Genomic DNA, 144179 nt, shown 5'->3' with positions numbered 1-144179 from the left:
AACGTGGCCCCAAAGTTACCCCTTGGACAGCCCCAGCCAGAGGGTCATTCTTACAGAATGATGAGAAGGACCACAAGGCTCATTCTGTGCAGAATGATACCATTGCTCAGACTGTTCCATCTGTAGTTTCTTATTTTCTTAGAAAAGCAAATCTCTCCTGTTATAGGACATGCCACAGCTCAGAGAGACAGAAGCATCCTTTCCTGGAGTGCAGCTCCAGCCCCAGCTTTACATAAAGCGAGCATTCAAGGGAGGGACTTCCTTAGAAATGAAATTGATGAAGATACTGCCCTTAAGCAGCAGCCCAGAACAACTGCATATAAAAACTGAGACTTTCTAACATTCAATCTAAAAGCCCCAATGATAAGGATGAGATATTTTCAATTAGAGACTTGTAGGACACAAAAGATCAGTGGATGACAAAGAACGATGACAACAACAGACCTGAGGGGGTCAGGATACCCACAGCTGGTTTCAAAATCAAAGCGACCACGGATTGGCAGCAGGCCTGGAACACTGCTGGTGATAGGAGTCAGAGAGCAGTGCGGTTTCCATGACCAGTTGTCAGTGTCTTTCCTGGCACAGACCCCGGGAACTGAGGCGCATTCACCTTAAGATTACGGTTTCACCAGTTCCTCAGCGAAGAGGAGTCAAATTTAATATCAAGCCTATATTGTGTCTTATATCTAGTTTGTTACATACATAAATACATGCTGTAAATTGTTAATAGTTTAGTAAACCACGAAGATCTTATTCCATATTCTCAATCATCTTTACCATCTTTGAAAGGTCTTGGGAAAAAGAATTATCTGAAGATACTTTTAAACGAATAACAACCTAGCCATAGTGAATTCCAATTGGTCTTCGTGGTGAGGATCCTAGTGGTCGGAGTTTGTAAGCAACACCCCTCATAGAATATGCCTTTGGAAGTCTGTTCCTGATTGTGTATGGCCTAGGCTACAAGACCTCAAGATCTGGGGGCTGAACATGTCCCCCCAAATCTCAGACACTCACTGATGAAGTTCTGTCTCCTTGTGACTGTCCCTGGCCACTCACATGTTTGGACCAATTACTTCTGGATGCAGTATCTTCCAGCAGTGACTGTCTAGTCATTCTAATACTATGCCTTTGAAACGTGCACAAAGAATTGCACCTGAAAAGCAGTTAGAGTCATCATTATTTGTCAAAACCCATAGAATGTACAACACTAAGAGTGAACCCCAGTGTAAACTATGGCTTCGGGTGACAATGATGTGTCAGTGTAGATTCTATTGTAACAAATGTACTTTCTGGAGCGGGATGTTGATAATGAGGAAAGTTGCGTGGGGCAGGGTACAAGGGATATATGGGAACTCCCTGTACTTTCTGTTCAACTTTGCTGTGAACCTAAAATTGCTTTAAAAATTAATGTTTCTTGGCCAGGCACGGTGGTTCACGCCTGTAATCCCAGCGCTTTGGGAGGCCGAGGCAAGTGGATCACATGAGTTCAGGAATTCCAGACCAGCCTGGCCAACACGGTGAAACCCCATCTCCACTAAAAATGCAAAAAATTAGCCAGGCATGGTGACATGCTGTAATCTCAGCTACTCGGGAGGCTGGGGCAGGAGAATTGCTGGAACCCAGCAGGCATAGGTTGCAGTGAGCTGAAATCATGCCATTGCACTCCAGCCTAGGCCAACAACAGCAAGACTCAGTCTCCAAAAAAAACTTTTTAAAATTATGTTTATTAATTTAAAAAAGAAAGATATCATGGTCTTCTCTGTCTGTACAGGCAGACTTCAATATCTATATGTAGCAGTAAAGGAAATACAGTCTGGTGTGAGCTCTGGGTCACTGGAGTTGGGTACTCTGGCTCCTTCTTTCCCATCAAAATAAAATTTAAAAATAACAAAATCAATGACTGCTGGATATTATGGTGAGAGTTTTGTGTTTTGAGCTGGGATTTGGGGCGTGATTATTTGATTAATTATCTGCTCATCTGGGGAGCACTTGGTTTCCTTGTCCTGTGAGCCCCTTCTCGCACCCCATGTCAGTTCTCTTGTTGAGAACTACCTTCCATCATGGGTAAGTTTTGAGATTATCATTTCCCTTTGTTGTTGGTCTCATTCAATCCATAAATGGAAAAAAAATAACCCAGGATGACTTATTGTGGAAAGAAAGGGAGATAAGTCACGAGAAGGGAAAGATTTTTTTTTCTTCGAAGTTCAGGAAATGCAACTCTTTAGATAAGTTTTTTGTTGCTGTTGTTTTTGCTTTTTTAATGAACACCTTAATTTTCTTCCAATGCAAAAATAAAATTTCCCTTGAAAGCCAAATGTATCATCTATGTGGCCCAAACCACAGTCACTTTTTTTTAAGATAAAAAGGGCATATTTGTGATGAGGGAAAGATGATTAGTTTCAGTGCACCCTCCCATCAGTGTGAGCATTAATTAAGCAAGGATAAAAAGCAAAATAATCTCTCCAGTGTCCTTCCTCTGACTCTTCCCGCTGCCTGCAATGGTTTCATACAAAGTTATTTCAGTTATTGTAGTTTCTGGCCCTAATCCAGCTTTTTTTTTTTTTTTTTTTTGGCCAAAGTATTGGGAACACTGTAGTGTCTACAGGGCTTCAGCATCCACAAGCATGTGTGTGTGTGTGCGTGAGAGAGACAGAGAGAGAGAGAGAGAGAAGCTATGTGCCTTTGTGTGTGTGCTTGCTTATGTGTTAACTGTTTTTGTTCCATTTCTTTAGCAGTGCAACAGTTTTAAAGAGCATCTGAGAACGACTTTGCAAATCACACCTTACCACAACCTTCCTATCCTGTTTCTAGTAAGCAATTCCAGCTTTGGAAAGAACACATTGAAAAGTGCCTCTATAGGAGCAATTCAAAGATTCTGGACAATGTTTGCATATTACTAAGCAGTCCTCTCTCAAGGCCACCAAGCCCATTACCAGTGCCTCTGCAGCATATCACCTGGGCAGGTTATTGAACCATTCGTTGAACTACATCTGTAAAATACAGGCAGTGAAACCCACTGTCACAGGGTTCACATGAGAATAAAGTGAAACAATGTGTGTAATGGACCTAGCATAGACGAGCTGCTCAATACATTACGATTGCCTTCCTCCCTTTCACCCCTTTGCAGTGCTTGGGCGAAGGCATGGCACTATCCCCTTTCCTCCTGATGCTGCCTGCCAACAACCTCCAGCAGAAGGTAGGCAGGACACGAGCCCACTCTGATTGGTAGCACATTCCCCTCTTTTCAGCCCTGTCACAAGTCCACAGTGACCTCTCCCTTTCCTGAACTTGATAGTACCCACCAATGCAACACCAAATAACATGCAACTGAGCGCTTATTAAGGATTCAAGTGTCTTTCTTTCGTCTGCCAACAAGGCTGTAAGCTAACAGAGGGCAACCTTATGTTTCCTATTCCTGTCGTTTCCTCCCAACTGCCTAGACTAATCATAGGCGATCTGCTGGTGTTTGGCACTGGATGTGTCAGCACAGGCCCAGCAAGTGGAGTCCTAATGGCAGTAACCTAAGAAGCCTCCAGCCTTGCCCGGCTGTGCTGGTCACACGCCAGAGCTGGTGAGTCTGAGATTTGGCCTTGCAACCACAGGAGAGTTCTCCAACCTTCCCAACACGTCAAGTTCCCAAGTTTCTGTCCCCTCTGCTTGCTGAAGCTGAGTCATGCAAATGGCAACAAAGACAACCCTTGAAAGGCAAGAGTGTGCCTGATGTCAACAGATCATATGGGGCTCCCCTATGCTTAATGGACACCCAGAGACCTCACAAAACCTCAACTTCTGTTACCATCACTTACTCCAGAGCATGGTGAAATGTACCTCCTTGAATACTGAAACCTTCTATTTTGCTTTCCTGAACTCTTGGTATTACTGGGACAACATTACACCATCAATTTGAGAGGTTTCTTTCAACACGTTCCAGCTACCCGGGAGGGTGAGGTGAGAGGATTGTTTGAGCCCAGAAATCTGAGGTTACAGTGTGCCGTGGTCATGCCACTGCACTCCAGCCTGGGCAACAGCGTGAGGCCCTCCGAGTTAACAATGAGTTAACATAAATATTTGTTGGATGGATGAATAAATGAACGAATGAATATGGGATTGCTCAGATCAGGCAGACCCGTGGAGAACCTTAACATCAGTCAGTGCTAACAATGTGGTTATAAAACCAGGCCAAGCAGTCACAAGATCAAGAGCCCATGGTGGTGGAAATTTGAAGTGACTCAGTCAGTGGGCACGAAGAGAGGCAAAGTGTCGGGGCACCAGGTACGAAGCACCAGTCATAGAGGGGGCTTGACAATGGAGAAAACACCATCGACAGTGAGAAACCTCTTGTGTCGGGAGGTACAATCATCCAGAAGAAAATGCTTATTTTATAAAGTCAGTAGGCCTAATTTGGAAGCCCAAATCTACCATGTAGTAGCCTTGGTTTATTAAATATCAGGTATTTTTTAGCCTATAAAACAAAGGTATTATCATCAGAATTTGCATGAGTATTAAAGTTACTAATGATTGCTATCAGTGTTAAGTACTTAATATATACCAGGTGAAGTCCTTCACATGCACTTCATTTGGACACCAGAACAACCCTCTACAGTCAGCACTATTATTATAACTCCCATTTTACAGAAAAGAAACTTAAAGGGTAAAGCTGAGATGAGGTGCAAGAGACGAAGTTACTTGCCCAAGGTTGCCATCCAGTAAATGGCAGATCTAGGATTAGCAATAAGAAGTCTTTTCGAGAGTCGTTGCTCTTGTGTATATCTTGTTCTTTCATCTCTAATGAAGACTTTTTAAGGATAGCGATGTACGTTTTACTGACTTTATATTCAACTCTAAAGCCTATAAAACATGCCTCAAAAAAATGCTAAAGAAGGGAAGGAAGAAATCGGGTTTTTTTTTTTTTTTTTTTTTTTGAGATGGAGTTTCACTCTTGTTGCCCAGGCTGGAGTGCAGTGGCCCAATCTTGGCTCACTGCAACCTCTGCCTCCTGGGTTCAAGTGATTCTCCTGCCTTGGCCTCCCAAGTAGCTAGAATTACAGGCATACACCACCAGGCCTAGCTAATTTTCTTTTTTTCTTTTTTTTTTTTTTTTTTGAGACGGAGTCTCACTCTGTCGCCCAGGCTGGAGTGCAGTGGCCGGATCTCAGCTCGCTGCAAGCTCCGCCTCCTGGGTTTACGCCATTCTCCTGCCTCAGCCTCCCAAGTAGCTGGGACTACAGGCGCCCACCACCTCGCCCAGCTAGTTTTTTCTATTTTTTTTAGTAGAGACGGGGTTTCACCGTGTTAGCCAGGATGGTCTCCATCTCCTGACCTCGTGATCCGCCCATCTCGGCCTCCCAAAGTGCTGGGATTACAGGCTTGAGCCACCGCGCCCGGCCTAATTTTCTATTTTTAGTAGAGATGGGGCTTCTCTATATTGGTCAGGCTGGTCTCAAACTCCTGACCTCAGGTGATCCACCCGAGAAATTTGTTTTAAAAAAAGGAGCCAAGGGCACAAAATCTTTAGGGAAATAATAAAAATTTGGAATATATAAAATATGAGATTTTTTACATGCAACTCCACCAGAGACCAGAAGAATAAATAAATTATTCTTCATAGTCCTTTCTAGACATGTGACACTGAACACTAAAAACAGCTTAAATATTCAAGCTGTTGACCTTGTTTGTGTCTGAAATTATGTGTGATCTATCTGTTCATTAGTTGCTTGTCATCATGGGCTCACTATCATGCCACACTGTGCCCCTTAATTGCAATGGAAAGATGAATGAATCTGTGATGAGTGAAAAGATTTTCATCAGCTAGAAGATTTTTTTTCCCCACATTAACGATGTTGCCAGGACTTTACTAGTTGGTTCTTATCTGTTCCCATCAAGGTCATAACTGCTCTGTGATGACCTATGTGATTAGGAACTTGTTGATCACCTGCTGGGGGATAAAGGTCGCACAAAATCAGGTGAGGAGAAGACCCTTCTCAACCCAGCGTAAGGCCAAGAAGACTTCTCCCAAGTCAAAAATTGGATATTTCCAAAAGTTGAATAGTGAATTCTTGTGTAAGGTGTAGCCAGATTTACCACTGTGCCCTTCAGTGGAAATACTCCTTTCCCAGGTTAGATCATGTGTCTTCCTGAAAATTTACTTCCGATTCCAGCTATACCTTAAAAGTTGTGCACTCAAACCAAGGGTGGCCAACTCTTTTAAAAACCTGTTAACGTAAAACCTCTTTAGTTGGAGCACATGCTATCTGGTTCACTCCATCTCTATTCCAGCTGCCTAACAGGATACATTGCCACCTGACTCTTATAGGCTTTTGCTACGGGAAAAAATCAGTGAAAGCACAGGCCCAAGACCTGGACCTTGAGGGGTATCCCAAATGGACAGAGATAGCATAGGCAGGTTTACTCCCTAGATCTGAGACAGAGAAATAGCAGCTTTAGAGATGGAAGGAGAAAAATGTGGTCCCAGAACCCAGTGGTGCTAAATGCAATGGAACCATTATCAAGATTGAGGGCAAGAGAAGTTTGATAGGAGAAGGTTCAGGAGTCCTCTAAAAGGTGAAGGACATAGTGAGAGCACGGACTATATTTGGAAGAAGTTTAGGAGTCCATAGATGAAAAAGAATGAATAGGAGCGTAAGGGAAGCAGAACTGGTTAACAAAGAGGTGACATGGGAATGTTCACAGGTTAAGAAGGAATGGTGGAGGAAAAGACCTTTAAGGTGACCAGCTGTCCTAGTTTGCTCATATTGGGGGTTTCCTGGGTCATGGGACTTTCAGTGCTTGTGTCAGAGGCGTGTGAACCAGAGCAACTCCATGTTAAATAGGAGCTGGGTAAAATCAGGCTGAAACCTACTGGGCTACATTCCCAGACAGTGAAGGCATTCTAAGTCACAGGATGAGATAGAAGGTCAGCACAAAATACAGGTCATAAAGACCTTGCTGATAAAACAGCTTGCAGTAAAGGAGCCAGCCAAAACCCACCAAAACCAAGATGGCGATCAGAGTGACCTCTGGTCGGCCTCACTGCTACACTCCTGCCAGTGTCACGACAGTTCACAAATGCCATGGCGACGTCAGTAAGTTGTCCTATGTGGTCTAAAAAGGGGAAGCATGAATAATCCACCCATTGTTTAGCATATCATCAAAAAATAACTGTGAAAATGAGCAACCAGCAGCCCTCGGTCCTGCTCTGTCTATGGAGTAGTCATTCTTTTATTCCTTTAATTTCTTAATAAACTCGCTTTCACTTTGCACTGAGGACTTGCCCTGAATTCTTTCTTGCACGAGATCCAAGAACCCTCTCTTGGGGTCTGGATCGGAACCCCTTTCCAGCGACACTTAAACCAGTAAAGTCCCAGGCAAACTGCAATGAGTGAGTCATTCCTACAAAACATAAAGGGGACAGGGAGAGGATGGAGTGAGATAATTACAGGATCCTGGAGAAGGTAGAAAGGGTAACCTGGGAAAGGAAGACAGATATTTTTATACACCAATTTTTATGACACTGAGAAGTAGTATCTTGGCACGCAAAGGACAGATAGGTTTATAAATCACAGAAACACACTCTCAGTAGCTCAATTAGCTTGGTGCAAGATTAAACTCTTGGTCTCTCTCTGCTGTGTAGAGCCTTCTGATCACTGACCTTCAGCTCTCTGTCCTCCAGCTTAGGTCAGGCTATCACTCTGTTGGACCTCAGTCCTGACAAATAGTTTGTAAAGCCAAAGCCACAGGCTGGTCTTCTGCTTTGGCTCAAAACACTTTCCCAGATGCTACAAAATCCCCTAGAGCCTACTCACAGAAATTCCCAGAACTTGCCTCTCCTCCAAGGTCCTCCCAAGCATCTTCTGACTGTGTTTCTTACTCTTCCTAACAGGTAACAGTGTTAGTACATTCATTACCACCAATTCACAGTTGGCTGCCAGCTCCTGACAATGCCCTTTTCTGAAACCTCAAGCCCTCAAGAGGGCTCCCCAGGCCTTGGGAGGAAGCACTCACGTCTGCAGTATGTGCCATTGTGTGCCCCATCTTTCTCCCTGTTAGATATGAGTTCTAAATTTATTTTCAAAGAATCAATATGTCAGTATGTTTAATTCTTTGCCTTCTACTTTTAAACTTAACTTCCTTGTAAAGCAACCTTTTTCGATTACCTGCTGCACCCTGACTCATTCCGATTACCTGCTCCACCCTGACTCATTCCGATTACCTGCTCCACCCTGACTTATTCTGATTACCTGCTCTGTCATAACCGTTTTTCCTGCCAAACCACTCACCCCGTCACTGTCTTTAAATTAGCCAATCAGAATTAGTTTAGCCTGTGTGGTCTAACCCAAGCCAATAGGGGAAAGACACAGCAACAGGGGCCACGTGTGTCAGGGATAAGAACCCCTTCCCCTCCCTTGTCCAAGTGTGCACTCACCATTGCTTCATCTGTAAGGGTGCATCCTTCTATAGGAGTAAGTTGCCTTGCTGAGAATTAAAAAGAGAATTTTGTATTTGAGTGCTATTTCTTTTGTGGCACCAAAACTTTATTTATAACATCCCCTCCCACCCAGCCGCTTCCCAGTAGAGCCCACATTCTCAAATCCCTTTGACGCCTCATCCTACCCAGCCTCTCCCCATCCTGGAGCCACTTTTTGTAACAGTGATTTCTCAGGAGAAGTGTTGAGGCACACAATTTCTTTTTAGTACATCTTTTCTCAGAGTTTAGGAAATTCTCCAAACCTGAAATGCCTCTCCCCTTTCAGTAAGGAGGTAGAAACAAACAGGCATCTTGAAAAGATAAAATCAGAGGATCAGTGGATGGCTCCTGGCACTGCTGCTATTAGCCCCGTGACTCTGAGTAGGTAACTGGAGAACTCTGAATCTCCATTCCCTCATCTATAAAACAGGCATTGTTGCGATCTGATTGTTTGTGTCCCCCCAGAATTTATATGTTGAAACCTAACCACCAATGTGATGGTATTAGGAGGTGGGGCCTTTGGGAGGTGATTAGGCCATGAGGGTGGAGCCCTCACTAATGGGATTGGTGTTCTTATAACAGAGGCCCAGAGAGCTGCCTGGCGCCTTCCACCATGTGAGGACTATGAGCCAGGACATGAGTCTTCACCAGGCACTGAATATGCCAGTGCCTTGGACTGTCTCCGACTACCTAGTCTCCAGAAATGTGAGAAATAAATTTATGTTATTTATAAGCCATCCAGTCTATGGTATTTTGTTATAGCAAGCCAAATGGACTACTGAGAGACAGGACTAGCTGGTTTTCCTAGGCTGACTAAGAATTCCTAAGCCTCGCTGGGGAAGGTGACCACACCCACCTTTAAATACGGGGCTTGTAACTCAGCTCACACCCGGCCAATCAGGTAGCAAAGAGAGCTCACTAAAATACCAGTTAAGCTAAAAGCAGGTGGTAAAGAAATAGTCAATCATCTATCGCCTGAGAGCACAGCGGGAGGGACAATGATCAGGATGTATAAACCCAGGCATTCGAGCCGGTGGTGGCAACCCCCTTTGGGTCCTCTCCCGTTGTATGAGAACTCTGTTTTCACTCTGTTAAATCTTGCAGCTGCACACTATTCTGGTCCGTGTTTGTTCCGGCTCAAGCTGAGCTTTCGATCGCCGTCCACCACTGCAGATGGCCACCCTCGCAGACCCGCCGCTAACTTCCACCCCTCCAGATCCAGCAGGGTGTCCGCTGTGCTTCTGATCCAGCAGGGCACCCATTGCCGCTCCTGATCAGGCTAGAGGCTCGCCATTGTTCCTGTGCGGTAAGTGCCCAGGTTTGTCCTAATCGAGCTGAACACTAGTCTCTGGGTTCCACAGTTCTCTTCCGTGACCCACGGCCTCTAATAGAGCTATAACACTCACTGCATGGCCCAAAGTTCCATTCCTTGGAACCCGTGAGGCCAAGAACCCCAGGTCAGAGAACAAAAGGCTTGCTGCCATCTTGGGAGCTCTAAGAACAAAGACCCACCGGTAACATTATGACAGATATATAATGTGTATCTCCAAGTGTTAGCCTACTTATCAAATTAGAAGGGATAAATAAAAACAGACTGTCAATTCTCAGGCCCATTCTAAGAATTCTTATGTCCATTCTATAAGTAAGTTAGCAGCACCAAAAGTAACAATGAGGTGGGGTAAAGTGGCTCACAACTAGCACTTTGGGAGGCCAAGGTGGGAGGACAGCTTGAGGCCAGGAGTTTGAGACTAGCCTGGACAACATAGCAAGATCCTATCTTTACAAAATTTTAAAAAATAGCTAGGCATGGTGGTGCACACCTGCATTTCCAGCTACACAGGAGGGTGAGGTGAGAGGAGGGTTTGAGCCCAGCAGTCTGAGGTTACAGTGTGCTGTGGTCATGCCACTGCACTCCAGCCTGGGCAACAGCATGAGGCCCTGCAAGTTAATAATGAGTTAACATAAATATTTGTTGGATGGATGAATAAATGAATGAATGAATACGGAATTGCTCAGATCAGTCAGACCCATGGAGAACCTTAACATCAGTCAGTGCTAACAATGTGGTTATAAAAACCAGGCCAAGCAGTCACAAGTTCAAGAGCCCATGGTGGTGGAAATTTGAAGTGACTCAGTCAGTGGACACGAAGAGAGGCAACGTGTCAGGTCACCAGGTAGGAAGCATCAGCCATAGAGGGTGCTTGACAATGGAGAAAACACTGACGCCAGTGACAAACCTCTTGAATAGGAAGCAAAGGCCAGGGTAAAGGGGCATGGTAAGCATCCTAGAATCACATACACAGGGGTTGTTGGCACCAGAAGAGGACACATGAACCATTTTGTCTGAAGATTCAAACTCAAATGGAAACATGTGAAGTAGATGGCTCTAAGCCAATGAGCCACGCTGGACTAGTAGTGAGCAGGAGATCGCTTGCCCTGGTAGATAAAGGCATTCAAAAATCAGCTACAGACAAAATCTTTTGCCAGCCAAACAAAATAAAGATGATGAAACCGGTTCAGAAGTACAAGTGCCTGCCAGTTAATGACAGCCCTGTTACTGGAACCTAGGTCTTCCGACTCCTAAGCAAGACATTGTCAAGACAATGAGGGAGGAAGGAGGGTTTGTGGAGGAGCCAGCTCCAACACAGATCGGCCCTTGAGCCTCAGCTGCAGGTGGGCTTCTGAGCACTTTCAGAACCAGCTTTGTTCTAATGCAGATTCCGAAAGAAGGAATCTTTTTTTTTTTTTTTTTTTGAGATGGAGTTTCACTCTTGTTACCCAGGCTGGAGTGCAATGGTGCTAGCTCGGCTCACTGCGACCTCCGCCTCCAGGGTTCAAGTGATTCTCCTGCCTCAGCCTCCCTAGTAGTTGGGATTACAGCTATTTTTTTTGTATTTTTAGTAGAGACGGGGTTTCACTATGTTGGCCAGGCTGGTCTCGAACTCCTGACCTCAGGTAATCCACCCGCCTCGGCCTCCCAAAGTGCTGAGATTACAGACGTGAGCCACTGAGCCCGGCTAGGAATCTTATAAAAAGGAATAGGAGATGAAAGCCCAAAGTCGTGGAACCAGTAGAAGGATGTAACTCTCAATAGATAATTAGAAAGAGAGAGACAGAGAGAAAGAGAGAGATTAGCTCTCAGGGACACCCAACAATCAGTCTCTCAGCATTTTTGTGAAATTTGTCATCTCCGGTGTGGTGAACACTAGAAATAATCAGAAGACCGAGTGGGAACAGGAACAAGGAGGCCTAGCCACAGGACACTGCAGCCAACAGATCCCACACCTTCATCCTTTCATCCAGAGTCTGTTTCTCAAGTGCCTGCTATATTCCACGCACTCTGCCGGGTGTTGGGGACACAGTGGGGAGCAAAGCTGGCCTGGCCTGGGCCTCAGGGTCACTCAGAGTCTATTGAAAACACATTTCCTAAATACAAACCTGCACGTTGTGCACATGTACCCTAGAACATAAAATATAATTAAAAAAAACAAAAAAACACATTTCCTCTCGGCTCCACCCTTTAGTCCTTAAGTGACTTAGACCCGGTTGCTTAACTTCAGTGAACTTCAGTTTCCACATTTGTGAGATGGAGAAAATAATATCTGTAGTGAGAGAACGTAACACGACCTACATAAAGTGTCTATCACAACAGCTTCTCCTCTACGTTCTGTTACCTAGGATTTCACATAAATTAATGCATTCTAAAGAATGAAGCTTTTCAAACCTGAAATGGAGCATCTTAACTTCGCCTGAATTTGCTACTCCTTATTCCAGGACAAGACAAAAACAGGACCATAACTTATGAGTGGAGACAATGAATATGTTATCAATAGAAATGTACATTTCAAGATAATGCAAATCCTGCTTCCCAGGGTCCAGCATATACCTCCCTTTCTCACCCCGTGGGCCAAGGAAGGGCTGGCGCCATCTTGGACCATAAATCATTGCAAAACAGTTCCTGGAGGGCACAAACCCCCAGGGCAGAACCTTCCACACAGCTAAAGAATTTCCTGCCAAAACAGATAAGAATTTCCTGTTTTGCTTTTCATTATTACTTTAAATAATCCCATTCAGAGTCTTGAAGGAGGATGGTGAGCAACAGGGGCTGGAAGGCATGTCAACATCTTTTCTAGATAAACTCAGGATGATAGTAGTGGCTTTGGAAATAGCTAGTTGAGACCTGGTCAGAATACACAAAATGACTGGTGGAAACTGAGTCTTCTCCAGAAGGAACAGTTGATGTCAGCCTCGTTATTCTATGGACCCTGAACCTCAGGATCGGGGATTTCCATCTCTGTCCAGTGGAGACAGGGGCTTCTTCAGTCACCCACCCACAGCAAGCACTTGGAGTCAGCGCTGATAAGTCCATCACCTCCTTTTGGCTCTTCTCCCCGTCTCTCAGAAGCCATCAGCTCAGCATGGAGAACAGGTGACCCGAAAATGACCCTTTAGAGAGATGAACAGCTGATGAGCCAGGTCTCCTTTGGCACTGGACTTTACCCATGCCTTTCACCATGATCCCAGGCCAGAGTGTCCTCTTGTCATGGCCTTTGAGTTCAGGAGGGAGCACCACAGGCTCTCCGTCTACTAAAGGGGCAGAGATACCGTTTCCTTTCCCAAGAAAGCCCCCTTAGAAAAACGTGTGTCAAGGCAGTTCTAGGCAACTCCCAAAAAAATCACCCCTGCTTCTTTGGGATGCTAAGACCACTGCATGTATCTGTGCGTGCTCAGAAAACATAGGCTGGACAACTCAAAGATCCTCTCATAGTCTTGTTCCTGGACCAAACTGAGAGTCTGGCTGCTTATTCTAATAAGCTGCTTATTCGTTATCATTCTAATAACAATGAGATACAGATGAACTGGGAGAAAAAGTTTTTATTTCTGTAACTGGTTATAGGAAGAAGGCTGGAAATTCTCCTTAGACCAACTCAAAATTAAAAGTTTTCCAGAGCTTATATACCTTCTAAGTTACATGTCTACATGTAAGTGTGCATTCATCTAAACACATAAGTGATTAAATTTTTTAAATATATAACTGAGGTCTGAGTCTTGAAGACCTTTCTCTGGAGCCTCAGTAAATGTACTTAATCTAAATAGGTCCAGGACTTGTCTCCTGCTAAATCATGCATGTTTGGGGAGTTCCTTCTGACTCCCCATAAATGTGTTTGTGGAGGCCTGGGGAGTTTCTTCAGACCCCCAATAAAACTTGTTTAATCCTAAGAGGGTCCCGTTAAGAATTCCTTCATTATCTTGTCATCCTTCAAGGCCCAGGAAAGGCCTAGGCAAAATTCTTGATGGGCTTTTGTTACATTCTAGCCTGTGTAATAGGGCACTGACTCTTTCAGATTTTAATATCTAACTTCACCACTCAGTCAGTGCTGAAACAGTTGTGATGGAGGCCTGCCTTAGTGAGACCTGGCCTGCCACAGTCTCCCTAGTGGTCTGGGGGACACTGGCTTGGATTTCATATCCGGAAGGACTGCTTCAACCCAACTGCACACTCCAGCAACTGGTTCTCCTCTTCTCCACATTCCCATGAAGAGAGGAGGGAATGAAGAGACTCACTGGTCACCTTGAGAACTCGGCACTTCTCACCACACCCCTCATCCCAAACCAGCTCCCCATCCTGACTCCCTGCTTTCTGCAGATGACACTCCTTTTTTCCAGGCATGGGGACTCAAATCTTCCAGCTTGTCTTCATTCTTCCCTCTTCCTCTTTAGATAACATCAACTGGTCACCAAATTGAGGCCACATGTCAATGGTGCCAAGACTTGTGCTAGGTTCTTTCCCATGTAATTACTCTTGCATTTGTTCTATTTCCCCTGCTGCACCTGTCCTAAAATAAAGCATCAGGGCTTAGGGCCTTGTCACCTCTCCCCAAAGGATAGCAGTGGCCTCCTGGTCTGCCTACTCCTTTGTACTCTTCTCACCTCTTCTCTAGAGCTGCTGGTGCCATCCCACACACTGCTTGATAAGCTCACAAACCAACTCAGAAATTTCAGGGCCTGGTCAGGCATGGTGGCTCACGCTTGTAATCCCAGCGTTTTTGGGGGCTGAGGCGGGCGGATCACTTGAGCTCAGAAATTTGAGACAAGCCTGGGCGACATGGTGAAACCCCATCTCTACTAAAAGTACAAAAATTAGCCAAGCATGGTGGTGCACATCTGTAGTTCCAGCTACTTGGGAGGCTGAGGCAGGAGAATTACTTGAACCTGGGAGGCAGAGGTTACAGTGAGCCGAGTTCAGTTATTGCACTCCAGCCTGGGTGACAGAGGCAGACTCCGTCTCAGAAAAAAAAGAAAAAAAAATTCAGGGCCTAGCAAATGCAAATAAGGCACACACCCCTTCAAGGCCCTTGATTGTCTTTAAGGCTCTGCATGACTTGGTATCAGATTTCTCGCTTCTTATTCTCCCTTATACTTCAGTGCATCTAGGCACTAGGCAGTTCCCCATTAAGTTTGAATTCTTACCTTTGCAGCACCTCTGCTTCTGCTCCTGCCACCCCTTCTAGATTCAGTGCTTTCTAATCTCCACCTCTCAGAGTGGAGCCTCTTTATGAAGTCTTTCCATGAAGTCCACTGGAGCAAGTGTCTCCCCGACCCCCACCCCCACCCTCACTGAACCACGTAGCTCTTTATGCCATATGGGAGGCAGGATTGTTGTCAATTATTTCCAGGGTCTTCTTCTGGGTGCATGGTAGATGACCTTGTGACTTCCTTTGGTCAACAAACGATATGTGGAAGTGACACATGTCATTTCTGGCCAAAAGCTTTAAAGACGAGTATACACTTTATTATATTTTCTTCCCCATGAAGCATGTGATGGAAGCTGAGCTTCCATCAGCCTGGGTCCTGCCAACCCACCAGGATCATAGGATGTGAATGAAAAAGAGGCCTTTGCCCTGTTGGCTGGGACCACCTTCTTCCAGTAATTTGCCAAAATGATGAACACAAAGGGAAAGAGGAGAGGTACCTGACACATGTTCTCTAGGTCTTTTAGAAAACAGAGTTGTTGGCTGGGTGTGGTGGCTCACGCCTGTAATTCCAGCACTTTGGGAGGCTGAGGTAGGTGGATCACCTGAGGTGGAGAGTTTGAGACCAGCCTGACCAACATGGAGAAACCCCATCTGTACTAAAAATACACAATTAGCTGAGCATGGTGGTGCATGCCTGTGATCCCAGCTACTCAGGAGGCTAAGGCAGGAAAATCACTTGAACCTGGGAGGTGGAGGTTGCAGTGAGCCGAGATCATGCCACTGCACTCCAGCCTGGGCAACAAGAGGAAAACTCCGTTTCAAAAAGAGTTGTTGTTCTTTTGGCCACGTACATGCAAATCTATAAGAAAGGCCAAACTGCAGACATCAAGGAAATGGGCAGTATTCAGAAAGGAAGGCCCCACAAGTGTTACCACGGCAATACTGGAAGAGCCTACAATGCCACCCAGCATGTTGTTGGCATTGCTGTAAACAAACAAGTTAAGGCCAAGATTCTTGCCAAGAGAACTAATGTGCATATTGAGCACATTAAGCACTCTGAGAGCCAAGAGAGTTTCTTGAAGCACACTTGAAGGAAAATGATCAGAAAAACAAGGAAGCCAAAGAGAAAGTTACTGGGATTCAGCTGAAGCGCCAGCCTGCTCCAACAGAGAAGCACACTTTGTGAGAACCAATGAGAAGGAGCCTGAACTGTTAGAACCTCTTCTTTATGTATTCATGGCATAATAGGGCAAAAAAAAAAAAAAAAAAACCCTCTGGACTGTAAAAATGTTTCTCTTCCTTGAGTAGAAGTATGGTGTCCCCTCCCCCAAAGAAATGTTTAAAGCAAATTTTAATTGTGTCCTAATTCATTGTATAATTTTTTTTTATTTTTTTGAGACAGGGTCTTGCTCTGTCACCCTGGCTGGAGTACAGTGGTGCAATCACGGTTCACTGCAGCCTTGACCTCCCAGGTTCAAGTGATCCTCCTACTCAGCCTCCCTAGTTACTGGGACTACAGGTGTGCACCATCATGCCTGGCTAAATTTTTATTTTTCTGTAGAGATGGGATCACTCCATCTTGCCCAGGCTGGTCTCGAACTCCTGAGCTCAAGTGATCTGCCCACCTTGGCCTCCCAAAGTGTTGGCATTACGGACATGAGCCATCGCATTCAGCCTTATAATGTCTTTACTATTCAAATTTAATGCTTTTCTTGCTGAAAGATGTAAGGCAGCTTATTGTGCAACAAATTCCTCAATTGGTTAGAAAATGGCCAGATATTATTGTGAAATATTTGTACTGATTTGAAGACAGTCCTTCTAATCATCATAAAATACATAATTTACAAAAATAAAAATTTAAAAAAAGGCTTTGCCTCTTAAGCCACTGAGATTTGGGGGTTCTTTGTTATCACAGCAAAATCTAGCTTATCCTTACTATTGAAACATGAGACCAAAGAGACCATCTAGTCCCATCCCCTGTTATACAGATGGGAAAACTGAGTCTTAAAGGAGGTGAAATGAAGTCCCCAAGTAAGTAAGTAGCTGACCCAATTCTAGAATCAGGTTCTCCTAACATTCAGGCCCACACCTCTTTTATGATACCATTGTAACTGCCCAATGGGTTCACCTTGCCTGTTGCCTAGATAGAGCTGGTTTATCAAGACAGGGGAATTACAATGATGAAAGAGTAATGCACGGAGAGCCAGCTGTGCAGGAGACTGGATTTTTATTATTACTCAAATCAGTCTCCCTGAGCATTTGGGGATCAGAGTTTTTAAGGATAATTTGGTTGGTATGATCTTGGAAAGTAGGGAGTGCTGATTGGTCGGGCTTAAGATAAAATCACAAGGGGTCGAAGTGACTTCTTGCTGATTTCTGAGTGGGATCACAGAGCTGGTTGAGCCAGGTTACTGGTCTGGGTGGTATCAGCTGATCCATCAAGTGCAGGGTCTGCAGAATATCTCAAGCACTGATCTTAGGTTTTACAATGGGGGTAAAGTGATGTTACCCCCAGAAGCAACTTAGAGAGGTTCAGACTCTTGGAGCCAGAGGCTGCATGACTCCTAAATTGTAATTTCTAATCTTGTAGCTAATTTGTTAGTCCAGCAAAGGCAGAGTGGACCCCAGACAAGAAGGGGATCTTTTTGGGAAAGGGCTGTTATCAATTCTATTTCAGAGTCAAACCAATAACTGAATTCCTTCCCAAAGTTTGTTCAGCCTACATCCAGGAATGAACAAGGACAGCTTAAGGATTAGAAGCAAGATAGAATCAGTTAGCTCTGATTTCTTTCACTGTCATGATTTCCTTAGTTATAATTTTGCAAAGGCGGTTTCACCATTTTGTAGGATTGTTGAGACAAGAACCTAACCACAAGAGCCCTGGATCCTGGCCCTGCCCACCACTGCTTAGCTATGTGATCCTGAGTAAGTCACTCCTGCTCTCAGATCTCAGTTTCCTCACTTCTATAAAATGAGAATGTGGGACAAAAATCTCTTCTAGGCTGTCTTGCTATGTACCCATTTCTGCACGTGATCTTCCCCCCAGTACTCATTATGGTGCCTTGCGCTGACCAGGCACTTATGGTGTGTTGATGATCAACTATCAGTCTCATAGGCATACTGTAACCACCTGATGGGTTCTTCCTTCCTGCTACACAAAATAGACCATGGCATTGCAGGAGAGAAAGAGCTTAATTGTTGCAAGGCCAGCCATGTTATGCAGGAGATGGAGTTATTATTCAAATCAATCTCATCGAAGGCTCCTAGGTTAGGGGTTTTTCAAAGACAGTTTGGGGGAAGGGCTGGGGGTGGTTAGGGAATGGTGTTTGCTGCTGATCGGTTGGGGTGCAATCATAGGGGTGTGGAAAATGGTCCTTTTGTGTGCTGATTCACTTCTACATGGTGCCTCAGGAGCCATTGATCAGTGGGTCCAGGTGGAGCAATGGATGTGAGACATGCAAAACACCTGAAAACATATCTTGAAAGGCCAATCTTAGGTTCCACAATAGAGGTGTCATCTGTAGGAGTAATTTGTAAAGTGGCATATCTTGTAACCTGTTAAATAATGGCTGGCAATTGTTTATGTCTATACCTTAGCAAAATTCAGGCTCCTCTCTTCCTCTTAGCCTAGTGGTCTCTCATTAGCTTTACTAAGGCAGTTGAGGTTTGTGGAAGGGCTATTATCATTTAAACTACAACCTAAATGTCTCCCAAAGCTAGCTTGGCAGCTGGAAGGCTAAAGGCAAGAAGAGGATTGGCTAGATCAGATCTCCCCTACTGCCGTAATTTTCTGTTATAATTCTTGCAAAGGAGGTTTCAATATCCCATCTTTCTCATGGGAATAACTAATACTGCCTTCTACAGGGGAGGTAAAGGCCAGATTGAGTACACTGACCCACGCTTGAACCAACTTTCATACCTCCAAAGTTCCTCCTTCTGTTGCCCTTAGGCGTCTGAGTTCATACTTGACTCATCTATTCAGGCCCTGTCTTTAGCTGTTATCCATGCAATTCGTATTCAGAGTCCTTAACTGGCTCCACAAGTACCTTGCCTTTGGCAATACAGTACCCCTACAATGAGAAGTGTCAGCTTGTTTGAGAGTATGTTTGCTTTTTGGTTTTTATCTGGCCCCAATTCTTGAATATTCTGAGAGCTGTCAGCCTTTCGACCTGAGTCACTGGGTTTCTGTCTATGACATGTTCCAATTCCTTTTTTGTCTTTTGATCTCCTTTCTTTATACTGTTTCTGCATGAATAGACCAATTCTTCAGAAGTTAAGAAATACATCAAAGTTTTAAAATGTGACAGGCTGTCTCTCACTCCTGGACATGGCGCCAAAAGTTGAAGCTGCCTCTCAGCTATTAGCCAAATACCTGGCTTCCTTAAAGGGATGATCAACCCCACAGCAGGAAGAATCTCAGAAGGTGGGCACCCTCTTCCTTTTATTGGTGGTAGAGAAGTCAGGGATCTGTGACATTTATAACAGGTGCTGTTATGCACTAAATGTGTCTCCAAAAAAATCTTATGTTGAAATTCTAATCCCTAGTATGATAGTATTTGGAGGTAGGGCCTTTGGGAGGTAATTAGGTCATGAGGGCAGAGTCCTCATGAATGAGATTAATGTCCTTATAAAAGGGAACCCAGAGAGATCTCTAGCCCCACTTTTTGCCATATGAGAACTCAGCTTGTTATTAGTACAGATGAGAAAACTGAGGCCCTGAGATGAGAAGTTAATTTCATAAAGTCTCAGCTTCAGAGCCAGGGTTAAAGCCCAGATATCCTGCAATACTCTTTTAGTTGCACCATTAAAACAAAACAAACAATACAAAACACTCAGTAAGTAAATAAGGTGCTGGTGATATGGACAGGAGACAGGGAAATACTGGGTAGAAGAGCGTCAAAGTCCCCAACCTCAAGCCTGGATATCCATGGCCCTAAATGGAAACAGGCATTCCTGTTTTTGCACCCAAAAAGTTGCCTTTTGGCCTGCCAAGCCCCCTATCCTGTACCCATATAAACCCCAGACCCCAGGCTCCAGAAGCAGATGAGCTGACAAGCAGATGAACAGAACAGCAGAAGAGCAGTGGAGAAGGACAGAAGAGAAGGAACGTCAGGAGGAGTTCTGCTAAGGATGGTCGGAGAATCAGCTGCTGGATGGCCAAACTCCAGGGGAAGATCATCTTCCCACTCTGTTGTACCCAGACCGTTTGTTCCCCGAAGAAGACCACCAGAGTCCAGAGTCAAAGCCAAGCAGCAAGGATCTTTTACAAGTTCAAACTTGGTCCCTCCATTCCACAGCATACAAGAGGGCCTCGAACAATGCGAGTGCTTGCTTTTTATAGCCCGACATAAATAGGATATGTTAAGTTACAGAGGAACAAGGGAATTCTTTTGGTTACAGCATTACAATTGGTTTACATTTTAAGTTATATATTTAGCAGTTTTTCTATTGGTTCCCGCGCTTTCAGTAAAACCACAAACGGCTGTGTCCTTATCGGGGACTTTCCAGGTGGGATGTGTTTGTACTGGGCTCAGGAAGTTGAGAGATATATGGTGGGATGTGTTTGTACTGGGCCTGTTTGTGTTGAGCCCGGGGCTGAGGAATGTGCCTGATTTCTTTCAACTCCATCCCCTTTTCAGCTCCCCATCCATCCTGCTGACATCCACCTCCACCACCCAATAAAGCCCCTGCATTCACTATCCCTCAAGTCCATGTGTAACCTGATTATTCTGGGATGCTGGACAAGAGCTTGGGATATGGAAAGCTGTCACACTGGCCCTCTGCCCTTGCGAAAAAACAGAGGGTCCAGTGAGCTGGTCAACACTTAAGCCATCCACAGATGGGAAGGCTGAAAGAGCATACTGTAACACATGCCCACTTGGGCTCTGGGAGTCACAGGCTCCCATCCCTGGACACTGCCATGGGGCCAGAGCCTAGCACCCTGGCTCCTGCACCTGTCTATCTGTGTGCTCCCCTTCCCATAAGGAGTTTGAGCAGAGGTGGTAACAGATGAGCCACACCCCTGTCACACATCCTGCAAGGGAGGTCAGATAACTCTCCTATTTCAGTGGTTTAGGCACATCTCAGAAAAGAAGCTAAGGGTATATTAGCAGGGTTACAAGAAAGAGTCATACAACTTGCAAGTTAAGCAAACCGGGCATTGAGGAATTTCTTATAGCTCTCTAAATAGGGTAGTTATTCGTGCTATGGTTACAGCCCTCTGAAAGCAGCTGCCCTTCTGGATAGATGCGTCTTACAGGAGAAAGGATTCCTGGAGGCTGCCAGTCATTCAGCTGGTAGTGCTTACATTAGTGGCTGCTGAATTCATTAGCTTTGCTCCTGATCTGCCTCAAGATGTTGAAAAAAAAAATTCTGATGGTAAAGAGAAAAGAGCATTAGCTCTGGAATCAAGTTGACCCAGTTCTAATTCTAATCCCAGATACCTTCCTCAGCCTGTGCTTCCTCCTCTGTAAACTGGAAAGATGCAGCAGCTGCTGCTGTTACTTCTATTTGGGGGCTGCTGGAAAGATTGAATGGCCTGGCCCATGCTAGTAAGTACTTCGCACACAGTCGGGCCTCAGTAAACTTTGCTTCACTCCTCTTGCTTGCTTTTGAAATGAAGTCACTCAACTTAAGCACCATTATTAGCCAGGGCCTTTAGTGAGTGTTATAGTGCTGCTAACCTGAGCTGTCTCTGTTTCTTAGTGAATGCCTCTGGAGCCACCATCTAGGCTCAACTATGACTTGCCATGGAGCATTCTACAAGTACCGTAAGTGATCTCCACAGCAACACTGTGACCTGGGGTTAGGAAAAAAAACCAAGTTGGGATGTCAAAGCTCTTTGTCTCTCCTGCCATCTGGGGCCAGTCTCGGAGGGAGAGAACCCTGGGAGCAACCATTTGGAAGGAGAACTCCTCAGTTGGGTGATAAATTTAGTGCAAGGTTTGGATACAAGAGAATCTCTCTCCCTGTGATATTTTTAATTCTAACATCAAGTAAAAATAGAATTTCCTGTTGATCTGATAAGAAATTCCTGTTTTCCAGGGAGCAGGGCAGCCTACACCCAGGGGGAATGGGCAGCAGGAGTTACCAACTATTTCCGAGATGGATAGTTAAAGAAAGGAGGGGTTGGATGGGCCACAGTTCATATTTATTTATTTTTAAAGCATAAAGCCAGCTCATACCAAGAAGAATCACAGGGCATGATTAATAATTTCCTACATACATTGAAGGCCTCAGCTGGCTTTGGAAAAGCTCTCTCTGCTGCCTCCCTGGAGCCTGGATATTTTTAGCAGCCAGATGCAGTTTGGTTCAGATTTCTCAAGCCTGAGCTCTTGGACTGCACACATTGTGCATGCTGTTTAAGGGAAGCACCTTGCACAGACACGCAGGTAGCAGTCTCCAAACTGTATCCCAAATCCCTGGTTATTCCAAGTTGCGCTCAGCTCTAGGGTAGCCCCAGAGCCATTGGCTCGGGAGTCCCAGTCTGTGCTTGCTTCCGCATGAGCAGCTCGAAGAGTATATTTTTGGTGGACAGTTTGGGGGCCCCCCAGAATCTTTTCCCCCTTTCTCCTGTTAATAGCTCCCTGATTTTTAATTGGAGAATCACCTCTTTCCCTATGGTGCAGCCTGGTGGAATTGTCAGTCAAGGACTTTTGCCCTCCCCTAGTCAAGCGGTTCATCAATCAGACCCTTTCCTGGGATTTTGAACATCGATTGCAGCAAAGCAAAGACAGAAAAATGGCCACCCCTCATTCACCCCAACGGTCAGCCCCTGCTCTCCGAAGGCCCAGACCTTGTCTGGTTCCTGCCCTTTGGGGCCTGATTATTCATTTCTCCTGCAATTCTATGGGCGACACAGTAGCCTTCTGATGGGTCTCCATTTTTTAAATACTTGCAAGTAATGCACTGTGACTAATGCAAAGTCTACTGATGGTGAGTCACAAGTGTCACCCTGCATGTCTTCTAACAGGGGAGTAATAGTCATAGCACAAATGTGTGATCCTTGACTGTTTAAGATTCACACCCACATATGACAACTCCTTCAGCCTTTTAACAACTCAATGAGAAAGGCAAGCAGCAATCACAGCACCTCTTGAAAAATGAGGAAGCTGGGGTTCAGAGCTACTTAGCTGCTACACAGCCTGGGAGTGGCAGAGCCATCTCTTAAACATCTGTCTGTCTTCTGACTCCAGCCACGGATGTTTGCCACCAGACCACACTGCCTCTCACAGGTCACTTGAGCTGAATTGGAGCTACTTTCAAGGAGGAAGGTGATCCAATCTTTATCCTCTTGCCTATGGATGTCTATGGGTCACCAGGAAGAAAAATTGAGACTCTAACTTTTTAAGTGTTATGTCAGAAAGTTTGGTTGGCCCTGGCATCCAAGCAAAGGATGCATGAAGACATTTAAAGCCACTTAAAGTCATCTTTAAGAGGTCATCAGGACCTTCAGCTGGATCCTGGCAGCCTCCAGGAATTCTTTCCCCTGGAAGAAACATCTATCTGCTTAGGAGGGTAATTGCTTTTGCAGGGTGTAACCATAGCAAAAATAACCATCCCACTCAGAGAACCATAAGAAATTCCTCCATGATATACAGACTTGTTCCTACTGGCTATGAGCAATAGCCAAAATGTGAAAACAGTTCAAATATCCATCAACAGATAAACAAAACGTGGTACATCCACACAACAGAATATTATTCAGCCATAAAAAGTAATGAAGTACAGATGCCTGCTACAATGTGGATGGACCTCAAAAACATCATGCTAAGTGAAAGAAGCCAGATACAAAAGGTCACATGTCATATGATTCCTTTTGTATGCAATATCCAGAATAGATAAGTCCATACAGACAGAGGACAAATTGGTGGTGTCTCGGGGGCTGGAGGGAGATTGGATGGTGGGGAGGGGACTGCTTAGTGAGTAGAGGTTTTGCTGACTGATGACAATGTTTTGAACTAGATAGAGGTGGTGGTGAAACAACATTATGAATGTATTAAAGGCCACCGAATTGTGAATGTCATCTCAAATTTCGTAAGAAACTGACATTGATAAGTAATAAAAGCAATTTGAACAAAACAAAACAAAGTTGTCATCAGGATGTAGCCCTTCATTTTTTTTCTGGATTAGTCTTCTTGACCCCTTCCCTTCCTCATTTAAACACTCACAATCGCCTATCACTACAGGGCTCCCTTTGTGTCATTTTTAATCACGATGTTTGTTCTCTCAACAATGCCCAATGTCACCCCAATGACTATAGATGAAGGCTCAGTTTGATGTTCAAATTCTTTCAACTTCTACATGGAAACTGCCAGTCTTGGCCTCTGCTGTGGCCAGGCTCCTCTCTCACTGTCGCTGGAGCAGATAGGCTCTTCCTGACCCCAGCCTTCAGAGAAGAGGTGATGTTCATGAACGCTTGTCCTCTGTGATGGGGGATGACGATGATGATAACGATGTTACCAAACCCCTGCTCCTACTACTAGTAACTTCTATTTGTCAAGAACCTTATTTGTCTCAGTTCTATTAGGTGTTTTATATTGAGGTAAGGATGTTTCCCATCAGAATTCAGATGACTTTCCTGAGCACTCTGCTTAGAGAGTGGGCTCTGGTGTTAACTCTGTTCCAGTGACTATTTCTTCCACTTTTCCTTTGCATTAAATAGCATGCAGCCTTCTCTCACTCTGTGTTTCTACCAGTGATAACCTCTGCTCCCTTTTGTTTTACAATTTCCCCTTCACCTCTCCCCTCATTGACATGTAGGATGTATATGGTTTTAGTATCTGTGTGACCTGTTGAGGCTGCACAATGCCATCGGAGCCAAGATATCAGAATCATCATCATCCATCAGGAAGTCATCCATGGGGTGGTTCTGTGTGCTATAGCAGGCCAAGAGGTCCTAAGAAGAAGATAAAATGACATCTCCTAAGAACAAACATCTCTGACTTGGGGGTAAAGGTCCCACGGGCAGGCTTGCTTCCTCTCTCTGCAGCTGGATGGAGGGTCAGCTTAATTAGAATAACGAAAGTGGCTGAATGGAAAGAGTTGTCAAGTGTTGCCGTGGGTGAAGAGGGTTATTTGTTTGGGGTTCTGGCTAGTTGAATAATTAATTGTTTTTCCTCCTGATTTCTATACCTTTGTCAAACATCCACCTTTGAGCTTGGCTGTAAACTGCCCAGTTCAAGGTCAACAGGCATCATGGAATCAACAAAAACTGTTTCTGAGAGTCAAATTGCAGGGTCTACAGCTACCAAAAAAGAATGAATGTTGTGTTAACACTTTACATTTTAAAAAATATTTACAATGATCATAGCTAGAGAGAGCTGTAACTGTCTCCATGTTTGAAATGGGAAAACTGAGGCTCAGAAGGGTTATCCAAATTGCCCATACCTCATAGTATATGTGGAGTTCAGACCACAAAGTCCCTATTTCTCCCTCCACTCCATCTTCAATTTCCTCTCTCTTCTCCTTCCTTATCCATTCCTTGGGTTCTTCTCTCTAAGAATTAGCTGGCCTTAGACTAGCTCCCTGACATTTGGTTTCCCTTTTCTGAACTCCTATGGTGCACACCAGCTCAGTTACTCACTCGAACATTAATTTCGTAATCTTCTAATATATTCTAATCAATCTGATCTAATCTTCTAACATATCACTACTTGTTTCAAGCATGCATATCTTGTATCCTTAATGAAAGTCCATATTCCTTGATGGAGGACAACTGCTCTGCTCCCTTTTCCCTGGCCCAGCCTAGCAACGTGCCAATCAAGCAGGAAGTAAGAGGATCACCGCCTTTCCTGAGATCTTGAAATTGAGATGGTCCTTAAAGATTTTTTTCACCCAGGTCCAGACCCCCTACAGAAATCCCTCAGTGATCACATGAGCAAGTGAACAAGGAGATATATTTTTCCAGCTGACTCCATTACCTCTCATTCTTTCTGCCCTTAAGCAGCAGCCTGCAGTTTCTTATAGGAGAGAAGGGAGTTAATTCTATTCCTTCCAGGGTTTTGGCTCTCGCAATTCCAGAGTTGACAGTCACTGCTACTGTAACTCCATCAGGGGACTTACTGGCTCTACTCTCAAAAGTGATACAGGTTCACAGTCTCTTATTGGGCGTTCACTCTTGGAATCAGGTGTGTTTTGGCATTCAGAGTTCTTCAGATTTCAGAAAGGTCACAGGGTACACATACAGTATGTCATGTAATAACCCTAGGAGGGTCCAGAGTGGCACCTTATTAGTATTTCCTCAGTGAAGCATATGCATATTTATACTAAGTGGGATAAATAAAACCTACATATAGTTGTACAACACTTCAGGACAGGTTTTACTTCCAACTGCACAATTTTCAGAGCTTTTTGTGACTTCAGCATTATAGGTAATGGACTGTGGGCCTGTAATAGACAATAGTTACTGAGTGTTTATTTTGTGTCAGACATTCTCATAAATGCCTACTGTGAGTTACCTCATGTAATTCACTAACAGCTCTCTAACGAAGGCTCTCATTTTACCTGTTTCACAGATAAGGAACTGAGGCTTAAGAAGGTTAATAAGTTGCTCAAGATCACACAGAAGGTAAGCACTAGAGCAAGATTCTATGGGCTTCTATAGCCTCACCTCCTCTTTCATCTCCATGGTCCCCTCTGGGGGCATATAACATGGTGGACCAGAGAGGCTAGTGATTCCCCAATGACTCTGATGGGACCTCTGAGCTATAGCACTAGGTAGATCCCACCCTTGGACGTGGGGAAGCCAAGCCTTTGGCTAAGAGCAGTAGCACTGACCATGAGGGGTCAAATCAGCTAGGGATGCTGGGCAAACTTCCTTCCTTGCCAGGCTTCATTCCCCTCTTCTGTAAAATGTGATTGCCTGATGCTTCTTCACAAGACTATTTGAAGATTAAATAAGACAATTCACATAAACACAGTGCCTGATGGAGTGAGCCTTCAATATTAGCTTTCAATAAAGGCACGTCATGAAGGAAAACAGGATAGTAAACTGAGATAACCAACGAGGAAAGGAATGGAAAGTCTGATCCTTCAACATTCAAGCGCCCGGTCTGAATCCTTTTGCTGTAAAAAGCACCGTCTTTTCAGTCTGGTCTAGCCTAGCCTCAGCCAAACTACACGAACGGCTTTAGGAGCTCCTCTGTGAGGAAAGAGAAGCAGCACCATGGCCGTGAAGGATGTTGGGTGGGACTGCATGCATTGGCTGGGTGGAAGGTGGAGGTGGGAGAGCTGTGTAGCTGGAGCAGGGTGGGCCAGGTGAGCCTCTGCAAAGAACTTGGACTTGGGCTGCAGACTCAACAGCTCACATCCACATAGAAAGGTTGCTACTCTTGTTAGCTCATCCTCACCACCAAACTCTCTGGGAAATGATCCCATGCTTTTCCTCCCATGCCCCTGAGAGGGTCTGAAGTCATGGACAGTCCTTACAGGTGCATGGTCTGCCTTTCCCCTGCTAAACACAGGACATCAGAAAATCCCACCTGGGACAGCCAAGATTGCCTGAGAAGATGCTCGCAGGACCGCACCTCTTCACTGGGGTCTTCCAGGTCCATCTCTGGAGCCACCTTGGGCCTGGGTTCAAATTCTACACAATGCTCAAGGAGACACAGTGGCTATAAAGTCTTCTTCTGCTCCATAAACTCAGGGGCAGGCACAAGCCCCTGCTGAAGGGTAACAGGACGAAAGTTCTGTGAAGTTCTGTGGGCGTTTGACCAATTCTTCCTGTGTCCCCAGGGGAGGAACAATAGGCAAACAATAAGTGCTTACTAAATGTTTGTGGAGTGAATGAATAATAAATGTTTGTTGCATGAATAAATAAAAAGGACACGCACTTTTTGGCCATTGCGATGCACAGCTCAGCTTCCCTTGAAGGGATGCCCAGTTGTGTCCTACTCTGATTATTGCTTCAGGCTCCTCAGGGCCAGCAGTGGAGCTCTTCTGAGTTCTAGCCGCAACTCCTGCGGAAGGAAAGAAAAGGAAGCCAAATCCAGTGGATTCTGCCCCGACTGGTTGGTTCCTGTCAGCCTCAGCCTGTCAGCCTTCTTTGTAAATCTCACAGCGTCTACTCTTGTTCCAGGGACAGGCTTGCCATTAGGAGCTTTCCAGATCCAATCCTGGCTGCTCTGAGAGCAAAAATTAAATCAGCAGACACTGATGTCTGCTTTCTGTTCTTTTCACACCTGTCTGCCAGCAGCAGGATTACTGGCACAGCTCTCGGCTGTGCCCAGACTGGTAAGCACCCTGCAAAAGCACCCCGCAGGCCCGGGGCGGGAGGAGGTCAGTCATGTGCAGCCCAGCTTCTAAGGCCCACACAGCTGCTCCCTGACATTTCTCTAGGGGCCACTGGGCTGTAGCTGGGCCTGGAAGGAAAAGAAAAACACACACACAGAGTCAGCCACAGGCCATCCACATCAGCCAGGAGTTATTGTTTACTTGATGGGTATTTGCTGGGTGATCCCACATGGCAGGGGCTGTGGTGGCACCTCTGTCTCTCAGTTCCCTCCTTCTGTAGCCCCGGGCTTAGCAGTTTCCCAGGCTGAAGAAGGCATAGATGTGCCACAAGAGACATTTTGGGCATACTTGCAGGAGTGGGGTGACCCCTCCAGGTTAGAAGCCAGTGCTTGACAGGCTCTGCCGCCACGTCCTCTCTTCTTTGCACAGCTCAGTGATCCCCCCAGAAGGTGTCCTGGGTACAGGGCAACAGTCTGGGAGGAGCAGAAAGGAAAAGCCTCTGGGCCCCCAGGGAAGGTCAGTGTGTCACTGTCTTCTCCGAATCCACTAGGCTCTTCCATAAATATACACAACCTGGAACCCCTGCCCAACAGATGATGCAGGAAAAGAAAAAAATTCACCACAGAGCTGCGTGCCCTGTTCCAGGTCCCATAAACACACAGTGATTAAAAATACCTGGAGCCTTAAAAGTGCACCTTCCCCACCAGAGCCCAGTGCAGAGGGCCACAGCTCAGAGACAGAAGGAGCAGCCTCTCAGAAGAGAAAGCCGAGGCTGAGGTCATCTCCCTCTGGGGCCTGGGAGGCCTCTGCTCCACGGGGCTTTGGCAAAAAAAAAAAAAAAAAAAAAGCTGGAAGCAGAGAAGCCGAGGCATCGCTGGAGCCTGTAAAGCCCTGGAAGAAAATTACATAGGAGGCCTGTTAATTCTACTCTGAATGAGACTCAGCTAAGGCCTGTTGTGTTTTTCCTTGTAGCTGAGACATCTCATAAAATAGAAAGCTGAAAATCTTGTTGTCACCACGTGGGAGAGCTGTGTTTTCTTCTCCAATGGCTTTCTCAAGACTCTCATGGCCAGCCCCTTCCTTGCTTTCTCAACACCCTAAGGAATGGCCTGGGTTTGCTCAGGGTAGAGCAACCCCTGGAGAGGGGCTGGGGCTCAAACGGAAGTCTCAACCCTAGGTAGCAGGCTGGGGTCAAATTCTACTCCATTGCTAGTGTGTGTGCATGAGCATGTGCACGCGTGTGTGTGTGTGTGTGTGAGAAAGAGAGGGAGTGAGTCTGTATAATAGGAAGCCATAGAAGTATGTAGAAAAAGTGTGAACCATGGAGAAGCTTGCAGCTCAGTGTCACCCGAGCAGGGAGCACACCTGCCCGTTTTCAGAATACAAGATGACTTCAGAGTCCTACTTCGGAGACTCTATTGTGCTCCCAGAGGAACCTGTCCCAAAAGTGTTGTGATACACATGAAATGACATTGGTTAAACTATTGCCGCTCCAGTCTTGAATTATGTGTGCAGAATCTCATCTGTGCATCGCAGGTTCCCCTTTGAAGGGGCTGCATCTCCCGTGGGTAGAATATGTGTGTCTAGAAAGCTCCACTTACCATCACTCTCAGTGACCTTCTTGGGGAGTTCTTGCTTCCATTTCTGAAGCACTGAGCTCTGTGTGTTTAGAAGTCCTCCCAGAGATCACAGAGAGTCCCATTGAATTCTAAGTTGCAGCTGCCACCAGGGCACTTTGGGTTTTTTGTGCCAAGGGGCCAGAAATCAAGAAGTGACTCACTACCCTGGCAGGGGTAAGTGACCCTAATTAGCAGGGAGGAAGTAGGGCCGCTGTCAGTCAGGGGCAGGGAGGAGTATCTTTGGCACCAGGTAATTCACTTGGGTGTCCCTTGGTACCCATTTAATCAATTTTGACAGTAAATGGAAAATGAAGCAGTCATGGGGAGAAGCTGCTTCCAGAACCCATAAGAAGTGGATTTGAGTGGCACAAAAGATGAACCATTGTAGATTCTATGATGAGCTGCCCAGATCCCCCTTCAGGACTGAAGGACTTATCCTCTCAGCTACTGTAAGTGCTGCCCACTGATAGCCCTTCTGTTGTTGTTGTTGTTTTTAATCTTATTTCCATAGGTTTTTGGGGACAGGTGGTATTTGGTTACATGAGTAAGTTCTTTAGTAGTAATTTGTGAGATTTTGATGCACCCCTTAGCCAAGCAGTATATATTGAAACCAATTTGTAGTCTTTTATCCCTCACCCCCTTTCTATCTTTTCCCCCATGAGTCTCCAAAGTCCATTGTGTCATTCTCATGCCTTCACATCCTCATAGCTTAGCTCCCACCATTTACGAGTGAAAACATATGATGTTCCGTTTTCCATTCCTGAGTTACTTCACTTAGAGTAATAGCCTCCAATCCCATCCAGGTTGCTGCACATGCCATTATTGCATTCCTTTTTATGGCTGAGTAGTATTCCATCATATACATACACATACACACACATCATATATACATCATATACATACACACACATATATATGTGTATGTATACATATATGTATGTGTGTGTATATATATACCACAGTTTCTTTATCCACTCATTGATTGATGTGATACATATATATACACATATATCACATACATATATATACACCACAGTTTCTTTAACCACTCATTGATTGATGGGAATTTGGATTAGTTCCATGTTTTTGCAATTGTGAATTGTGCTGCTATAAACATGTGTGTGCAAATATCTTTTTTATATAATGACTATCTCTGAGTATGTAGCCAGTAGTGGGATTGCTGGATCAAATGGTAGTTCTACTTTCAGTTCTTTAAGGAATCTCCACTGTTTTCCATAGTGTTTGTTCTAGTTTACATTCCCACCAACAGTATGGAAGTGTTCCCTTTTCACCACATCCACACCAATATCTATTATTTTTTGATTTTTTTATTATGGCCATTCTTGCAGGGGTGAGGTGGTATCACATTGTGGTTTTGATTTGCATTTCCCTGATCATTAGTGATGTTGAGTATTTTTTCTTAAGCTTATTGACCATTTCCATATCTTTTTTTGAGAATTGTCCTTTAGCCAACTTTTTCATGGGATTTTTTTGTTTTCTTGCTAATTTGTTGAGTTCCTTGTAGATTCTGGATATTAGTCCTTTGTCAGATGTATAGATTGTGAAGATTTCCTCCCACTCTATGGGTTGTCTGTTTACTTTGATGACTGTTCCTTTTGCAATGCAAAAGCTCTTTAGTTTAATTAAATTCTGCCTATTTATCTTTGTTTTTATTGCATTTGCTTTTAGGCTCTTGGTCATAAATCCTTGCCTAAGCAGGTGTCTCGAAGGGTTTTTCCAATGTGATCTTCTAGAATTTATAAAACTATAACGTTTCAGGTCTTAGATTTAAGCCTTGTTCCATCTTGAGTTGATTTTTGTATGAAGTAAGAGATGACGATCTAGTTTCATTCTCCTACATGTGACTAGCCAATTATTCCAGCACCATTTGTTGAATAGGGTGTCCTTTACCCACTTTAAGTTTTTTTGTTTGTTTTGTTGAAGATCAGTTGGCTGTAAGAGTTTGGGTTTATTTCTGTGTTCTCAATTCTGTTCCATTGGTCTATGTGCTTATTTTCATATCAGTACCATGCTGTTTTGGTGACTATGACCTTATAGTATACTTTGAAATCAGTTAATGTGATGCCTCCAGATTTGTTCTTTTTGCTTACTCTTGCTGTGGCTATTCAGGCTCTTTTTTTGTTTCATACAAATTTTAGGATTGTTCTTTCTAGTTCTGTGAAGAATGATGGTGGTACTTTGATGGGAATTGCATTGAATTTGTAGATTGCTTTTGGCAGTATGGTCATTTTCACAATATTGATTCTACCCATTCAAGAGCATGGGATGTGTTTCCATTTGTTTGTGTCATCTATTATTTCCTTCAACAGTGTTTTGTAGTTTTCCTTGTAGAGGTCTTTCACCTCCTTAGTTAGGTATATTCCTAAGTATTTTTTTTTTCAGCTATTGTAAAAGGGGTTCAGTTCTTGATTTGATTCTCAGCATGGTTTCTGTTGGTGTATAGAAGAGTTACTGATTTGGGTACATTAATTTTGTATCCTGAAACTTTGCTGAATTCACTTATCAGTTCTAGGAGCTTTTTGGAGGGGTCTTTAGGATTTTCTAGGTATACAATCATATTATCAGCAAACAGCAACAGTTTGACTTCCTCCTTCCTGATTTGGATGCCTTTTATTTCTTTCTCTTGTCTGATTGCTCTGGCTAGGACTTCCAATACTATGTTCAATAGAAGTGGTGAGGGTGGGCATCCTTGTCATGTTCCAGTTCTCAGAGGGAATGCTTTCAACTTTTCCCCATTTAGTATTATGTTGGCTGTGGGTTTGTCATAGATGGCTTTTATTACATTAAGGTATGTCCCTTGTATGCCAATTTTGCTGAGAGTTTCAATCATAAAGCATTGCTGGATTTTGTCAAATGCTTTTTATGTGGCTATTGAGATAATCATGAGATTTTTGTTTTTAATTCTGTTTATGTGATGTATCACATTTATTGACTTACGTATGTTAAAGCATCCCTGGTATGAAACCCACTTGATCATGGTGGATTATCTTTTTGATATGTTGTTGGATTCATTAGCTAATATTTTGTTAAGGATTTTTGCATCTATGTTCATCAGGAGTATTGGTCTGTAATTTTCTTTTTTTGTTATGTCCTTTCCTGGTTTTGGTATTAGGGTGATACTGGCTTCATAGAATGATTTAGGGAGGATTCCCTCTTTATCTTGTGGAATAGTGTCAATAGGATTGGTACCAATTCTTCTTTGAATCTCTGGTAGAATTCAACTGAGAATCAGTCTGGTCCTGGACTTTTTTGTTGGTAATTTTTTAAATTACATTTCAATCTTGTTGCTTTTTATTGATCTGCTCAGGATATCTAATTCTTACTGATGTAAGTTAGGAAGGTTGCATCTTCCCAGGAATTCATCCATTTCCTCTGGGTTTTCTAGTTTATGCATGTAAAGGTGTTCATAGTAGCCTGGAATGATCTCTTGTATTTCTGTGGTATCAGTTATAGTATCTCCCCTTTTGAGCTTATTTGCATTTTCTCTCTTCTTTTCTTGGTTAATCTTGTTAATGGTCTGTCAATTTTATTTATCTTTTCAAAGAATCAGCTTTTTTTTTCCCATTTGTCTTTTGTATTGTTTTTTGTTTGTTTCAGTTTCATTCAGTTTTGCTCTGACCTTGGTTATTTCCTTTCTTCTTTTGGGTTTGGGTTTGGTTTGTTCTTGTTTCTCTAGTTCCTCGAGGTGTGATCTCAGATTGTCTATTCGTGCTCTTTCAGACTTTTTGAGGTATTTAGGGCTATGAGGTATTAGGCATTTAGGGCTATGAACTTTTCTCTTAGCACTGCCTTTGCTGTATCCCAGAGGTTTTGATAAATTGTGTCACTATTATTGTTCAGTTTGAAGAATTTTAAAATTTCCATCTTGATTTCATTGTTGACCTAATGATCATTCAGGAGCAGGTTATTTAATTTCCATGTATTTGCATGGTTTTGAATGTTCCTTTAGAGTTGATTTCCAGTTTTATTCCACTGTGGTCTAAGAGAGTACTTGATATAATTTCTATTTTCTTAAATTTATTAAGACTTGTTTCGTGGCCTATCATATGGTCTATCTTGGAGAAAGTTCCATGAGCTGATGAATAGAATGTACTATCAGCGGTTGTTCAGTAGAATATTCTGTAAATGTCTGTTAAGTCCATTTGTTCCAGGGTATAGTTTAAATCCATTGTTTCCGTGTTGACTTTCTGTCTTGTTGACCTTTCTAGTGCTGTCAGTGGAGTATTGCAATCCCTCACTATTATTATATTGCTGTCTGTCTCAACTCTTAGATCTAGTAGTAATTTCATAAATCTGAGTGCTCCAGTGTTAGGTGCATATACATCTAGGGTTGGGTTATTTTCCTGTTGGACAAGGCCTTTTATCATTATATAATGTCCTTCTTTGTCTTTTTTAACTATTGTTCCTTTAAAGTTTGTTTTGCCTGATATAAGAATAGCTATTCCTGCTTACTTTTGGTGTCCATTTGCATAGGATGTCTTTTTCCATCCCTTTATCTTAAGTTTATGTGAGTCCATATGTATTAGGTGAGTCTCCTGAATACAGAGAGTTGGTTGGAATTCTTAACCATTCTGCAATTCTGTATCTTTTAAGTGGAGCATTTAGGCCATTTACATTCAGCATTAGAACTGAGATGCCAGGTACTATTCCATTCATCATGCTATTTGTTGCCTGTATACCTTGTTTTTTTAAATGGTTCCTTTCTTTTTTTTTTTTTTTGTATTTTGTTTTATAGGTCCTGTGTGATTTATGCTTTAAAGAGATTCTGTTTTGATGTGTTTCCAGGATTTGTTTCAAGATTTATAACTCCTTTTAACAGTTCTTGTAGTGCTGGCTTGGTAGTGGTGAATTCTCTCCGCATTTGTTTGTCTGAAAAAGATTGTATCTTTCCTTCATCTATGAAGCTTAGTTTTGCTGGATACAAAATTCTTGACTGCTAATTGTTTTGTTTAAGGAGGCTGAAGACAGGGCCCCAATCCATTCTAGCTTGTAGGGTTTCTGGTGATAAATCTGCTGTTGATCTGACAGGTTTTCCTTTATAGGTTACCTGGTGCTTTTGCCTCACAGCTTTTAAGATTCTTTCCTTTGTCTTGACTTTAGATAACGTGATGACAATGTCCCTAGGTGATAATCTTGTTGTAATGAATTTCCCAGGTGTTATATGAGCTTCTTGTATTTGGATGTCTAGGTCTCTAGTAAGGCTAAATAAATTTTTCTCAATTATTTCCCCAAATATGTTTTCCAAACTTTTAGATTTCTCTTCTTTCTAAGGAATCTCAGTTATTCTTAAGTTTGGTTGCTTAACATAATCCCAAACTTCTTGGAGGGTTTGTTCATTTTTTCTTATGCATTTTCTTTGTCTGTGTTTGGGTTAATTTGAAAACGTTGTTCAAGCTCTGAAGTTCTTTCTTCTTGTTTGATTCCATTGCTGAGGCTTTCCAGGACATTTTGCATTTCACTAAGTGCATCCTTTATTTCCTGAAGTTGTGATTGTTTTTTATTTATGCTATTTATTTCACTGAAGATTTCTCCCCTCATTTCTTGTATCTTTTTTTTTTAAATTTCCTTAAATTGGACTTCACCTTTCTCTGGTGCATTTTTGATTAGCTTAAGACTGACCTTCTAAATTCTCTTTCAGGTAAATCGGGGATTTCTTCCTGGTTTGGATCCATTGTTGGTGAGCTAGTGTGATTTTGGCAGGGGCAGGGGGTGGCTGTTAGAGAACCTTGTTTTGTCACATTACCAGAATTGATTTCTGGTTCCTTCTCATTTAGGTATGCTATGTCAGAGGGAAGATTTAGGGCTCAAGGCTGCTGTTCAGATTATTTTGTTCCACAGGGTGTTCCCTTGATGTAGTACTCTCCCCCTTTTCCTAGGGATGTGGCTTTCTGGGAGCTGAGCTGTAGCAATTGTTATCTCTCTTCTGGATCTAGCCACCCAGCAAGTCTACCAGGCTTCAGGCTGGTACTACAGGTTGTCTGCACTGAGTCCTGTGATGTGAACTGTTTTTGGGTCTCTCAGCTGTGGGTACCAGCACCTGCTCAGGTGGAGGTGGCAGGGGGGTGAATTGGACTCTGTGAGGGTCCATGGTTTTGGTTGTTTAATGCACTGTTTTTGTGCTGGTTGGCCTCCTGCCAGGAGGTGTTGCTTTCAAGAGAGCATCAGCTGTGGTAGTATAGGGAGGATCAGGTGGTGGGTGGGGGGCCCTTGAACACCCAAGAGTATATGCCCTTTGTCTTCAGCTACCAGGGTGGATAGGGCCATCAGGTGGGGGCAGGGCTCGACATGTCTGAGCTCAGACTCTCCTTGGGTGGGACTTGCTGCAGCTGCTGTGGGGGTTGGGGTGTGATTCCAAGGTCATTAGAATTGTTTCCAGGAGGATTATGGCTGCTTCTGCTGTGTCATGCAGGTCATCAAGGAAGTGGGAGAAATCCAGAAGTCACACTCCTCAACCAGCTTCCACACCACCCAAAAGGCGGGTCTCACTCCCACCGTGCCCCACCCAGCCCCATCAGCAGCGGGCGAACAGGGCTGAGAACTTGCCCCAGGCTGCAAGCCTCCCAGCTGCAAAAGCAAGTAGGGCTTCCGTGCTTCCCCACCTGTGGATTCTGCACAACAGATTCATGCCCTCCCCTGAGTTCTGGCCAGGAAACTTTGTGTTTGGTTGGAATTTTTACAAAGTTCAGCTGGAGAGTTCCTTCTCCCTGTGGTCTTTTCTTAGTTCCTCCCCTCCCCAAGAACCCCTGTAAGACAAGTCTGAAATAGCTTCCCAGGGGACTCAGAGAGCCCACAGGGCTCTTCTTTTGCCGCTGCTTCTTCTACCACTGTATTTTGCTTGGCTCTCTAAATTGACTTAGCTCCAGGTAAGGTTAGAATCTTCTCCCATAATCTAGATCTTCAGGTTCCCCAGTGAGGGTACGTGTTTGGGGGCAGATGATCCCCCTTTCCCACCTCCACAGCTTGGGCACTCACAGTATTTGGGCTGTCTCCCGGGTTTTGCAGGGGCAATCCACTTCCTTCAGAGGATCTGTGGGTTCTCTTGGCTTTCCTGGTTTATTTCTGCAGTAGTTCTGGAGTGTTGGTTAACACTATGGTTTAAAACCCTACACTTTTGCCAAAACTCAAAGAAAACATGGGCAGCTCCCTCCATCTCCTCCTTTCCTAGGAGAGAATAAGGAAAGGCATGTGGCCCAAAAGCAAAAGGAAGAAAGAGGGCCAGAAGGAGAGAGGAGACCAGCATGTGCCCAGGATTAAAATCAGGCAAGTTCTCCACTTACAAGGGAAAGAAATGACATTGTCAAATTACCTTTAGAGAAAGGGCAGAGACAGAAGGGAGTTTTTTGTTGTTGCTGTGTTTGTTTGTTTGTTTTTTGAGATGGAGTCTTGCTCTTTCTCCAGGCTCGAGTGCAGTGGCACTATCTCAGCTCACTGCAACCTCCGCCTCCCAGGTTCAAGCAATTCTCCTGCCTCAGCCTCCCAAGTAGCTGGGATTACAGGCACGTGCCACCACGTCCAGTTAATTTTTGTGTTTTTAGTAGAAACGGGGTTTCACCATGTTGGCCAGGATGGTCTCAATCTCTTGACCTTGTGATCTGCCTGCCTCGGCCTCCCAAAGTGCTGGGATTACAGGCGTGAGCCACCATGCCCAGTCGAGAGAAGGGAGTTTTAAATGTTCTTCAGTGTTTCCAAAGGGCCTTCTCCATGACCATTGCTGCTATAAGCTTTCATCTATAACCAGGAGGCCCCAAATCCCAAGGCTCAGTGGGTAGAAGAGCTGAGGCTTCTCTGGTAAGAAGTGAGGTGGTGGGCTTGCATCTCAGTTTTTGAGCACCCTAACCCAGTTACCTCCCTCTTTCCTTCTCTCTCCACTTGTCACAAACCCGTTTTCTAGGTGTGAACCACTGACAAAGCATTTTTCATGCACCTTGCTTTGGTGAAGATGTAGCCCACATCTACATAGGCTCCATCTACTGCCAGCTGGTGGAATGACTTAAGGTCAAGAAGAAGTCATATGGATAGATCGTATGGATGGAGTCATATCGCTATCCCTGGTGATTACTGCAGGTGCAGTAATCAGCTCAGACAGCACTGTGTGTGTGTGCTTAGTCAGCTGAGTGTCTGGATGGTGTGTGTTATTTGAGAAGAGCACAGAGATTTGAGTAGTTTAGACTAGATTCAAGCTCTGACTCAGCTACTCACCCACCCAATACATGACTTGAGTGAATTAGTTAACTTCTCTATTTCCTTATCTGGAAAATAGAGTTAATGCTGATATCATAGGATCACTGTGAACTAAAGTGGTTAATTAAAAACAAAAGCATTTGTAAGGTATGAAAGCCTGCAGTGATATGGGATATCATAAAGGTGAAGAACGTAGTATCTGAAGTTGAGCCCGGCACTTGGGTTCCAGCTACACTGGCCACTAGTGTGGGGACCTTGAACAGATGCTGACGCTTTTATTTTTAATATAGACTTTTTATTTTTAATACAGACTTTTTATTTTTCAGACATGGTCTCCTTCTATCACCCAGGCTGGAGTGCAGTGGCATGAACATGGCTCACTGCAGCCTTGACCTCCTGAGCTCAAGCAGTCCTCCTACCTCAGCCTCCTGAGTAGCTGGGAACACAGGCACATGCCACTATGCCCAGCTAATCTTTCAGTTTTGTAGAGACAGGGTCTTACTATGTTGTCCAGGCCAGTCTCAAATTCCTGGGCTCAAGCAATCCTCCCACCTCAGCCTCCCAAAGTGCTGGGGTTACAGGCATGAGCCACTGTGCCCGGCTAGACTTTAATTTTTAGAGCAGTATTAGGTTCACAAAAAATTGAGTTGGAAGTACAGAGATTTCCCATGTATTACCCCCAGCCCCAGCTTCCTCCACTGTCAACATCCCACATTGAAGTGGTGCATTAGTTACAACTGATGAACCTACACGGACCCATCATTATCACCCAAAGTTCATACTTTCCATTAGTGTTCACTCTCGGTGTACATTCTACAGGTTTGGACAAATGTATAATGACAGGCATCCACCATTATAGCATCATGCTGAGTAGTTCCACTGCCCTAAAAATCCTCTGTTCTTCACCTGTTCATCCTTTGCTGCCCCCAGTCTCCTGATAACCACTGATCCTTCTACTGTCTCCATAGTTTTGCCATTTTCATAATTCCGTGTAGTTGGAATTATACAATATGTAGCCTTTTCAGATTGACTGTTTCACTTAGTGACATGCATTTAAGCTTCCTCCATGCCTTTTCATGGCTTGATAGTTCATTTTCTTTTAGTAATGAATAATATTCCATTGTCTGGATGTACCAGTTTATTTATCCATTCACCTACTGAAGGAAATCTTGGTTGCTTCCAAGTTTTGGCAATTACAAATAAAACTGCTGTAAACATCCATGTGCAGGTTTTTGTGTGGATCTAAGTCTTCAACTCAATTGGGCAAATACCCAGGAGCATGACTGCTATATCATATTCACTATTCTGAGCCTCATTTTCTTCATTGGTAAAGTAGAGACAACAATAGTCCCATAGGGTGATTGTGAAGTTTAATTGAGATAATGCACATGAAGCCCTTAGCAATGCAACCAGCACATAGGCAGTACTCAACTAACGGTAGCCATCCTTGTTATCCTATTCAAAAGTAGTGACAATACAAATGTGAGAGATGGAAATTCAAGTATTGACTGAGGGATATGACATACGGAGGTGTCATAGTCATGTGTCATCTGTCCATGCTCCAAGAGGGCACAGGGCAACAAGAAATACTAGAAGGCAGTCAGGGCACCACTGCTGCCATTGAGGTGGGATCTGGTCATCTCCTAGGGCCTGTGACCCTGAATCCTGCAGTCTTGAGCAGCCAGGGTAGGGGAGGTGGAGATGAACCCATTATCCCACAGTGAAGTTTGTCCCAGGTTTAGCAAACTGAGGTATCCTCCCACTGTGCATTCCTCTCCTCTCCAAGCCTGCTCCTCCAGCAGCTCCCCTCCCCCATCCTTTTGACTCATCTAAGCCAAGCCCTTTCCCTAACTAGAAACTCAGAGGTGATGAAAACAAAGCTTTTTCCTCTCTTCACTTACTTCCTGTGAACTCGTTTAATTGTTCCCAGAATTACTAGGTCACCAGGAGGCTTTGATACCTTGGTTTTTTTTTTCTTCTTCTTCTTCTTCCTTATGCTTTCTGGAGACAACAAGGGTCACTTGGGGTCCAGCCTTGTGTGGCAAGGGTATGCTCATGGGATTTCTCTGGAATCCATTTCTGTGGTGTTTCTTGAGTGAGGGGATGGACTGAATGGCCTGGGTGGTGTGTGGCTTTCAGAAAGCAATGCATTCTTTTCTGTAGAAGTAACTAAAGACACGTTCTCTGAGCCTCCAGTGATAGGCCATGTTAGCTGGAAACAATAATGGTGGTTGTATTTCTGTTGTTTCTATCTCAGCCTTTCTTTTTCAGGCTGCCATGGAACTATTAAATGGTTTGAGTCAGAATCAGGCCTGAGCCTTCCAGAAGCCTTTCCTTAGACAAACATCGCTAGTAATGCTTTAGTTTAGCCTTCTGAGAAGTGGGTCTCATTACTCCACCCATGTGCCCTTCCCCTCTGCTCCCATCCCCCTCTCTCAGATAAAAGCGTGGGGAGGAGTGAGAACTGCTTTGCCCTGTGCTCTTGGAGAAGGGCCTTTCTCTTAGGATACAAAGCCCTTGGGGAAGCAGGCGTTTCTGCCTGTGATGCTTCTGATGCGTTGGGTGGAAAAGATTGCCACCCAAGAGCCTGGTGTAGGCACCACTCCAGCAACAATCAGCAATCAGCTGAGTGTTCCCCAGCATGTCACCTCCACAGTGAGGGTGTTGGACCTGATGATCTATTCTAGATACATTTTTAAACATTTCTCCAAGTGACTTTAGCACTATCCAGTAGAGGTTTCTACGATGATTGAAATGTTCACTAAAGGCTACCCTGTCCAATAATGGCAGCCACTGGTCACGTGTCACCTTTGAGCTCTTGAAATGTGAATGGTACAGTGCAGAAATACTTATTTCATTTAATTTTAATTAATTTAAATTTAAGGAGCCACAAGGGACTAACGGCTACCATGTCAGACAACACAGGCCTAGGCTGCTGGATTCTGTATGTTTAAAACTGTGTGTTCCGTCTATTCTATCTAAAAATTATACCACATCCACCCATGTCTCTTCATTTCCACAGTATCCACCTTAAGCTGAGCCACCAACATCTCTTTCTTAGGAAATGACAGTATTTACTCCTTGGTTTCCTTTCTCTAACTTTAGCTCCCTCTGATCTGTTTGCTACAGTGAAAAGTGATCTTAAAACAAAAATTGACGAAGTTACTCTTTTCCTCAAAATCCTTCAACAACTTCCCCACTGCAGTAAAATTGAAAACCCCTCATGAGGCCTGCAAGTGCCTGCACACTCTGAGCCCCGCTCCCTCGAGTGCCTGCACACTCTGAGCCCCGCTCCCTCGAGTGCCTGCACACTCTGAGCCCCGCTCCCTCGAGTGCCTGCACACTCTGAGCCCCGTTCCCTCGAGTGCCTGCACACTCTGAGTCCTGCTCCCTCGAGTGTCTATACAGTCTGAGCCCTGTTCCCTCAAGTGTCTGCACACTCTGAGCCCTGTTCCCTTCAGGCCTCAACCTGTATCAGTCCCCCTGCTGTACCCACCACACATTAGGCTTCTGGAAGCCATCAAACCCTTTTTCAGTTCAGGTCCTTTGCTTAAACTTCCCATTTGTTCTAGAGCTGTGCTGTCCAATACAGTGGCCACTAGCCACATGTAGTTTCTAAGAAATATGTATTTTTTCATTAATTAAAATTAAATAAAATTTAAGATTTATTTCTCAGTCACACTAGACACGTTTTAAGTACTTGCTAGTCACATGTGGCTGATGGTTACCATATTGGACAGCACAACAGTTCCTTTGGACAGCACAGTTCTGGAACATTTTTCCCCATACTTGAGTTTAGCTACTTCCTACCCATCCTTCAAGTCCAACATTCCATAGAGGCCTTTTCTCACCCTCCAGTCTAAATTAAGAGTCCCCACTTTATTTCTCACAGGACCTGCAATTTTCCTTTTCAGTTCTTCCAACTCTTTGCAAAGTTATAGTTATGTGTCTGACTGTTTAATATTCATGTTTCCTATTAAGATCTAAGGCAGGGTCTCTTCTGTCCACCTGTCATTCCTCAACCCCTGTCTCAGTGCCTGGCACTTAGTAGGAGCTCATTCATGTTGAGTGAATGAATGAATACGTATATAGATGGGTACAGTGGCTGAACATCATTTACTTGCCTAAAGAAACACAAAATCAAGAGTGAGAGCTTAGGGACCACATGGTCCTGAAATAAAATTCTGACTTCCATTCTTACTCTAACCTTTGGGAGCCACTGTCACCTCACATGTGAAAAAGGAATGTTATTGCCATCTTAGAGTACAGTGCTGAGGAGTGAATGGGCTGACATAGGCAAAGCCCCAAGATATAATAATAGGTGTCATGTGTATGTGCATTTTTTTCTCTTTATCCCCTCTGCCTTGTCCTTCTATCCTTCTCCATGGTCCCCTCCCTTCCACGCTGCATCTCTGGCCCTGGCCTCTGAGTCTCTCATGCCTCAGTCCTATCCGTCTCTAAGAGGTCTTTAGTTCCTGCCAAGCTGCCACAACTGGAGGAATAAACTAAACATTTCTCCAACATAGAGCACCCCCTATGTTTGGGCATTCTTCACTGTCTACCCTGTATGTGGCTGTATAAACCAGTCTGACCTACCTTTCCACCCAGAACTCATAAAGGCAGATTCCAGTCCTGGAAATGCTCTCAGAATACAGGTGCTCTTAACGTCTGGTAGAGAGTGGCCCCATTCTCTTTGGGCATTTTCCAAGAGTTTGTATCTGCAGACCACATGCATCAGAATCACCTCCAGGGCTTGTTTAAAGTGCAGATTCTTGGGTCTCACTCTAGTTTTATTTCACCAGAATCTCTGCAAGGGGGCCCTGAACCTGCATTTTCAGTAACCAGCTCAGGTGATTCAGAGCTCTTGTCAAGCCTTCTCGGGGTATAACATTTAACCCCGTGGAACACTGGGAGGATGCTTCCGATAAGCCACTCACTGATCCTCCTTTAATGTTTATACAATTTCATCTTTACGTCAAAAGATCATCTACCAAACACCTACCTAGTGAGTTACTGAGTTTATTACTATTATTTGGAACTCATAAGCTCACATGAGGAATTTTGTCAGGCTTAAAGGGGATTCCAACCCACTCTTCTGTCCAGAGGTACCTGCAGTGGCAAACCATCCTGCAGACTTCCACGGGGCGAGCGTCCACAAAAGTCGCGGAAGTCCCCATTGATAGTCATTTAGAAGGACACAGTGTAATCAAAGCACCATCACTGTTGTCTTGAATGGGTCGTGATTTAAAACTGCTGCTCTTTTTGATCTTTAATGATAACTTATATTTGGTTCATCACTATCAATTTGTTTTCTATGGGTGATATGATTCACCCTACAATATGCAGGCAAGCAGGTTGGCATCAATACAAACCGTGGCCTACACATTCCCAATAACTAAAACTTAAGGCATGCAGCTTGCTGTTCAAATATAAATAACCTCAAAGCCAAAGCAGATGTGTGTATATGTAATCCCTTCAAAATCTGCATGAGATTGATATTTCATCATAGTAAGCATGTTCATTTCCCACATGAAATTGTAAAGGCAGTGGGTAGGATAGTGGTGCCAGCAGAGACATTCAAACAGCCCTGAGCCAGGCTCTGAGCAGAGCTATTGTCATTTTTCCCTTTTTTTTTTTTTTTTTGCTTTGGGAAGAAAAAGATATCTTCCCGTGGCACCCTAGGCCCACCTCCTTCAGGCAGAATTGCCAGTTTCCTCTGGCCCCTGCCTCACCCACTTCCAGAGTTCTCTCCACTTAACTCCACCCTCCGGCTCCACCCTGAAAGGGCACAGCCCAGCTGTACTGAGTTGAGGTTTTTCTGACCCTCAGAAATAAGCAGTTAGCAGCATCCCCAGCGCCTAGCTTCTTTCTGCTCTTCCCAGGGGACCCCTGACTCACCACCAACCCACAGGAGAAACCACAGAGCACAGCAGCCCAGCGCCAGCTGCACCTCCCTGGAAAAGTTCCTGGAGGTTCAAGAATGGCTCCTGTATGTTGACTCCCTGTCTCATCTCAGGTGCCATGCTGGACTTTTATATATGGGGTCTTAACCCCCCACCATAGCACAAGCCAGCAAGGTGGGGCTTCATGCAAATGAGGGGTCTGAGGGTCAAAGCAGTGTGGTGGCCACCCCTCACCAAACTGAGCCTGTTCCCAATAACTACTCCCTTTACCGTCCCATGCTGGAGGCCAACGCCCAGCCAGCTCCTCTCTGTGCTTTTTTTTTTTTTTTTGGTTTTTATTCCATCCAATCCCATTTATGTGAATGTGCACAAAAACAGCAAGATCTTCCTGGTTTGGAACTATGACATATTTAATTTTTAAAAATATTGAGGATTATTTACACATAGTGAAATGCATAGCTCTTAAGTGAACCATTCAACGAGCTCTCTGGTGCAGCTGGACCAATTTAATGACAAAGCAGTACACAGGGGTTTAGCTAAGAGGCTGGGATGAAGAAACTAGGAAAGGGGCCACTCACCCTCACAGCTGTACCACCCCAAGTTCCCCTTCGCATTCCCGCTGAGGGCCTGCTGACATCCTGTTTAACATGACCGTCAAAACAACTCTTGTTATGCTATCTCAACCATGTTTATGATAGCAAAACCACTTGGGAGCAAGCCAAATGTCCATTAAATAAACTATGGTGCCATCCATACAATAGAAAATACCATTAAGAAAGAACATGAATAGACATGGAAAGCTGTCTCTTAAAGGCACCTCATAAAACACCAGTGTTAACAGTTGTTCTGAGTGTCCGGATTATGGGCAATTATTATATTCTTCCTCTGATTTGTCAGTACTTTGTGCAACAAATATGTAATAGTAAATAAATTTTATTTGTTGAAGGTGCTTGGCTCTACATTGTTACATCTGGAGGAACAGGGTGTACACAGGAAGTGTAGAAATGCTACCACAGCAATCTCCTTGGCAGAATTGAGATGAGCAGCAGGGAACGCCTACATGCCCTAGGACAGGAATCTGTGGCTGCCTTTCTCTGGTTCAGAAGGTCTTACTCTGTGCAAAGAGCTTACACACATATCTCATCATTTGGAGGAAACTAGCTGGTTAGCACCCCAGGCAAGGCTGGCTGTTCCCACTGCCCCATCCATGTGGTTTACTCCCTCTACAGTTTTGTTCTTCCCACTCCCACTTGCTGAAGAGCCCTCTGGCATGGCTCAGCAGATGTAAAGTCTACCGATCCTTGGTAGGCAGGATAATGGCCCCTCAAAGATGCCCTAATCCCTGCGTCTTGTAAATATGTCATGTTGCATTGCAAAAGGGACTTGGCAGACGTAATTAAGGTTATAGAACTTAAAATAGCCAGAGTACAGACAGGCACGGTGGCTCACTCCTATAATCCTGGTACTTTGGGAGGCCGAGGCAGGTGGATCACTTGAGGTCAGGAGTTTGAGATCAGCCTGGACAACATGGCAAAACCCTGTCTGTCTACTGAAAATACAAAAATTAGCCAAGCATGGTGGTACGCACCTGTAATCCCAGCTACAGGGAGGCTGAGGCACGAGAATTGCTTGAACCCAGGAGGTGGAGGTTGCAGTGAGCTGAGATTGTGTCACTGTACTCCAGCCTCGGTGGCAGAGCGAGACTCTGTCTCAAAAAACAAACAAATAAACAAACAAAAAAATAGCCAAAGTAGCCCAGATCATCCAGGTGCACCCAGTCTAATCACATGAGCCCTTAAAAGCACAGAACTTTCTCCCGCTGGAGTCAGAAGAGAAGTGGTAGAAGTCAACAGAAAGATTGGAAGCATGAGAGGGACCTGACCCCATTGCTGAAGCCTACGTGGAAAACATGAGGAGAAGGTGGGCAGCCCCCAGCTAACAACCAGCAAGGAAGTGAGGACCTGAGTCCTACAACTGTAAAGAACTGACTCCAGCCAATGTCAAAGAGCTTAGAAGAAGATTCATCCCCAGAACCTCCCAAAAGGAACATGGCCCTACCAAAACCTTGATTTTGACCTTGTGGAACTCCAAGCAGAGGACTGAGTAGAGCGACATGTACCCACACTTCTCATGTACAGAACTATGGAATGATAAAAATAGGTGTCATTTTAATCCGTTAAGTTTGTGTTAATTTGTTATGGCAGCAATAGAAAACAACACACTGTCCTTCAGAATCAATGCAAATGCCACTTCGGTGAAACCTCCTCCAATTCCTCCCTCCATATACATGAGCATTCCCTTCTCTGAATTCCCCAAACACTCTTCCCCAGGTCTCTTCAGCCACCACTGTGGTCCACCTGGTCTTAGGGTTATTTGTGCGCATGTTGTATTTCCCCTGCTAGATAGACTGTGAGCTACTTGGGGCAGTATCTAAGGCGGGTTCCTCTTTATTTTCATTTTAGGGCATTGCACAGCACTTCATATGTAGCCAGAGGTACATTTTTGTTGGAAGGATGTCTTCCTACCTGGATGGATGTTTATCATTTAATAAAATGAATCTCTATGGCAATTAGGAATTAAAATATGGACCCCAGAAATATTTGCAAATATAGAAATGAATAGCCAGTGATGGATACTGACAGTATAAGAAAAACTAGAATGTGCAAAAGTAGGATATCTAAATCTTTTTGATGCTTGGAATCTGACTGCTCTAGCAGTTGGTCCTGAGATGTACCTTAATACAAAAAATAAATAGGATTACAAGTAGGATTCTAAAATATAACCTCTTAAAAGATTCAACTTCTGGCAACATGGAAGTTTAAGGAAATGAATGTTCCTCTCCTGCTTCAAATAGATAGAAATGTTGTAGAAACTGTAATATAATTTTTTAATACCCAGTTGAGCTCAAAAGAAAGAAAAGGAAACTCACAGGTTCCAGAAAAGAGAAAACTCCAAGTCAGACTGTCAATAGCAATGGCTGAGCAGTTCAGTGGGCCTTGGAACAGGACATCGGTCCTCATGGCTTGGCTTAGGGATTTAACATCCGCAAGTGAAGATGAGATGTCCTCAGGCTGATGGAGGTAGAAAGCTGAACTTCTATATAAAATAGTACCTATGGCATAATAAGAAACTTCTATTTGGTCTTCATCACTGGTTCCTGATAGAGAGTTCCTAAATTGCTTGGAACTTGCTAGGTGATAGGAGTATCTTTTGTTCTAATGAGGTGACTCTTGGTGAGCTTCTAGACAGCTTCAGAATGGCGGCTGGTTACCAAAAGGACCAAACCTTGATAAGAAGCCTAGAATTTTCAGCATCACACTACCCTCCAACACCACCCCATTCACCCCAGGAGGGAAGAGGGACGGGAGATCGAGTTAATAATAAAGTGTGCCTATGTGATCCAACCTCCATAAAAAAGCCTCTAAATGATGGGGTTCAGGGAGCTTCCGGGTGGAACACATCCATGTGCCAGGAGATGGGGGCACCTCAACTCCATGGAACAGAAGCTCCTGCACTTAGGACCCTTCAGACCTTTCCCTATGTTCCCTATATGCCTTTGTCTGGTTGCTCATTTGCATTCTTTATAATAAGCTGGTAAATGTAAGTAAAGTGCGTTCCTGAGTTCTGTGAGCTGTCCTGGAAAACTATCAAACATAAGGAGAGAGTCATGGGAACCCCTATTCATAGCTGGTTGACCAGAAGTACAGGAGGCCTGGCACTGAAGCAGGGGCAGTCTTATGAGACTGAGCTGTTAGGCTGTGAGGTCTGTGATAACTCCAGGTACTTAGTGTCAGAATTGATCTGAATTGTTGGATACTCTGGTGTCCAGAGAATCAGAGAATCAGTTGTAGTGTTGGAAAACACCCTATGTAGAGTACCCTTCAAGAGAGGAGAGAAAAAACTATTCATTAGCCCATGGAAGCAGCAAGAAACCATTGCATCTACTCAGAGTTCTTGGGAAGAAAAGAAAACAAAAAGTTCATATGAAAAATCAAAACTCCAGGTGTGGGGTCTATATTTACCCAGCACACATGCTGGAAGCTCACCTATGAACGGATAAAAAGGCAATAAAAGCACAGAAGACACATTTGCTCTATAGGGAATAGTTCCTCAACCCAAGGAGCACAAGTTCCCCACAGGGAACAGAACACTCATTGAGAATAAGCTTATAATGAAAAAAAAATGATCTATGTGAATAAATATTCCACACTGAAGGAAAGAATTAGACTATGAGAACTTGTAAAATCTGTTAAAAATAAATTGTGCTCAAAATGTTAGAAAACACTTCTGTGAAGTTCTTACTACATGGCAAGCATTGTTCTAAGCATTTTACTTGTTTATTTTACTTGTTTCAAAGAGAAGAAAGAAGGGAGGGGGCGCCCAAGATGGCCAAATAGGAACAGCACCAGCCTCCAGCTCCCAGCGTGAGTGACTGGAAGATGGGTGATTTCTGCATTTTCAACTGAGGTACCAGGTTCATCTCACTGGGGCGTGTTGGAGAGTCCATGCTGGTCAGTGGGCGCAGCTCAACCAGCGAGAGCTAAAGCAGGGCAGGACGAGGCATCGACTCCTGGGAAGCACAAGGGGGGAGGGAATTCCTTTTCCTAGCCAGGGAAACTGAGACACACAACACCTGGAAAATCGGGTAACTCCCACCCTAATACTGCGCTTTACCATGGGTCTTAGCAAACAGCATACCAGGAGATGATATCCCACGCCTGGCCCAGAGGGTCCCACACCCACAGAGCCTCCCTCATTGCTAGCACAGCAGTCTGAGATCTAACTGCAAGGCAGCAGTGAGGCTGGGGAGGGGCGCCCACCATTGCTGAGGCTTAAGTAGGTAAACAAAGCCACCAGGAAGCTCAAACTGGGTGGAGCTCACTGCAGCTCAACGAGGCCTGCCTGCCTCTGTAGACTCCACCTCTGGGGACAGGGTATAATTAAACAAAAAGCAGCAGAAACCTCTGCAGGTGTAAATGTCCCTGTCTGACAGCTTTGAAGAGAGCAGTGGTTCTCCCAGCACGGAGCTTGAGATCTGAGAACGGACAGACTGCCTGCTCAAGTGGGTCCCTGACCCCTGAGTAGCCTAAATGAGAGACATCCCCCACTAGGTGCAGACTGACACCTCACACCTCACATGGCTGGGTACACCTCTGAGATGAAGCTTCCAGAGGAAGAATCAGACAGCAACACTTGCTGTTCAGCAATATTCTATCTTCTGCAGCCTATGCTGCTGATACCCAGGCAAACAGGGTCTGGAGTGGACCTCAAGCAAACTCCAACAGACCTGCACCTGAGAGTCCTGACTGTTAGAAGGACAACTAACAAACAGAAAGGACACCCACACCAAAACCCCGTCAGTACATCACCATCATCAAAGACCAAAGGCAGATAAAACCACAAAGATGGGGAAAAAGCAGTGCAGAAAAGCTGGAAATTCAAAAAATCAGAGTGCATCTCCCCTTCGAAAGGAACACAGCTCTTCGCCAGCAATGGAACAAAGCTGGATGGAGAATGACTTTGACGAGTTGAGAGAAGAAGGCTTCAGTCAATCAAACTTCTCAGAGCTAAAGGAGAAACTTCAAACACAGTGCAAAGAAACTAAAAACCTTGAAAACAGAATGGAAGAATGGATAACTAGAATAACCAATGCAGAGAAGTCCATAAACGAACTGATAGAGATGAACACCATGACACTAAAACTACGTGACAAATGCACAAGTTTCAGTGACAAATGCACAACCAACTTGATCAACTGGAAGAAAGAGTATCATTGATTGAAGATCAAATGAATGAAATGAAGCGAGAAGAGAAGTTTAGAGAAAAAAGAGTAAAAAGAAATGAACGAAGCCTCCAAGAAATATGGGATTATGTGAAAAGACCAAATCTAGGTCTGATTGGTGTGCCTGAAAGTGACGGGGAGAATGGAAACAAGCTGGAAAACACTCTGCAGGATATTATCCAGGAGAACTTCCCCAACCTAGCAAGGCAGGTCAATATTCAAATTCAGGAAATACAGAGAATGCTACAAAGATACTCCTTGAGAAGAGCAACTCCAAGACACATAATTGTCAGATTCACCAAAGTTGAAATGAAGGAAAAAATGTTAAGGGCAGCCAGAGAGAAAGGTCAGGTTACCCACAAAGGGAAGTCCATCAGACTAACAGCATGTATTTTGGCAGAAAGCCAGAAGAGAGTGGGGGCCAATATTCAACATTCTTAAAGAAAAGAATTTTCAACACAGAATTTCATATCCAGCCAAACTAAATTTTGTAAGTGAAAGAGAAATAAAATCTTTTACAGACAAGCAAATTTGTCTGTAAAATCCTTTTACAGACAAAAAAATAAATAAATAAAATCCTCTACAGACAAGAGATTTTGTCACCACCAGGCCTGCCCTACAAGAGATCCTGAATGAAGCACTAAACATGGAAAGGAACAACCAGTACCAACCATTGCAAACACATGCCAAAATGTAAGGACCATCGATGCTAGGAAGAAACTGCATCAACTAGCGAGCAAAATAACCAGTTAATATCATAATGACAGGATCAAGTTCACACATAACAGGATTAACCTTAAATGTAAATGGACTAAATGGTCCAATTAAAAGACACAGACTGGCAAATTGGATAAAGAGTCAAGACCCATCAGTGTGCTGTATTCAGGAGACCCATCTCACATGCAGAGGCACACATAGGCTCAAAATAAAGGGATGGAGGAAGATCTACCAAGCAAATGGAAAACAAAAAAAGGCAGAGGTTGCAATCCTAGTCTCTGATAAAACAGACTTTTAACCAACAAAGATCAAAAGAGACAAAGAAGGCCACTAAATAATGGTAAAGGGATCAATTCAACAAGAAGAGCTAACTATCCTAAATATATATGCACCCAATCCAAGAGCACCCAGATACATAAAGCAAGTCTTTAGAGACTTACAAAGAGACTTAAACTCCCATACAATAATAATGGGAGACTTTAACACCCCACTGTCAACATTAGATCAACGAGACAGAAAGTTAACAAGGATATCCAGGAATTGAACTCAACTCTGCACCAAGCGGACGTAATAGACATCTACAGAACTCTCCACCCCAAATCAACACAATATACATTCTTCTCAGAACCACATCGCACTTATTCCAAAATTGACCACATAGTTGGAAGTAAAGCACTCCTCAACAAATGTAAAAGACAGAAATTATAACAAACTGTCTCTCAGACCACAGTGCAATCAAACTAGAACTCAGGACTAAAAAACTCAATCAAAACCACTCAACTACATGGAAACTGAACAACCTGCTCCTGAATGACTACTGGGTACATAACGAAATGAAGGCAGAAATAAAGATGTTCTTTGAAACCAATGAGAACAAAGAGACAACATACCAGAATCTCTGGGACACATTTAAAGCAGTGTGTAGAGGGAAATTTATAGCACTAAATGCTCACAAGAGAAAGCAGGAAAGATCTAAAATTGACACCCTAACATCACAATTAAAAGAACTAGAGAAGCAAGAGCAAACACGTTCAAAAGTTAGCAGAAGGCAAGACATAACTAAGATCAGAGTAGAACTGAAGGAGACAGAGACACAAAAATCCCTTCAAAAAAATCAATGAATCCAGGAGCTGGTTTTTTGAAAAGATCAACAAAATTGATAGACCATTGGCAAGACTAATAAAGAAGAAAAGAGAGAAGAATCAAATAGATGCAATAAAAACTGATAAAGGGGATATCACCACTGACCCCACAGAAATACAAACTACCATCAGAGAATACTATAAACACCTCTACGCAAATAAACTAGAAAATCTAGAAGAAACAGATAAATTCCTGGACACATACACTCTCCCAAGACTAAACCAAGAAGAAGTTGAATCCCTGAATAGACTAATAGCAGGCTTTGAAATTGAGGCAATAATTAATAGCCTACCAACCAAAAAAAGCCCAGGACCAGACGGATTCACAGCTGAATTCTACCAGGGGTACAAGGAGGAGCTGGTACCATTCATTCTGAAACTATTCCAATCAATAGAAAAAGAGGGAATCCTCCATAATTCATTTTATGAGGCCAGCATCATCCTGATACCAAAGCCTGGCAGAGACACAACAAAAAAAGAGAATTTTAGACCAATATCCCTGATGAACATCGATGCAAAAATCCTCAATAAAATACTGGCAAACCAAATCCAGCAGCACATCAAAAAGCTTATCCACCATGAACAAGTGGACTTCATCCCTGGGATGCAAGGCTGTTTCAATATACACAAATCAATAAACGTAATCCAGCATATAATAAACAGAATCAAAGACAAAACCACATGATTGTCTCAATAGATGCAGAAAAGGCTTTTGACAAAATTCAACAGCCCTTCATGCTAAAAACTCTCAATAAATTCAGTATTGATGGAATGTATCTCAAAATAATAAGAGCTATTTATGACAAACCCACAGCCAATATCATACTGAATGGGCAAAAACTGGAAGCATTCCCTTTGAAATCTGGCATAAGACAGGGATGCCCTCTCTCACCACTCCTATTCAACATTGTGTTGGAAGTTCTGGCTATGGCAATCAGGCAAGAGAAAGAAATCAAGAGTATTCAATTAGGAAAAGAAGAAGTCAAATTGTCCCTGTTTGCAGATGACATGATTGTATATTTAGAAAACCCTATCCTCTCAGCCCAAAATCTCCTTAGGCTGATAAGCAAATTCAGCAAAGTCTCAGGATACAAAAGCAGTGTGCAAAAATCACAGCATTCTTATACACCAATAACAGACAAACAGAGAGCCAAATCATGAACGACCTCCCATTCACAATTGCTTCAAAGAGAATAAAATACCTAGGAATCCAACTTACAAGGGATGTGAAGGACCTCTTCAAGGAGAACTACAAACCGCTGCTCAGTGAAATAAAAGAGGACATAAACAAATGGAAGAACATACCATGCTCATGGATAGGAAGAATCAATATCGTGAAAATGGCCATACTGCCCAAAGTAATTTATAGATTCAGTGCCATCCCCATTAAGCTACCAATGACTTTCTTCACAGAATTGGAAAAACCTGCTTTAAAGTTCATATGGAACCAAAAAAGAGCCCGCATTGACAAGACAATCCTAATTCAAAAGAACAAAGCTGAAGGCATCACGCTACCTGACTTCAAACTATACTACAAGGCTACAGTAACCAAAACAGCATGGTACTGGTACCAAAACAGAGATATAGACCAATGGAACAGAACAGAGTCCTCAGAAATAATACCACACATCTACAACCATCTGATCTTTGACAAACCTGACAAAAACAAGAAATGGGGAAAGGATTCCCTATTTAATAAACGGTACTGGGAAAATTGGCTAGCCATAAGTAGAAAGATGAAACTGGATCCTTTCCTTACTCCTTATATGAAAATTCATTCAAGATGGATTAGAGACTTAAATGTTAGACCTAAAACCATGAAAACCCTAAAAGAAAACCTAGGTAATACCATTCAGGACATAGGCATGGGCAAGGACTTCATGTCTAAAACACCAAAAGCAATGGCAACAAAAGCCAAAATTGACAAATGGGATCTAATTAAACCTAAGAGCTTCTGCACAGCAAAAGAAACTACCATCAGAGTGAACAGGCAACCTACAGAATGGGAGAAAATTTTTGCAATCTACTCCTCTGACAAAGGACTAATATCCAGAACCTACAAAGAACTCAAACAAATTTACAAGAAAAAAACAACCCCATCAAAAAGTGGGCAAAGGATATGAACAGACACTTCTCAAAAGAAGACATTTATACAGCCAACAGACACATGAAAAAATGCTCATCATCACTCACCTTCAGAGAAATGCAAATCAAAACCACAATGAGATACCATCTCACACCAGTTAGAATGGCAATCATTAAAAAGTCAGGAAACAACAGGTGCTGGAGAGGATGTGGAGAAATTGGAACACTTTTACACTGTTGGTGGGACTGTAAACTAGTTCAACCATTGTGGAAAACAGTGTAGCGATTCCTCAAGGATCTAGAACTAGAAACACCATTTGACCTAGCCATCCCACTACTGGGTATATACCCAAAGGATTATAAATCATGCTGCTATAAAGACACATGCACACATATGTTTACTGTGGCACTTTTCACAATAGCAAAGACTTGGAATCAATCCAAATGTCCATCAGTGACAGACTGGATTAAGAAAATGTGGCACATACACACCATGGAATACTATGCAGCCATAAAAAAGGATGAGTTCATGTCCTTTGTAGGGACATGGATGCAGCTGGAAAGCATCATTCTAAGCAAAGTATTGCAAGAACAGAAAACCAAACACCGCATGTTCTCACTCATAGGTGGGAATTGAACAATGAGATCACTTGGACACAGAAAGGGGAACATCACACACCGGGGCCTATTGTGGGGAGCGGGCAGGGAGGAGGGATAGCATTAGTAGATATACCTAATGTAAATGACGAGTTAATGGGTGCAGCACACCAACATGGCACATGTATACATATGTAACAAACCTGCACATTTTGCACATGTACCCTAGAACTTAAAGTATAATAAAAATAACATAAAATAAAATAAAAATAGAAAAAGTCATACAATAGCCAGAGAGTAGGGAGGAAAGAATGATTTGTTAGTAAGTTATGCAAGTAGAAAATGGTATGTATCCTGTCATAGGGTGGTTCCCAAGAAGCAAAGCCTTAAAAGGTGGTATAAACTCCCAGTTGAGGGGACTTCTGTTTTAGCTGAGGGCAATTCTCAAGATGACAGGCAGATGTGTACTGTCAGCAGCCAACATTTAGAAGAACTAGTAACTCCCAGCCAAGGAAGAGGATTTGCAATAGTATCTTCTACAAGTGTACAGTATAAACATGTTTGGACACTAAATTTACAAAATTGTTGTACATAGGCTTGGAGGATCTTGGAACAGGAAGCAATTGACATTTATTGAGAACCTAACAACAGGTGTCAGATGCTGTGCTGAGTGTCTTTGTTTTCTTTTCTTTCTTCCTTTTGAGACAGTCTCTCTCCATTATCGAGCCTGAAGTGCAGTGGTCCGATTTGAGGTGCACTGCAGCTTCAAATATCTGGGCTCAAGAAATCCTCCCACTTCAGCCTCCGAAGTAGCTAGGACTACAGGTGCATGCCACCAAACATGGCTAATTTAATTTTTTTTTTTTTTTTTTTTTTTTTTTTTTTGAGATGGAGTGTTGGTCTTTCGCCCAGGCTGGAGTGCAGTGGTGCGATCTCGGCTCACTGCAAGCTCCGCCTCCCAGGTTCACGCCATTCTCCTGCCTCAGCCTCCCGAGTAGCTGGGACTACAGGTGCCCATCACTACACCCGGCTAACTTTTTGTATTTTTAGTACAGACGGGGTTTCACCCTGTTAACCAGGGTGGTCTTGATCTCCTGACGTTGTGATCCACCCGCCTTGGCCTCCCAAAGTGCTGGGATTACAGGTGTGAGTCACCGCACCTGGCATTAAAAAAATGTTTTTTAGGGACGAGGTTTCACTGTGTTGCCACAGCTGTGCTGGGTGTCTTTCATTGACCACCTCATTTAACTTCACCACACTGACAACAGGTCTCCTCCACTTACAAATGAGGAAACTGAGGCTCAGAGGGTGAGTAATGTTCCCAAGGGAAGAGAACTTATTAAAATACTGGAGCTGAGTAGAGTGTTTACTGGCAGCCCTTGCTCTTTCCACTTGAGCCCTGAGCTTAGCCCAGCAGCTGGGCTTTTTAAAGGAGCACGTGGCATATATAGTTGAGGAAGGAGAAAACCTGGTTTTGGGACTTAGGAACATGAATATCGAGTGCCTTGCAAGCCAATCTCCTCATCAGCTGAAGGCCACAAATTCCCAACAACTTTACTATAGCCACATCTCCCAGAGGGGCGGCACTCCTGGCCCCCAGGGGTGGGGATGGAGAATGGGGGGTGTTGCCAGATTAAAGTAGTGCATAGGAGAGCCCAGAGCTCCACACTCCTCCGAACCATGGGACCATTGTCACCAATCCACAAGGGCCTATAAAGTACATAAGGTCCTGGCAGGAAGCCCTTGGCCCACTCCAAGAGGACAAAGAATACTTTCACTTGATTTTCCTAAGACTGATCGCTCTCAGGAGGATAGAGAAAGGGTCCAAGACCCCACACGTTCGGCCATACATTCTGTACCCTGGGAAAGGCTCATCATTAAGCAACAATCAGGACTCCCTGGGGTGTGGAGGAAATGACCTTTGGGCCATTCTCAACAATGCCTCCCAACCCCCTCACCTTCTAGAGCTACCCTCCCACTCTGAAGAGGCTGTTCTGGGTAAGGAAAGAGATGCAGGGAGTCTGATTCCTAAGGCGGGTGCTTTCCTACTGATGATGAGCCAGGCCTGTCCTTTCCCCTGGATTCTGAGACCGAGATGGAGGGATGGAAGAGAGTGAACGGGGCGGGGGGTGGGGAGAGAGAGAGAGAAATGCAAAAAATTAAGAGCCCGCACCACCCCATTGAAAGAGCTCAAGCTTTGGCATCCGGAGTCTTAGGTCTAAGTCACTGCTGTCAGAAAGAAAATCCAAATGGAGATGGTTATGTCAGAAGTATCAAAAAAGCCAGGAAGGCATGAAGAGTTGGACCCCAGTCACTTACACACCCAGATGGAATCTAACCTATTAAACTGGGCCAAATTGTAAAACAAGCTGCATTTGATCTAAGCCGTTTATATTGGACCTGATCATTAACTTCCTGGAGAAACAGCTATGCCAAACTGGATTGATCATCAGAAACATCCTAAGCTGCGACCAGCCATCACCAATTAAAGACTCTGCTAAAACCTTCCAGATAGGGAAACTTACAGTAAACCTGTATAAGCCTCTACCCAACCTCATCTGGATGGTACACAATTTAGCTGCTTGCTTATTACAATTCCCAAGACCCCAATTAAAACACTGTCTCTTTTGTTTGCTGCTGTGCAGTGTTGGTTTTCTTATTAGTTGACACTCCTCAGGTACTCGCTGTATGAGAGTAGAAATTTCCTTGCCAGGCACTAGGTTTTGTGCTTTCCCTGCATTTTCGGATGCCATCCTCTCCACAACCCCATGAAAGTACCACCGTTATCTCATTCACAGACAAAGAAGGAGAAGTATAAAGATTTAAGCAACTTGCCTGAGATCACACAGCAGCTGAGTGGGAGACAAAGACGGAAACACATCAGTTGATTTCAAAGCTAGTGCTCGTGTCTGCACCACCATCTTCTCCCCGAGCCTGTTTCCTTGTTTGTAAAGTGGGTATGATTGTAATACACACCTCATAGGTTTATTTCAAGAGTTTACAGAAGGCATTGCAAGGGGGAGTGCCTTTCAAATTGCTATACAAATGCCAGTTGTTGTCATTGTCAGACAAAACTAAATAGCATGAATAACAGAAGAGACTGACGTCTCCTTCTGCACTTCTGATAAAGGCTTGTGAAGATAGCCAGGTGAGGCTGATGAGGTCTTTATTCCATCTCACCTGTGCCACTTAGTCAGCTATAGGGAGCTGAGAGCTGGCCCTCCTACCCAGCCCAGTGTGCTGGGAAAATCACATTCATGTGAGAAGCTGAGACATGCTAATCAATCATTTGTGCCAAAAGGAGCAGGTGAGCTTCTCTTACCTGGCCTAAGATCACAGCTAATCCATGTACCCATCACCCTACACCTCATTATGGTCGAGATGCATTCCTGCATCTTCCCTTCCATCCAAGTTTTGGAAAGCTTACTCATGATTTCCCAGTGCTCTTCCCCTTTTAAGGCATGGCCAAAGGCCTGGAAATGACAACTCTGTACTCCACAAAGTGCTTTTTAACCCCACTAATTCTTTCAATCTTCACAACAGCCCAGTGAGGTGGGTATGATTATCCACACCTATTTTACAGATGAAAAGATTGAGGTCAGAGGAGCTAAGCAACCTGCCCAAGAGAGAAGAGGGAAGCAGAGGAGAAGCAGAGGAGCTTGAGCAGTCCACGCGTGCTTTCATGCTCAGCTCCTAACACCCAAGAGTGGGCAGAGGCATGCTGTGTGTCACCACCCTGGGGCAGGTGCTCAGTCTAGCTTTGGTGGGAAGCAAGGAAAGGTAGTGAGTGCCCCACAAGAATGTCAGCAACCACGAGGACCCCTGGGAATACTCCATCTAGTGAGAGGAAGAACAGAGAGCACATGCATGGACCAGAATGACATTTGTTGTCGGCCCACAGAGAAGGACAATTGGCTGAACAGGGGATGGGATCTGCTAGGATGTGATGGAGACAGAAAGACAGGAAGAGGGGAGCAAATGACATGCCACTCAGACTCTATGCTCCCAGGGCTGATGCACGGGTACATCAGTACAATGTGAGCAGCCTGTGGATCCATTCCTAAGCTCCCTCCCCCTAACACTCAGGGCTCAAAGAAAAGGGACCCTTGGTCTCACTCTTGGGTGCTCACCTTCTTCCCAGCTGAAAGGTATGGGGAGAGGGGGAAACTTAAACTGGAACAAACGAGCCAGGGCAAGGATGTGTGGGCACTCCTCATGGGCCACACTGGAATGAGCCAGCCTAAGGCTATTTTGATCCTGAGGCATCAGATGGTCCGCTGTTTGTTGGGGTTCCATGACACCCTCCAGGAAGTCCTCCTGGGTGGTGGCTTCCTCCAGTGTGGCCACACTGGTATCGTTTCCCTGTGGCTCTCATCCCCTTCCTCTCACTGCCTTAATGCCTCAGTCTAATCCAACCACAGCTTCTCAAGCAGACCTCATTTACCATGAGACCCCCTTTTTCTTGCACACACACACACACACACACACACACTTTCCTGTTTGGCAGGCAGAATGCCAGGCTTGCTATCTCCGAAGAAGACCTCTCCTCCCAATCTCTCAAATTCTGTACTTCAATCTTTTAAACTCTTGAGGTAGATGATGAGTTAATGGTGGCAAAAGTAGTGTCCAGCCATCTCTCCACAAGTCTTGCATAGATGATTTAGATTCAGCATCTCTCTTTGAAATGAGGGGATGTTTTTACACTCATTGTTTTGTTTCCCATCTGTGGGACTGAGGAAAGAATCCCATTTTAGCAGGCTGTCACAGAAGCACAGGCAGATAGGCATATATAGGTATACGGGCATATTACCCTCCTTGCCACAGTGTTTATCTTGGACCTCAAGCTCGCTCTCTCTGTCTTCTTCCCATCCAGTATAACTAGATTTCTATCATATACCCTGGCTCCCTGATCCACAGGTTTCCTCATAGAAGGCTCAGTTGACTAACGGTGTATGGTTAAGCTTTAAAAAGCCTGGACCAGGCCGGGCGCGGTGGCTCAAGCCTGTAATCCCAGCACTCTGGGAGGCCGAGACGGGCAGATCACGAGGTCAGGATATCGAGACCATCCTGGCTAACCCGGTGAAACCCCGTCTCTACTAAAACAACAACAACAACAAAAAACTAGCCAGGCGTGGTGGCGGGCTCCTGTGGTCCCAGCTACTCTGGAGGCTGAGGCAGGAGAATGGCCTGAACCCAGGAGGTGGAGCTTGCAGTGAGCTGAGATCTGGCCACTGCACTCCAGCCTGGGCGACAGAGCGAGACTCCGTCTCAAAAAAAAAAAGCCTGGACCAGAAACCAGGCAGCCTTGCTGTCAGTCTGACTGTGCCACCACAGGGCCATAGGACCCTGAGCAAGTCACTTTCTCTTGTGGGCTGATGTTTCTCCTCTCTAAAATACAGAGATTGAGCTTGATGGTCTTTTCAGCTCTGGGATGCTGAGTTGGCCTGGGGGTTGTGCAAGCCAGAGCAGGGCAGTTCAAGGACAGAGATGACGCCAGAATCCCTTTGGGCAGTGCCTGACATTTCCACTTCCATCAATGGGTTGATTTGTTTCAGGTGACAAGATTGTCACAGGATCTGTCTCCTGCCTTAGGAACACATACTCCCCCACTTCAGGATAGAGACAAAACAAAAGGGCAGGCTCCTGGGCCTGGGGGGCACCAGGGTGACCTCATGCTTCACCAGTTGAAGGAAGCTGCCTGTCAGGAATCGTCTTGTCCCACGATCCAAAATAGGCAGCGAATGGACAGCTTTCCAGGCTCCCCCTCCGCAAAAGACAAAAATATCATGGGCTCGGGGATGTTCTCAGTCATAAATCAATCAGCTAAGACTATTTCTGTCCTTATCCCTTGCCCAGAGTTCCTTCTACAACCTCCGTCCTGCCCTCCCGTCCCGGCCTCCCAGCCACCTAGCTCTGGAGTAGGGGAGTCTCATCAGCTGCCCTGATGACAGCTCAGTGGCTTGGCCATGCCAGCAGGAGAATCCTCACCCTGCCTATAAATGAAACGGTGGGCATTCTGGTGCCTCCGCCCACCTCCATGAGCCTGGCTAGCAACTGTCCACTCTGACAGGCAGGTGACTCCCAGTACATGCCAGGTTTCCTGGCCTATAAGGGAGCTGCCAACTGGTTGTGGTGGGCACTTAGGAGTAAATGTCTCTGAGTAAGCCCTCACCATGACCAGGGGTAGGGCTTCTCCTTCACGTGGTTACAGGGGTTAAAGCACCTACCTCATAAAGCCACTGGGAGGAATTAAATGAGACCCTATAGGTAAAGCATTCACCTTGTCACCTGGCAAGTTGCAGATACTCTGAAAATAAGAATTGCCTTCCCCTTGCTAGCCATTCATCTGGAGCTCAGACTCCCATGGCTGACCCATGTCTTTGGCGAGCTCCTTTGAGACTTTTGTCAATCTAAAACCCTAAGTCAGCTGTGATTCCAGCTCTTGGGGAAGCCTGCAAGGACATCTGGTCTACGCAGAGATCCTAAGTCAGTACCTAGTGGTTAACAGATGCAACGCAGCTGGGCCATCTGGACACTATTGCCCCTTGTTCAATCTTCTACTGCCCTCTGCAGGCTTCAGGCCATACTGCAGGCAGTGTAGACTGCATTCCTTGTGCAACCCCAAAAAGACCTAGGCATCTCACTGCATGGGCTCGAGGCACTTTAAGACAACAGGGCAAGGCAAAGTGTCTGAGGTGGACGATGCCACTGAATAGCACAGTGATTTCTAATTGACAGAGCACTTGCTTGTTGGATTTTCATGACCAGTCTACTCTCACCTTGGTACCTGAGCACAGAAGGGAATTCTGTGTCACTGCTTTGCCCCAAGAGCTTCACTAATAACAAGTGACAGGTCTCAGGCCCTGCCCCAGAACACCCCAGAAAATCATCTGAAATGGACCTGGATCTCAGTGTAAATACTCGTTTAGTTTTTAAAGCTCTTCTACCTTGACCATGCTGTAAAACAGCCAGCATATCTAGGATACTCTGGAGAAGGGAATTTTGTAAGAAAGTGTGTGTGTGTGTGTGTGTGTTTTTTCAAGAAATGAAGGCTGGCCAAGATACTGAAGATACTAGGATTTGGTGTGATGATAATTAATAAGCATTTTTCACACGCCAACAAGCTGACAGTTTCATTTATTAGTGACATCAAGCACCAGTCCAACCATATCATTTCCATTATCCTCCCTCCATGGACAGAACCACAGATTCTGTCTGGCAGAAGGTTGGATTTATAGAGTGAAGGCATGCGACAGTGACACACTGTCCACCCAGCACCATGTAGGGATTAAATCACCTCTTGGAGCAATAAAAGGGATGTTTGTTCTTCCCTTGTTCTCTTTACCAACCGCAGAAACTTGAGGGGATCTAAGCAGAGTTCATCAGGCCCAGGTATCATATGACAGTAAGAAAACGAAGCCTTAGATAGCTGCAGATCCCTTACGTAACTGGAGTTGTCAGGTCATATATTTATAGACTCTTAAAGCAGAAGACAGGAGGCAACCCTTTACTGCAGCCCTTATGTTTGCAGTCAAATGGATCACAGGAAGGGGAAATGACAGTCCAAGATCACAAAGATAGAGACAGAAGAGGCAGAGCTGGGATGAGAACTCAGGCTTCTTGGCTCTTCTACCTCTGGTTGAGCTTGATTTTGACAGCAGCATTTTTATTTCTTTTTTTTTTCTTCAGAGACAAGATCTTGCTCAGTAGCTCAGGCAGGAGTGCAAGGGTGCAGTCACAGCTCACTGCAGTCTCAACCTCCTGAACTCAAATGATCTCTCCACCTCAGCTTTTCTAGTAGTTGAGACTACAGGCATGCACTATCCAGACGACAGGAGCTCTCTATGTTGCCCAGGCTGGTCTCAAACTGCTGGGCTCAAGCAATTCTCCTGCCTCAGCCTCCCAAAGTGCTGGGATTACAGGCGTGAGCCACCATGCCAGGCCTGCTAGCATCATTTCTAGGTGGAAATTACTTTGGCTTCAAATGTAAAGATTAAACATAATCTTTTTTTGTAAATACTCAAAGAGGAAGGGAAAGAAATCTAGAACATTGTAGGTGCTCAATAATTGAGTTGGTTGGATTTTTGTGTTATAGAGTAATCTTGCTTTATGCAGCTTAACAAAATTAGATTCAATTAACCTTGAATTTGTTTCATTCTTTATTCTTTCCAATGATTCAAAGATGGTTAGAGGATTTAATCTTACCCCACTGCCTCACTGCAAAATTTGAGTATAGATTCAAGGTTATGCTTTGCTGTTCATTGGTTTGAAGGCAAGGCTTTCAGAGGAAGGCACACAATTTAAAGTAACTTTGGTTTAAGCTTCTAGAGGTTTGTGGGAGTCCCTTTTGAAGGACAGACACCATCAGAACTTGAGGTTATACAGGCTGTCCAGTAAGTGGGGAATAGCACAAACCCTTCCTGACCCTATTCCAAATACATGATTAGAACAGACAGAAAATGACCCTAATTGCATATTCACCATTTAGGCCTAACAGTTTTGAATTTGCTTATCATTCTGTTTATAAATTACATTTTAATCAAAATCTCCCAATGCATTCACTTGTCTTCCAAATGCCATCCTGATGAATTAGGATGAAAAGTCACAGAATTAGTCACTGTCCTTCTGTGACTTTAATAGATCCATGTTCTGTGGTATGTTCCTCCTGCTCCATGGAAGCCCAAATGCAGCACAGGAAGACTCTGCTGAGGACTCTCTCTTCAGACCCTCACAGACCAGGGTTTGCAGTTTTCTGGTACACCAGTGACACACTAGGAAGGAATGATAGTGTTCTCATTGCCAGGGTCTGCTGATCATGCTCCTCCCACCCTCTTGCATACCTCACCTCCCACCACTGCCAACCACCATTCCAAGGCCAAGCACCACTCGGCAGGCCCAGCTGTTGAGAATGCCCCAGGGCAGGACTCCTTAATTTCCTAAGCCATTCATTTATTTTCATTGAGTACTTTCCATGTGGCAGGCATTCTATTAGGCTTTGGAGATATGGTGATAAACAATACAGATGCAATCACTTTTGAAACTCACGGTCCTTAAAAAGTTCATAGAATCAGCTGCTCATGCAAATCCATGGCAAGAATTTTTAAACGGCTGGTATGTTGTAACATAGAAACGAATCTTTGTTTCAGGTCTGGGGCCATGGAGAGCTTACTAAAATGACTGAGTTCTGCATCAGACTGTTTGCAAAGAGCTCACCTTGCAACCTGTGGGAGCTTATTGGCAGCCCACTCCTCTCAGGGAAATGGATTTGGGTGATTGTCAGCATTGGGAGCCATAGTGGGAAGGTTCTGGGCTGTGGGTAGGTTGCTGCACAGCTGTGGGCATCTTCACTGCCTGGGTGTGCCACACGGTCTGTGTAGTTCTCACTCCATAGCTAAAGCTCTTGGTAGACCCAAGGAAGACCTGAATGGGGACCCACATGCCTCCTTCACCCGCTGTGTTGAGGTCTGGGGATGGCAGATTTGTCTGCCCCTGGGGCTCTCCTGTGCCCTCCCCACTTGGGACCACGTGTACCCACTTGACCTCTAAATCCAAAAGGCTTATTGAATTTTAAAAAGAGAAAGCCCAACCTGAGTATCAGGAACAACCCAGTCCTGCTAACTCCACACAGGTTGCAGTTGCGAAGGCAATTAAAGCCACTCCAGTGCAGAGCCCACTCCAGCACCATTCAGAGGCTGGGCTGGTTCTGAGATCCTTACGGTGGAAGCAGCCATCCTAGCAAAGTCTTCTTTTGTTAGGCATTGCCAATGACAAGTATCACATAGGTGCTTGTTAAAGTGATTCCAATGACTACGGAATTCTTCTACTACTTCCTGCCACATACACCTTCAAGGCAGTAATCAATCACACTATAATGGAATTATCTGGTTTCCCAAGGTTGCAAAGTCTTCAAGGACACCTATGCGTCCCCAGTATCAGAATGGTACATGATAATCACAGGACAAATATGGTTGATCTAATTAATTATTTCCTCTTTTTCCCTCTATCCCCCCAATATTCATACAGAGTCCTTAACATAAATTAAAGCAAAAATGCTGGCGACTGACTGATACTAAAGATTAGGCTCTCTGGAGTTTCATCCATCACCCTTGTCTAGATGGAAAATAATAAAATCTGTGAGTTATGACTGTGCACCACACATTCCTCCCATCTCTAAAGAGGCCCAGCTACAAGCTACAGCTTTAAGGAGGTTTCTCGTTCTTCTCTTGCAAGTTCGAGTGTGTGTGCTGCATACCGCGCACAATGAAGGGTGGCCATTGATGCAAGGCTGCCTGGTTAAGAGAGAGCCCAATACCTCTCCTCTGTGCAGAACGTTCCCTGCAGTTTGCCAGCCTATCCCTGGCCTCCCCTGGACTGAGTGGACGCTTGAAGGGCATCATACCAGGGTGGTGAACCTGTCCACGCAGGCGTTGCGGATCTTCTCCGGGGTGGCAGGGCTGTCTAGCCGGAAGAGTTCCTTCACGTTATTACCTGTGTGCTGAGCTCGAGCTGCACGGATGGCATCTTTGATGGCAAAGAAGATAGAAGCAGCCAGGAAGAGGGGTGGCTCTCCAACAGCCTGAACACAGACAGGGCACAGGGCAGGGGCTCAGGCAGGTGGTCCCGCCTCCACACCATCAAGTGGACCTAGGAGGCCGGGCAGCAAACTCTGCACGAGGAGGGCTGGTGACGCCAGGAAAGCACTGATGGGGGCCACACCAAATACAGCAGGAAGGCACAGTCAAAACTGATCAGGGGCTAAGAACAGTCAAGCTAGTACATGACCAGACCTCATGGACATATTTCTTTGAACACTCATTGTGTAATTTTCTCTGACGACATCATGCAAATATAATGTACCATTTAAAGTTATACTCAGTAATTGTATTTTACAGACCACAAAATCTGACGTGAGTTTTAACCTTTTCCTCAGTCACTAGCCGAGGACCTGCAACTCTGCAGCCAACATTTACAGGCACCATAGTCATATTACAGCATTTGCAGGAATTATGGGCATAAGAACAAACAAGAATTAAAACACTTTCTAGCATAGGTTGGTTTTTCTCCCCCCAAAGTACAGATCAGAGACCACCTATATCAGAATCACTAAAGATACTGGCTGAAAATGCAGGTTCCAGGGCCCTAAGACACACCCATTGGAGCAAAATTTCTGGGCGTGGGCACAGAGCCAGAGCCAGAGCAATGGTACCTTTGATGCATAGATGGCCTTCTTGTTGGGGCAGTCTCGGAGCAGGGACACCCTGAACTCAATGGGGATGCTGCCAAATGCCGGGATCTTGTAAGTGCTAGGGCCGCGGGTGTGCAGGCTCCCCTCGGGGGAGTAGTGTAGCTCCTCTAGGGTGAAAAGGCCAAGGCCCTGGACAAATGCCCCTTCCACCTACAGGATGGATGGAGAGCACAGTTAGCTTGCCTCCCTCTTCCCTGAGGACAGATACCATTTGCCACAATGGACACAAAGCCCCACCTGCAGTGCGGCCTGGAATGTAGCTAAAACAACCCTCTATTGCTTACCTGGCTCCTGCCCCAGCCCTGGGATAACCTATCTGGACTTCTGCCAGGCTTTGGCTCAGACAGAGCAAAGACATTAACACGGAAGGTCAGTGATTCTAGGAAGGTCATGCCGGTGGGCGTGTTTCCCATTAACACCTGCCGCAGTGCAGATGGAGATGTTCCTTCCATGTTGCTGCTGGGGAAATGGTGAGCCAAAGCTGAGAAGCAAGCTCACAGGAGGATTTATTCGAAGTAGATTCTCTGAGACTTACCTCCAGCCTTTGTGAATGCCCACCCTACCATTTTCTCTGGGAGAAAGTGCCCTCACTGCAGTTCAGCTTACAGGTCTCTCCTAGGGTAACTGCCATGCTAGACAGGCCCACACATCTGCTCTCTCAGCCCCCTGCTCAGAAGCGTGACATGGGGCACTACCGTACCTCAATGAGCATTCAGAAAAGAAACCGGCTGGCAATCACCTTTGGGTCTACAGTGCCTGGCTTGGTGCCTGGCCACAGTAGGGGACCATAAATGGTTGTTCAATGAATTAATGAACAGATTGACTAATGGCCAGATTTTCATATACTCAGTAGTTGTCCATTTTTGAGAAGTACAATTTGTATTTTCTACCAGATGCTCAGTCTTGAATTCTTGATTCCTCTTCTGTTTTCTCCTATTTCACCTATTCTTTATTTTATTTTATTTTTTTGAGACTGAGTTCTGCTCTATCGCCCAGGCTGGAGTGCAGTGGTGTGATATTGGCTCACTGCAACCTCCGCCTCCCAGGTTCAAGGGATTCTCCTATCTCAGCCTCCTGAGTAGCTCGGATTATAGGTGCCACCACACCCAGCTAATTTTTGTATTTTTAAGTAGAGATGGAGTTTTGCCATGTTGTCCAAGCTGGTCTCGAACTCCTGACCTCAGGTGACCTGCCTGCCTTGGCCTCCCAAAGTGCTGGGATTACAGGTGTGAGCCACAGGTTCCGGCCCTATATCACCTATTCTTCTCAGTAATCCCATATTCTCCTAAAGCGATTTTCTCTGGGACCTCCCTTTACTACTTCTGCTTAAGCCTTTGTGTTTTGCTCCCAGGGGCCTTCCACCACTCCATGTTTGGCAGCATCTGCTTCCTGGGGTACAAAAGCTGTTCTGGGTGGAGGACGAATGAGAAGACAGAAAACTCCTCTGACCTCAGACCCGCTGTCTGGGCATTGATCCCAAACTCAATCTCCATTCTACACTGTGCTTGCACTCAAATTGGGTGTGTGTGCATGTCCACATGTGCACGCCATGTTCCCCATTCCTCATCTTGTTCTTTGAGTTGTGAGTAAGTTAATCTATATTAATTTGCTTTCTGTCTTGAGAGTTGGTTGGGCTATCACCAATCTAAATTCTACTTTGTGGAGAACTCCCTAGGTTCCATGTTTCAGCCTGTTTGAAGACAACCTTGGACAACATGCTGTGACTGGTGGCCCCAGGAGGGGAGTGGAGCACATCGGTGGCCAAGTCTGTCACCATCCTGGTCTCCCAAGCCTCACCTGTCCAATATCAATGGCAGGGTTTAGACTGGAGCCAACATCCATGACAATATCTGTGCGGAGGTTCTAGAGGAGACAGCAAAATTACAAGCAGTTAGAGAAGAAAAAGATGTTTGGAATATGATAGATGACTCATGGTGACCCTCAGACTACAAATGCCAACCAAAGGGTATGTTCCCAAGCAGAAAGCCCTGGGTGTACTCAGGCAGAAGTGTTAATATTCCCACCAAATCTCTGCTGCCACCATCACTGCTGGAGTCTGAGTTTGTAGGAGTAGGGGATGGAGAGCAGCAATGATCTCTCAGTAACTGGAAATAACACACATTCATACGTGAGTAGTCAGATAGGGTCCCAGCCTGGGGCTTTGAATCTGAGTCTGGGTAGATCATGTACAAAAGAGTCAATATACTACGTTCCATGGGCTGAATCCAACTCGCCCCTGTTTTTGTGGGGTCTGTTGTAATAATAATTACATTATTAAATAGCTGGAAAAAATAAAAAGAAGAATACTTTGTGACAAGTAAAAATTGTATGAGATTCAATTCAAATTCAAATTTCAGTGTCTATAAATCATATTTTATTGGAACAGAGTCACACTTACCGGTTTACAAGCTGTCTGTGACTGCTATCACACTTCAATGGTAGAGTTCAGTAGCTCAGGCAGAGACTGCATGGCCCACAAAGCCTAAAATACTTATTCTGTGGCTCTTCATAGGATGTTTGCCTATCCTTAATGTAAGGCATTATTTTTCCAACCAGAAAGTTTGTCTCTATCAACTTTTGGTATTACCACTCAGTTGTTTCTCTTTCTTTCCCACTAAGTACTAAAGTTTTGCAACTTCTTACCTTATGATCTCCTGTTAAGCAGTCAATTTCTACTTCAGAGCAAGCCACCCCATAGCTGAAGTAGTGGAAAGGGTTCCCCGAGTTAGTCTCAAAGCTGTAGCCCAGATTGGGTGTTCTGGGAAAGGAAAGAGAAGATACTGCGCGTGTATTAACATGAACACACCCCCTTCCCTATGCACGCACAGCTTGACGCACAACATCTTTCAACCCCACACGTTTTTGCATTCAGCTGTTCTCCAAAAAAGTCTATGTGTTTTGAACAGTTTGAACCTGTTAATGAAACCCAGGTATTCCAGAACATTTTGTCTCTGGGCTCTCCTCTAGTTTGCCAGTAACCCTTCTGTACTCTTTCTGTACAGCCTAGCAGTGTTTGGTACCATGCTGGCTTCTACACAGTAGAAACAGAGGTAACAGATCCGTCTGGGCTCACGAAAGATGTGAAAGTCACACTCCAAAGGATGCACTGAATTAAAATCCAAGGTCTTCAGGACAGAAAGTTCTGCCCGTGGTGGCTCTTAGACTGTTCACACAAGTTCACCTGCTTACCTTCTCAAGATGAAAGTTAGTAAGATCAGTATCTCATGCTAACCTGGGTGCATCTTTAAGCAGCCACTCCCCACCTGCTGGTCCCTTTGAAAGTTCAACAAATGATTTGAGGGAAATGACACTAATAGAAACAAATGCTTCCTTATACATTTTTAAAATTTTCAATCTGGAGTACCTTATACAATTCCACTTTTGCCTGAGTCATATAAATGTATGTGTATATCTATGCGTTTGCGCATGTGTATTCACACACCTAGAGTTTACAGTACACTGACTCTGTTATTCTATACACTACACAGGGATAACATGAGCTGATATGACCACATCTGCACAAAAACAAAACCAATATGGGGCTGAGGGAAAAGGCTTCTCCCAGAAAAAAACACCACCAACTCCCAGAAAAAAACACCACCAATTCGTTTGACCTCTGTTTTTCCAACTTTCACCATGCTCATCTGGTTTCACCTTTATAAAACCTTAGTTTCATGAACTCCAGAAAAGTAATAGGAATTTATGAGAAAATGAGTTTATGTATGTGTAGGTCAGATATTAATTACCTAGAAAGTATTGGCAAAACATTTATTCACCACACATATATATACATGTTTATACATATATATGCCTTATACATATATATGTATAATACTTTTATATGCTTTATACATATATATTCAATGTAATATCTATACACATATATATGAACCATATATAGTTCATATATATGGCATAGAAATGTTTTTTGTGTATATATGTTTATACATACATATGTCTCATACATATATGTATAATACATATATATGCCTCATACGTATATGTATAATACATATATATTCAGTGTAATATCTATACACATATATTAGCCATATATATGTTCATATACATGGCATAGAAATGTTTTGTGTGTGAATATATGTTTATACATATATATGCCTTATGCATACATGTATATAGGCATATACATATATGTATAAGGCATATATATTCAGTGTAATATCTATACACATGTATTAGCCATATATATGTTCATATATAGGGCATATAAATGTTTTTTGTGTATATATGTTTATACATATCTGTGCCTTATATGTGTATAAACATATATATGCCTAACATATATATGCTCTCATATATACTCATATACACATGAAAATGTTTCATATAAAGAAATGTTTACACATATATATATTTATGCATCTATATAGTCATACATTCAGACAAGATATTTTAAAGAAACATTGAATTATTTTCCAAATATATTGAAAGAAAATATTCCAAATATCTGTGAAAGAAAAGGTCCTAGTTAAAATTCCCAGAGATGGCTAAAACATGATGACTGACAGTACATATGATCATATCTTTTTACAGCTGCTAAGTCAGTTGGGCAGGGTCTCTAGCTATTCATGCTGCTACTAAATTTAAAGTTGCAGAAGACATACGGTCTCTTGAAAATCTCCCTGTATTAATAAGGTTCCACTGTACTCTGCATTTTGTAACAAGACCATGTGCTAAATCCTCCTCTCATTCTATAAAAAAATCCCACACACAGTACAAAGAAGCACGCGTAGCTAACAGCAATACCTAACTCATAACACTACACACCCTGGTTTCTGCAGAACACTGAGGGAGGAATGGTTAGGTGACTGGCCCTAAAATGTCATCCGTAAGGAAACAGGGGAACAGGTTCAGCAGGACCACTGACTTCCTCAGGCAAAATGGTGCAGCCTGAGATCAGAACTACAAGTCAGGTCTTCTGACACACAGCTGGTACTTTTACCCCTTGGCACACAGCGTGGCTATTCCACATATTTTAGAGCATCTTTAGACTGAAATTAGTGGAAGTCTATTGAAGAGATAAGAGTTTCAGTGGAGCTGCTCTCTCCTGACCACAGCCTGGCAGGATTTGGTGCTGGAGAGGACCAGTGAGGTTAAGATGACATCGCACTATGAGCTGGGCAAGGACAGCACCATACTTACCTATAAAACCCAGTGGCAGACAAGCTCACTGTGTCCGTGTAGGCAGCTGTGACCTGAGGAGAGGAGATGGCCATCAGGCAGGAGAAGTGGGGTTTTCAGAAACCCTGACCTGCCACTAAGCTTTCACCCAACTACCAAAGTCAAGCTACATTCATGTGCTTGGTACACGTGGTATGGAGAGGTCAAAGAAGGCATAGTAAGATGAGTGAGTCTGAGAAAAATGGCATGTTTTCTTTAAATCTATTGAGGAAGATTTGTACTGAGCTGGTTTACGTGGGGTCACATTTGATGTGCTAGTCTTCTGCCCAGTTCTACCACTCCAATACTGGGGAAGGATGCAGAGCTGCCATTGATATTTCCCCCTACTGGAGGAGCCACAGCCTCCCACCTGCGAGAGACTCCCTTGCAGCTTCCCTCTGAGATTTCTGACATTCAGGCCACTGATCTAGAAGTCAGAGAATTGGGCTTATTCTTATCTTAAGTACTTGTTCTGTCATTCCCCAAATCACAGGAATGATAGAAGTCCTTGGGTGATGTTTTCTCCCCACGCTCTCACAGAGGGAATCTCAGTAGATCCAAACTCAAGAGATGGAGATTTGAGGAAAACCAGGCTCATTTGGGACAAAGATGGTGTGGGAGCAGACCCGGTGAGTCAGTACAATCTGATGAGGCACGTTCAGCAGGCAACCATCCTCTCAGGCTCAGGCAGCAAAAACCCTGATTCCCACAAGGCTGTCAAGATCAAAACCTTCCCTCAAATGACCTCCCTCAGTGATGAAAGCTACAGAGAAAGCGACCCAGCCAGGATGAGCATTTATTCGTCCTGTAAAATCACACAAACCACCTCAACTTCTCTCTGCTGTTCTGACTAGAATATTGTCTCCTATTGCTTGTTCGGGGTCGGAACGGAGGCCCTGCTGTCGATTTCTCTCTCCTCTGCAAAAGTGACTTGGATCCACTCAGACTCACCCAGTCTTCCCAGGAGCCACTGGGATTCTTCTTCTTGTAGGGTTCCAGCCTTTTCAAGATGGTCTGACAAGCCGCCTAAAGTAAACACCCCCCGCACCGCAGACACATCACTCCTCTGCATTCAATAGCCCAGGCAAAACCCGAGGGCCCCAGCAAGGCCATCTCCAAGCAATGCTGTGCCCAGGGTGCCACTCAAACAGCCTGGCCACCCACTCCAGAATGACCGAGGCCCAGGGTAGAATCCACAGGACCTGGCCAATAGGGCCACCACTAGTCCCTGCTTGGAGAGCACCTCCTGACCCAATTCTTAGACTGACAGAGGGTGCAATGTTTGAGGGATCCCAAGGGAGGTGCCTTCTTCCCTCAAACTCCTTGTTTGATTACATCCCCCATATGGGAGAGGAGCAAGTGTGGCCAACCTGACTCTATAATCGAACTTCAGCTTCAGCCCATTGTCCTATTGCCAGCTCCAGCACCAGGGAGTATTTCCAGAAGCCTCTGCTTTCCCTCAGCATCCTCACTTCCCCATCCTGCACTCATCCTTCCCAGCTTTGAGGGCAGTGATTATGATTCTTGGGCCTCTCTTTTAGCTTGAGGTTTGGAGAAATAGCATCCTCCTGGATAAGGGAGCCAGAGGCCTGGCCAGAGCCAAAGGCCTGCAAGGAACCCTTCTAGCTCCCACCCAGGGAGACTCTCCAGGCCCACAGCTCTGGGCTGGCCCTCTGCTCTGCGGGATCCCACGGGCTCCTTACATAGACGGCTTGTCCATTGAGGTCAGCGCTGACAGAGGCAGCCGTGGGAGAAGTGTTGGGCACAGTGTTAGTGCTTGTCTCACTGATATAAATCTTAGAGGTGGGGATTTTCAGAGCTCTGCTGGCCACCTGCGAAAAGAGAAGACATTGCCCTCTAGGGAAGGGGTTATCATGGGGCTTGGCTGCCTTCTCTCCAAGACAGGATTCACATTCACTGTTACAGGCAAGAAAACAATTTTGTAAGCTCTAATCTCATTGTCTGGGATGTCCTCACATCTGGCTGAATTTGAAGGAGCACTTGTTGGAGCGGTTTGGTTGGGTAAAAGCATTCATAAACTGACAGTGCCTTTTTACACTAACACTCACTTTTCACAAGATCCAATCTGGCCAGTCTCCATGCGCCAAGCAGATGTGCTGACTCGAATCCAGCTCATTGTCCTCACCCCACTCCGAGGAGTCTTTTGGAATGTGGGAAACCTTTACACACACAGTGTGCCCACCTCACACACTGAGAATGTTGGTAATAGCAATGTCCTCAGAGGTCACCTGGCCAACTCCTTTGCACAGTTGAGGAAACTGAGTTCAAGTGCAGGAAAAGACTTGCCCGAGGCAACACGGACATAAGCAACAGGGCTGGGGACAGACCCTGGGCCTGCTTCTGCTCTGGTAGGTCCTACTGCTCAATTTCTTATACCACTTCCCCTAACAACAGACATCACGGTGCTAGAGAGGGCTGCTCACCTGGACCATTTTGGTATGAAGGCCTTGGCCCATCTCGGTCCCTCCATGGGTCAGCAGCACAGAGCCATCTGTGTACACATGAAGCAGGGCTCCTGCCTAGGGAAAGAGAAGGATGCCAGACACAAACCTCAGTAAATTCCAATTCAATAAAGTTTGGGACCAAAGGTATGGAGCCCAGGAACAAGAGAACCAGCAGCATTTTGGATGTAAATCTCAGACAAAAATTATGGCAGTATGAATCTCATGATTTAATTATATAGCACATCAGTAGTTGCAGCAGGTTTTCATATGTTTCTCTCTGTTTCTCTTGTTCAAATATCTGTCCTCACCCTGTAAGTGAAGAAACAGAACGAGAAAAATAGAGTAGCTCTCACCAGTCCGATAGTAAGGAAAGGTAAGAACTAGAGGTTGATCCCAGATCTCTGAGTCTCACTGCCCATGACCTACTGGACAAATAGGACTGTGCAAGTTCAACTTTCATTTAAATAGCAAAGAGTTCCTTCAGTAAGCCCTGTCACCAGTGACAACGAAATTTCCCTTGCAATGCTGTAAACAAGGGGGAAATGGGGTCCCAGTCCAGCGGAGATAGACACAATTCAATAAAGCAATTACCTGATTCAGAAAAGGAAGTGTGAAGCTTATTCCAAACTTGGTGGGAATTATGTACAATCCTCTCTTTTTCCAACAATTCTCCCTAGAGAAAAGGAACATTCTTATAGAAACTTCTCTACCATGTTGAGGTCATGAACATCTTTGGATCAAACCAAAACAGGACATCCTTGGGGTTGCCCGTATAGTCTTGTAATAATGGAACTATGCCCCAATAATGTAGACAAAGATGAGAACGGTCAGCTGGTGCACAGCCCACTCCAGGCGGTCTTGACTTTAGTGTCAACACTCTTCTTCCCTGAGTGCAACTCGTGCTGGGTCAGAGTGGCTTGGTGGTCTTGGGCTGTTATCTCCAGGAGGCACTGTGCTTTGCCAACAATAATAAAGCCTTCTCTGTGCTTTATATTTAATTGTCTGAATAACTCTGTGAGGAGGACAGAGCCAGTCCAATTATGTCCACTTTTCAGATGATGAAACTGAGGCCCAGGGAGATGGAGTGACTCCAAAATTCATATTTATAGATTGGTGTCAGAGGCAGGTGTATAACTGTTATGTGTTGGTCCTGGGCCAGTGTTCTTTACAATATGGTGTGCCCAGAAGGTTTACAAATGCTTAAAGATGAACCACAACTGATAGACTATGACACTGATTGCAGGCTGTGAGCCCACCTGCCCCAGGCTGAAGATCATTATAAGATCTTAAAGAGACGGCTGTGAATGAGTTGGCAAACTCAGCAGTCTCATAAGTTATCCATTAAATTATTAGCTTCCTATTTTGGGGTCAGGAGAAAGGCTGTAGGATATAAAACCCAGGAAAGCACTGGACCCCTACTCCCAGTGCTTACTTGTTGAACTTGTCAACCTCACTCTTCCGAGCATGATACTGAGAGCTTGCTAGGCATTCTTCCCAGCACCTGGGCAAGGTGAAACCCTCAAGCTTCTGGTTGAAGTGTGTCAGGTCCCCTTCTTTGTACAGGTTTTTCGTCCGCACCTTCCCAAGGAGAGAGACACAGAGGCCTTGTTGGTGGCAAGAAACGGTGGGGGTGGGGGCAGTCCCCATGGGAGATGCCCAAGATACAAAGCCACTCTCCCCCTAAGTAGTCCAAACCACTCTGACTTGTGCTACCAAATGCTCCGCTTACCTCCTCTGCAGGCATCCCACAGGTCACCGCAACTTCACTCATCCAATACTCGGCAATGAGCATCCCCTGGGGACCCCCAAAGCCCCGGAAGGCCGTGTTGGAGGGAAGGTTGGTTTTGCACAGCCGCCCAGTGCCCCGGATGTTGGGAATTTTATAGCAGTTGTCCATGTGGAATAGAGCTCGTTCCATAATCTGAAGCAGAGGAAACAAAAATGGGAGAGAACAGTGTGCTGATTTCATTGGCTCCTCAAAGTAGAAACTTTGAGGGCCTTATCCATGGCCTGCCTTTCCCCTCTGCACCACAGCTGCTCTTCTTCAGCCCAAGTTATTTCTCCCCCAGGATATTGCAGCAGCATATTTTTTTTTTTTTTTTTTTTAGATGGAGTCTCGCTTTGTCACCAGGCTGGAGTACAGTGGCGTGATCTTGGCTCACTGCAAGCTCCTACTCCCTGGTTCAAGCGATTCTCCTGCCTCAGCCTCCTGAGTAGCTGGGATTACAGGCATGCACCACCACACCCAGCTAATTTTTGTAGTTTTAGTTGAGACAGGGTTTCACCATGTTGGTCAGGATGGTCTCGATCTCCTGACCTCGTGATCCACCACCTTGGCCTCCCAAAGTGCTGGGATTGCAGGGATGAGCCCAGCCTGCGGCAGCATCTTTACTGCACCTTATCCACCTACTAGTCCCCTCATTCAGCTCCTCTGTGGAGAAGCCTTTCCTAGAGTCTCTAGTTGGAACTAATCACTTGCCTCTTTTTGAAAACAGTTAACTTTTAAAAATTCATTGTAAATTAGTTAATAAAAACGAATGAAACCACCATGAAAGTTGTACTGCCAATAGTTCGAAGTGTCGCATACTTCTATAAGTCATGGTATGAAAAACAGTAGCCTTTTCCACTTTCCTTCCTTCCAGTCTCCAGAAGCAACTACTTGCAATTCTCATAGCTTATCATTTATCAGCTATTTAGATAAACTTACACATCTCTAGATAATGTGGCTACATTGCTACGTCTTGACTTTTTCAGCTTTAGACTTTTACGTTGTCTTTCTTTTATGGAAAAGGAGAATTTAGTTTTGGCTTAGCCCCCTCCCTCCAGCCCTCACCCCTACCAGCTTCCTATTTCCCAGTATAGTTGTATTTTGATCAGATCAATAGTCAACTTAATATTATAACTCTGTAAACATTACTTACTGCTGAACCATGTAGTTACATTACAATTTCTTCTCCCTTGATAATATTTTTTTCACCCTGGAGTTAAGAATTGTCTTTATTTTTTCATCTGCTTCATTTTGTATGTACTTATTACTAAGCCAACTTAAGTTTTCCCCAAATTCTAAAAATCTGCTCCTAATGCGTTTTCTCTTTTCCCTCCTGAGCCCTGGTTCCAACATGCTCAAGCACATTAGATTTTCTATCCTAGAGCCATCTGGCCTACTCCAATTTAAATTGGCTGCCCACTAGATCTGCTATTCAGCTGTTACCTAAGGATTTAAATCTGAAATCCCCCAGTGAGATCCAAAGGGGTAAAGGGATTCATCCCAGGGATTCCCTTCATCTCTCTCCATATTGAATCTCCTGTTCCTGGATTCCATGCCTTTCCCTTTTTAAATTTTACTCCCTCATTTTGTTGGAGTACATCCTTTAATATCTTCATAAGAAAGGATACACAAAGAGGAACATCTTTGACACCTTGCATATCTGAAATGTCTTTATTCTACTTTCACCTTTAATTAATGATTCCGCTGTATATAGAATCCTAATTTGGAAGTAGGCTTTCCAGTTTTTCTCAGCAATTTGAAGGCATTTTACCAGTACATTCTAGCTTCCTGCTATTGAGAAGTCCAATCAATGGCTTTCTAACTCTTGGAAAGGGTTCTGTTTTTTTTTTTCCTGAAAATTGTGAAATCTTCTCTTTGTCCTCAGGTTTCTAAATTTCATAATGTTATAACTTGGCATAGGTCTATTTTCTTTCATTGTGCTGGTTATTGAATGTGCTGTTTTAATCCCAAAATGTATGCCCATCAGTTTTGGAAAATTTTTTGAATTATTGATAGCTCCCCCCCCCTCTATTTTTTCCATTCTTTCTTTCTGAAATGATTATGATTTGAACCTCTTGAACTAATCCTCAATTTTTTTTGTATTTTCTCTATTTTTTCACATTATTTCCCATTTTTGGGAAATTTATCAAGTTCCTTTCAACACTTCTGCTTTCATAGTGTCAATTCATGAGAGCTCTTTTTCATTCTTTGACTGCTACATTTTAGTAACATTCTGTTCCTTCTTTAAATTGTAATATCTCATCTCTCTGGAAAGATCAATGGCAGTTTTCATGTTTTTGTTGTTTGTTTTATTTTGGTTTTAGTTTATTTCCCTATGTGTACTCTCTCTCTCCCACAAGTTGCTTTACGTGTCTTTGATAATTTCAGTCTTACTCATCCTAGATGATTTTTCTATGCCTCAATTAATTCTACTTTTGCTTTCCCTAGTACTTTATCAACTTGCATTTCTGTTTCTTTTACCATCTATTTCCCCAGCCATATTGTGAATTTCTTGAAGGCAGAAACAATATCATATCCTTCTTCATGTGGCCACCCTAGGCACTTAATAAATATTTGCTGGATTGAATTAAAAATCTTGTAAGATGTCTAGGGACAAAGACTGTTTTTCAATGTGATTTTTTCCCATGCCAAAAAGCATGTCTTCTACGTGGTGAGAACACGAAATAAGAACACTTCTTTTTTTTGAACAATTTTAACCCTAGATCTGAAGTGTGAAGTTTTCTAACTGAGCCCATTAGGCAGCCCCTAGCAGAGAGGAGTGGGATCCAAAGGGGTAAAGGGGAACGTTGGCTTTTCCTGAAAACGTCAACTTTTTTTTTTTTTTTTTAGAGATAGACTTTTGCCATGTTGGCCAGGCTGGTCTTGAGCTCCTGACCTCAAGTGATCTGTCTACCTCGGCTTCCCAAAGTACTGGGATTATAGGCATAAGTCACTGCGCCCAGCCACCTCTTTTTTTTTTTTTAAACAAGAATCTATACATATGTAACTACTATGGTTACAAAATTTAAGATTTAAAAAACTGTAAAAAGTGGTACCACCAAAATAAATTTGTTAATTCTCACAATTGACTTTATTTCATCCAAACCCTCTAGTTATTTTTCTAAACAACTCAATACTCCAAGTTCATCTGCTAAAGCTGTGACCACAATAATGAGGAGTGTGTAGCTCCCACTTCTGGTCTTACCCTGGTCATTTATAATGTGACTGGAGGAGCATCAACTGAGACTAAATATGAAAGCACACGATAATTACTGATGACATCACTCAGGATTCTATCTTGCGAGAAACTCAGCATTGATGTATAATACGGAGACTTCCACTTCCATACTCCCACTAAGTACCACTAAAAACTCTGGAATTCTATACATTTATTTAAAATCAACCACAACAGCAATGTAAGAATACTCTGAAAAGTGGAGGAAAAAAAAGGCAGTCCCAGGAGGGACTTTGCAATCCAAGGAATGACATGATGGTGAGTTCCAGGGGTTTCCTTTTTGCCTCATCTATATATCCCAGACTTGGGGCAGGAGCTGGCAATCCAGAAATGCCAATGATGACAGAGACCAAAAAGCTCACTCTATATCCCAAATCCTTTTATCTCTAGTCAAAAGACCAGGAAAAGGGCAATCTAGCAAAACTAAACACTTTTAGACAATAAGTACTCCAGTCAAACATCACACACACAAAACTGTAGTCTCATTCCTACTCACACCGGCAAAAGCTCAGTGGGAGCCTAAACTTTCACATTCATGAGGCTGTTATGAGATACCCCAACACTCCCACTGGGATGGTGCCAGAGGAGACCAGGAAGGGAGTTGAGACTTTCGTTGCTGATGGCCAGTCATAAAGCTGTACCTATACCTTATGATTGAGTCACTGGAGAACACATCGACTTCCCCACCCACCTAACAAAGACACACCACTCTTCCCTTCCATTCTGGTGGTGTCAGAAAAACTCTAGTGAAGAGTCAAGACTTTTAGCACAAGCCAGTGGTAAAGAGACCACCCACACCACGATGTCCATGGACAGCACTTGGAATGTAGATCTCCCACCTCTGCCCAGAAGTAAGGAGTTGTTCCGACCCTGAGTATCAACAAAGGCCAAGTGGAAGATCAAGATTTCTACCCCCACCTAGCAGTGATGAGGTGGCATCCACCACTGCTAAAGCAAAGTCAGAAAGAGCCAATTAAAATAGAAGGCTTAAATAAGATCCAAGCTCTCAGAACATCATTATCACCATCATCATCACCGCCATCATCTGTACATTAGTGGTGGGTTTCTCCAAGTTTTAGTGAAAAACCACTTGTCATACCAAGTGTCAGGAAGATCTCAAACTTCCTGAATAATAAAAGATAACCAAGAGATGCCATCACTGAGGTGACAAAGATGTTAAAATTATCTGACTATAGTTTTAATGCAGCCATGGGAAAAAAAAAATGCCTCCAAGATCAATTGTGAACACACTTGACACAAATAAAAGGCTTCCAGAAATAAACAGATAGTTTCAGCAAAGATATAGAAGATACAAAGAAGAACCTAATGGGCCTTTTAGAATTGAAAATGCAACGACCAAAACAAATAGCTTATTGGGTGGATTCAACAGCAGAAGAGAGGGGGCATAGAAGAGAATCAGTGAACTGAAGAATAGAATAAGATATATTATCCAGTCTGAACTATATTGGGAATACGGAATGAAAAAAAAAAAAAAAAACAGTTTCAAGGACCTTTGGGACTATAACAAAAGACATAACATTGAAGCCACTGGAGATCTGGAAGAAAAGGAGAAAAAGAGAAGAGCATAAAAGTACTCAAAGCAATAATAACTGAAAAGTTTTCAAGGTTTCAAGATATATAAACCTACAGATTCAAGATGCTTAGTGATCTTGAAACAGGATAAGCCTGAAGAAATCCGTGATAAGTCCTATCATAATTAAACTTCTGAAAACTAAAGACAAAGGAAAAAGTCTTGAAAGCACCCAGAGAAGATGACAACTTACCTACAGGGGGAGCCTAATTAGAATGAGAAAGGATTTCTCATCAGAAGCCACAGAGACCTGAACGAAGTGGCAGTTTCTTAGGTGCTGAAAGAAACGAACTGTTAACTCAAAATTTAATGCCCAGTAAAGTTATCCTTCAGGAACAAGGAAAAAAATCAAGACATTCTCAGATGGAAAACTAAGAAAATGTGTCCCCAGCAGACCCACAATAAAATAATGACTAAAGGAAGTTCTAAACAGAAAGAAAAGGATAAAAGAAGGAAGCCTGGAAAATTAGAAGGAAAAACACTATAAGCAAAATCATGGGTACAAGCAGCAAGCTTTTCTTTTCAGTTTTTAAAATTGTCTGACAGTTGCAACAAAAATTAAAACACTGTCTTGATGTGGTTCTAAATGAAGGTAAAGAAAGTGTTTAAAATAAAAATAATGTAAATGGGAAAGGGCAGAGTCATAAAGGGAGGTAAGTTTTCTACACATCACCAAAACTAGTAAAATGAGACCTTCCGTAGGCTGTGATAAGTTGTATATATATAACATAATACCTTGAGCAATACTAAAAAAGCTATGTAAGAGATACTTTTAATCAAAATGGAATTCTAAAAAAATGTCCAAGTAACCCAACCACAGCAAGGCACACAAAAGAATACAGAGAAATGAAAAGCTGATAGAACAGACAGAAAACAAAAATAAAGTGGCAGACTTATGCCTCAACACATCAGTAATTATATTACCTATAAATAGTGTAAATACAATTAAAAGAGATTAGCAGAATGGATTTAAAAACATGACCCAATTACATACTATCTTCAAGAAAATCACTTCAAATATAATAATGTAGGCAAGTTGAAAGTAAAAGGATGGAAAAAGATATACCATGCAAACATTAATCAAAAGAAAGCAAGAGTGGCTTTATTAATATGAAATAAAGTAGACTTCAGAGCAAATACAATTACCAGAAACAGAGAGAAGGAGATTATATAATGAAAAAAGTGTCAATCCTCCCAAAAGACAGCAATACTAATTGTGTCTGCCCCAAATAACAGAGCTGAAAAATCTATGAAGTAAAGACTGGTAGAACTAAAATGAGAAATAGAAAAAATCCACAATTACAGTTGGAGATTTCAATGCTCCTCTCTCAAAATTGATAGAAAAAAAATAGACAGAAAATCAGGAAGGATATAGAAGAACTCAATACCACCATCAGGATCTAGTGGATATTTACACCTGTGGTAGGAAAAAGAAATGCCTCCCCAAAGATATATTCACTTTCTAATCACAGAACCTGTAAATACTACCTTACATGGCAAAATATGTGATAAAGTTAAGGATCTGGAGAGAAGTAGCTTATCCTGAACTATTGCAGTGGACCCTAAATGCAATCACATGTCTCTGTAAGAGAGAAGTATGTATAGGTAGACAAGAACAGACACACAGGAGAAGGTGACGGGAAGACAAGGACAGAGACTGGAGTGATGCAGCCGCAAGTCAAGGAGTGCCACCAGCCACAAGAAACTAGAAAAGGTCAGGAACGGATCCTTCCCTAGAGCTTCCAGAGGATGTGCGGTCCTGCCAACACCTTGATTTCAGACTTCTGGCCTCCAGAACTGTGAGAAAATAAATGTTCATTATTTTAAGCCACCCAATTTGTGGTGATTTGTTATAACAGCCACAGGAAGCTAATACACAGTCCATCAACAGCAAAATACACATTCTGTTTAGGTGCCCATGGAACTTGTATCAAAACTGACCATGTCCTGGGCCTTGATATGAACCTCAACACACTTGAAAGAATTGAAATCCTGTAGAATGTATTCTTCAACTAAAATGGAATGAAACTAGAAATCAATAGAAAGCCTCAGGATAGAAAGATAACAGGAATATCTATAAACACCTGGAAACCAAACAGCATGCTTCTAAATAATTAGGGATCAAAGAGAAAGTGGCAGGGAAACAAACAAGCAGACCAAAAATACAAGACAAAAATGAAATACACATACCAAAACTTATGGGACCTGTCTAAAGTAGTGCTTAGGGGAAACTTTATAGCACTAAATTGAATACATTAAAAAAGAGGAAAACATTCTCAGATAGTTATTTAAGCTTTCAACTCAATAACCTAGAAAAAGAGAAGCAAAATAAATCCAAAGCAAATACAGTGAAGGAAATAATAAGGATAAGAGCAGAAATCAGTGAAATCAAAAACAGACACAATAGAGAAAATCAATGAAACAAAAACCTGGGTCTTTAAAAAGAGCAATAAAATTGACAAACCTCTGGCAAGACAGAAAAACAAAGTGAAGCCACAAATTACCCATATCAGGATTGAAACAGGGGATGCCACTATAGACCCTGAAGGCATCAAAAGAGAAATAAGAACACACCATGAACTATTTTACAGACATAAATTTTTTAATAACTTAGACAAAATTAAATTGAATTCATGGAGATAAAGAGTAGAACGATGTTTACCAGAGGCTGGGGAAGGTAGGGGGGACGGGGGATAAAGTGGGGATGGTTAATGCATAAAAAAATACAGTTAGACAGAATGAGTAATACCTAGTATACAGTAGCAGAATATGGGGACTATAATATTTAAAAATATACAATAATTTATCGTTTATTTATTTATTTATTTATTTATTTATTTATTTATTTATTTTGAGACGCAGTCTGGCTCTGTGACCCAGGCTGGAGTGCAGTGGCGCCATCTCGGCTCACTGCAAGCTCCGCCTCCTGGGTTCATGCCATTCTCCTGCCTCAGCCTCCCCAGTAGCTGGGACTACAGGTGCCCGCCACCACGACTGGCTAATTTTTTGTATTTTTAGCAGAGACGGGGTTTCACCGTGTTAGCCAGGATGGTCTCGATCTCCTGACCTCGTGATCTGCCCGCCTCGGCCTCCCAAAGTGCTGGGATTACAGGCGTGAGCCACCGCGCCTGACCTATCATATATTTAAAAATAAATAAGAGTAGAATTGAAATGTTCCCTAACACAGAAAAATGATAAATTATTGAGGTAATGGAAACTTACATTACCCTGATTTGTTTATCCTGATACACTGTATGCCTGCATCAAAACATCATATGTACCCTATAAATGTATACAACTACTGTGTACCCATAACAATTAAAAACAAAACATTTTAAAATGAATGTCTCAAAGTACAAAACTACCACTTCAACATGAGATAGATAATTTGAATAGTCCTAGAACTATTAAGGAAATTTAACCAATAGTTTTAAGGCTGTCAGAAAAGAAGTTTCCAGTTCCAAATGATTTCACTGGAAAATTCTACCAAACATTTTAAGAAGAATTAACACCAATTCTGCACAATCTCTTCTAGAATTAGAAGAGGAATTCCAACTCATTTTATGAAGCTAATGCTATCCTGACACCAAACCCTGACCAAGATGGTATAATTTTAAAAGAAAAAACTACAGAGCAATATTTCTCATGGATATGGATCCAAAAATCTTTAACAAATTTTAGCAAATACATTTTGGCAATATATTAATTATACCATGACCAAGCTGGATTTATTCCAAGGACAGTGGCTGGTTCAGTGTTTAAAAAAAGGAATGAATACAATCCACCATATTAATAAGCTAAAGAAGAAAATATCACATGATCATATCAGTCAATGCAGAAAAAGCATTTGACAAAATTCAACACCCATTCATTATAAAGATGCTCAGAAAACACTAATGGAAGGAAACTTCCTTAATCTGATCATAAGTATCTACAACAAACAAACAAACAAACAGAACCCTACCAGTAACATATTTAATGATGAAAGACTGAATGCCTTCCCCTTAAGAGTAAAAACAAGGCAAGGATATATGACCTATAGTTCTGCAAGGTCTGGCTAGCCATCACAGTATGTAAAGAAAAAGAGATTAAAACTTGCAGATTGGAAAGGAAGAAAAAAAACTGTCCCTATTTGCAGATGATAATGATTGCCTACAGAGAAAATCCCAAGGAATCTGCAGAAGAAATTCTAGAACTAATAAATGAGTTCTGCAAGGTCACAGGATATAAGAAACACAAACTGAAATCACAATGAGCTATCACTTCACACCCACTAATTCTAGTGGGTAAAGACAGACATACCAAGTGTTACTGTGGATGTGGAACCCCTAAAGGTTGTTGATTGGAATACAAAATGGTATAGTCACTCTGGAATATAATTTGATCATTTCTTTTTTAAAAAAAAATCAATAAAAATTAGGTAGATCCATTTATTTTTTAAATACGAGAATAATTTTGGAAGGGCTATTTCACAAATTCAGCATTAACCAACTCTCTAGACATGTTTAACAAAACAAAACAAAACAAACACCAAAAAGAAAAAAGGCATTTACTCTTGGCCCTTTTAGTACAGGCGCAGTGTCCTATTGCATCACAAGTGCTAGTGTTGCAGTAACAGATCCAAGGGCATAATATTAAAGATTCTTTTTTCCAACTGCGATTTAGTTGAAAAATAACGTTAATACAAACATGTATGAATGGCTGTCAAGACCACCAGTGAGCTGCAGAATACCTAGAGGCCTACCTACTTAGATGGCTGAAACTAGTAAAGCAGTATTAAAATCAGTGCTTTTACTCTTAGATTAACAATGACAGAGTGAGATTTCTTTGATTCCAATTTTATGAGGTGTGGTGGGGAATTGAGAGGAGATACGGGGGAAGACTGGCAGCGTGTGCTGAGATAGAGGTGGGAATGTGGCTCAAATTAGTCAATATTCAGATTAGGATATTGTTTTAGAAAATTTTAAAAGTGCCCTAAATTGTGGCATATTGAAAAGGATATTAAGGAACAATGATTCATTCGCTCTGAACACAATTTAATGAGTGCCATCAATGGGTTTAAGAAATAAGCAGAGAGGGGGGATGGTGAGGCAAAATGAGGTGGAAGAGAAAATGGTAAGTGAAAAATATGCTTGAACATTGAAGAATGTGAAAAGGCCACCAGAGAAACTCCTTTACTTATCACTCAGAAGTGCTCTTCCCATTGGCTACCTGCTCCTGATCACCCAAACATCAAGTTTAGAGCACAGGAGCAGTAACCCCCTTTATCTGCAATTTCACTTTCCATAGTTTGTTAACCAAGGCAACCTTCGTCCAAACATATTATGTGAAAAATTCCAGAAATAAACAATTCATGTTTTAAATCACAAGTCGGCCAGGCACGGTGGCTCATGCCTATAATCCCAGCACTTTGGGAGGCTGAGGTGGGTGGATCACCCAAGGTCAGGAGTTCCAGACCAGCCTGGCCAACATGGTGAAACCCAGTTTCTATTAAAGATACAAAAATTAGCCGGGCATGTTGGGGCGGGGCGCCTGTAATCCCAGTTACTTGGGAGGCTGAGGCAGGAGAATCGCTTGAACCCAGGAGGCGGAGGTTGCAGTGAGTCGAGATCGCACCACTTCACTCCAGCCTGGGTGACAGAGCAAGACTCCATCTCAAAACAAAAAATAAATAAATAAAATAAATAAAATAAATCACAAGCTGTCCCGAGTGATGAAATCTGATGACCTCCTGCTCTGTCCTGCCTGGGATATGAATCATCCCTTTGTCCTGCTTATCCACACTGTATACTGCCTGCCGCTTTGCACTGAGTAGCTGCCTTGGTTGTTAGATTGAAAAAACATAGTGTATAAAGGGTTCAGTACTATCTGAGGTTTCAGGCATCCACTAGGGTTCTTGGAATGTATCTCCTGCAGATAAAGGGAGACTACTGTATTACATCTCAGCTTCCATAAAACTTTACTAATTTGGATTAAGAACACAAGCCTGATTTAGTAAAAAGCATCCATAAATATTCAGAGGTATAGTTTTGTTTCATCAAGTAAAAAGAGCAACTAATTCCAACTGTTGAAGTAGTAACAAGTAAAGGCTTCACCAGGCTTGCCTCGATGAAGAGTTAAGACATATTTTTAGGTCAATAGCACAAGATTATTGAATAACTTGTATGCTACAAACATGCTGCTTCCACTCATCAAAACAACCCAACCATCTTTACTATTCCAACTTGCTGAGAACCATGTCAGATGTTGCCTTCAAGAATGAAATGTTTCTCAAAACTGTTCTATCAAATGTAGTAGCTATTGGACATAAAACAGGTAATTTATTTCAGACTTTAGCCAGTTTTCATGAAGTATTTATTTCCAGCTTCAGTTTATTCCAACATTAATTTATGATAGGACAGTTACTAAAATTAGCCATTTCTCAGACTATAACTTGGAAATCATAAGAAATGGACAATTTAGGTCACTAGTCAAAATCTTGATTCAAGTGATGATCCAATAGCTTACAAATGTCTTCAATAAACTGAACTTTGAGGCAGAACAAAAAACAGAAAAATCTAAAACCTCTCTATCCCAAGCACCAATAATGGAGGCTAAAGCAATTACACCTACAAATCCTTAATGACAGGTCTCTCCTAATGAAAAAATCCTGCCAGGCGCGGTGGCTCAAGCCTGTAATCCCAGCACTTTGGGAGGCCAAGACGGGCGGATCACGAGGTCAGGAGATCGAGACCATCCTTGCTAACCCGGTGAAACCCCGTCTCTACTAAAAAATACAAAAAAAACTAGCCGGGCGAGGTGGCGGGCGCCTGTAGTCCCAGCTGCTCGGGAGGCTGAGGCAGGAGAATGGCGTGAACCCGGGAGGCGGAGCTTGCAGTGAGCGAGATCCAGCCACTGCACTCCAGCCTGGGCGACAGAGCGAGACCCCGTGTCAAAAAAAAAAAAAAAAAAAAAAAAAAAAAAAAAAAATCCTGAGATTTAAGCACTGTGACTTACAGAAGGCAGGTTGACTTAATGAGGAAATTTACTTTCAATAAAAAGACAATCGGCAATATTTTATTTTGGGAACTTAGCATTTCACAGATCCTCAATATGTTTTGAGGTAGGTCAAATATTAATAGTGTATTTTGCAAACAAAACTCAAGCAGATGTTTTGTTACTTGTCCCAAACCACAGGAGCAGTTCTATCACGGCCAGGAAGAACGTGGTCTCTCAGATCTTTCAGATTAATCTGTCATGTGTGAATTTAATGGTAATCACTTGCAAATATTCATGAAAAAAACAAAAGACTAGATATAGAAATTCTACTTTGGGATATTTTAAACTTCTTAAATTTATCCTATAATGAGTATATACTTGCTCTCATTACAAATACATATATAACTGATCTTTACAATTACAAATGAGCGCAGGACTGACTATGTTGTTTTTCTGCCTTTTGGGGTGAGTAGAGCAGGGAGATAATCAGCAAGCTTTCCTCAGAGCACTAGGCAGCCTTTAACTGAAGGTGCTACGTTCGAGGCACCATTGACTATGATTTGGGATCATAGGAGAGCAGGTATACTAGTGGAACCAGGATTCAGAAAAGATGTCTGGATCCAAAAAGGGGAGGCTCTTTGAAAGTCAAAGATGAAGAGAAAAACAATAACATCTCAAGCTACTGATCCTGAGTTGTACTAGGGCATTACAACTACTTGTGAGAGGAGCTCCTACAAGAGCAGTAAGCTTGTCCCAATAAAGCCTATTAAAGTTATTACTAACTAGACAAGCCACAAGTAAAACTAAATTGGTATTTTATTAAAGTGACATCTATAGAAGCAAATATCTAAACATTTTTAATATGAGCAAGTTTTACTTGTCATGTAAATTCCTCTCATTGTCACAAGCCTAATTCAATTAGCTCATCATAATTCCTAAAATAATTTACTAAAATTCAGCTCATCTTGACATAGGTTCTTAAGCCAGTATTCTGAACTGTTTCATTATAAAGTTCCTTCTATTTAAACAGTTGTAGAATATTAGTAATAATAAAGCCCAGCTCTCCCAGTGCCTGCCAGGGTGCCTCTGCCCATGAAAATGCGATTATTTCTTAAAATGTTAAGCTCACCACAGATTCAGCAATTCTATTCCTAGGAATTTACTCAAGACAAATAAAAATACATGTCTACGTAAAACTAGTATGAGAGTGTTCAGAGCAGTCTTATGCATAAAAGCAGAAAACTGGAAACAACACAAATGTCCATCAAGTGGTGAACGGTAAACAACATATGGTATATCCTTATGATGGAATATTATTCATCAATGAACAGGAGTGAAGTACTGAATCATGCTATAACATAGATGGGCTGGACACGGTGGCTCACGCCTGTAACCCCAGCACTTTGGGAGGCTGAGGTGGGCCGATCACTTGAAGTCAGGAATTCGAGACCAGCCTGGTCAACATGGTGAAACCCTGTCTCTACTAAAAACACAAAAATTAGCCAGGCATAGGGGTGCATGTCTGTAATCCCAGTTACTTGGGAGGTTAAGGCAGGAGAATCGCTTGAACCTGGAGGCAGAGGTTGCAGTGAGCCAAGATTGTGCCATTGCGCTCCAGCCTGGGTGACAGAGCAAGACTGTCTCAAAAGAAAGAATAATAACAAAAACATAGAGGAACCTACAAAACATTATTCCAAGAGAAAGACACCAAACAGAAAAAAACTAAATAGAACATTTAATGGTTCTATTAAATGACTTAACTACAAGACAGAAAGTAGATTAATGATGACCTGGGCCTGTGGAATGGTAATGGGAATGACTACAAATGGATGCAAGAGATCATTCTGGGGTGATGGGAGTTCAAACACTGGATTGTGATAGTGGTCTAACAACTCTTGAAATTTACTAACAACCATTAAGTTACACACTTCAAATGGATTAACTTTATGGTATGTAAATTATACTTCAATGAAACAATTTTTCAAAAAGCAATTAGACATTTAAAATTAAAACATCATGGAAACGTGTAACATAGAAAATGACAGTGTATACCCCTCTCAATACCATTCCAATCATTGTTAATAATTTGATCATCACTGTTAACAGTTTGGTATATGTTCCTTCAGACACTTTTCCATGCATGTTATATATAGTAATATATATTAGTATTAAGTATATATATTACTATTCCATGCATATACACACACACACACAATGCTACCACACTGTACATAAAACATTGTAACTAACTTTGCTAGCTTGGCAAATTATCTTAAACAGGAAGGACGGGTTTTTAACCAGAGAAATAATACGATCATCATTGTGCTATTGAGATTAATCAAGGATGGGAAACCTGAAGGTGAGGACCCATTAGGAGACTACTGCAACAGTAGCAGGCTGGGATTAGGGAGGCTCGTGCCTGTGTGGGAACAGGCTGATCTTGAAGTCAGCTCTGGGTGCAGGGGCGGTTGCAGGTCCTACTCACACTCTGAGAGAGATCCTGGGTGTTCCCCCCGTTGCTGAAGTGATCCACCTCCAGAGCCACAACCTTCCCAGTCTTCATGAAGCCAACCTGATAAAAGGAGAAAGGAGAGTGATTTATCAGAAGTCCCCTTTCCCCCACCTCTCTGTCTCTCTCTGATCCTCCCTCCCACTTATGCCACCTGGAGGAAATAAACAGAACACCACATCATCCCATGAGAAAAGAGTGACCTTCAAAAGTCAGCAGAAGGTAACAAGTGAAGAAGAGAGGAACTGACCTCTCCCCAGCGGCGCACACTTGGCTCCCCACCCCTGGACACCCTTGTCCCCACACCCCTTCTTCCTGCTACTGGCACCTGGCTTCTGGTCTAGGAGGGGAGTAAGGAGGTTGGAAATAGAGAGTTGGTCGTGATAGGGCAGGGAGGGGAGCGCAGGGAAGAGAAACTAGGAAAGATACTGGACTGTCCCCTCACGGATTTTGGTCAGAAGACAAAAAAAGTTGTATTTCACAGGAGCATGCACATCCTTGACCTTATGTACACTGTTAAAATACCCTTTACAGGCTGTCACACACACAGAAACTGGGACCCCGAAGGATCAAGGAACTCTCTTCAGGCCCACAAGAATTTGGGGCTAAGAGAACTATAATCCCTTGCTGGGAGCTAAATTATGAAACAAACTCAGAATAGGTCAAAGGCCATGTTCAAGGCCAGTTCACGGAGAGAGGGCTCCCAGGTTTCTAGAGCTAGGCGGAATCCTGGTAAGGTTCTGCTGATGTGTACAGGGAAAGAGTGCATTGGTCATCCACAGAACTCCAGAAAAGGGACTGTCCCAGAGAGAAGTGTGGACAGTCTCCAACCATGATCTGGGAAAGCAGGTGCTTATCCGAACATCTTGGGGCTATCCAGGCTCCTGGGAAGTTTTATTTCTCACAGTAAATTACTAAGCTGTCATTCCAATATTTACATCAGGCCTGTGATCATGTTAATGTTGGGCTACCAAGCACGATGGGTTGACCCTGAGTCTGCTGGTGAATCATGTTTCTGAGCCTGACCAGACTCAGAACACAGCAAATCCACAGAAGCCACGAGTGCCACCCTTGGGAGATGGGGTGCCAGCCTCCCTCAGCGCCACCTTTCTGTGTTGCTGTTAGCCTACTTGAATTTCTCTTCTTGCTATATCTTATTTGAACTTCTACAGATAGGCAAAAAGTAAGAGTGCAGCTCTAGGAAGCCTGGACATTTGGTCCCAGGTTTCCTCACAAAATGGCACTTCCCATCCCAGCACAGCCCCAACATCTACAACCTTGTATCTGGCCAGGAAGGGATGTCTGCCACCAGTTATCAGCATGTCCTCATCACGGTCCAGCATGCAGCGCACAGGGCGGCCAGTCCTGGCGGGTACCGAAAGGATTAGAAGCCTGTGAGCCTTCAACAGCAGCTCAGCCCTGCGAGTCTCAGAATAAAAACAGCCAGGAAGCCACCTTTTCCACCTGCACGCTGAGCAGACCTGTACTGGGCTGCTTTGCCATCTAGGCACTGTGCTAGACAAGGTGGAGAATATAAGGACGCGAGGTATGTGCTTTCCTTCAGAGAGCTCACAGCCAGATGGGGAGATCAGACGTGGACACCTGTGCCAGACCACAATGGAACAGGTGATGTTACCCTCCCACTATGCCCAAGGGTTCTAAAAACAGAGGGCTGTGAGAATTCAAAGCAGGGGGAAACGAATTCTAACAGGGGGAAGTCCAGAAAGCCTTCCTGGCAGAAGCAGCCTTAGTCTTCTTCCCAGAGCCAGATGAGAGAAACAGGCTTTGGAACTCACTTATATGCGGCCAGGGCCACCGCCGTGGACACCAGAGTGCTCCGGGTCTCCTTCCCTCCAAAGCCTCCTCCGATTCTCTTCACTCGAACCACAATCCGGTTTTCTGGAACTCCCAACATTTTTGCAACAAAGCTCTATGGGTAAAAGACAGAACATTCACACTGAATGCATTATCTGAACTTATTTCAGGCCTGATGCAGAGCCTGTCCAACATGCATGGACCTAATTACTACTGTGAATTCTGAAATTCCTTGATTCAAAATCCCCATGCAGCTTTGTGGTTAGTGATGCTGGGGCCTGCCAGACTGAATTCAGGCATTGGTTTTTAACCAGAGGGCAAGCAGTTGGTCACAGAATACTTTTAGAAACTTATTCCGTCTGACCAGGTGACCAGGGACTGGGAGATCATGAGAGCAGGACCAGCTGCCAAAAACACTGGCAACCGCTGTCACATTACAGGCAGTAGAGAAAGGAGGACTATTTGAGCTGCTGTAGATAATTTAGTGGGCCCTGTGGCTTAATCCAATACCTTCATTTTACATATGAGGAAACTGAGGCAGGATATGACTTGACCAAGGCCATAGGCACTGAAATGATAACAGCCAACATGTACCAAACTCTAGTCTAAATATTAAAACTCATCTAATAATTACGACGACCCACCCAGGCCCCATTTTATAGATGAGAAAACTGAGGCTGAGAAAGGTTATGGAACAAGGTCAGTGATACCAGCTTGTTGGTGACTCCAGGACTATGACACTCGAGTACCCTCTGGACCAGCCCACATCTCCCTCTTTCCATTTCCCACATGGCCCTCCTGGTTTGCTAGGAGCTCCCCGCTGCCCTGTCAGCCCCTTGAGCTGACCCAAAGGCACCTACCTGTGTCTTCATGGTGTTCTGTGTAGACACAAAGAGCTCCATCTCTCCTTCCTCGCCTTTTGGAACAGCAATGGTGCAGTGAGTCTCCAGGTAGAAGTGCTCTTGGCCACCGATGTATAACTCCCCTGGGGAAGCAGTGAGATCCCTCACAGTGAGCTCGATTCTGCAGAAGGGACCCGCTTGCCTAAGGAGGGAGTACACTCTGCCAAGTGGCCTGGGCAGGAAGCAACTGATCACACAGTTACCTGAGGGGTAACCTCAAGGTTTCCCACTTGGGGTGGAAAAGGATCCCAAAGTCTTAGCCATTTGGGAGCTGAGTGCTCTACCCTCACCCCCACCCCCTAAACAAAGAAACCAGAATGACACCGAAATGCATCCAGTCCAAAGTTCTCTTCTCACTGCAGCTTATAGAAATCAAGGATTTTGAAAACTGTCATTGTACAGTTTTGGAAAAGGTAAAGCAGGGATTAATAGATGTGATTAAAATGCTGAAAACCAGAGCATCTTCCAGAACCTAAGCTACCAAGCCTGGTGGAGAGTTGGCTTCATAGTGACTTTGCAAAGCACAACAGCCAATGTAAAAAACAGTTCCAAAAGAGGTAGTCAGCTGCATTGTCCTGGGGTGAGAGCAATGAATTTGATTTCACAGTGTCAGAGACAGAGGTGGAGGGAGAACAGGGCAAAGGGAAGAGGAGGGAGGATGCTAGTTGAATATGGGTAAGGACTGCCTTCAGGTAGGGGGATGATGAGAGTTTATGCTGTTAGAGGCCTGGCAGACCTAAGGCTGTCAGGCATCTGTGGCTGTTATCTTCCCTAGATGATCTTCCAGATCAGAATACTCTAGAATCTCTCTACAATCATTAGGTCCAACCTAGAGACAGGAGAGTAGAGATTAAGATGACTGAGGTTTTTACCCAGCCAACTGTCTACTATTTTGCTACAAATGTAAGAGGGAATTTTCTGTTAGGAAATGTCTGGAAATCACTTCCCTGCTTCAGGGTTCAATGCATATCTCTTGAATTTAATTTGCAAACCAGGGCCACCCCATTCCCACTGTGGCACGGAGCAGCTCTACCTGACACAACATTATCTGCTTCGGAAAACCCCTTCTTGAGGTCCCCTTTCTCGATCTTCAGCTCAGGTCCATAAAAGGAGTTGTTATTTATAGCATCCTGAGGATCACAAAGAAGTTTCAGAAATGTGACTTTTAGCAGGGAGGGAAAGATGGGTTCTGATTAGGGAAAGAGAAGCTCTCTGAATTGTTGACTCTCTCTTCTCATAAATGAATCTCTATACGCTTCACATACAGACTTGAAGTAAGCTCTACTGTAGCCCAGGGAATCATCTTCCTTCATTTCCTCAGCTGTAGGTGGACAACCCTGGACCTTGAGGAAAAGCAAAGAATACCACAAGGACCAGATGGAGGTAAAATTTTGGGAAGGAGGAACTCAGTTTGGCTGTTGTTAGTGGACTGGGCCTAAGATCGTAAAGGGGAAGATTTCATGGGACCCCAAATCCCAGGGTTGAAAGGGATTTTAAAACCCATCTAATCAAATCCCTATCCACTGCTCAAATCCCCTCTAGGGGATCATAATAAATGCACATCCAGGGACAAGGAGCTCACTCCTCTACACCGGCAGCCCATTCTCAGTTACCTCAATTGTGATAATGGCTGGTAGTTCTTCATAGGTGATTTTCACCCCTTGGGCAGCTCTCTGTGTGTGTTCTGGGGTTTCAGCAACCACAGCACCAATGATATGCCCAACACAAGTAACCTAGTAGCAGAGACAGACTGTTAAAGAACGCAACCAGGCTCATAGTGAAACAAATTATTTTTGGATTGTTCAAAAAGCCAAAAGAAGTCCCTGGCCTCACAATCAAAGCACATTTTAGGAATGCCCTGGGGCCTCTTAATTTCCTTATCCTACTGATTGAGGATCATTAGGATCAAGATGCCAAACACATTTCATCTCAAGGGCCAATTCTGAGTATTTAGTACTGGCAGACTATTGAGAAGCTGAACCAGATAGAATGTGGCAATTGACTACTCATTTGCCATGTGCAGAAAGGAGGATATGGCACCAGGAAGTGTGTTTGTCAATTCAGATTCACTCCAACACCATTGGTCTTCCTATGGAGACTCAGAAGGCAAGGCCACATTTGGCAAGTCACTATTAATAGATCATGACTAATCTTAGACCCTGACCCTTAGTTTTATTTTCTTTTCACCACACCACTCTCTTCTATGTTCTATTTCCCAGATTTATATCAAAAGCTTCTCAAAGGCTGTAAAGGCTGTAAGCATCAATATAAGGCATGTAAGACATATGCTTATAAGACGTGACACTTTTTTTAAAGTATCGTGTCCCATCCTTCATCTAATACCCAAAAGCAGTAGCTCTCAAATGCTGGTTCTTAGACTTGATGACCCATAAAAAGATTTTTAAAAATTTATATGATAATGATTGTTGTTTTCTTTTCTTCAATAATTCAGTTTCATAAAAGCTTAATGGATCTCCTTCAGAGATAATTTTCATCCAACATCCCCAAAAAAGTAAACAACAAAAAATTTTTGTCCAACACATCACTTTAGAAGATGAGGTTTCTGACAATAGGAACCAACAATTAGCATGCATGTCTCTGATAATTATCTTTGTGGCCCAAATAAGCTATTGACTTAGTTGGTTAGTGCTATGGTGGTTAAATCTGGCTGTTGGTTAGTGCAATGGTGGTTAAATGGGGCTGACTCTCACTAGCCATAATGCTAGCACTGCCCTGAGAAGCTCTTAAAGTATGTAAAGCAACTTGTTCTTCTATGAAATGCTCTCCCCATGGAGTCCTTGTTCTCACATTTTTAGTTTTTTGTTCTTTCCTTCACTTTTACATCAATAATAAGATGAACTCACTCTTCAGAAATACCCACTCATGTCTAATTTGCAAGATTTGATGTCTACCGGAATTACAAAATGACTGTCGAGAACTATCCTATGAGTAAAATATAAGGACTTTTGTAGCAGCTGTCTTAAACATTTGAAGGATTTTGTTTGTTGCTGCAGAATTCCATATAGTTGAAATCAATAGATCAACTTTCGTGTAAGTGAATTATCAATTCACGTAGTGGTGGTATTGTGATTTCTAGTTAGTTTGTTAAATGTGTTCTTATTTTATTTTAATTAAGGAGTTTACTGTTGTACCTTAAGAACCCAATTGTTAGTTCAAATGTAATCACCAGCCTTGTTTTACTGCCACTTTGGCATAGAGGCATCCTACTATGTACAAACAGCAGGCATCAATTAAATAAACAAGTAACATATTCTATCCCTTTGTGGATTGTGCTGAATATGGGCCAACTGGATGATGGCCACAATTCATGCAAATATATAACCTTTCCAGATCAGGAGTTTGGAGCAATGTACACAAATTAAAACTTCAATACTTATTCAATTTACTTCATATAAAAAAAAATCCAAGACCTACCTTATCCTTTGCAAAGACTGTCTCATCGTTACAAATTCCAGTTATGTTACTCCCAGGAATATCATCAGCGGAAATGAAACAAACAAACCCTGGCACCTTCTTGGCTTCTGATATGTCTATGGACCTGCAAGAATGAGTAGTGTGAGGGGCCCGGCCAGCAAGCTGGAGCAGGGGACCTATCACCTAGTTGGACAACCCTGTTTTTATTTTGATTGGCTTGGCTCCATCCTAATTCCTCATTTCTCCGCTTCTTTTCTATTAGATTCTAATTCAATTATATTGTATTCTGCAAATGTCGATTAAATCCTCACCATGTTCAGGCCACTATGCTGAATGTTGCTGGGGATATACAGTGAATAAGCCAGCCAGGCAGAGTTGCTCACGCCTGTAATCCCAGCACCTTGGCAGGTCAAGGTGGGCGGATCACTTGAGCCCAGGAGTTTAAGACCAGCCTGGGCAGCATAGCAAGATCCTGTCTCCATTTAAAAATAAATAAAGTAAATAAGGCAGGCCAGGCCTCTTTATACCTTACGTGGTGCCCTGTCTGGTCTCCAGGTACAAGCGAGCCATATCAGAACGAACAGCACTTACTCTGGAGAGCTCTGGCTAACTCACGCATCACACCTAACTCCCTTCCAAAAGCAGCACATGGGGCCCTGCTGTGCCACTGATCCAATGGCCCTGAACAGCTTCATAGAGCTGCATTTCTCTCCCTGCATTCATGGTGCTATCCCAGCATGACCGGGCATCCTACCATAATAAGGAAACATGAACCTCAAAGGGAGAATGCCTGAATATATTATCAAGGATAACAGTCTCAACTATGTACTGATCATACTGGCACATGTCCCCATAGGGAAATAGGGCAACACATTTCAGGGAAAGGCATGGAAACTGCCCTGAAGTACTAACCATCTTCCAAATGCTTAATCCTTAACAAGAAACTCTGAAAGTACTTATCCTAATTCCCATTTTATGTTCGGGGAAACTCAAACTCAAGGAAGTTAGGTAGTTTGTCCGAAGTCACTAAGCCAGAAAGCAGCGTGACTGGTATTACTGGAACTGAGGTTAAGTTAGGAGGGTTAAGCTCTGTCCTGCCACACCCACCTCCAAGTGTGTGCAGCCCGGGAAGACCCTAGTTGTTGCAGTTACAACAATGTCAACCCCCTCATCCTCTTCCATCCATTCACACATTGCTTGGATGGAGGTGGTTTGAGTGTAGATAATGTGGGTTATGGTATTGTCAATATGGGCTGAAGATAAGGGAAAAAAGGGAAAGAATGTATCCTATAGCTGGCAACCATAGGAACGTAAACACTTTTTTTTTTTTTTTAGGGACCTGAACAAGTTTATTTATCTGTTAGATTTCAGCCATGCCTGGTTCACCATTCCTGGAGGGTGTCCGTCTCCAAACTAGGAGCAGCAGCAGAGAAAAGACCAATGACAAGGAAACCTGATTCCTAGTCCATGCAGTGGGCCCAAGGAAGGGCTTTTCCTAGCTGCTCTACTCAGCAGGCTATGTGTCTAACGCCCACCAGGAAGTGAAGTTCACGCTGTCTGGCTTGAACATGCAGAGGCAGCACAACACAGTTGCTCAGTTGCTTGGCTTCAAACTCCAACTCTGCCACTTGCCAACTGTGTGGCCTGGGGCAAGTAACATACCCTACTTGTGCCTTAGTTTCCTCATCTGGAACACAGAGATAATAATAGGAGCTGTCTAGAAGGTCTTCCCTTCTCTCTAGCCTGGGAGGTCCTGGAGGCACCTCATTATCTTTGCATCTCCATGGCCTGGCAGGATGAGAGAAGTCTCCTGGGTGCTCCCAGCAGCTCCCTCACAGCATTCCACCAACTCCTCCTGGCGGTGACACTCACTTGATCTTGGCGTGGGCCCGGGTGCTGGTGACCAGCCGGAGAGACAGCTCATTCTCATAGCGAGGGATGTCGTCACAGTACACGGCCTCACCAGAGGCCTGCATGTTCGCTGCCAGGTGGGGCAGGGGCCGGCCCACCATGTCCTCCTCAGACTGGCCCTTGGGCACCTCCTGGAATGACAGGGTCATCAATCAGGCTGAGCTGTCGAGGACACTGCCTCTCTACAGGCCCAGGGGACACTGGAGAGCTTCAGGCTACATGGCAAAGCACACCGAGGGGTAAGAATAAAGAATGCAGGGGGCGTGGGGCAAAGGGAACAGGAAGGTGGATAAGTGATGGCAAGAGTGGTCGTAGCGTTGTTTTATAAAAGAACAACAAGAAAAAGAAGAACCTACATTTCCACTATTTGGGGATTGGGTAAATAAATTATGCAGCCCCATATAACACAATAGTATGCAACCATTGAAACATACTTTTGAAGGACTTTAACTAGAAGGATTGTTCATGCAAGCATGAAAACAGGACATAAAACATTTGTGTTTGTGTTTGACAATAATTCAAATTCTGTAGGAAAAGATAATATATGCTATAAATATAGTATATACATGTCCATATATGCATAGGAAATAATGAAAAGAATTAAACAAAAATATAATAATAATTTGTTCTTGGAGGTGGAATTTTTGGTGATTTTTATTTTCTTCTTTATACTTTTCCAAATTTTCTAAAATGTTTTAAATTATTGATTTTATAATAAAGTTGTTTTTGTTTTACAAAGTAATCATAACAATGGCTAATGTTTATTGAATGTTTCACCGTATCCCAGGGACCATCTAAGAAATTTACTTTTATTAACACCTTTAATCCTCAAAACCATCTTATGAAACAGGTATGTGATTATCCACATTTGCAGGTGGGTATAATTAACCTGCTTAAGAGGCACACAAGAGGATAAATAAGTTGTTCAAGGTTGCACAATTATGAACTGGCAGAGTGTGGATACAAATTCAGGCAGCAGGCCCCAGAGTTCATGCTTGGGCCAACCACACTCCAGTGTGCAGGGGGCAGTAAACTGTGGCCTGGGGGCTGATACAGGCCCACTGCCTGTTTTTGTAAATAAAGCTTTATTGGAAGACAACACACTCATTCATTCATGTTTTGCCTGTGGCTGCTTTTGTGCTACAATGACAGAGTTGTGAAGTTGCAATAGAAACCATCTGGCCCACAAAATCGAAAATGTTTTCCGGAAAAGTTTGCTGAGCCTTTACCTAGCACCTCTCAAAAAGCTGGAGTAGATAGATGGTTTGTCTGTTTGTTTGTTTTAGCATGCTCAAAAAGACTTCTGGCTTTGCACATTATCCCTCATGTTAAAAAAAAATCTGTAAAGAAGAGGTACAGCTAAGAGTCTAATCCCAAAGAGAGAAATTTAGGCAAACAAGGGAGAAATAGTGACTAGTGACATTAACATCTATACGATTCCCATTTTCTTCACTGGATATTTACGCACAAGCGTAAGGAGCTTTATGCACCTACATACAATTCAAAGTTAGTCGTTAGCCGATGGTCAGCCACTAGCCAACTGATGTGGCCTGCAAAGTCCCCTGATATTAGCCATACGCTGACTGTACTCACTTGGAAGAGATGGACATTGGCTGGGGGGTCTTTCTGAAAGAGTAAAGTTGCACTGGCGAAAGTGGGGTCCAGTTTACCACACTTCTGTGGAGACAAGATAACAGAGGTGACCAGGATTATATTTCAATCGTGGATCCCTTCCTTGGTTGTCCCCAAATAACCAAAGTGACAACTGATCCCCTTGTCTCTTCATTTCATGCCCCTTTGAGTGCTGGCTGGATCTCTCAGCATCCAAACATGGGCTCTGAGAGCCCAGCATTTAAGAGCAGCCTCAGCTTCACTGCTAGCCCCCTAGTGTACCCTGTAGACTGAATGGTCTGTACTTCCTCCAACACCCCAAACTCTTTCCCTCCTTCTTGTATTTATGCCTGCTGCTGTCTCTGTTGGGAATATCCTTCTCCTCCAGCCTTCCTGGAACAGTCTTCCTTGCCCTCCTCAATTCCATGGGAAGCATTTAATGATATGGAAAATGTTCACGATATAATCCCAATGGAAGCAAAGGGGAATTTAAAGTTCTATATGCAGTGTGGTCCCAAGTCTATTTAGAAAATAATATATCCACATCAAAAGGTAGGAAGATGATAGGTGTTGATAGATGGATGGAAGGACAGCTAGAAACAGAGAGAGAGAGATGGAGCAGACAAACAGTGTAAGATAGATGGACAGATAAATGCAGGAAAAAAGATCAGAGGAAATAACCAAAATTCTTAGCAGTGGTTTTCTCTGGGATTTGAGAGTAAGGTAATTTTAGGTTTTCTTTATCCAATCCTGTATTGTTAAAGTTTTTTTTTTTTTTTTTTTTTTTTTTTTTTTTTTTTTTTAAAAAGAGGGATTTATCTCTGCTGTCCCTGCATCAGTGACATCCTCTCCACTTTGGGCCCCCTCCACACTCCATCTCCGCAGTTGTCTCCCAAGTGTGGCCTTTATTGTCCACGTTCTCCCCCACACTGAGCTGTCCCCTAGCACCTCGTGCAACCTGGCATAGGATAGATGCAAAAGAAATTCTTGGTGAACAAATCTCAGGAGCTGGGCCCCATCTTAGCCTGCACCCTCTCTTGAGGGCACATCCTATGCATTCCATGGTCTCCTGGCTATTGCAACCCCACCTGACATTCCCATTCCACCCTACGTACTTATCACACTCTGCATTCCCTTTCTTTTTTTCTCTTTCTTTTTTTTTTTCTTTTTTCTTTTCTTTTCTTTTCTTTTCTTTTTTTTTTAGACAGAGTTTCTCTCTCATAGTCCAGGCTGGAGTGCAATGGCACAATCTTGGCTCATTGCAACTTCTGCCTCCCAAGTTCAAGCGATTCTCCTGCCTCAGCTTCCTGAGTAGCTGAGATTACAGGGCAAGAACCTGTGTCCCCAAAGCCCAGCCCAGCACTCTGCCTCTAAGCCAGCTGGTCACTCCCATTTCCATGATTCTTGTGCTGTGACCCTGGTCCCTGCTATTCTGCCCTCAGATGTCTGGAGGACAGGAGTAAGTTTACTACCCAGACCAACTTCTTATATCCCCAAACATGCTACAGAGAGCCAGTGCCTGGCCAGGCCCCACTCACGTCTTCTGGGTTCTCTTGGCCCAGCTTCCGAAGGACTGTCAGGTAGAACTTGAAGAAGAAGCTGAGGGTGAGGGTGCGCCGGAAGTCCACCATGCCACCAGGGGCGTCGGGAGGCAGATGCAGCTCCTCCGCCAGGGCTGCACACACGTCCTGCAGCAGCTCCTCTGTCCAGAGCCTGCCAGAGTGCAGCACATGGGACAGCGCTACTGCCCAGCCCTCCACATCCGTTTGTGTAGAGCTGTGTGCCCAGAGCCTCAGAGCTGTACAAAGCTTGGTTCAAACTTCGGCTTGGATACTTAGAGTTGGGTGACTTTAGGCAACTTAAATTAACCTCATTGAGCCTCTGTTTCCTCATCTTTAAAAACAGATGCAATTTTAAAAGACCATCAAAGCAATAACAGTTAAAATCTATCAAATCCTCACAATGTGCCAGGCAACATCTTAATTGTTTTATGTGAATTCTCACTTTTAATTTAAATTTTAAAATGTAGTAGGGAAAATTCGTATACCCATTTACCAATGAGAAAACTGAGGCACAGGGAGGCTAAGTAACTTGACTTATGTTACCTATTTGGTAAATGACAAAGCCAGGAATTTTGGAACCAAGGAACCAAACTCCAAGTTAAGCTTTATCGATCTTACGTGGGTGCTGTAAGGATTTCCTAGGATAATGCTAGTAAAGTGCTTGGTACAATTTCTGTTATATAATAACCATAGTAATAGTAATAGTAGTAGCAGTAGTACTAATCACAGCCATAGTGGTAGCAATAGTAGTAATTACAGAGCAGTAGTAGTAGCATCAGCATCAATACTACTAGTAATAATACTATCAACAGCAATAATAGTTGCAGTAGTTGTAGCAATATAGATAGTAGTAGTAGAAGTAGTAAAAGTCATAGAAGAAGTTGTAATAGAATCAACAGCAACAGTAGTAATAACAGTAGTAACAGAAGCAATGCCAGAAAGTAGCAGTCATAGTACCAGCAGCATCAATAACAGCAGTAATACTACTGTTAGTAGTAATAGTAGTAGCAGCAATACTAGTAGCCATAGTCATAGTCATAGTAGCAGTAACAGTAGTAGTAGTAGTAATTTCAGTAGCAATAATAGTAGCAGCAGTAATGGTATTAGTAAAATACTAGTATAACACTAATCATAGTAGTAGTACTAACAGAACAAGTAGTAGAAGAGGCAGCAGTAGTAGTAATAGTAATAACAGCAATAATACTAATCATAATAGTGACAGTAGGAATTGCAGCAGTGATTGTAGCTGTAGTGATAGTAGTAGCAACAGTAGTCATAGTGATAGCAATAATGAGTAACAGCAGTAATTCTAGTAGTAGAAGCAGCTGGAGTAGCAGCAATTATAATATTAATTATAGTTGCAGTAACAGTAACAATAGTATTAATAATAGTAGTAGCAGCAATGGTAATAGCATAGCAATGGCAATACTAGCAGTAATACTACTAGTAGTATTAGTAATAGTAGTAGTAGTAGTAGCAACTGTGGTTATAGTAGAAGTAGAAGTGGTAGCAATAGTAGCAGCAGTAGCAGTAGTTATGGTAGTAGTAGCAGCAATAGTAATACTACTGGTAGTCATAGTAGCAGCAGCAGTAATAATGATACTATTAGTAGCAGCAACAGTAGCAGCAGTTTTATTCTGCTGTTAGCTCTTACTTGGAAAGCTGCCTCTGAGTGGTCTTGAGGGCCGAGATGGTTCTGTCAGCCATTCCGCCATAGCAAAGGGCCAGCTCCTCTACCTCTGTGGTTCCTGGCTTGAATAAAACTCTCATGCCACTGGTTACCTTGGCAATGTCATCTTCTCTCCGGGAGGCCTGCTTGAATGCTGAGAAATACTCCCCCTAAAAGAGAATAGGAAGGTGCCTGTTTTCCACCTTGCTTTACAGGGGCTGCAAATGGAAGACCCAAACCACAGGGCTATGAGGTGGGGTGAGGGGATAACACCATCACACATCAGTGTGTGAACTGGCCCCAGGAATCAAAGATCAAGCGTAACTGATTACCACCTGTTTAGGAGAGGTTCCAAACAGCATTCCCAGAAGCTGGAAAAAAACCAGGATTTCTCCCTGCTAGTCAGAAAAGCTGAGGGTCAGGGACAAAGTAGAACTCGGTGGTCTCCATTGAACAACAGCTGCAGGGGAGGAAGTGTGCTTTCACAAAGGCTCCTCAGAGACCCCTCATCCGCCTTACCTTCCCCACCCTGGTGCCCACTATCAGTGCCCCCCCAGCCTCTCTGGGGACTGAGACTGTTTGGCCCTTGGCATCCTCTGCTTGTGGCCTTCACAGTGCCCTCTCCAATCTGCCCCTCCCACCAGTCTGTTGGCATCATTCAGAAATCCTGGTGAAAGAACCCCGGGCACAGTGGCTCACGTCTGTAATCCCAGAGGCCTAGGCAGGAGGAGTGCTTGAAGCCAAGTGTTCAACCAGCCTAGGCAACATAGTGAGGCCCTATTTCTACAAAAAACGAAAAAAATTGCCAGGTGTGGTGGCGCACTCCTGCAGTCTCAGCTACTTGGGAGGGTGAAGTGGGAGTATCACTTGAGCCTGGGAGGTTGAGGCCGCAGTGAGCCATGATCATGCCACTGCACTCCAGCCTGGCCCAGCAGGCAGGGTGAGATTCTGTCTCAAAAAAAAAAAAGAAAAAGAAAAAAGAAAAGAAAAAGAAAGAAAGACAGAAAGACAGAAAGAAGTCTTGCTAAAAGAAAATATCACTATCACACTATGCAACCATCGCTGCCCTTGCACTTTAAACACATTTTCCTTCCTGGGTTTGAGCTAGGATCTGTCTTCAAGGATAGGAGGAGAGCATGAGTTATTTTCCAGGTAAGAGCCACCTGACTTCAAGCTCTTTCTGTGTCAGGTTCCTTTTGAGGTCTGTACTCACTCTGGCACCGCAAATTCTGTTGAACAATAAAATTAGCATGTTTAGGGAGAGGAGATCTATTGGAAAAAGCACAATGAGGCCCACAGTTGAGGCCCCCAAATAGCCACAGGCTTTTCTCTGAAGAAGCCATGGAGCCCCCTCCTGATGACATCAGCCTGGATGTCAAGCACGGCTCTGGGGCACTGAGCCCAGAGTTTGACCTTTGTTCTGGAACAGAGGTCCCAGGTGCTCACTCCCAGGACTGTGCCTGTCCATGGGGACATTCTTTCTGGGGTACAGTGAACTGTCAGTGTCAGGTTGACAATATCCTTTCTTGAGAGTTTCCTAATTCTGGGTATTAAAATCTCCTTTCTTTTACGGAAGGATGTATTTTGTTAATGACCATACCTGGCAAATAAAAACTGAATAGAGCTACACCTGTTTCCTCCCCCTTTCATCGCTCACAATTAAAAAAAAAATTACTGAACTGTGAAATTCAAAATGCTGGGAATCACTGCTCAAAATGGTCTATACAGACAAGCTAGAAAACCATTAAGAAACCACCTCAGGGATATAATTGCTCTAATTTAATTAGCATTCTCATTAAGGAGGTCAAAATTACCAAGGGCAAAACATGCCTTAGAAGACTCACTAAAGCGCCGGCTGTGGGAAACTTCACTCTCCCTGACAGCGGCTCCCCGAGCCTCTCCCAGATGCCTTTTCTGACAGGCCCTTTTGGAATGTGTTCTGAGCTGGTAGCTGCTAGGAGAGGAAAGACCCACACCAGGTCAAGACATCACAGGCCCCAGGAAACAAAGAGTAAGGCAGCCAGTGGTGCCCAGACCTGCCCCGACAGGCCAGAAGAGCCACTCATGAAGCAGGAATCCATCCGCACCAATCCACAGTGAGGTCACCGAAGCAACACCTCATCAAGTCTAAGGTCAGCATATGGTCTGAGCCACAGGCAGCGGCTTCATGCAGCACATGAACCCCACATTCTTCACCACGGAAAAGCAAATTTCCTCTGACGTGGGCAGGAAGCCTTGACAGCTAGATGTGTTCTTGGAATTCTGTTGTTAGCTGCTGGTCATCTCCACTGGCTTCTAGGCATCACCAGAAACCTTACGAATTATTTATTTTCAGTCCTCACAATAACCCGTATAGTAAGTGACATGGTGCCCATTTTACAGATGAGGGAATTGGGGCTCAGAAAGGTGAAATGACTCACTCAGGACTAAGTTTCTAGCTATCTGGTTCCACAGTCCATGCCGTGTGGACTCCTATCCTGCAACTTCTCATTGTCCAGAAAGGAATATGGTTGGTTCAATAGAGGCAAAGTTCAGAGAGAAAAATCATCACCGTAAAGATTGAGAGAGGCTCATGTTGGTCCCTGAGGCAGATTCTGATCTCTTTGTCTAGAGCCTGGCAGTAGGACTCATTTGAGCAGAGCCTGGAACCACCGCCAACATCTCACCTCCCTGCTGTAGGGGATCTCTATGGAGAGCAGTATCTCCTCCGGGCTCAGCAGGGTCTTTCTGTAGCCAGGGAAGAATGTGTGGTCCATTGGAACAGTTCTCCTGGTGCCTGTACAGAAGCAAGATGAAGAGGAGCCAACGTGAGGGACAGGCTGGGAACCCCATGGGGAGCAAAGGGCAACCATCAGTGGGATTCTTCATGCTGGTCTCCAATGCCCACAGTCAGAGGGAATGACTGGCACAACTGGGGCCAAATCCTCCATTTGAAATCCTTAAGCATCCTTAAGCAATAGTGTGCTAGTGAATCTTTAACGACCAGTTCCGTGTGGGGGAAAAAGCCCTGGTTTATAGCATTTGCCAATCTGTGTGGTGTAAATACTTCCAATAGCCAATTTCAGGCCACCAAAGTTGCATCACTGAATGCGAAACTGGGAAGAAGGCGTGAAAGAGCACAGCAACCCGGACTGCTCTCCTCTGTAGGGGTTGCTTACAAGGCTGACCCTTGGGAACTTGTACTTCAGAAGGGTTCCCAGTGCTCCATGATAGAGCAGCTCACTGTGCCTAAATTATCTGTACAAACAATAGTTTATGCTGAACCCCTGCTTTCCTTCTGGGAGTCTAGACTTTGGGCACATGCTAGTAGAGGCTGCCTATATGACAAGCTCCCGAGAAAACCCCAGGCGCTGAGCCTCTAACAAGCTTCCCTGGTAGGCAAGGCATCAATTGTGTTGTCACAACTTATTGCTGGAGGAATTAAGCATGCACTGTGTGACTCCGCTGGGAGAAGTCTCTGGAAAATTGGGCCTAGTTCCTCCAGACTTTGCTCCCATGTATCTTTTCCCTTTGCTGATTTTGCATCCTCCTGCTATAATAAGTCATAGCCCGGAATATGACGGCATGCTGAATCCTCTCAGCGAATATCAGAGCTGGGGTGGTTTCGGGGACCCTCTGACAAGGCAGAGATTCACAGGAGCACATAATTGTACGGCATGTCCACCGTACAGACAGACAGAGGCAAATAACTCCAAGAGCACTGATAACAGCAAAATGAAGTAATTAGGAAGCGATGAATTTTGAGTATTTATTCCTTTTGTTTTGAATATAATTTATTTCATTGTAATTTTACACAACTTTATTTTTATTTTTATTTTTGGAGACAGGGTCTCACTCTGTCACCCAGGCTGGAGTGCCGTGGCGAGATCTTGGCTCACTGCAACCTCCACTTCCCAGGTTCAAGTGATTTTCCTGAGAGCCTCTCAAGTAGCTGGGACTAAAGGCGCACACCACCACACCTGGCTAATTTTAGTGTTTTTAGTAGACATGGGGTTTCACCATGTTGGCCAGGCTGGTCTTGAACTCCTGACCTCAAGTAATCCTCTCACCTCGGCCTCTCAAAGTGCTGGGATTGCAGGCATAAGCCATCGCACCTGGCCTGATTTTTATTAATAACTGTTTCACAGATGGCTCACAGAATTCCTGAAGATCCAACAGCAGGCTGTGGTGAGCCAGTGCATCCCAGCCCCAGTACCCCAGTAGGTAAGGCATCCAGATAGCAGTACCTGCTGTGATTTCTCTACAAAGAAAAGGTCCAGCTTTCCTGTCCCCCAAACCGGGTACATTTTCCTTGCTTCCCTGGATCCAGACCTTAGGGAAAGCTGGGTCACTGAACTTTGAACTCTGTTTCTCCAGAAAATGACCTATCTGGGGAGACTTTTCTCCCCCAAGTCCTTCTTCCTGGACCTCTGCTTCAGGCAGCTCACCTCTGGACACAAGTGTCAGCTTGGCCCCACTGGCCATGAACACAGGGTTGAGGTCGGAGATGGGGCTGGCAGTGATGATGTTCCCTCCAATGGACTAAAACAAGCAGAGAGCATGCAGTGAGAGCCCACCCCAGGAAACCCCTGCTCACGCAGCAGGCTTCCGAACCCAGGGCAACCAGGTGACCCCTGCTGCAGGCAGACCCCTGAGGACCTGTGTCCACTGTAGTCACAATAACAGCACAGTGAGAACTTAGGCATTCTGAAAAATGCGCAAAATTTGAAATCAGAACACTTGAGATTGGATCCCAACTCTAAAATTTTAGCAGGGAAGCCCCTTTAAGTGTGTTTGTTTGTTTGATTGATGATTTCACCCAACCTTTTCCCGAAAGGATTGAGGTGATTTATCACAGAGGCCATATAGAGTTAATAAAGTAGAAGATAAAGATCAAGGAAAGAGAGGAGGAAGACTTAAGGTTGAACAATTTGCCCTATTTGGATCTGAACTTCCTGGTAACTTGGCAAAAAAAATGTAAGAAGAATCAGATACAGGGTTCTCATTATTCGAAAACAGGAAGAAAATCAGTTGCACAATGACAACAAAATTCTTCCTGGAAGTAGATTTTAGCAGAACTAGGGAACTCGGTAGCGTTTCTGCGTTTATATCTCCTAATCTATCCTCAGAAGTGACAGGTACTTGGGGTGGGGGCTGGGAGGAACAGGTGTAGGCTGTTTTGTTTTAATTTAAAAAAAATTTAAAAACGGCAGGGATAGCTTTTCTTCCAACACCATAAGCTGTTGTGAAGAGCTTCCATTGGCATAGGGTGTTTGAATGCCACCATTTGCAAACTGGGAATGTGGGGACTTGTCTGAAGACTGACTGAATAATCAACAGGTGGATTCCTCCCTCTGTCGGAGGGCTCTGTCTCTGGTTCTCCCCATAGCTCGGAAAGGAAATTCCCCTCCCAATTCTGGCTTCTCCCTAGCATATCTCTTATTCACCTACTGTTTGGCTCAGCCAAGCTCAGGAAAGGGGAGGGAGGCAGGAAGCCTCATCTCTGCAACCACAGCATGAAGCCCATGAGTCGTGGAGTGCGTTTCCCAGGGTGCCCCACAGACCACCTTCATCAGAAGCACCTGAAGAGCTGGGCTATCTCCCAGACTCACGTATCAGAATCTCTGAGGGTGGGGCCCAGGAATCTGCACTTTAACAACCACTGCTCCTCCCAGGCAACTCTAAGCACTAAAGTTTGAGGCCCACTGCACTGACGCAAGTGAGAGTCAGGCCGCCCTGCTTTCAGATGAAAGCTCCATCCTACGGGCCTCGCTTGCTCCTGACAGCGACTCACCGCCACAGACTTGACCTGCTTCCCAGCAAACCAGCGCAGCTGCTCCAGGACCCCTCTGAACACCTCCGTCTTTTGGGCAGGAAGCTTAGCAACGGCATCAACCAGGGTCTTTTCCACAATGCTCAGGGGGCAAGCAGCTCCGAAGGAGATACCTGGGAACACACATTCGGAATCCCAGCAATTCTTCCCACAGTTCAGAAGAGGCTTTCATGCACAGCTCCTCTGAAGCTTTCCAGCAACCCGAGCAAGGCTGAATCAGGACTCACAGCTTTACATGGATGAGGAAATTAGGGCCCAGAGCGGTTGAGTGACTTAACCAATGCTACACAGCTAATAAAAGAGCCAGTACTCAAGCTTAGGCCTCTTGATCCTACAACCGATGCTCTTTCCTCTAAACCAGTAGTTCTCAACTCATTAAAATCAGAATCTCTGAAGGTTAAGTCCTAGCATGCTTTTCAAAAGCACTCAAGCACAACCCCCACCTCCCCACCCCCGGATGACTGATTCTAATGTGTAGCCAGAATTGAGAAAATGATGGAAGATCCGGCAGCCTCTTGCCCATTGGCACCCTACCATGGATGTTTGGTGGAGAAAAGGCAGTGAATGGGGTCTCTCCCGCTTTTCCCCGTGCAAGACGAGCCCCAGGAGAAGCAGGGGGCAGCCAGAGCCAATGGGGAGGCCACCCTGACACCTGTCACCCATTGTGTAACCTATCCCCAGCCTCATAGCCCCTCCATGAGCTTGGAGTGAACCTCCCCTTACCCTCGGGTCCATGTTCTACTGAATTCAGCTCAGGGATCCAAGCTGGGCAGACGATCATAGGAAACAGCATATTCTTGAACTTCATCTCAATGCCTAGAGAGAAACGAGAAGCTGAAGTTGTAGGCCCATTGTTGTATCACCAGGGCAGGACTTAGCAGCTTTTCCTACCATTACACACAGGATATATGACATATTCACAATCATAATATGCTCCCTGGTGACTGTAGGTGTCTGGGAATAGGAAACTCAGTAAACCAGGGGTGGGATTAGATGTAGTCTTTGGACTGTCCGCCCAAAACTAGGTCTTTCTTTCCCTCTCAAAAAACCTATCTGAATTCAAATGAAATGAGTTTCAATTCACTCGTGTGTGTGTGTGTGTGTGTGTGTGTGTGTGGACAACATTAGGAAACACAGGAAATTAAGGTATGTCAGGAACCCTTCCAAGCACTTTCCATATTTTAACTTATTTAATCCTTACAACAACCCTACGAGGTACCATGATTTTTCTGTTTATAGACGAAGAAGCTGAGGCACAGAAAGGTTAAGTTTCTTGCCCAAATCACACAGCTAAGAATAACCAAATTTCAGTACTGGAATGGTTATTCATGTTGGGGTATAATCGTAATAAAAACATGAAAGTTTAACATTAAAACAAAAAGGAAAATGAGAAGGAAAACTTCAAATCTGTCCTCCAGGACCCAGCAACTTTTCTGAGGTCACACATCCAGCAAGGGGCTGAGCCAGGCCTGTGGGATTCCACAGCCAGGGGCCTTTGCAGGAACTGGAGTGTACAGGGCTTTCTGGTGGGCTCTAGGTAGTCAGTGGGGCAGAGGGGTAGGGTGCAGAGGCAAGTAAGGTCAGGGGGAGGTGAGGATGGGCAAGAAGACCTAGAAACACCCCCAAGCCCCCTGGCAGCCCCAGGGCAGCATCCCCGGCCCTTACCAATCTCCGTGTTCCCCACCACCAGCTTGGCATCAGGGTACTGAGCCTTGAGGTCCAGCAGCTCCTTGAGGGTTGAGGCCTGTATCCACGTCACACGCTCCCCTTCAAATCGCAGCTGCTTCCGAGGAGTGTCTTTCAACCTCTGGGAAATGCAGTTTTCTTACTACACTGTCTCCCTCTTCCTACCATCATTCCTCTTATAAATTGCTTTAAGTCCACAATGGGATGTTTTACTGACATTCAGAATGAAAATATCTATCAGGAAGAAGCAAGGGGAAGTAATATGTTCAAAGGCAGGAACTCCACTGGGACTATTAAATATATGCTTAGTCTTTACAAGACCTCTATGAAGGAGGCAGTATGAGCCTCATTTTCACCAGTGAAAGAAGATCCTGAGGGTCAAGGAGGTTATGGGACCTGCTGAAGGTCACCTGCCATGAGGGGTCCCCAACAGACCTGGCTGAAAGCCCAGATTCCTTGCAGTTCCCCTTACTGTCTCCAGGGGGCACCATGGACAAGGCATGAAGAAGGAAGGAAGGAAGGAAGGAAGGAAGGAAGGAAGGAAGGAAGGAAGGAAGGAAGGAAGGAAGGAAGGGAGGGAGGGAGGGAGGGAGGAAGGGTTTGTTATAGGGAAGGAAGGAAGGAAGGGTTTGTTATAGGGAAGGAAGGAAAGAAGGAAGGAAGGAAGGAAGGAAGGAAGGAAGGAGGAAGGAAGGGTTTATTATAAGGGGATGCCTAGGAAGGCTGGCTTTAGTGCTTGCAGGATGACACTGGGCTGAGAATGAAGCCCTCAAATAAAACTGCCGGTATTTTCAAAGTTTCACAGTCCAGAGAAAGATCTGCTGGTGGCCTACTGCAAAGCCATTCTCTCTGGCCTGCTGAAGCTACAAGGCAGTTTTCATGAGCTCAACACCCTGAGAAGCACACACTTCAAAAACTCCGAGTGGCTTGATTCTTCTGTTGCCATAAATATTAGAGTGACGGTGATAAAGTGGGTGTGAGGGGGTTTCCTTAAGACAGAACTGTGAGCTGCAGATCATGTCCTTTGAAGAGAGCTCTCTTTTTTGTTGTTTTGTTTTGTTTCTTCTTAAATAAATGGATTGCTTATAGAGGGAATAGGTTTATTGGGGTGCTTATGTATTAGATATAGGCAGGAGATCAACAAATGGTTATAGTGCACCTGCTATGCTACACAGTGTGCCCAGAGAGCCAGTCCCTATCCTCATGGGGCTTGTCATTTAGCAAAGAACACAGACATCGAATTAGTAACTGTAAGTGTGACACACATGAACAGAAGTGCAGGGACTGTGGGCACACATAGCAGAGACTCAACCTAGGGGGTGTCAGAAAGTGGAAGGGAAATTTAAGCTGAAACCTAAAGGACAAGAAAGACACAAAGTTCCCAGTGGGTATGAAAATAAAGCAGGTCTCCAGGGACTAACAGTACAGACTCGGCTGGGCCTGTCCCTGAGGCATCACCTACCAGCAACTCTGGGGGAAAAATGGGCTCCTGGGTGGGATCCAGGGGCGTGAACTCCTCTGGCTTGAATAAAGATGGTGAGAGACTGACCTACGGGGAAAGAGAACAGTAGATGGGGCAGTATCCCCTCCTTTCAAACACCCAAGAGGACCAATTCAGCCTTTCCTTCCAGCCAGCTCATGCCCAGCCCCCTGCAGGGTGCAAGAGGAGCAGGTAATCCCTGGGAGGCAGGAATGAGAGGGTCTCAGTTAGAGGAGGTGGGGCTAATGTGCACCATCACCATCGCCATCTACGAGGGCAGACTACGTAGTAGTCTACGTAGACTTGTCTACGGTGAGTCTGCCATCGCTGACTCACCGTAGGTTCCTTTTCCAGCCCCCACTCCCAGGGACATGGAGCTTGTGCACCGACTCCTCTAAGTCTCAGATTACCCCCAGGCTTCCAGGGGGAGAAGAACTCACTTACCGAGTGGTCTTTCTTCTGGCTCATGCAGCAGTTTGGATTGTTCCCATCTCCTTCACAGCATCCACCACCCTAGAGAGATGATGAACATCTATCTGCACAAGGGTATTTACAAAGAGTATTCACAGAAGCTAAGGAACCTAGATTATTAATATCGAAAACACGCCAGCTCTGATGCCTGTCCCAGCATGAATAGCAGGGGCATCCTACCTGCCTGTCGTGCGGAGTGGAGGCCTCAGCTACATTCCCTCTTGCTTGGCTAACGTAGATTAAACAAATAGGAGCAACAAGGTCACTGAATTTCAGGAAATTTTATCCATAAAAACTAGGTCCTACTTTATCAAAACCTATCCCTTATGCCCATTTCTCTTCTTCAGTGCTGCTTCCTCAGGAAGTGTCTATGAGGGATATTCCCATTGGCTCTCTCAAGACTCAAGAGGCTCAACTTCCAGACCAGTGAGGTTCCATGGGGCGTGGCTGGTGTCTCCCAGGCTGGACTCTCTGCGGGACCCTGCCAAGGATGTCCAAGATGGGTGCTGGGCCCGGCACTGTGTCCAGCCAGTGTGCCCAATGGCCTCCCTACTGCTTATTAGGCACTTCTTCCCAGAAAGGTAAACACTCTTCATTGCTCGCTGTGGGTCTGTTCTGGAGGAAGTATGCAGGTCAGACCACCCAGCATCTCTGGGGAAAGACTTGTTCAGGATCTCTTGGGATACCAGTGGCAGAGCACACACAGAGTCTAGAATCACTACCTCCCAGCACTGAGGCATTGCAGGGTGGTGGAGGGGCGTGCTCAGCTGACCGATCTGCAGCTCAGGGCTTCAGAAGACAGAGTCCTGGAGTTGTGCTGAGATGAAAAAGTAGGGAAAACTCATAGGCTCTGCCCCAGGCACTGGGGTAGTCAATTCCTGAAAAAGCAGGCCGGGAGCAGTCCTTCTGCATGTCAGCCACAGGAGACACCATACCGTGTTGGCGTTTCCCAGAGGCTGTTTCACAACTCAATGGCTTCCCCAAGAAAGCGCTCACGGGACGCTGGAGGTGTGACCTTGGAGGAGTTGTAAGCAGGCAGGCGGTGGCATCAGGAGAGAAACGCCCCACTCACCCCACCACCTGCACATGCTGCTCCGTGTACAGACTCTTCCTGCATTCCCAGCTCCGGCACTGGACGCCAGACCTGCTCTGTCCATTCTGAGCCTCCCCCCAGCCAGCCACCTTGTACTTCCCCTCTTTATTTAGACAGAAAGAAAGGAAGAAAGAGAGGTTTCTTAGTGCCTCTTCTCATGTTTCTTCTTGGAGGAGTGAGGCATGGAAATGCCCCGCCCTGCCTGAAGTGAAAGTCCTGAACCCCACTCACCTGGCCCTCCTGAGGAAGGCCGTATTTCACAGAAGCGCCTTTTCCAGACAAAGTGCCGGCGCATTATTACTTAGGTCTATTTTCTTGATAATTCATTGGTGTGTTAATGACATAAATTACTGTGATGTGCAGTGATGCATCACTGCCCTCCAGGTCTATTGAGGTTGGATAAGACTACATTTTCTCATCCCCACCCTCTTGAGATTCCTAGTTTACTAAATAGGCTAAGACTTCTGCTCTGGTGCCTTTAAAAAAAAAAAAAAAAAAAAAAAAAAAAAAAAAAAAAAAAAAAAAAAGCTTTATTTTTTAAGAGTGGTTTAAGGTTCACAGAAAAAACTGAGTGGAACATATAGAGAATTCCCAAATATCCCCTATCCCAACATATATGCACAACCTGCCTCACTTCAGCATCCTCAAAAATGGTACATTTGTTACAATTGATGGACCCACATTGACCCATCATTATCACCCAAAGCCCATAATTTATATGAAGGTTCACTCTTGGCGTTGTACATTCCATTGGTTTTGACAAATGCGTGATTACATGTGTCCACCCTTATGATATCTTACAGAATAGAGTTGTACTGCCCTAAAAAACCTCTGTGCCCTGACTATTCATCCATCTCTTTCCCCTAATCTCTGGCAACCACTAGTCTTTTTACTGCCTCCATAGTTTTGTCTTTTCTAGAATTTCATAGAATTGATATCATACGATGTGTAGCTTTTTAAGATTGACTTCTTTCACTTAGTAGTAGCAGTTAAGGTTTGTCTATGTCTTTTCGTAGCTCGATAGCTCCTTTCATTTTGGTACTGAATTAACATTCCATTGTTTGGACGTTCTACAGTTTATTCACCTACTGAAGGACATCTTGGTTGCATCTAAGTTTTGGCAATTATGAGTAAGGTTGTTGTAAGCGTTCCTGTGCAGGTTTTCATGTGGCAATAAGTTTTACATTCATTTACATCAATTCCAAGGTGTGTGATCACTGAGGTGCATGGTAAAACATGTTTAGTTTTGTAAGAAACTGCCAAATTGTCTTCCACAGTGGTTGTGCAATTTGCATGCTCACCAGCAATGAATGAGAGTTCATGTTGCCCCACATCCTCACCAGAATCTGATGTTGTCGGTGTTTTGGATTTGACCATTCTAATAGACGTGTGGTGGTATTTCACTGCTCTTTCAATTTGCAATTCCCTAATGACATGTGATGTTGAACTTACATGCTTACTGGCCATCCATATATCTTCTTTGGTGAGTTAGCTGTGCAGGTCTTTTACCCATTTTTTAATTTAGTTGTTCATTTTCTTATTGCTGAGTTTTATCAGTTCTTTGTATATTTGGATAAGTACTTTACAAGATGTGTCTTTTGCAAATATTTTTCTCCCAGTGTATGGCTTGACTCCTCACTCTTCTGTTATTAAATTTTAATGAAGTCCCAGCTTATAATTATTTCTTTTATGGATCATGCCTTTGGTGTTGCATCTAAAAAGTCATCATCATTCCAAGGTCATCTAGGGTTTCTCCTATGTTATCTTCTAGGAGTTTTATTGTTTTACATTTAGTTTTATGATTCATTTTGAGAAGGGTATAATGTCTGTGTCTAGATTCATTTTTTTTTTTTTTTGTATGTGAATGTCCAGTTGTTGCAGCTCCGTTTGTTAAAAAGATCATCTTTGCTCCATTGTATTGCCTTTTCTTATTTGTGAAAGATCAATTGACTCTATTTATGTTGGTCTATTTCTGGGCTCTCTATTCTGTTCCATTGATCTCTTTGTCCGTTCTTTTGTCCATTCTTTTTGTAGTATGGACTGTGTCCATACTACACTGTCTTGATTACTGCAGTTTTCTAATAAATCTTGAAATTGGATAGTGTCAGTCCTCTGACTTTGTTCTCTATTTTCCTTCAATATTGAGTTGGCTACTCTGGATCTTTTTCTTCTCCATATAAACCTTAGGATCAATTTGTTGATAGCCAAAAAATAATTTACTGGGATTTTGTTTGGGATTGCATTGAGTCTAAGTTGGGAACAACAGACATCTTGACTTGTTCAGTCTCCTTATTCATGAAAAAGAAATCTCTCTCCATTTATTTAGTTCTTTGATTTTGTTCATCAGAGTTTTGTAGTTTCTCTCACATAAATCTTGTACATACTTTTTAGATTCATACCTAAGTATTTCATTTGTTGGGGAGTACTAATGTAAAACATAAATGATAATGTGTTTTGAATTTCAAGTTCCACTTATTCATTGCTGTTATAAAGGAAAGTGATTAACTTTTGTATTACCTCTGATTCTATCTTCTGGAAGAGATTGTAGAGAATTGACATAATTTCTTTTTTAAATGTTTGATAGGATTTACCAGTGAATCTATCTGGGCCTGGTGCTTTCTGTGTTAAAGGTTATTAATTAAGATTCAATTTCTTCAATAGTTATAGGCCTATTCAGATTATCTACTTGTATGAGTTTTGGTAGCTTACGTCTTTCAAGGAATTGTTTTATTTCATCTAGGTTATCAAGTGTATGAGCATAGAGTTGTTCTTAATATTCCTTCATTATCCATTTAATGTACATGAGATCTATAGTAATATCTTTTTATTTTGATATTAGTAATTTGTATCTTCTCTTTTTTTTCTTAGTTAACTTAGTCAGAGACTTATTAATTTTATTGGTCTTTTTAAGGAACCAAATTTCAGTTATGTTGATTTTCTCTATTGATTGTCTGTTTTCAATGAAATTGATTTTTGCTCCAAATTTTATTTTTCTTCAGCTTACTTTGAATTTAATTAGTCTTTTTTTTTTCTAGTTTTCTAAAGTGGGAGCCCAGATTACTGATTTTATTTGTATTTTATTTTTATTACTTTATTTATTTATATATTTGAGATGGAATCTCGCTCTGTCACCCAGGCTGGAATGCAATGGCGCAATCTTGGCTCGCTGCAACCTCTGCTTCCCGGGTTCAAGTGATTCTCCTGCCTCAGCCTCCTGAGTGGCTAGGATTACAGGTGCGTGCCAGCATGCCTGGCTAATTTTTGTATTTTTAGTAGAAACGGGGTTTCACCATGTTGGTCAGGCTGGTCTTGAACTCCTGACCTCGTGGTCTGCCCACCTCAGCCTCCCAAAGTGCTGGGATTACAGGAGTGAGCCACTGTGCCTGGTGGATTACTGATTTTTAATCTTCCTTTCTAATATATGCATTCAACGTTATAAATTTCCTACTCAGCATTGTTTTCACTGCATCTTATAAATTTTGATAAGCTATATTTTCAATTTCATTTAATTCAAAATATTTTAAAATTTCTCTTGAGATTATCTTTTTGAACCTCTGTTCTTTTGAATTGTGTTGTTTAATCTTCAAGCATTTGGGGGTTTTCCAGCTATCTTTCTGTTATTGATGTCTAGTTAAATTTCATTTTGGTTTGAAAGCAGACATTGTATGATCTCTATTCATGCAAATTAAATTTATAAATGTGTGTTTCATAGCACAGAATGTGGTCCATCTAGGTGAATATTCCACATGAGCTTGAGAAAAATGTCTTCTCTGCTGCTTTTGGCTAAAGTAGTCTATAAATGTCATTATATCCAATTAATTGATGGTGCCATTGAGTCCAACTATGTCCTTACTGATTTTTCGCCTGGTGCTGTCCATTTCTGATACAAGGGTGTTGAAGTCTTCACATATAATAATGGATTCATCTATTTGTCTGTGCAGTTCCATCACATTTTCCTCATGTATTTTGAAGCTCTGTTGTTAGGTGCATACACATTAAGGACTGTTATGTCTTCTTGAAGTATTGATTCCTTTATTATTTTTAGGGCCCCTCTTTTTCTCTGGTAACTATTCTTGATCTGAAGTTTGCTGTGTACAAAATTAATATGCTACTTCCACTTTCTTTTGATTAGTATATCATGGTCTACCTTTCTTCATCTACTTAGTTTTAATCTATGTGTGTATTTTTATTTAAACTAGGTTTCTTGTAGACAGCATATAGTTGGGTCTTGTTATTTTCATCTACTCTAACAATGTCTGTCTTTTAAATGGTATATTTAGATCACTGACATTAAAGGTAATCATTGATACAGTTGGATTAGTATCTACCATATTTGTTATTGTTTTCTATTTGTCATCCTTGTTCTTTGCTTCTAGTTTTGTCTTTCACACATTTTCTGACTTTTGTGGTTTTAACTGAGCATTGTAAATAATTTCATCTCCTTTCCTTTCATAAAATATCAATTATACTTCCTTTTTTCTTTTTTTTTCTGGTGGTTGCCCTAGAGTTTGCAGTATACATTTTTAACTAATCCAAGTCCACTTTTAAATAACACTATGCCACTTTACAGGTAGTGATAGTATCTTATAATAACAAAGTATTTCTAATTTTTCCCTCTTGTTTGTTTTATCATTGTTGTCATTCATTTTACTTATACACAAGCACATATATATATACATCTGCACACATAAACAAATGCATTGTTGCTATGATTATCTTGAACAAATTGCTATCTGTTAGATCAATTAAGATCAAGAAAAATAAAAATTTTTATTTTACCTTTACTTATTCATTCTCTGATGCTCTTATTTTATGTAGATCTGAGTTTCTGGCCTACATCATTTTCCTTCTTTTTAAAGAACTTTTAATATTTCTTACAAGACAGGTCTACTGGCAACAAATTCTCTCAAGTTTTGTTTGAGAAAATATTTCTCACTCGCTTTTGACGGATACTTTTGGAGGTTACAGAATTTTAGGTGCTTTGGTTTTTTCTTTCAACACTTTAGGTATTTTACTCCATGCTTCTTGCTTGCATGGTTTCTGGGAAAAGTCAGATATAATTTTATCTTGGCTCCTCTGTAGGTGAGGGGTGTTTTCCTCTGGCTTCTTTCAAGTCATTTTTCTTTACCTTTGAGTTTTTGAAGTTTGAATATCACATGCCTTGGTGTAGTTTTTGTTTGGTTTTGGTTTTTTTGGTATTTATCCTGGTTTGTGTTCTCTGAATTTCCTGACTGTGGTTTAAAGTCTGACGTTAATTTTGGGAAATTCTCAGTCATTATTGTTTCAAATATTGCTGCTTTTCCTTTCTCTTTTTCTTCTTCTTCTGATATTCTCATTACCCATATGTTACACCTTTTGTAGTTATCACACAGTTCTTATTTGTTTCTGTTTTGTTTTCATTCACTCCCTTTTCTCTGTTTTTTGGTTTTGAAAGTTTGCATTGTTACATCCTCAAGATCAGAGATTCTTGTCTCAGCCATGTCCAGTCTACTAATGAGCCCACCGAAAGTGGTCTTCAATTTGGTATAAGTATTTTCAATCTCTAGCATTTCTTTTTAATTCTTAGAATGTCCATTCTCTGCCTAGATTATTGATCTGTTCTAGTACGTTATCTATTTTCTTCCATTAAAGCTCTTAGCATACTAAGCATAGCTTTATAAAATTCCTCTTTTGTTAATTCCAACATTCCTGCCCTATTTGACTCTGGTTCTGCTACTTGTTCAGTCTCTTCAAATTGTCTTTGCCTTTGACTATGCCTTATAATTTTTGGTTGAAAGGTGGACATGATGTACTGGCTAAAAGGATCTGATGTAAATAGGCCTTTAGTTAATTTATTGGTAAGATATGAGGGCGAAGTATCGTATAGTCCTAGGATTAGTCTCAGTTTTTTGGTGAGCTTGTGCCCCTCGCCTGTGAACTTCACAAGTGCTTCTCAGGGTTTTTTTTTCTCCATTTGGTGGGAGAGGATGGCTGGAGGGGGCTGGGCTTGTGTATTTCCCTTCCCACGGGAGAAAGACTAGCGGGCGGGGGGTTGCATATTTCCCCTCCCCAAGGTAGGTTAGGCTCTAATATAACCTCCGAAGTTTAGGCTGTGGTAAAATAATTTCTCCTGAGGGCAGGCCTTTTTAAGAAGAACAGAATACTCTGGTATATTCCAAAATGGTTCATTTTTCCCACTCCCTACCAGAAACACAAGGAGATTTTTCTCCAGCATTTACTGTGAGGACCTGGTGGACCGCCTGGAGGTAAAACTCACAAAGATGTAGAGCACCCCCTCCATGACTACATCCCCCTGTAGCTTATATCCAGGTATAAACTCCAGCAGTTCATCAGTTAGTACTTACATCTTCCTAACCTGGCAAAGATTCCTGCAGAGGTTTTTGCTCCTGGGTTTCTGCTCTGATGTGCCATGTCTGCCTGTCTGTCTCTCCAATTTTTTAGACAATGAGTTGTCCTGTGACCTCATTCCTCTGATGGATCTAAAAACAATTGTTGATTCTTCAGTTTGTTCAGCTTTTTTCTTCTTGTTTAGATGAAATAAAGACTCCTAAGCTGCTTACATGCCAGACCGGAAACTGGAAGTCTTGCTTGTACCTGTTTAATGGTTCCTCCATTTCTTTCCTTGTCGCCAAATAGGTGTGGTCACTTCTTGCTGTGAGCAGTGTGCCCACCTCTACCTGACCCTCCACACACTTTCTAGTGCGTGCTGTGGACAGGAAAACTAGATAACCAAGTTTGTTAGAGCTGTGTGTAAAATAAAAGTAAAAAGGCTCTGAAGAAACATCTTGGGGACCTCCGATGAGGAACATGCATTAGCTTCTGAGCACCTTTTGTGTGTCAGGCATTTTGGCTGCTCAGAGTTCTCAGTCTTGCTCTGCTCTATGCTGTAGGTAGCTGAATCGAGGGAGGTAAGTGCTGCATGGTGAATTCAGGAGCCATTTCAACTTCCAGGAGGGAAGGCAATTGATAATACTCAAAAATCCTTCTCTTTTGAAAAATTAAGAGGACTGGTTACATTTTATCACTTTGAGCAGGTTCTAATGAAGTAAATAGAGGCAAGATTAACAATCCCTGATTCTCAGGAAACACTGAGTAACTTGGGAAGATTATATAGCGGCTAATGGAAGAAATGTACCAGCATTATAATTTATAGTTCCCATTTATTGAATAACCGAAATGTGCCAGGCATTGTTCTAAAAGCTTTTCAAGAAGTACCTAGTTTTTATAAACACAGTAAGGTAGATATTCTAATGAAATCACCTAATGAAATCACCATTTTATTAGGTTGATGCAAAAAAATTACAGTTTTTTCCATACTTTTAATGGCAAAACCACAGTTACTTTTGCACCAACCTGATAGAAACAAGGAGACTTGCGCAAGGTCGGACATCAATTAAGTGCATCAAATTGAACCCAGGTCTGCAGAATCTGAATTTGTGCTTTTAGGCATTTTCATTTAATTCCACACTTGCTAATTCTTCATCAGCAGCAGCATTAATCAGAGTGTGGTGTTTTCCATCCTCATAAGGTCCTGTCTCCATGTCTACCCACCCCTTCTTGGATTATATGCACACAGCACTCTTTCATGACGTGCCAACCCTAAAGGTGAGTGGAAAGCATAGGAGTCTGTAACTCCCCTGGACCCAGGATCAAATCGAAATGAGATGGTTTGATTTGGAGTCAGGATTAACTTGGCCCAATTGAGAAGTCAGATACAACCTGGGGGAAGATTAAGCCAAGAAAGGAGATGCCAGCTCTCTTGCCTTCCTTGCCAGATGGCAGGTGTGTGTATGTGTTTATATAATCAATGCCCACACACCCAGCTGTGACTTCTCACTCAGAGTTATATGAACACTGCAGGGGTTCACAAAACTGTCTAGAGATCAAATTACCAGTTTCATAAGCCCAACAGAGTGCCAGCCACAGAAAGCAGCCAGGAGAGCAAAGGAGGAGGGGTGCAAGTGCTGAGCAAGGCCAGGTTGTTATTAAATGCTACATTCAGCACCTGTGCCATGGGCTGAGCCTGCCAGTCTCCAAGGGAAAGCTGCCAGACCCAAAGGCACTAGAGGAAGCTAACTCTTAGGTGGTGAGCCTCTTCCAAAGCCGGTCTCCAGACCATCACTGGCAGAAATTCCCATGCTATTCATAAGAACCCTTCCCTGAATAAAAATAGCAGACTCTACTCCCCATGCCAGATGTCCCCAGAGGGAAGACTCACTAACTGGTCATCTTATCATCCTTGTTTGTAGACCAGAGGCCCTTGGTTTCCCTCCCAACAGTGATTTCTGAGCGTTGCTGTTTTAGGAGCAGAGACACTGATGTTCTGGGGTCCCCACTTACCCTGGCAAAGGTCCGGAAGCCCTGGAGGATGGGTCTGTAGCCTGTGCAGCGGCACAGATTTCCTGTGGGCCAAGGAGAAAACTGCAATGTTAGTGCAAGTCCCTGGGATGGGTGAGGAGTTTGTGACTTTGCTTGCAGCTAAGTTGGGTGCTCTCTTTACCAGGCTGCATATTGTTACCTCTGTCTAGAAGGCCTCTTGGCCTTCTCCTATCCTGACTTCAGAACATCTGTCATGACTTCAATAAGTCTTTCCTAGAATGGGAGCCTTCCTAGAATGCCCAGACTGAGTCAGGTGCCTCTCCTAAGTGCTCCCACAGTGGCTGATCATAGCTTCATCAGTTAGCCTATCAGACTACATTATAAAGTCTCTTCTTCAGAGTATGAACTTTTTGAGAGTAGAGGCTGTATCTTTTATCCCTGTGGCATAGGATGTGATTCAAAATAACTGAATAGATGATGGATAGAAATGGTGAATAGATGGGGAGGCTTCTCTATTTAATTCAGAGAAACAGACACATAGGTGGTCTTTGCCCTGCAGAATCCTGTTCTGGTGAAATCTGAGAGGGAAGGAAATCATATCACTAGCCCCTGTGGAGTTTTCCTGCACCAGCCACACACTGCCAACCCCACTCCAATACTGGTGGAAGGCAGACAGACACCTCAGGAAGGTGAACCCAAAGGCAGGAGACCTCAGGAGGTCTCCACACCAACCAGGAGTTCTTCCAACTAAGAGAGGGTTGGCTTTCTAGCAGATCTTAGTCACTGCATTGTCGGGGGGTGGGGGGCCTGAGCCCTTCCTCCAAAGGGTAGTCCCTCATGTTCCTTGCCCTGGCACTTGCCCTCACCTCTTCAGGGCCTCGTTTGCCATTCCACCTCCTAGGCTGTGCCTGAAGGCCCGTACCTTGGAAGGCATTCTCAATCTCCTCGATGGTGGGCTCGGGCTGATTCCGGAGCAGTGTGTACATACTCATGACGATGCCGGGGGTGCAGAACCCGCACTGGGAGCCATGGCTTTTGGCAATTCTCTCCTAAAAGGAACAGATGACATAGACACCTGGGATAGCAGAACCCTCCCTGGCTCCCCAAAGGACTTGACTGGAGCCAGCCCATGTTGAGAGACCGTGGGGGGTAGCAGTCACTGCAAAAGTCAAGCCCCAGTGCCACCATTTACCAACTGTGACCTTGGCCAGGTTCCAAGCCCTCTGAGTCACAGGTTCTTCATCTGTATCATGAGGACCATCCTTGTAGTTGCCTCTAGAGCTGTGATGAGGATTAACTGAGATAATTCATGTAAAACCCTTAACACTGTACCTGCATATAGCAGGCAGTCAGCCAATGTTAGCTATGACTAGGAAGGTCTTTTCCAAGAACAGTGACTATCATAACCAGAAGGCAGCTTCTGAACGGATTGGGTGTGGCATATGAGAGAAACAGTCAAAGGTGATGTCTAGATTTTTGTCTTAAGCAATTGGGTGGATGGCTTTGCCATTGATTTAGATGGGAGAAAACTGGGGAAGGAAACCATTAGGAGAAAAGTAGGGTTTTCTTAAGTGTGAGATTAGACATCCGTATTGAGATGTCAAGTAGGCAATTGGAAATGTAAGTCTAACTTCTGAGGAGAGGTCAAAGCTGAAGTTGTAAATGTAAGTGCCAATGGCATGTGGACAACATCAAACTCATGTAGGGAGAGTGTAGGGATGAGGAAGGGGAGGAGCCTAGGTCAGGGCTCAGGGCACTGCAGCAATTAGAGACTGAGCAGAAGAGGAGCTAGTGTGGAGAGAGAAGAAAAAGTCAGAACCACAGTGTCACAGAAACCAAGAGAAAACAAATAAATGGACAAGAAGTGGAATCTGGCTCTGTAGCCTATATGTAACCAAAATAAGTGCATTAGGAATAAGAACCTGTACCATTGGACAGGGAGGATTTTAGGTTGATTATACAGATATGACCTGATATGATTTGGCTGTGTCCCCACCCAAATCTCATCTTGAATTATAGCTCCCATAATTCCCACGTGTTGTGAGAGGGACCCTGTGGGAGATAACTGAATCATGGGGTAAGTCCCCCATCCTGTTCTCATGGTAGTGAATAAAATCTCGCGAGATCTGATGGGTTTCTGTTTTCACTTAGGTCTCATTTCTCTCATCTGCCACCACGTAAGATGTGCTTTTCACCTTCTGTCATGATTGTGAGGCTTCCCCAGCCACTTAGGACTGAGTCCATTAAACTTCTTTTTCTTTATAAATTACCCAGTCTTGGTATGTCTTTATCAGCAGTGTGTGAATGGACTAATACTTGACTCCTGTATTTAAACTATTTATTCTTTCTTTCATCTATTTGTTTCAAAGAAAATAACAAGTCTTAATTAACCCTCTCACATCTCCTTCAGGTTGGACAAGTTTAGTAATTTCCCCTCTTCCTGCCTAAGAAACAAATCTACAGATGGAAAGCAATATCACCGCGACCTGTCTGACCTCACATGACTGGCCCAAGATGCCATTCCAAGGAATAGAACCAGCCACTCTGCAGGAGGCTCCTACTCCATCACCTGAACGACATGTCTCCTCAAATAATCAAAGGAGGATTAAGACCTGGGTCAAGCTCTGGTAACATTTATTATAATCTCCCAAAGACCTCAAGTTTCCTCAAACAAAATGCTTTGGGGACAATGGCCGTTCCTTCCAACAGGGCTCTACTCCCCTTTCTTTCCACTTGGCCTAAAAGCATCCTGATTTTCTCCCCAAACCCCTCTCAGATTATCACTGCCCACTCGCCCCAGAAGTGTTTCGGATTTCAATGCATTTTCAGGTGGCCTGACACCATCAAGGAGAAAGCCTTGCTCAGGCACTAAATCTCTGTCATCTTATTTAGCACTTGCTAACCTCCATTCTAATGAAGGTGAAGGCCTAGCAGTTTACATTTGTACTATCTGTGGGTGGGAGGTAAGGGGTGCGGAATTACCATTGCAGGGAGTAGGTGGGCTTATAAACAGGGGGCACAGATAATCAAAATTCAAATCTGGGAAGGCTGGGAGTTTCCTAAACACACTCCAGAACAAAGTGAGGAAGCTTCCCTGCATCTCTTCCTCCAAATTCTGGTGCAGCTGGACTGGCCTAGCCACCAGATTCAGTTGACCTCTTGGGTCCCTTGAGATCATGCAATGTTATAACCAACCAGCTCACAGGAAGGAGATTCAGCCTTGGGCGTTTCTTCTTTTCACCTCGTGGTACCCAGAGGAGATGGGGAGGTGGCCAGGGTGCAATTGCCTCCTTAGATTAAGCAGTGAAACTCTGCCCAACAACCCAAAGCAAGTCTGCACCTTTGGCATGAGCCTCCCTGCAGAGGAAACAGCATGATCTCAAGAGCACAGCTCCCTTTCCTCTGTTTACCTGCACAGGATGCAGCCTCGTCTTGGTGCTTCCTATTCCTTCCACAGTTGTCACTGCAACATGGTGCAAGGAGCAGATGGGGGCCAGGCAGGCATTGGCAGAAAAGTGGCTAGAACCCCAGATTAAGGTCATTCCATTTATTGTCCACTCAGGTCATCAGAATGGGCCTGACTGTGGGCTCTGGAGGACTTTGTGAGGCTGTATGTTATGTCTCTCCGCTCCCATTTATGTTCTTGTATCTTCTACCAGTGTCCTCACCTCTCCACTGAAGACTCTGGGCAAGGAACAAAGGAAGCCCTTCTTGTAGGTAAAGCTGAGCCCTTCCAGAATCCTGTGGGATCAGGCATCAGAGCACCCTCAGCCTCTGAGCAGGAGCAAGGGAACCAGGGTCACTTTCAGTTGCCTGTTACTCAGCCTGACCCTGGAGGCTGAGTCAAGGGGAAGTTTCTCTGGCAGGCTGCAGCCTTGAAGCACGCTTCTGCCTGCAAGGCTCTTCCCTAGCCTCGGTGCCAGAACCTCCAATCACTTCGCTTCCCTGCATTTCCTCACCTCTATTGCTTTCATTCCTCTGTGGGGAAAGGGAGAGGGAACCTTCTGGCAACATGAGACACCAAGCCCTTAGCTAGGACTTCCTTGCATTCTTCTGTTATTCATCACTCATTCAGTTGTTGAGTGCCAAACATGTCAGGCACCCTGCTGAGGGCTGGGGAAATAAAGATGAATAAGATGAAAGCTCTGCCCTTCAACAGCCTGCAGTCAACCCGGAAAACTGAAGCCCATGTGAAGGTGCAATTTAAATCTTGTTGAAGTAAATTTAAAAGGAGAGCAGGCCTGAACACTCAGCAGACAAAACCAGTTAGGCCTTATAAGTGACCTAAACTCTGCTTGATTTGCGGGAGAGTTTTAACTTGAGTTACTTCTTATGAACATCTTTATTTTAAAAAATAAGCCTTAAGATCAACCAGTCAGAAGTAGTCAATGAACTTGTAATTATAGAACTAGGGACTTTCCAATGGGATAGACCAAATAAAGCAATTGTATAATTGTAACCAGTCAAATAACTTCTTTGCTTTTTGCCTGTGTCCATCCTACAAAAACCTCCTGCTTGCATTTCCCTGGTGGAGCACCTAAACTGCTTCTAATTTGGAGCTGCTTGAACTCGTGAACTGTTGTTTTCTCAAACTGTAAAAAAAAATTGTATCATGCCTCAGTTTACCTGGGAAGGCTGTGCACAGGGCACTATGGGACCAGCACAGTCAAGGGGCACCTAACCCGGTCCTGAGAGATCCAGGATGGCTTCCTGGAGGTGGTGATATTTTCATCCAGTTCTAAAGAGCTAGTAAGAGTTAGCCAGGTAGGGAAATCCTAGAAGAATGTCCCAGCTTAAACAAAGACCAAGCAATTAGTGGGCCTGTGTCATTGATATTTCACAATTATCTCTGCTTGAATGGAGTGCTGGGCCCATGGTGAGAAAGAAAACTGGAGAAGAAATGTGGGGCCTACTGTGCAGGGCCTTGCCCACTAAGCAAAGAGATTTTGTCCTGGGGGCAATGAAGAGTTATTGACGGGTTTTATGGAATGTGATATAAACCTGGATTTTAGAAAAGTCATTTTATCAGCGGTTCGGAGCCTGGTCAATATTATAAGCCTAGAACATACTTGCTAAGAGATCATTCTACAGTTTTCCTGTGCACAGATTCTCCTTAAAAAAAGGGGCTCACACACATGCACATGCACACACATACACTCATGCACTCCCTCACAAGTTGGTCCTGCATCACAGCCCCCACGTGGATGGTGCCAGCAGGCAAAGGATACACGATCTTGTTCTGCAGACGATCATACTTGGAGAGCATCACTGTGCAAGCCCCACAGCCTCCCTCTCCACAGCCGAGCTTGGTTCCACTCAGCCCCACTGGGTGGTCAAGAGTTAAGGAGAATGAACTCAGGGAGAGGAGTCTGCTGGGTTGCTAGGAAATGCATAGGCAGAGCCGTGGGCAGAGCCATTCATTCCCACATGTGCTCAGGCCCCTTAACCCAGGAAGACAGCAGGCCCACTGGCCTCCTTATTCAGAGAGACTGCACTGCACCCCAGGGAGGCAGGGAACAGGGCCATCTCCACTGCACAGAAGAGCAAAGGCATCAGAACCCCATGGACAGCACCCAAGTAGTATCTCTTGGGACATGAGTTCTAGGACCGGTCAGTCCTAGAGCCTTCTCTTGGGTTGAGGTCTTCTATGTGTGAGCAGGTAAATCATACACCTGAGCATACGGGGCAGTTCTCACATCACTCCCAGCTGGGCACACCATGAAGCCGCTTGGGTCAGAATGAGACATTGATCTGTTCTGGGACCTCTGAGTCCTCGCTTTTCACTCTGAACTTTTGGGCTGATAAATCCCCAAGAATCAAAATTAGGGCTAGACCAGAGGCTTTTGAATATTTGGCCCACAAGATACGTGAATGGAAATTAAAATAGAGTGGTTTGTTTTTAGGTCAGCGTCCAATACTGGGCCACACTCATATATACTTGCAGAAAGATCATCGGCTACTTTGAGTTTTAAAAAGTGCCTAACTAGTGAGCTATTCTAGAGAACAGCTATTGCGGAGGTCACTTTCCCTGAGTCACATTGCGGCTTCTCCCTCAGACCTGCAGGCCTCTAAGCCACCCACCACCTACTGAAGATGGAGGGAACTGAGGGGATTATCGCCTGGTCACTTCTCTCATTTTCAAGACAAAATTTAAAAACAATGATATAACATCTTATTTTGGAAGAGCACTTACACCTAGATACCTGTTTGAACTTCAAAATGATTTGGTTAGCAGGTAGGAAAGAAACTTCCTCATAGATTTGAAAAAGAACAAACTGAGACCCAAGACGTAACGTGGGTCACACAAGATGACACAGGAACTCATGTTGCCCTGCCGTTGTGGCCGCATCACAGCCATCTGACTCCAGACTGGGTGAGCTCCCTTCATCACGCTCCTTCCTCCCCAGCACATCTGTGAAGGTTTGTTGTGTCCTAGTCAGGGTATACACAGCTCTCAGCGGGTCATACAACTCTGGGGGCACCTGAAGATGAATGGTGGCAGTCTAAAGTCTAGTAAGGTCTTCTCCCAGCCTGGAGACCTCTCTGGAAGCTAGGGTAAAAGTCAAGGCTGGAGTTTTCTCCCCAATCTGGAACGCCCGTAAATTGTCTCTGAGCACAGACAGCCATAAGCTGCAAGGTCATCCTATTTATGTGCCAGCTTTCAATTTTGCATTTCATTTAAGATGTGACACAGCCAATTGCTGTGATAAGGAATTTCTGAGGCTTCTGGGCCTTCAAAACTACAATGGAAATGATTTAAAAACTAAAATTAGTTTTATTATTAGAAAGCTAAAATTGATCTCAATAATCTCTGAGAATGAGCTTCTCTTCCCAGACCTCCCAGGTAGATGGGCTGTAAATGGAGTTCCATGCAAGCACCTGATCCGATCCAGTGACACTTTCACTCCCCAACACCCCCAGGTTTATCTTCTGTGAACTTCCAGATACACCCACTTAAGGTAAAAATTCCAGAACAAAGTACACCAAAGCCAACCACTGTACTGTATGATAGGAGGGGAGCAAACCAGAGTGAAATCATGGGCTCCAGACTCACTTCTGTGGGGGTTGAAATAATCCTTGCTGTCCCCATATATGTCACTGGAAAGATCCACTAGACACCCGCCCTGGGAGAAGGAGGGTTTTGTTGACAGAGGTCAGGATGAGCACAGTCCTGCCGACAGGCCCCCTGGAGCGCTGCCAGTGTGGGTGAGAGGTTGGGAACATAGCTCTAGGCTTTGGTGCAGTCTCCATCACTATTTCCCCAGAACACACTAGCAAAAGGCAGGTCACTTCACTTATCAAGGCCTCAGTTCCTCCTCTGTGGAAAGGGAGTGTTATGCTTCCATGGGATTCCTGTGGAGATTGAGGTGAGCTGCACAAATCACTTTGAATCCTGCCTGTATATAGGAAGTGCTCATTAAATGTTAACTCTAATTATTATTATTGTTTTAGTTCCAGGGTCTCAGAATACTTCTGATACTCAGAACTAAAGATTTAGGGGCTCTTCCAGAAGCTCCCCGACACTGAGTGAGGAGCAGCACCCCAGTCTCTCTAAAGAGTTCCCCCGCCCTCCAGGGCTCCCTGTTTGCTGTTTCTACAATGAATGCTACCTGTATAGGATTCCTACCTCAAGCATCCTTTTCCCAATAGACATAACTTCCCTTGCTTCCCTCCACCTAGGCAGAGCTGGAAACATTCCCCAGGAACTGCATTTATGTATTAAGCAAATGTCACCTAAGGAAGGCCCCCTCTTCCCACAGAGGAATGACCATGAAACTCACCAAGGCTAATGAGGGCCTTTCTACAGGCCCTGGATTAAACCTTGGCATTACTAGAGTCTTAGCTGGGAGACACCTCGAAGATCACCACAAACAATCCTCTCATTCAGTAGCTGAGAATCTCAGATTACAGGGGCAACTAAAATGCAGGTATCCCAAGTCCTAATCCAGCATTCTTTCCTCCACACCTCATGGCCACCCCACCAGTCACTAGGAAACAATGTAAGGCCCAGAGAATCGGTCACCATTGCCCCCCTTCTCCATCACTCCCACTCCAAAGTCAGGATACACCTTCTTCTCAGGTAGGCCAAAAGGGTTGTCTCTGGATCTGCATTTTTCTCCACCACCTATTAAAAGAAATGAAAGAAAAATATATCATAGGTATACTTAGTCATCCTTCTGCAATTTCTTCCTTCAGTGTCTCACTCAAGAATTTGTAGAGTTAGTGGGAAATGTGATATAGTTTGGACGTTGCCCCTCTAAAGCTCATGTTTAATTGTAATCCCCAGTGTTGAAAGTGGGGCCTAGTGGGAAGCAGTATGATCACGGGGGCAGATTTCTCATGAATGGCTTAGTGCTACCCCCTTAGTCGTGAATTAGTTCTCATGAGATATTTAAAAGTGCGTGGCATCGCCTCCTTCTCTCTCTCTCTTGCTCTTACTCTGGCCATGTGATGTGCCTGCTCCCACTTTGCCTTCTGCCATGAGTAAAAACTCCCTGAGGCCTCCCCAGAAGCCGAGCACATGCCGGTGTCATGCTTGTACAGCCTGCAGAACTGTGAGCCAATCAAATCTCTTTTCTTATAAATGACCCAGCCTCGGGTGTTTCTTTATAGCAAAGCATGAAAGGCCTAATACAATGTGCTAAATAGATCATGAAAACGTAGGTATTTTTATTCACAATTCCTTAAGAATGAACCTATAAACTACAGCCAGACTATGTATGTGCTCAAATCCTTAAATTCTAAAATTGTACCTCAGTGCTCACCTTGGGACCCACTACAGAACATGCAGGCATTGCACCTTCCACATTGGTTCGACCAAAGCAAAGTCCCCTTCAAATCAAACCTGTCATCTCATTTCAACGGCTAGATCACACCTGTGAATTCCAGGGGCCTCTGAGAGCATGGCATGCAGATCTTGGACTTTGCCTCTTTGAGTATACACTCTCAGACCCTGTGTGTGACTGTGGAAAGCCAGTCTGTTGGCCTGTGCTCAGAGCAGAGCATTGCATGTGATGGGTATTAGTCAACACTAACACATATCAGAAATGGAAGAGAAATCTCAAACCAAAGATCCCTCACTAGGTTCAATAAGGTGGAAAAAGTGGTCTAGAAAGTGCGATGTCAGTTTCCACTGTGAATTGTCAAAGGAAATCTACGAAAACCCGTTTCAGTACTTCTCACACATTACCAAAGCTTAAAAGGATGTGGATTATTGAAATAATAAAGACAGAGAATTCGTTATGAGGTTTTTGTTAGACGGAACTATACTACCCACACCTTCCTAAAGGAGAAGGGGAGGAGTATTTGCCTCCCACCTCAAACTTAGTGAGGGGGCTTACTTTGTGCTACAAAGAAATCTAACATGCCACCTTTGCAGCATAGGGGAAGAGATAGGCTTAACAAGAAATCAGTACTGACAATGACAAGTTTAAACTCCTCTTTAAACTTAAGTTGGAGATATGGCTGTGCTGGGGTTGGTACATACTCCCAGAGCTTGGCAGAGCAAAGGATGCGGAAGTGTTGGCTATGGATGTAATGCAAGCCATTCACGAGATAAAAAGAGTTCGCTTGGAGGTCTTTAAATCATTTCCCAAAATACAGGATGGAGCCTTCAATAAAGAGAGACTGTGTGGAGTGGACTTCCCCAAACTGGAGGCTGATGGAGAACAGCAACCTGAGAAAAGTGCATCACTCGTGTCATGACACATGCATGCAAATATTCTCTGTGGTGGCCCTTGAAGATCCTTGAAAGCCATCACAAGAAGAATGAGTCAGCTCCAAACACCTAAAAGACTCAGAAAGCTGGAAGCCACCTTACAACAGTACCAATTAAAGGAGAGCTTTCTTGCTATCCTCACCACACCATCCTGAATTGAGACTGTTTGGAAACTTAAAAATAACCATAGGATTCTTTGTTGACTAAGAGTAATAAAAAGTTCATGAAACTTCCAGAATTTGTCCTTTGAATAAAGTTTAAAGGAAAGTAGATGAAATTAACATAAGTCCAGCTTACTCAATATCCTGGTTACAAATCATAGAAGAAATCATAAATGTGCAAAATAGCAATCTTTATCACCTTTCTTGTAGACGACAGTAAGAGCCTCTTAGTTTACTACCACATTGTTCGTTTCTCCTGTACTGCAGTTCTGCTTTTATCACATCACATCAGTTCCCTGCTCAATGCCTTTCATGACCACCCACATATTCAAGGTAACATCCAAGTTCCTTAGGTTGTCTTTCAAGGCCCTTTTCAATATATTCCCAATCTTCATTTTCAGCCTTTCTCCCTTCTACTTCCCTGCCAAGCTGGTCATCTTACTGCACTAAAAATACATTTTATATCTTCTAACTCCTGTGCCTTTGACTACGCTATTCCTCTTCCACCTGCATTTTGCCTTATCAGAAGACTTCAAACAATTTCTTCATAAAGGCTTTCCATACCACTCCAGCCACAAGTGGATTGCTATAGAGAATGGCTGTACCACTCTCAAGGTGTGGCAGCAGGATTACCACGGTGCACTCCATTAAACACTCTCAACAGGATACCAGTGGGTATCCCCAAGGAAAAACATTTTGTAGGGAAGCAAGTTAAGCAAATGTTGGGTTAAGCAGATCGCTCTGGTAAAACTCGAGCATCAAAAGAAATAACAGCCATAATGGGCTATAACACATTAAATACCATTAAAATCTATGAGTCCAAATTGATAGTCAACAAACAAACAAATGGAAGATATGGAAAAGTTCTTCCTGACAGAAGAATGTCATCTAATAAATATGATTGGCCATCTTGTAATCAGCACAATAACTGATCCAGTTAAGAATCATCAGTGGAAATTAGTACAACCACTACGGTTATACAGAACAGTTTGAAGGTTCCCCCAAAAATTAAGAATAGAGCTACCATATGACCCAGCAATCCCACTGCTGGGTATATACACAAAAGAAAGGAAGTCAGTATATAAAACAGATATCTGCACACCTATGTTTTTTGCAACATTATTCACAACAACCAACATTTGGAAGCAACCTAAGTGTCCATGAACAGATGAATGGAAAAGAAACTGTGGTCATATACACACTGGAGTGCTATTTAGCCATAAAAAAGAATGAGATCCTGTCATTTGCAACAACATGGACGGATGGAGCTGGAGGTCATTATGTTAAGTGAAATAAGTCAGTCACAGAAAGACAAACTTCACATGTTCTCACTTATTTGTGGGAGCTAAAAATCAAAACAATTGAACTCATAGAGATAGAGTAGAAGGATGGTATCAGAGGCTGGGAAGGGTAGTAGGGAGTAGGAGGAAAGTAGGGATGGCCAATAGGTACAAAAAATAGAAAGAATGAATAAGATATAGTGTTGGATAACACAACAGAGTAACCAGAGTCAATAATAATTAAATCGTACATTTAAAAATAACTAAAAAAGTATAATTGAGTCATTTGTAACACAAAGGATAAATGCTTGAGGAGATGAATACCACATTTTCTATCATGTAATTATTACACATTGCATGCCTACATCAAAGTATCTCATGTACCCCATAAATATGTAGATCTACTATGTACAAAATTAAAATCAAAAATTAAAAATTAAAGGGCTTTCCATCTCCCCTTATTTCTCTTTCCTTCTGGTTTTTATGTAAATGTTGCAATGAGTCATCAGTGACTATTAGATCAAGTGTAATACAGAACTCCTAAAACTCAACAACTATAAAACCCAATTCAGAAATGGGCAAAGGACTTGAATAAACATTTATCCAAAGAAGATCTACAAATGGCCAACAAGTAAATGAAAAGATGCTGAACATCACTGATCAGAACTATAATGAAATTTCACCTTATACCCATTAGGATGGCTACAATCAACAAACAAACAAACAGAAAATAAGTGTTGGTAAGGATGTGGAGAAACTGGAACACCTGTCCACTGTTGGTGGGAATACAAAATGACACAGTCACTGTGGAAAAATAGTAGAACGGTTCCACAAAGAAGTAAAAATAGAACTAGCATATGATCCAGCAATTCCACTTCTGGATTTATACACAAAGTAATTGAAATCAGGGTCTCAGATATTCGTACACCTGAGTTCATGGCAACGTTATTCACAGTAGCCAAAATGTGAAAGCAACCAAAGTGTCCATCAATAGATGAATGGATAAGCAAAATGTGGTACATCCATACAATGGAATATTATTCAGCTTTAGAAAGGAAGGAATTTTTGATATATGCTACAACATAGATGAACATTATGCTAAATGAAATAAGCCAGTCACAAAAAGACATACTGTATGATTCCCCTTAAGTGAGGTACTTTAGTCAAATTCATAGAGATAGAAAAAATAGTGGTTTCCAGGGACTGGAGGAAAGGTAGAATATGGAGTTATTGTTTAGTAAATTTATAGAGTTTGTCTTAAAAAATGAAAGAAGTTATGGAGGTGGAAGGTGATGATGGTTGCCCAATATTATAAATGTATGTAATACCACTGAGCTGTACACATAAAAATGATTAAGATGGTAAATTTTACGTATTTTACCACAATAAAAATTATTTTAAAAAAGAATATCAATGGATACTCAAACTAGTGGGTGAAAATTTGATGAACAAGAATTTGTATCATTCCAAAGTATCTTCTCACATAGCCTCTATTAATTATAAAGGTAAAGCAAAGTTATCTTACAGTGAATAAACTTGGTGGATAACACCTTAGCCAAGTCATCAAAGTTCGCATCACAAAGAAGACCCAAAAACTGATGTTAAAAAAACAAACCTAATGATAGAAAGCAGTGAGAAAAACACATTACTTCTGTGGTATTCCTGCCCCCAAATGCAGACTCTGAATCTAATTATAAGAAAGCATAATACAATTCAATATGAGGAACATTCTAAGAAATAACTGGCCTGTTCTTTTCAGAAACACCAATGTCATGAAAGACAAAGGAAAGCTGAGGAGCTGTTCTAGATTAGAGGAGACTAAAGACATGGCAACCAGCTGCAAGGCATAATCCTGGATTCCGAGCTGGGGCTGGGGAGTTATAAATGCCAGTATTGGGAAAATTGGAATACATTTGCATAAAGTTTATAGTTTCACACCAAAGCTAAGTTTCCTGATTTCTATAAATGGACTATAGTTTTGTAAGAATATATTTATTCTGGCTGGGTGCAGTGGCTCACGCCTGTTATCCCAGCACTTTGGGTGGCTGAGGTGGGTGGATCACGAGGTCAGGAGTTCAAGATCAGCCTGGCCAAGATGGTGAAACCCCGTCTCTACTAAAAATACAAAAAATTAACTGGGTGTGGTGGTGGGTGCCTATAATCCCAGCTACTCTGTAGGGTGAGGCAGTGAATTGCTTGAACCCAGGAGGCAGAGGTTGCAGTGAACCAAGATCATGCTACTGCACTCCAGCCTGGTGACAGAGCGAAACTCCGTCTCAAAAAAAAAAAAAAAAAAAGAAAAGAAAAGAATATATTTATTCATATGATAAGAGGTAAAGGAATACGATGTCTGAAACTTACTGTCAAATGGTTCAGAAATCTATCTTATACTATATATTCATTTCTATTAATTATGTACATTTATATATAATTATTTATGTACTTATAATATATACTTGTGTATCTGTGTGTGTGCCCAGAGCAAGAAAGAGAGAATGATGAAGCAAATGTGGCAAAACGTTAATAGTTGGTAAAGTACATAAAGGGTATTTAATACCTCCTTGTGTTCTTCTTGCAATTTTTCTTTAAACATAAAATAATTGTAAAATACAAAGTTAGAGGAGTAATTTATTTAGTACAGGATTTCTCAAAATTTTAAAAATTCATCCACTTATTCCATCCACACTAGTTTGACACTGTATACCATGCACTGTGATAAGTGGTTTAAGAATATCCAAGAAGAGCATCTCATGCTGCTAGTTTTCTGTGAAATACATTTCAGAATGTATTACTTTGTCTAATTATAATCCCTCTCTCCAACTAGTCTATAGGCTCCAAAATGGCAAATGCCTGATCTTAGAGATCTTATTCCTCTAGTGCATAGCCCACTGTCTGAGGCCTCAGAAGGAGCTTGATAAATGTTGACTATATGGGGAGTGAGCAAGTGAATGATGAGTGAGTGAGTGAGTGAAAGTCACCGTGAGGATCTCTGTAGCCAACACTCACTTGTTGTGGGGATCACTCGTGGACACCTTTGGCTGCACCCTACCTGCCAAATCCTCCCAGATTCTTCCAGGTGCCACAGTCTCCCCTAGACAGAGTGACTACTCAGAAAAGCTAGAATGCTGCCTTGCAAAAAGGCTGTCATTACAATAAAAAAAAAAAAAAAAAAAAAGACTGGACAGTTCCTTCCCTTTGACTCTGACTCTAGAACAAAAGAAGATGTGAAAACAATAGTCATCAAGGCTCATCACCACCACAGAAGGCCCTAGAGGTATTCGACTTTTTGCATCTAACACCTTCTGCAGGACCCCATTTAGTGAAAACAGAGTCCTGGACGGTGGTACAAAACAAGGAGAGGAGTAGGCTCACATTTAAGAATGAGTCACTAAGTTCTTAGAGCTTCTTTGGTAACTACTTTGCACAATTCCTGTAACAAAAGGTCTAGAATATCTTCCGAATAAAAATGAGGACAACTTTCTCACAGCTGTCATTGTTTGCCCAGGAATTCCCTTGCTTGGCCTTGTTTTTACAGCACTACTTTCACATAATTACTTTCTGCATTGCCCTTCTGCCGTTCTTGAAGTTTCTGAACATGCTGCACCATTATAAATTACAAACATGGATATTCATCACAGAAACTGGCAGTAGTAGAAGCTTCTAGAAATAATAGGGTTTGATGTGATGGTACCATTTAAAAATTTAAAATTACTTTCCTAAAGTGAAAGTAAAATGCAAGGGAAAATAATTTTCCCCAAACCAGATTTACCTTGAAATGCTTCTTTCTAGATTTTGCCCCCAAACAGAAACGTATTTAGACTTCTTTTTTTTTTTTTTTTTTTGACCTTCGAAATGCTTCTTTCTAGATTTAGTGCCGATAACAGCCAAGCCAGTTTTAGTAGAGACCACTGAAGAATGAGCACCTCGTGAAACGTACACTTTGGGATTACACTTGAGCCACGTTAACCACTTTCAATGAACCAATGATTTGGTTTAATAAACAATAAAACCTAAGAGTAAGACATAACCTTGGAATTCATTGAATCTAGCTGTTTACCCAATGTAAAAATTACTAATAAAAATTCCAGAGATGTCTTTGTGTAAGTAGGTCTCCTAGAAAGCCAGTTGTACAATGGTTTCCTAAATTTCTACACTGTAATTGCTGAATGAAAGAAGTTGTTGAAATGTTGGATGCAAAATCTTACTACTATCAACTTGAAAGCTTTGCCCTATTTCTTGGGTTGGTGCCAGGCGCCATCCCTGCAAAGGATGCAGCTCAGAGAGGAAACTCTGAACCCGGAAGAACATGGCTGTCCCCATTCCCCAGCACCTCCCAAAGGCACCACTCAAAGGGAATCCATCAATCTTTGGAGCACCGATGCTGAAACAGCTCATGAAATATCTTTTACGGTCACCCACACACATCCTGGAAATTTAAGACCTAGGAGTCCTGTGAAGCACATTATTATTCTTGAAAATTACATCAAAAGTCACTCAAAATTATATCAAAAGTTTCTCAACTCAATGCAAAAGTGCCAATATAGCAAGACAAATAAAATTGCCCTTATTTGGGGGACACATTGGGCACATTCATCACGCACTGTCCACACAGTTAGTTACAATGTGCAACTATGGGACTCTTTTACTATCCTTTTCATTCCCAAGTGGGGAGTTGAACAGGTGTGAGCATCTCAGCAGTGTTGTAGGGGGGCAAATGGAGGCTGGAGACCATGTAATATGCTTGCCCCCTGTCTCCCTGCACCACATTAAAATTTGCAAAGATTCTCACTCTTGTCCAAGGGCTGCTACCCATGTCACCTTCCCTAAGTCCCTGTGCACCAATAAGGTAAATTCAAGTAGGTGAGAGATTTGCAACTTACATGTAGAACTAAGTGTGTGGGGGTGGGGAGTGCGGCGAATGCGGGAGACGCCCTTTATGGAAAAAAAAAATTGTGGTTTGCCACAAGGTGTCAGTATATGTCACCACACAGTGAATCAGGACTGACTGTTAAACCTATGTATATAATATATTAGATTCAAAGGCTGTGTACATCTTATATCCTGATAAAAGCAAGAAAACACATTCCTGTTCCTTCTCTCTGTAAAGAGAGCAACATAAATTTTAGGATATATTTGATTAAACCCAGAAATAGAAGTGTAGTGATGACCTCAAATCTCACCTAGAACTCAACTCCCCTTTCTCATTCTGTGCCAATCTCCACTACTGCAGAGAGTTGGCAGCTAGTTCACAGATGCCTCTCTGCTTGCCTCTCTCTCCCTCATTCCTTTGCCTTCTGAGTATCTTGTCTGTGCTCTAGCCCTGAGAAGGTCTTCTTCCCCAGCGTTACCAAAATGCAGCAACACCTTTAAAGGGAGAGAGAGAAAGACAGGATAACAATTAAGAGGGAACAGGAAAGACAGAGAACAAGATATGGCTCTTCCAGAGGACAGATGTCCCCTCCCAGGGAGCAGGGACAACAAACCAGAGGTCAGCTCCTACTTACCTTTCTGCCGTTCACAAAGAAAACCAACTCGTCCGCTGTCATTGCCACAGGTTGGGGTCCCTCAACTCCAGGTACCTCACTCCTAAGAGACACTGGCAGGTAGTTATCACTGCTCTGTAACCTGAAAATTATGCCTCCCAATAAAATGAAATAAGGTCCACCAATAGGAGGGAACCAGCTCAGAGCTTCAGGGCACAAAGAGTTCTTGGCAAAAGCCACTGGATTACATAATCAAGGAAAGTGCAAACAATCATGCACAGCAAATTACATGTGTCAAAGAGCACAGGTGTGTCACACCTGTGTCTCCACACCTGTGTCAAAGAGCACAGGAAAATACATCCAGATATCAGTAGGGTTGTTGCCTTGGCACTAGGTGACTGTGGGTCTTGGGCACTGCTCTCATGAAACCTGCTTTGTCCTCCCACTTGCTGCAAGACAGAGAAGGGGAAGACAGAAGAGGGGAAGGACCATTGTCAGAGTCACTGCTAATAGAACTGATTCACACCCTCCATCATTTTACCATTCAGGTTTACAGAAACACAGACTGAGTGCATGAATGCAAGAGTCATTCTTTCGCAGCCTGGTGGAATAGAGAGGTCACAGGAAATGGAGCCCCATGAACCTGACTCAAATCCTGGCATTTGACCTCAGCATGTTACTTAACTACCTTCAGAACGCAGATTGTTTTCATCTTGTACAGGATCATAGAATGACATCAAGAATAGAAGAATGAGGGACAAATGACATTTTGGAAGTGCCTTGTAAATTTACAAAGAACCAAAACATTTATCACTGTTGAAAAGACATCATCAACATCTCAACAAAGAAAATCCTAATAGCAAACTATTTTTGAGATTTGTCTTTTATTTGTTTCTCTCATCCTTGACAAGTTGTCAGAGTAACTCATAAAAGTATTTCAAAACACCAAAGATATTAAAATGCTCATACCACATAGTCATAGGCTGCAGTAACACATAGCTGAAAAAAACCTTTCCCCATCCGATATCCATTAACTGTCAGTGTAAACACAGATGTGCACATCCACTGGAGCAGCACTAATGGGCTCTCTGCAGTCCAGCACCCTCCCAACTGCCCCTACCAGTTCTCTAGTTCAACACACACATACACACACACACACACACACTCTCTCTCTCTCTCACTCTCTCTCACACACACACTCTCTCACACACACAATCTCTCTCTCACACACTCTCTCTCTCTCACACCCTCTCTCTCTCTCTCTCTTTCACACACACACACACTCTCTCTCACACACACACTCTCTCTCTCTCTCTCTCACACACACACACACACACTCTCTCTCTCTCTCTCTCTCTCTCTCACACACACACACACACACACACACACACACACACACACACAGAGGCCAGCATTCACTCTGGTCTTCTTCTGTCCTGTAATGACCCATATAGTGGCTTAGCCAGCCTTCCTTAGGTAGGACGCCTCCCCTACAACCCTAGCAGGCTACCTGAGGGGGAAGAAAGGAGTATTAGGCAGATGTACTTGATATAGCAACAGCTTAGAGAAACTAAAGACTGCCAGGACAAGCACACAATCAACACAATGCCTCCTCCCACCACAGCCTTAATTTAACCAGGAGATGAAACTTTACTTGTTGGTTGACCAAATATCCCAGTTTGCCCTGGACTATCCTAGTTGCAGCCTTGAATCCCTGAAATATGCCTCAGAGATCCTAGTAAATCTTCAGTCCAGGGCAAACTGGGATGGCTGGTCACTATAAAACTGGTTGTTGGCTAGGCACAGTGGCTCACACCTATAATCCCAGCACTTTGGGAGGCCAAGGCAGGTGGATCACCTGAGGTCAGGAGTTCGTGACCAGCCTGGCCAACATGGTGAAACCCTATCTCTACTAAAAATACAAATATCATCCGGGAGCAGTGGCCCACCTGTAGTCCCAGCTACTCTGGAGACTGAGGCAGGAGAATCACTTGAACCTGGGAGGCAGAGGTTGCAATGAGCCGAGATCATGCCACTGCACTCCAGCCTGGGTGACAGAGTGAGGCTCCATCTCAAAAACAAAGACACAACCAAAACCGGTTGTTAAATCTGGAAGATTCCCTACCCCAGATGCCATTTGGCAATGTCTAGGGATATATTTTATTGTCACAACTGGGGAGGGATGCTACTGGCATTTAATGGATGGAGGCCAGTAATGCCACTAAACACCCTACAAACCACAAGACAGTCCCACCCCAATAAAATGAACAACAATGAATGTCAGTAGAGCCAAGCTGGAGAAATTCTGCCCTGAAAGAAAGAAGGAAGGAGCTGGGGAGAAAGGGACTGAGCCTAGATCATGTTTTGTAATTAGTCAATTCTTCCAAACCCTCACAACTTTTTGATTGAGAGGCTTTTCCTCTATGCACTAATCTACCCAGTTTAACAAGCACTCCCCTTCCTCTTGGGCATTCCCCAGCCAATGTTCCAGGAAAAGCTAAAGGGATAGGCTGAGGAAAGAGCTCAGACTTTGGAGTTCCATAGGCTGGCTTGAATGTTAGCTCCACCACTTCTGTGTGACCTTTGGCAAAAATCTCTCTCTTGGCATCGATATTCTCATTTACAAAATGCAGGTGGCCATACTTGCTTTGTAAGGACTAACTCTTTTTTTTTTTTTTAATTGAGACACCCGGCTAATTTTTTTGTGTTTTCAGTAGAGACCAGGTTTCACCGTGTTAGTCAGGATGGTCTTGATCTCCTGACCTTGTGATCCTCCTGCCTTGGCCTCCCAAAGTGCTGGGATTGCAGGCATAAGCCACCACGCCCAGCCTGTAAGGATTAACTCTTAGCAGAATGAAATAAAACATAGATTAAATCTGTTGTCCACAGGAGAAACTAATGTTGGTGTGCTTCTCCCCACTCAGTAAATCTTCAACCCCTCTCTTATCTACAGGTGAAAGTCCTCTCTATTACTACGAAGCATTGAAAGATAAAAGTGAAATAAATTTTCAAAAGGGTTTGTGTTGTCAGCAGAATTTTCATCTCTGTAATAACTAGTTGAAACCCCAAATACTGACATTTGACAAAAACTTGAATTGGTATAATTGCTTATTATTTAGCAAAATATTTGCCATCATTTTATTTCTCTGACTTTATTTTATTTCTTTAATTAACAAATTAAAATTGTACACATTTACCATGTATAATATGATGTTTTTAAACACGTATACATTGTTAAATAGCTCCATTGAGCTGAATAACATACACGTTACCTCACATATTTATCATTTCTTCCAGTGAGTACAGTTAAATTGTCTTAGAGATTTTCAAAGTACACATCATTATTAAGTTACAGTGACCAAGTTGTACAACAGATCTCTTGAATTTATTCCTTCTGTGTAACTGAAATTCTTTATTATTTGACAAAAATCTCCCCAAAACCCTCCCCCTCTCAGCCCTTGGCAACCACCATTCTGCTCACAACTTTTATGAATTCCACCTTTTTAGATTCCACACATAAGTGAGATCATTGAGTATTTGTCTTTCTGTATGTGACTTCTTTCATATAAATAACGTCCTCCAGGAACATCCATGTTATGGCAAATGACAAGATTTTCTTCTTCTATAGAGATGAATAGTATTTATCGTGTACGTATGCCACATTTTTTATCCATTTATTTATTGATTAACAGGTTAATTCTTTATCTTAGCTATTGTGCATAATGCTGCAGTGAACATAGAAATACAGATATCTCTTTGACATTCTGATTTCATTTCCTTTGGTATATACCCTATAGTAGGATTGCTGGATCATATGGAAGCTCTATTTTTACTTTTTTGAGGACTATTCATACTGTTTTCCATAATGGTTGTACTAATTTACATTCCCACCAGCAGTGTGCAAGGGTTCCCTTTTCTCTACATCCTTGCTAAAACTTGTTATCTTTCATCTTTTTGGTAATAGCCATTCCAGCAGGTGTGAGATGATATCTCATTGCGCTTTTTTTTTTTTTTTAGATGAAGTCTCGCTCTATCGTCCAGGCTGGAGTGTAGTGGCATGATCTTGGCTCACTGCAACCTCCGACTCCCCGGTTCAAGTAATTCTCCTGCTTCAGCCTCCCGAGCAGCTGGGATTACAGGTACGTGCCACCCACCCAGCTAATTTTTGTATTTTTAGTAGAGACAGGGTTTCACTATGTTGGCAAGGCTGGTCATGAACTCCTGACCTTAGGTGATCTGCCCACCTTAGCCTCCCAAAGTGCTGGGATTAGACCTATATTTAGCTGTCTCAGTGTTGGGTACATATATATTTACAATTGTTATATCCTCTTGATAAATTGAGCCCCTTTCTCTATATAATAATTTTTTTGCCTTATTTTACAGTTTTTGACTTAAAGTTTATCTGATATACGTATAGCCAACCTGCTCTTTTTTGGTTTTTATTTGCATGGATATTTTTTTCCATCCCTTCACTTGCAGTCCATGTGTGTCCTAAATGTGAGATGAGTCTCTTGTATGCAGCATATAGTTGGGTCTTGTTTTTTTAAATTTTTTTTCCATTCAGCCACTCTATGTCTTTTGATTTAAAAATTTAATCTATTTATTTTCAAAGTAATTATTGATAGGTAAGGACTTACTACTGCCATTTTATTGTTTTCTGGTTGTTTTATAGATCTTTGTTGCTTTTAGCCTATTTTATTTTCTTACTTTGTGATTAAGTGATTTTTCTCTAGTGTTATGCTGCGATTGCTTACTTTTTGTCTTATGTGTATCTACTGTAGGTTTTTCCCTTATGGTTACCATGAAGCTTACATAAAACTTCTTAAAAGTATAAAAGTTATAACATTTAAAGTTGATAACAACCTAATTTTGGTTGCATACCAAACCCTAAACTTTTGCTCCATCCTTCCTCACATTTTATGTTTTTGATGCTGCAATTTACATCTTTTTATATTGTATATCTCTTAAAAATTATTGTAGTCATTATTTTTAATAGTTTTGTCTCTTAACCTTCATACTAAATATGTAAGCAATTTACACACCACCATTACAGAATCAGTGTCCTGAATTTGACTGTATGTTTACTTTTACCAGTGAGTTTTACACTTTCATATGTTTTTGTATTACTAATTAGTGTTCTTGTCTTTCAGTTTGAAGAACTTCCTTTAGCATTTCTTGTAAGACAAGCTTAGCGATATAAACATCCTTCCCAGTTTTTGTCTGGGAAAGTCTTTATCTCTCCTTCATTTCTCCTTTATTTCAACTTTTGAGGTACAATATTTTTGGTTGGCAAAGTTTTTTCTTCAGCATCCTGAATATATCATCCCACTATCCCTGGCCTTTAAGGTCTCTGCTGATAAATGTGTTGCTAACCTCATTGGAACTCTATGATATGTTATTTGCTTCTTTTTTCTTGCTACTTTCAGGATCCTCTCTTTGGTTTTTAATGGTTGGATTATAATGTGCCTTGGTATAGTTTTGTTTAATTGAAACTTATTGGAGACATTTGACCCTCTTTACCTGCATATTTATATCTTTCCCCATATTTGTAAAGTTTTCTGCTATTATTTCTTTAAATAATCTTTATACCCCCATTGTCTCCATCTTGAGCTTTTATGACTCAAAATTTGCACTTTTGAGGTTGTCTCATAAGACCCAAAAGCTTTTTAAAAATTCCTTTTTATCATTTTTTTTCTCCTTTGGCTGTATGTTTTCAAATAACCTGTCTTCTAATTCACAGATTCTTTCAACTGCTTAATGAATATTGCTTTTGATACTATCTATTGCATTTTCATTTCATTCATTGTGTTTTTCCGCTCTAGAATTTCTGTCTTTTTAAATAATTTCAATATCACTGTTAAATTTCTCATTTTGGTCATGCATTGTTTTCCTGATTTCTTTGAATTTCTTTACATTTTCTTGAAGTTGGCTGAACTTCCTTAAAACAATTATTTTGAAATCCTTGTCAAGCAGTTTTTATATCTCTATTTCCTTGAGGTCAGCTACTGGGAGAGTATTCTTTTGGTGGTGTTCTATCAACTTGCTTTTTCATGTTTCTTTCTTCCTTCTATTGATATCTGAGCATTTAAAGAAGTAGTGACTTATTCCAGTATTTGCAAACTGGCTTTGTCTAGGAAAGTTTTTCACCAGCCAGCCCATCCAGCCCATTGTCTGGTATAATCTGAGGGTGGCCTTTCTGCTGCAGTATTCAAGAAGACTGGCCTAATGCCTAGGTCAGCAGGTGAGTGGGCCTGGGGTCTGAATCCACTGGGGTAGACCTGTTGATTGAATCCAAGGGCAATAGGCCTAGAGTCTGAGTTGGTGAGGGCAAGCCTGGAGCCTATTTCCACTGACGCTTGATGTCTGGGTCTGTAGGCATTGACCTGGTGCTGGGATAAGTTTTGAACCTGAGTGTGCAGGAGCTGGCTCAGGGTGCTAGGGTGGAACCTGAAGCTGTGGGGTCACACTTGGCATCAGAGTGGGTTTGGAGGTTTAATCCCCAAGTGGATTGGGTCCAAGGCAAAGTCTAGTGCTCACTTCCCTCTCCCTGGATATCTCCTTGGATATCTTGGAGAGATA

General features: G+C 43.3%; 1 protein-coding gene across 2 annotated transcripts; it reads right to left on the bottom strand.

The window, feature by feature from the left end:
- Positions 1–61342: 61342 nt before the first annotated feature.
- XDH (xanthine dehydrogenase) lies at positions 61343–137767 on the bottom strand. 2 transcript variants are annotated; one of them, XM_050753275.1, is made up of 36 exons: positions 137622–137767; positions 129026–129083; positions 126187–126283; positions 124369–124477; positions 121881–122007; positions 120980–121041; positions 111520–111588; positions 111058–111144; positions 109575–109716; positions 108633–108725; positions 107871–108022; positions 106525–106618; positions 104764–104873; positions 102083–102267; positions 100405–100579; positions 98849–98929; positions 97217–97386; positions 95345–95468; positions 93523–93642; positions 92943–93039; positions 91868–91992; positions 90989–91122; positions 90470–90557; positions 89169–89255; positions 74841–75032; positions 74544–74689; positions 73703–73784; positions 73091–73186; positions 72350–72478; positions 71598–71672; positions 70629–70681; positions 68109–68223; positions 67263–67328; positions 65427–65615; positions 64620–64796; positions 61343–62991 (listed from the first exon to the last, which is right to left on the bottom strand). In XM_050753275.1, exons 1-36 carry the CDS (start codon positions 137661–137663, stop codon positions 62941–62943), a joined length of 3999 nt encoding a protein of 1332 aa, XP_050609232.1. In that variant the 5' UTR covers positions 137664–137767; the 3' UTR covers positions 61343–62940. The 2 variants fall into 2 exon arrangements, with proteins under 2 accessions (XP_050609232.1, XP_050609231.1); XM_050753274.1 differs by having other exon boundaries at positions 98849–98932; positions 137622–137766.
- Positions 137768–144179: the final 6412 nt, after the last annotated feature.

This window comes from Macaca thibetana, chromosome 13 (genome assembly GCF_024542745.1).
Source record: "Macaca thibetana thibetana isolate TM-01 chromosome 13, ASM2454274v1, whole genome shotgun sequence".
In the NCBI taxonomy this organism is placed as follows: domain Eukaryota; kingdom Metazoa; phylum Chordata; class Mammalia; order Primates; family Cercopithecidae; genus Macaca; species Macaca thibetana.
Note: the sequence above shows the minus strand (reverse complement) of the source record. Positions and strands in the feature narration are given on the sequence as shown.

Excerpts from the sequence above, each read along its gene's own strand:
- XDH (XM_050753274.1), bottom strand. The coding sequence starts at position 137,663 with ATGACAGCGGACGAGTTGGTTTTCTTTGTGAACGGCAGAAAG. Across the intron at positions 108,726-109,574 it reads GGTGGGGAACACGGAGATTG|GCATTGAGATGAAGTTCAAG; the intron begins GTAAGGGCCGGG and ends GTTTCTCTCTAG. Across the intron at positions 64,797-65,426 it reads AGGCCATCTATGCATCAAAG|GCTGTTGGAGAGCCACCCCT; the intron begins GTACCATTGCTC and ends GTCTGTGTTCAG.